Here is a 140,513-nt window from a genome sequence, read left to right on the forward strand (position 1 = left end):
CTGTGTCCTAAAGGTCACATTGTTCAATAAAGGGTGAACTAGGAATTTGTGAACTGTGAAAAAAAATTCTAATAAGAATAAATTAAGAGAGTTAGGTTGTCTTATGTTTTTCTGTTTTTCCAGAACATTTTATGTTAAAATTGTCCACAAGTTTATGGTTAAGGCTCATCCTAAAATGATTTTTCTTCCTATTTCTTCTGTCTAAAAGTCTTGTCCTTCCACTCTTGTAAAGAAATTCCTGGATCATTAAAGGACTTGGTTACTATAGAGATTAGTAATAAAAATGAGCCACGGTTCTTCACCACTGATTGTTAATTGACATACTTATTCAGAATTATTTGCCTCATTCTTTCCATTTTTTCTTCTTTCATTGTACATATAATCAATATAATAATACTGAAATGCATTCATCCATCCAGGGGGTAAATAGGTTTGGGAAGGAAGTGTATAACTCTTAGGTATATTTACATTTTAGTCGCTTTCAACAAATAAGCAATTTCCCCTTGGGGATCAATAAAGTATATTCTATTCTATTCTAAACCTAAACATTTTTCTCCCAAAGCATTGTGGTGTATTCTGTCAGTGTCTTCAAGATGCTGGTGTGGCGATGTTTCAGGAATAAGACTCTGCAAAGTTTTATTTGCTGGATGGATGGAGTATCTAAGTTAGAACCATGACTTAGAGAGACGACTCCTGTCCTAGCCATTTATCACTCCGTTGTGAACCTCTCCAGGGAATGCTGAAGGTCACATTCTATGGATGCCAGCAGGACTACGTCATCTGCCAAAAAGCAAAGGTGCAACCCTGAGGTTCAAATCCACACAGTCTTGTCTTCATAACTACACGTTCTACCCATGAACACCACAAACAGAATCCAGCCTCCTGTGGATTTTTTGCATGCATGGACCCAGTAGCCAATAAGACACTGTGCCGTTTGAAACTGAAGTTCGAAAATAATTAGATTTTTTTTTTTTATCCCCAGAAATGTCTTCTCCGTGTAACTTCAGCGTAATTTTCACAGTTATCTTAAACTCCCTCTGCCAAATAGGCCCAGCAGAGATGATAATTCTGTGTATTAAGAAGAACTACCTTCCACTAAGAGCAATCTCTGTTTTTAGCACTTATCCTACAAAACAACCGGTATTTCTGTGTCAGCTTAATCACTGCCATTTTTGAGGTCAGACAAGTCAGGCTGATGTGCCTTTTAAAACAGCTTCATCAAAATAACGCCTCCAGACACGAGGATACTAGCAAATGGCCATAGCAGGACAAAACTGAAATCTCTGATAGTTCATACAGATAATTATGTTACACATCATTACTCCTTTAAATGTTCCCGTTGCTCCGCATGGTGGTTAGAAGCATAAATAATGACCGTCATTGTTATTGCCATCATTATCAGAGGCAAGGCAGTTCAAGAGTGCTATTATCATCATTATTACAGCTAATATTTCTGATGATGAGGCTTTCATGGCCTTTCGCTGGCCCTTCCTAAAGTATTGTCATGGAAACAGACGACAGCAAAGTGCGCAGCATTGCTCAATTACTCTGTGAAGCTATTTATGACCAAATGGGGCTTGAATGTTGTTCTCGTCTCTGTACACTAAAGAAGCGATGAAGCGGCCAGCCTGAAGGAAAGACGTGTGAGAGTCGGGGGGCATCAACAGAAGAAACTGACCCAAGAATAAAACAACTGTTCCAAGACTTGAAGCGAGAGACTAAAGAGGGAGAAAGCACTGAAGGCACTGAAGGGCATGTGACCAGAGAGACACAAATACTGTTTAATGACTGAAAACAATGACACCAATTCACAGAAACACCAGCAGCCATGTAAGAAAGAAAATAATTGGTGCTAAGAAAATAAGCAGAGCATTCTATTCAACTGTTAAATCCCCAATAAATCTTCATGAGCACAATATAAATAGTCCCTGCTGAACGAACGTCATTTGAATCGTTTCCTATTGTGATCCAAATATTGCGACTTGCAGACTGTGCTGCAAATCAGTTGCTTCACATCCTCTTAAATATGACCAAATGCAAACCAAGGTGCATTTGGTGGCAAACCCTCATAAACATTTAGAAGAATGAATGTGTGATACACCATAAAGTGGGAGAATTCAATTATCACTTGGTGATAGTCCAGAAAATCTGTTTAAGAAAATATACGCCACCACACAGAAATTAATAGTATTGCAACTAATTACATATATGGGTTTTAAAAAAAAAAAAAAAGAGAAAAAAAAAAGGGTAACGAAGGTTCGGGCAACGTCTCACCAGGAGACCGGAATTGAGGAGCCCCGCCCCTCGCTCTTCAGACAGAGTTTGGGGAAGAAGACGGTGGTTGTCCTTTTTTTCTCTCACTGACTGTTCGTCATTACAGGTTAGTAGTGTGAAGCTGGTGAGGGCTGCCCCCCGTTAAAAATGTGGAGTAACAATGTATATTTGGATATGATTTGTAATTTGATTGATAGATGTGCTGAAACATTGAAAATAAATAAAGAAAAAAAAGGATTTGTTAGGATCGCAGTTAGCTACATTTTAGCTACAACGGTCGCATAACGGCCGTTCTGAAGATCGCTACATGTATCTTTTTTAGCTCCGTTCCACTCCCCGATTAAACATTGGTACCCTGAGATACATTGTGTTGTTTTATCTGTTAAAAAGGAGTTATTATTATTATTATTATGATTATTGTTATTATTATTATTATTACTATAGACTTTACTTTTTCTCCCTTGCGATGTAATCAATTAAACTGTAGTTTATTCAGTCGGACAGTAGTTATTGAAAACACATTAGAGTGAGCTTAAGGTTTTGTCCATTATTACGTCTCCCTCTTGCAGTATTCAACATAATTAATCCTCTTATTTGAGAAATGGGTTTTTTAATGTATATCGCTGCACTCTGGATTGATTGGTGAGAGTTGATACCTTTTTTTACACAGGTGAAGGCTGTGTGTGTTTTTTGTAGCAGAAGAAAGGACACAGGAATGTGATTGTTCTAGGAAATGTTAATAATTTCATAATTTCAATAATTTGTAATAGAGACAGAGTTTGGGGAAGAAGACGGTGGTTGTCCTTTTTTTCTCTCACTGACTGTTCGTCATTACAGGCTCTCCAAGATCAAGGGAAAGCAGAAAGTCGTAAGAAGAAGAAAAAAAACCCGGAAAAACAAAACATCATTTGTTATATTTGTCACTATAAGTAGAGACGAGTAACAAATGCGTATTTTATTGTAGCAGCATAAGCTCCCACTGGAAAAAAAATCCACAATTTAATTTGAGAGTATTTAAACTAAATCATTGATGGCACAGTCAATGATACCCCTAATAATCTTTTTGCAAATAAATGTAGCTTTTAATGTGTAGTTAATGTATTTAAATTGATCAGTATTTAAGAACTTCTTAAATGTAATCCACGACTGTCCACTTGTGTCCACTTATTGATGCGAACAAAATTGTACTTAAAATCAGATCAACAGATAGTGATAAATAATATAAGCTTTCAAGTTTACATAAATATCCATCTTTTTGCAACACTGAACAATGAATGATTTAAGTAAAAGCATTTGTTATGCTTTTGACTTTTGTCTCATTAATTGTTATTTGTTAGCTGTCCACTCAAATGTCAGGATGGTCTGCGGAAACTTTAAAAGTAGGCTATCGCTCTAGTTAAAATACAATTTGAGAGACTTGCAAATTTATGCATGGATAAGTATACTGTGTCAACTACAATGTGTTCATAAGCAAAGTGGTTCTTTAATAAGCACAATAAATAAAACAGTAAGGGGCCTTTTGGTGTTTTCAGGAAAGACACTTCACTTGATTTTTTAAATTCCTCCAGTCAGCACCATCGTAAAGGTTCATGTCTGCATTATGTTGTTTTACTCAAACATGTTCAACCATCTTTATTTGAAAAATGTTAATTCTTCAACCTCACAGGACTATGTAGACCTGAAACAAACATATTACGAGAAAAACAAAAATCAACTTTTAATAAATTAGACAAATTAAAGCCAGATCACAAGAGTACTTTCAAACATATTACAAATCACTGCAATGGTAAATAATGAAGAGGTAAAGACAGACAGAGGAAGGCAGTGCCACTTTCAATCAGGCATTATTGGTCCCAACAACTAGCAACAATTAAATCCTTTTAAACATTAAGAGCGTGAGGTTTGTTGAATTGGTTCACCTTATTTGACAGATATACTATACACGCATGGCCCATTTACAAACATCAGTACACTTAGTCACAGTTAACCTCCTGTTTCAGGGCAAAAAATAGTAATGACAGGTTTAAAAATAGCGTTAGATAAGGTAATGTGTTAAAAATAAGTCTAAAAAAATGCAATTTCTCTGTCAGATTAGCCCCAAGTTTTCATTTATTTTGACATAAAAAGATATATCATGCTTCATAGCAGTATTTTAATAAACATGCATCCTTTTTTAGATCTGTAGGTGGGGTTGGAATAATTATATGATTGCCAAATTTGGGCCAAGTTTTAGATATTGTATAGCTTCACTTTTGATTATCAAATTTTCTATGGCAGAAGCTCAATGTTGCAAGCACAAATTATGGCTCTCCTACCTCTTTACTTAAAAAGTAGGCATTAGTTATTGGTGTTGGTAGTTCTCTTTGCAAAACCTTTTAAACAAGCTAATATCAAACTGGTGTACTATAATACACCCTAAACTTTAACAAACGTGGTGGTAGGGTGGTTACTGCAGTCACTTCAAATTAAAAAATACCCTTTGGTTGGGTTTTCAACGCCTTGTCTCTGTTCATTTTGGAATCTTTAGGTGTACAAATATTAATAAAACTTGATGTATTATTTGTCCTTTGTTTTAATATGTAGTTAATATCAAAGACCTCAAGTCCCATAAATGAATATGTTAGAATTGCACATCTGATAAGTAAATTTAAAAAAAGTTGTTGATGGACACATTATTGAAATTTTAAATAGATGTAGTATTATTTCAGTATTCTGACAATTAAATGTTGCAAATCAAAAATTAAACATTGAATCTGTCAGATGTAAAAAAAAAAAAAATCAAACCTGTTTTCCTTTAGTATTTATTTGATTACTTCATATTTCCTGTGCTAATGTCTTTCATGAAATTATTTAAACAGCGACTGTGGTACTAGAGACAACTTGCATCGCAAATCAACTAAAGACCAATCACCTCAAAGTAACTCTAAATGCTATCTTTGATTGACTATTTCTGCATTTGTTTCTTTATTTAATGTAATTCCACAAATAAATACTTATATGACAACTTATTCACGTATCGTACTGTGAAAGTTTTGGCACTTGATAGGCGAGGACCAGAATACTTTAAATTACACTAATTCATAAAGCCTTGGCATTAAAAAGAGGCAGTTCTTTCCTTTTAACATGACTTAACACAGAGTTTCTAAGAATGCAATACAGTCCTAAAATACTTCAAGAAAGTGCAAGAACAGGAAAAAAGAAATCACAGCTAGTTTTTGCTTGACATCTATTAGTGAGGATTTATCCAACTACTGCACCAATAATACTGGATACTGTAACAGAAAATACATGTATAAATACAGCAGAGCATTTTTAACATGCTTCAAATGTCAACAATAAATGTTTACTGTATGTTTTTTTGTTCTTTTTTTGGTCCTCTGTGCGATCAATTCTGAAATTTTCGTTGTTTAAACACCAGCAAGAAAATATTATCCAGATGTGGTTGCAACAACAAAGAATGTCCAGACCCATATATATGTACACGTTCCAGAAGTTATGTCATATGCAGTCCAGGTAATATTCTACTGTGTGTAACAGCACATGCCTATTATCTTGTATCAAAAACACAGTCAACTGCATTGAAAGAAGATGCAAGAGTGGCCAAGTTATTAACTCGTGGACCTAATAACGATTAGGTCTGTTAGGGGCTCACAGAGAAAATATTGCTTGTTCTAACCAGGTTTTGGATGTCTTAGACGTCGTTCTCCTGCTCCTCCTTCATTGGGGGAAATGTTTGAGTGGCAACATCTGATTCCCGTGAAATAGAAACCTCAATTGTTGTGTCTCTACCAATTCTCTCCACCCCGATCTCCTTCTTTTCTGCCTTCACAGTGACGTCCGGTTCCTGTGTAGTTAAGTCTGCCATGAGGAGTTCTGGGTTCGAACAGACTTGCTGGTTGTCGTGACTGTGCGCTGGACTCCGGCTGTTGTCTTGGCTTTGCTCCAAGTCCTGGCTGCTGAAGAAAATGCGGATCGTGTCTTTGGGCAAACCCAGCTGGGCAGAGAGGGTGTGGATCGCCTCTTCGTCCGGGTAGAGGCCGACATCCTGGATGAAGCTCTGCAGGATTCCCAGGGCGTCATTAGACACCGTTAACCTATCACCTTGGACCTCTTCTTTAATAATTATTTTATTATCTGTCCCAGAGCAAACTCCAACCCTGCCATTGTTCTCACTCTTGATAGCAGACCTCGTCATGAACATGTTGTTCTTAACATTTTCACTTTTGCTGTTGTGACTAACGTCATCTTGACCTCCCAGGTGTATGGTCGCATCCCTTTCCTGCACATCACCATCTCTACCAGTGCACCCCACTCTTCCAGTGATGCCCCAGTCTACACCTGAATTATAAGCGTTTTCTCTTTCCCCTTCGGCCCATTCCTTACTGTCTTCCCTTTCGTCAGCCCAGCTGGGTCTGCTGTGCAGTTTTACTCTGAAGTGCCCCCAGGCGCTCCCGGCCTCAGACTCGGCAGGTGACGCAGCGCATGGCTGGGGTGGAGACAGCTCAAGACCTGGCTCAGGCTGCAGTGGGTGATGGGGTTGAAGATGATGTTGCTGAGACATCATGCAGTTGCGTTGGTGCTGTTGAGACAAATACACAGTGATTTAAAAAAAAGGAAAAAGAGTATTCGTTTATGGATGGAGATGCAGTGATCAGAATTGTTTGCATCTGACTAAACAGCCCTAGTTCAAATGCAAAAATTAAGAAACAAGGGACTTTGGTTAAAATTATATATATACATATACAGAAGAAATGTGCACAGTGGACTTGAATCAACTAATATTTTGTTAATGCACTCTTTGATTTACTTACAGTACCTAGTCTGCTTTGGTTGGAACAAATCACCTTCACCTTCAGATTTCTAGCAGCAAACTGAAAGATTTATGCCTAAACTGATTAGTATTTGGAATTGCTCCTAGATTTATCTATGTGGTTGAAAATTTCTGTGCCATTTCCAGAAAAAGCAATCAAATAGGATGATATTGCCGCCACCACATTTCAGTATGTGAATAATGCACAAGTTAGCATTGTGTTTTGAAAACATTCCTGGAAACAGGAAATGATTTATCAATATGACATGAGTATGAATGATTTTGAGAGTCAATTGATTTCTAAATCAATAGAATCTCTGTACTTGGTATTCAAGGAAAATATCTGTGTGTGTGTTACTGATGTCCTCTTTTTGCAGCCTTACCAGGGCGCTGTCATTGGGAAGCAGAGTGAGCCTGTCGGCACAGTGCTGGGAAGTCATGCTGCTGCTCTCCTGCTCATAGATAGCATCTCGTTCAATCTGGGACAGGCTGAGGAATCGACGGATCATGCACAGGTTCTCCCACAACGTGCGGTTCTCTGGGCAGGGATCCTCCTTCCACCGCAGAAGCTCACACAGCCAGCCCTACAAAACCATACAACGACATTGATATGCAAATATATGCAATGGTTCTTTTTGGCTTAATATAATTTTTGTTTAAATCATGTTTATTGGTGTTTCTGTTCATGTTTTTAAGCTACAATTTTCCAATTATCGTTATTTCCTGAGGTGTTTAGCCAGCCCCGACCTCCAATCCAATATGGCCGAATAACATAAACAGTAAAGAATGTTGTAAATAAACTATCCATCCATTTTCTAACACCCTTGTCCCTAGTGGGTGCTGGTGCCTATCTCCAGCTACGTTCCGGGCGAGAGGCGGGGTTCACCCTGGACAGGTCACCAGTCTGTCGCAGGGCAACACAGAAACAGACAGGACACACAGCTATTCACACACACACACTCACACCTATGGAGAATTTAGAGACACCAATTGACCTGACAGTCATGTTTTTGGACTGTGAGAGGAAGCCGTGTGTCCAGAGAGAACCCACGCATGCACAGGGAAAACATGCAAACTTTGAAAGACCCAGGGCCAGGAATCGAACCCAGGACCTTCTTGCTGCAAGGCAACAGTGCTACCAACTGTGCAGCCTGTAAATAAACTACTTTTTGCAATTTCTGGTGTTCTATATCTTGTTAAACTAGTTCTATGTATAACATTTACACTATAATGTATTTTATACTCATTTTGTGTCTGAGTGCATAAAATGTAATGTATGTGTGTGTATATATACATATACACACACATACAGGCTCTGTTCTAATTCTTCCACGGAGTCAAGATCAGGACTGTGTGCTGATTGGTTAAGTTATATCAAACCAAGAACGCTCATCCACACCACTGTGGACTTTGCTTTTTGCACTGCTCTGCAGTCATGTTGGTGCCAGGAGGCATCATCCCTGCATGCAAAAGTCTTCAGACCTGCTGAATGTTCTTGCATCTGTTTCATGTCAATAACTGAAACGTCACCATATTTTTGAGGATTTTATGTAACAAGCACAAAGTAGCGCTATCAAGGTATAATGGAAATGTATTTAGTAATGTATGTCTTAAATTCATTTCTTTGGTATATTGGTACATAATAATATCTTTGAGACTTAATACCTAACCTTTGAGGTGATTTCATATCTGACATTTCATGGGTTTTCAGGTCTGACATTTTATGAATTTCATATCTGACATTTATTTGACATTTTATCCTGTGACCTGTTTGCTTGGATTTGTGAGCATGCTCAGATGATGTCTGTACACAGATTGTGGGTCTGGAGAGAGGGGACGCTGGGACTTGATAAGTTTAGTGGTTTGAGAAAGGGGACGCTTGCTATCCTCTGACAAATCTGTAGCCTCCAACTGTGTAATAAAGACAGAACTTCTCATTGCGTCTTTTCTTGAATTCTTACTGTCCAGATTCCCACAACTGCGTGATCCCCAGAATATACCCAAGAAGATAAAGGAGAACGCTCAATGGCTTTCTAAGCTTTTTTTTTTTACAAATAAAATCTGAAAAATGTCATGTGTATTTGTATTATAGAAATTTATTTTTCATCAACTCAGACTTCCAGTCCCTGCCAAAGAAAAGCCTTCCCACACCATGATGATGAACATTCAAATCAATAACTCATCATTGATTAACTAAAGAGGTGACGACTGAAGGCTGTTAGTGGGACTAGATTTTCATTCATTTAAGAGTACCATAATAAAGGAGTGGATACAAATGCACACCACACATTTCAGATTATTATTTGAGAGCTTTAAAAGCACTTCAACTAAAATATTTTCCTGTTTCTAGGTCTAGGCTCTCAATTTCTTTACACATTAACTGAAAAAAATGCTTGTTGTCTTACTTACAAAACGTGCAAAAAGGTAAATTTCTTGGTTCCATGCCACTAATCCACTGAAATTCTCTTATCTGCCGTAATTGTTTTGACATCACAGAAGAAACTTGTGAGTGGCAGATTGAGGAAAATGAGGAGCATAAAGCCCAGTTTTATTCATGAATGGCAACATGATTGGAAGCAGGCTTAATCGCACACACACATGCACACACACACACACCTGGCTGAAACCCAGCTTCAGCACCGAAAACCATCCAGATGCACAGAGCAGATAGGAAAGAGAGATGGAGCATGGTTCTGTCTGCCAACTAACTGGGCAAATTAGAGAGAGGAAAAGAGGAGGAGATAAAGTGGAAAAGAGAGAGCAAACTGCACAAACAATATGGAGAAAGTGAAGGAAGATAAGAGGCAGAGGGGGGAAAAAAAGAAGGGGAATAGAACATTGGGGGTCTTAAATATCTGTACTTGCATGACCGCAGGATGACCTTAGAAAGAAAGAAGGAAGGAAAGAAAAAAGACAAAGAAAGAAAACAAAAAAGAAAGGAAGAAATAAAAAACAAACAAATTAAGACAGAAGGTAAGAAAAATGGAAGAAAAATAATATAAAAGAAAAAGAAAATGTAGATCTGCTGTACTGTAGAAGGAGGGAAAGCGAGACAGCTCAAATCCCCCCTTTTCTATGAAGGAAAATTATCCTCAAAACAAAAGGCAATAACAAGCTTATGGGGCCGCCATAAAAATGAGAACAATAAACACTCGAATCATGCCCGCGTGTGTGTTTGCATTAGTGGGTTTGTGTGAGTCTGAGCGTCTGTGCAAGTGTGTATTGGTGCGTGCAGTCTTACTGTACGTCTGCGTGTGTAAGCAGGCAGTGTGAGTTTGTGCACATTGACTATTAAAGCGATAATTTAGGACACAATAGCAGTCTGATGCACTGACGATAGTCCTCTGCAGAGCACAGCTGCTTGATGATTATCTGGGCTTTTCTCCACACACATTAGCTATTTCTGATTTAAATGAGAGCATGTAGTTATCTAAAAATGCCAAATTTAAACATTTAATCAAGCAATGAAAATGAGTGGTTAAACTATGCACAAGTTCGGGATTAGACAAGCTTGTGGATTTTCACTGGCAATGAGCGAGAAAGTCCCTACCTGACTTTTGGAGACGGAAACTTTAGCAAATAGAGCCTGGGACACTTTAGCTCTCTTCATCTCATGGTGGATCTCCTCATAGATAGAGGCGCTGACGTTAAGAACACAACTGTCTGTCCTGAGCCCTCTGTCGGCTGTAACCGGTGACAGCCTCGCCTTGCAAGAAACAGACAAGAAGAAGGAAACGGTTTCAATGCATACTGCACAAAGAGGGAGTTGGATTACTCTCGGAATGTGAGCAAATAAAATGTTAATTGCAGAGCTACAATTATGTAGATTTTTTTTTTCACAATATGTGGCATTGTGCTCTCATCAGCAGAGGCAAGAAAACTACTTAAACTAGAAATCTGTGGGTACAAGTGAGGAAATAGTTGTTGTGATTCTTATATTTTTTTTGTATTTGATAACACTAAACTATTAACTTAAGCTTGCTATGGAGCTATTTTAGTGGGTATGCTGCGTTAGGCTTAGACTGTGTGGAGGATTGTGGGAACAAAAAAGTCACTGCAGCAGTTGCTAAATTGCTCCACACTTTTCCTTGGTATAGAGGGTACTCCTATGTCAGTGTGTCTGGGTCTCAATGCATCTTTTTCCTGGAAAAAGCCACAAACCGATACTGTCTGCTTCTACTAGGTGCGCTCTCTTCGATTATTGTTTTCGTCCGCCCTCCCCCAACAGAAAGTAAGGCTGGATCATTGTTTCTAGGAGAGATTTTTGTGCTTCTTTCAATGTCTATCAGCCGCCCACCGATTGTTAGTCAGATAAGCTTTTACCAAATTAGGATTGGAAAATAAAAAGGTATAATGGTTATTAGTACTGTCACCTCACAGCAAGTGAACCACATGATTAGGTGGGCACAGAATATTAATGTGTGAATAAAGATGCACTTTAAAGGAAAGTATAGGTGTATAGACCAAATGCTTAAATGAATATTCTAGTGCTACTCTTAAATGTATGAGAGAGGATCAGAATAAGCATTTTAAGAAATGCAATAAAGTTGGAGAGAATGCTGATATTTTTGCTGCATTTGGAATCTTCATCTGTTGCTCCAGGCAAATTGTGAAACACATTTTATTAAACGTCTATCTGTCTTGTAGGGGGTATTGATATAGCCTGGTAAACTCTTTTCAGTAGAGTGCAATTGCCAAACAAACATTCTCCAGTGATTAGCTGGAGAGAATGTTTGAGGCTACATTGACATAATTTACCTGAGACTTATAGGGACATATATCCTTGCAAAAAAAAATTTAATAACAAGAAGGTGCACTTATTTTTATCATGGCTGCAAAGTAGTAAGACTGTTTGTAAGCCTGGCTTTTGTTTTCATCTCTTGGGGTCTCTGCACTGGCTGACCTGTGTGGATCTTGGGGGCGTGTTGTTGCAGCTGGGTGGGAAACCAGTTATGCTCCTCTCCTTCTCCTCCTGGTACATGCGCTCTCTCTCAGCCTCAGGAAGCTGCAGGAAACTGTTCATGGCCCGCAGGTTGACCAGCAGAGACTGGGAGGCATGTTTTGGATCCTCCTCCTTACGCAAGATCTCTGAGAGTAAACCCTAGTAAAAATAAATGTAGGTTGATTTTTTAAATTTTTTTATTATGATCATTTGTTACAAAAGCATTCATAGATTTCTCACCTAAAAGAATGATTGGTTTTCTTTCATCCAGATCCTACATGGACAGAAGATTTCAACCAAACATTGGGTCAAAAATTTTGATTCAGCTTGCTAGGCTAAAGAAGGAACTTGAAGGACGTTCTTCATAGAGAATCATTTTTAAACTTTTCAGCTTGATCAGACTTCATTGATTCCCTTTGCCAGATGAAATAATAAATAACCAGATGTCAAATTATTCTGTATAGTAATATTAATGACAATGGGTCTCATTAATGGACATTTAAGAACTAGTGTGTTTACTTAAGGTAAAGTTATGCTTTACCTTCACACCTGGACCAAAAAATAGGTCATAAACTCAATACCAGCAGATAATATTTTGTGTAAGACTGTTGAGACAAAAATTAACCATACCACGTACAGAGTTGCATAAAAGGTCAATTTAAGAGCCCTGGAGCTCAAATGTGAATTGTCTAAACATTAATGGAACAATATAGAAAGCTTTTCACTACATATAAAATGTGTTTTATCGCTTAAATGTCTATTAAGGCTTTCCTATTAATTATCACAAATGATATAAATACTTTTTGACATATCAACTTTGTTGAAATGTAAAATGATTTTTCTTAATTTTTTTCAGATTTTTTTTTTTTTTTTATTGCAACCCTAGCTCATTATCTTATCTTTTGAGACATATATTTGGGGTTTATCCAAACGGAGTATCAGTATCATTTGTAATGCAGTGTCACGTTAAAACCAAGTCATACACTTTGAACCAAATATGAATTGTTTTCTATTTCACCTACACTTTTGTTGTCTTAATGTGAGACTCTACCCTATTAACCTATTAACATATTCCTGCATTGACCATATCTGGAACATTTTCAATGCGCATCTTGCAGTTTAATAATAGCGCCATACGTATTAAAGTCTGTGCATAAACAGCAACCCCGTCTCTCCAATAAGACAAAAGAAATAGCATGAGATGAAACGCCCTTTCTTTCTCAAACAATGGATCACCATTGGAGACTCATATAGCTAATTCCAGCTTGCAAACAGAAACGGGTCTTTGTGTGAATTGTCAAATGACAAACATGCCTTGTACTTTGAGATAGAGTTTTGGCATCATGCCTAATGCTTAGGGCTGGCACGAGAGGACCCTTGGCAACAGAAAAACATGGGGGTGGATAGCAAATAATAATTTATTATTAATTATTATTAATAATAATAGCAGGTATAATAATAATAAATTTTCAGGGTAAATTTAGGAATTAAAGATTTTGGGCCAGGTTGCTTTGGACACAAACACATGGTGGCAAAGAAGGACATTAAAAAAAGATTTAAAAAAAAAAAAGACATATTTTCTGTATGAGACATTGAGTAAAGAGAGCAGGGAACTGAGTTGCCAGAGTGAAAGGTGGCATAATAGAAGGACAGCGAGATTGAGCAGGAGGTAGGGAGCGAGACAACATTTCTCTGAGGGGCTGTGATTACTTGGCCTAGCAGCTGCTTTACTGCTGGCACCAGCTTTGTGCTGCAGAGTGTTGGCACAAACACATACACAGAATCACACATTCATAGAGGGAGGGGGTCAGTGCAGCAGAGGCGAGGACAGTGTGCGAACCAAGATGCCATAACTATTACTGGAACACCAACAGCAGGCCAAAAGTAGCAAAGTCTTGCAAAAGTGGTCAAGCCCCTTGAACTTGAATATTACACAGGGATGCATGTTTTTCAACCTTTTTACTGGTAAAAAAAAAAAAAGTTAACTGTGGTATTTATATATATTTATTGCACCTGTTTTCCCATCAACTTTGATCAGCTTTCCTGTTCAAAATGAGGAAAAGCGTACTTACTCCTATATGATACCACTCTATTATGGTGTGTTCTGGCTGATGTTTAGTGTAATCTTTCCATAAAACACATGTTTGCATTATGGCCAAAACTCTACTTTTGGTCTCACCTGACTAGAGCATCTTCTCCAAATGCTTTCTAGTCCAGATATAGGTCATGCCAAAATGAAAATATTAGTTTTTGTGGTTTTCTTATAAAATTGGCTCTGCTGTAGATTCTGTAAGCAGTTGATCTCTGAAGCCTCTCCATAGTTGAGCTGCTTCTGTGACTTATTAATCTCGATGGCAAGGTTAGAAGTCGTGCCATCCTCTTTACATTTTAATGTTTCCAAAGATGTAAATACTGGATATTAGTATAAGTGTTAACATTTTATTTTTCACAAACCCTTAACAGGAAACTATATCAGCATTCCCTCTGCATATCCATCTTACAATACCTGGGTTCTGTTAAAGGCCACTCGGGCAAAGATAGCTTGGGAGATGCCCGCTCTCCTCAGCTCCTCTCGCACATTCTGGTAGATGTCACTCGGTACATCTGTTGGTGCTACTGAAGACATTGCAGCCCCCGTTTGATTTTGCGGCATTGTTGCTGGACACCCTCCAGAACCACACTGTGCCTGCTGTGATGCTTGAGAATCAGAGGGTTTGGAAAAGGCCTTGGCAGGAGGCCTTCCCACTGGGGGGTGGTTGAGATATTGCTGTGGCGAAGAAGAGAGACCCTGGCCAGCTGGCATGCGGGTAACGGCATACTGCTGGTTGAGAAACTGGGTCATTATCAGCTGCTGGTTCACCATTTGGGAGCTGAGAGGTTGCGGGACCAACCCGGGAGGGTGAAGACCAAGCGATGGCCGACCACAGATGTTGGTGACTGGTCCATGAGGGAAAAGAAGGGTGGAGTTCTGATCGACGGGGCTGCTTGGTATTGGCTGCTGAATGTGAGTAATATCTGAGGATTGCTCAGAAAAGCACTCTACGTCTGTTGGGGAAAAAAAAAAAAAGGGCTTATGTGTTGTCATAAAACTAAAAAAGGGACTAAACTAAACATGAATGTCAGAATGACTATTGCAAGCTCTGTTTGGTCAACATGTGAGTTTTGACAAGACATATTCAGATGAAAAGAAGGATTTGATTCCTTAAAATCAATTGGATTCTAAATTGTTCAATTTAAACTGAATCAAATTAAATGAATTATTGAACACTGTGAAATTAAAGAAAGGTCAAGTTTAAAAGCATTTTCTAAATACATTAGCACAACAAATTCTAGATTTTAAATTCACATTTTTAGAAAGGAATATAAAAACTCTTACCTTGGTGGCATTTGGACCTTTTGAAGTGCTTGTACCATCGACCAAACTCATGACACTTGGCAGCCGAGACATTTGCATAGTAAGTGCTATTTACAACAGATGATATCATTCCCTGAAACACAGTGGGGGGAGAAAACAAAAGGTATTTATTACATTTTGGGCGGCCTGAGTGCCTCAGCTGCTCACTCATCTGATATTAATGAACTCAGATCCGTGTTATTAAAAAGACCCCCAGGTAAACAGCATAATAAAGACAGATGTGTGTGTCGGTGCGTGAGCTCGGCGAACGCATGAATGTGTGCAAGCATGTGTGTGCAATCAAACAAAACACTAGAGGTCATCAGAGACAATGTCTGTCTTTTAGTAAATGATGTACTTTTTTTCCCCCCTGAAGACTATCCTGTGCACTCTTTACATCTGATTACATGTTTCATCTTCACATCTTTATTGTAATCTGCCACTCACAAATCAGAAAGTGTGTGTGCATGTGTGTTGGGGACGAGGGGGTTAGGAGGATATGGGGGAGGAGGAAATGGTTCGTATCAGATTTTAAGGCTGCAGAGAAGAAAAGAATTTGAAATAGAGGCCATTTTTTAAAACTGGACTCTGTTCCCTTTGGCAATATAACATTGACTAAAATGATAATTAGAAATATGCATATGAGGCTTTCACTAAATGACAAACTGACCATTTTATTTATTTATTTTTTCTTTTTGGCTCTTTGTGTTAAATTAAATACATTAAACATTTTAATTGTCTATAAAAATTAGATATCAAATGATGAACAGATAGTCTGAGGTGTTTGGTGAGGCTACACAGACAGACAAACTGGTCTCCAGTCAATAGACACAGACAGGCAGCAGCCTGGGCGGTATGGCTTTTTAAGAGATAGCCATCTTCCTTAATCCGTTTCTCTCTCCTGCACCCTGCCCCCACATCTTATCAACCCCGGCATCTCGACTTCCTGTAAATTTATTAGACCACATACAGGCTTATAAACGCAGCCTCACAAACACACACAGAAACATGAAGGCCAAGGGCAACACATGCATATTCTTTTCATGTTTGTCCTTTTCTTTGTGCTTGGTTTGCATGTGACTCGTGTATGTTTTTGCTATGAAGTCGTTTTATGATTTAGCAAATCAAGAGATGCATAAATAACTTTTATTTTAATTGTTTTTAACCATTTGTGATTAGTTAAGGTGCGAGTTTCGTGCATCATACCTGGGAAAGCGGACACTCTTTGGCCAAGGAACTCTGATTCATGTCCTTAAGAAGCTCCTTCAGAGCATTTCTCACATTGGAGATACTCCACTGCTCTGGTGGCAGGTCTTCCAGTTTGGGACAACTTTAAAAAAAAGAAAGCAAAAGAAGGAAAACACTAAAATGTTTTTGGTGTACAGTTTGTACTGTAGGCAGGCAGAAAAAAAAGAATCCAAGGGTTTAAAATTAACTCTTAAAAAGTGTGAATCCAAACACTTAAAAAAAAAAAAAAAAAGAAACACATTATTCAATTTGATTCTAGAAGAATCAAACAGAACACTCACTGATAAAAAATTTCAACAAAGAAAGTTGACCATCTCTAAGACAAGCTGACTTTAATGTCCAATAACACTGCTATGTGAGGAAGATCATTAAAGTATGTATTTGCTCTTTCTGGAAATCTTGTGACGTCCACTTGCTATGCTAACAGTCGTCAACGGCAGAAAATTTCCCGGGTGTTGTGTAACTCCTTCTTGTGTTTTGTTCTTTGTGCGTTTGTTTAGATTCTCATTTTGTCTCTTGCTTAGTTCCCTTTGTATTCACATTCATATTTAATCACTTTCCTTCGGTTCTTTAGTTCAGGACTCTAAACTAAAGATTTTACTGGCAACCACAGCTGCCAGTATTTTACTCTAAGTTAGAGACTTTTTTTTTAATACAGTGTACTGTTCTCTTTAGACAAATTAGTCATTTCCAAATTGGAGTAGGGAAAAGCTAAAAGAAAAAAGAAAGAATCCTGCTCCAGTGTTTTTGAACTATGTCCTCTATCAAGTATGTCTGCCTACATAATCTTCATTTATTTTTCTCTTTTTTGGTAATATACCCCGATATTAAACAACCACCAAACATTAATTTAAGTATTCACAGAAAAATATATGACATATTTTTACATGTGCTTCAGTTTGTGGTTTGGCATTGCTGTTTTATAACTGTACTATTCATAGCAAGCTTTAAGAACAGAAGGAAACACTTCTTAATTCTCACTTAATTTTTTATAAGTTCAACAGCAACTCTAATGCCAAGTTTAATGTAATCTTTAACTAAAAGAGCATCTCAATAAATCTGTATTTCATCAAATGTTAATTTACTTCAGTAATTCAATCCAAAAAGTGAAGCTCATACATATTCATTACACATACAGCAACATATTTCTACTGTTTATTTGTATTAAAATAATGATGGCTTAGAGCTGATGAAATAATGAAATTTGATTTAGCAGAAAATAAAAATATTACTCAAAGCAATAAAGAAAAGGATATTTATGCAGACATGTCATGCTATATAGGCAAACACAACCATGGAGAGGCCTACTGACTTAATAGTTGTCCAGCAGTCACCGACACATTGCACAAGGAGGGTAAACCATAAAAGGTCATTGCTAAGGAAACTGGCCTTTCACAGAAAGGTTGGAGTTGAAGTAAAAAAAAAAAAGGTATAAAAAGGCACACTGGCAGCAGGGGATGAGCAAAAGCCTCTATAGTGTAGTGAAACAAAGCCTATTCAGGAGTTCAAGGAGATACACAGGGGGAAGGAACTACTGCTAAAATCAGTACTTTTAAAAGTCAGCACAGACAAAACTATCGCTTTCCACTTGGAAATCAATGTTGGAGAGCCTGAAGAAAGAGTAAAAAAGGTAAAAAAATCAAGCAGCTCCCATCCTGATTATTGGAAAGGTATGTAGAAATGGAAGCCAAAGGTGTAGTTAGTGTATTACGCCTTACGGGCTGTTTTGGACACACTAGTAAATAATGACATTTTCTGGGATTCAGCATCTGGCTCTTTTGGAGATTGTAATGGCTGACATTTTATGGGTTCTCATAACCGGATATTTTATGAGCATAATATCAGTTGTGTCTTTTTTTCTTTTTTTTTTAATCCAACATCTGTCCTCTGACCTTCTGATTCCAGCTCTGTTTGGCGCTTGTGTACAGATTAGAAATGCAGGGCTGTGTTTGGCTGAGTATGATGGCTTGAGCATGAAAATGGTTCTGCCCTGTAAATATCTAAAGAGAATTTTTCACCTGGGTTTCTGGGAATCTTTAGCCTGCATGGCAAAATACACAAACGCAACTGTTTTGTTCACTCTGCTGTTGATAAATTTTAACATCGTTCTTTTCATCAGGTTTTTGCATTATTGATAGGTTGAAGCATTTTGTTAATAACTTCTTACATATTTGGAGAGAAGGTGTCTGTCTTCGTACTGTAGATGTGTGCAGGGCCTCAGAACATCAGTGCTGAACTTAATTCTTCATCTATTGTTCTATAACACTACACCTCACCAGGCAGATATTTATAGACCAAAAACTGAGACTGAAAGGTATTTGGCTATTATTTCCCGATAATCAGGCAGTGCCCCGACTTGGTAATGATGATTAAAATCGCTGACTTTGTTAATAATTGCTTTTGCCACTTATTAATAGCCAAACCAAACATACTGCTGCACAACAGGTGTTTTCTGCTCTAAACTGGCATTAATCAGCAGATCCTGTCCACATCCATCACTGTGCGGTTCGGCTCAGTCACAAAACAGAAGAGGATCAGACTGCAATGAACAAATCAGGTCTGCGAGAGAGGATCATCAGGGCTGACCTTCCCTCCATCCAGAACTTGTACAAGACTAGAGTCACAAAAAGGCATCTAACGTCTGTGCAGACCTCACGGACAGAAACGGTTTCGATGTTCACCTCCCGACAGGCACTACACTACAAACCGATAATATGCATGTTTTCACTAATTCAACCATGTCTTCCTATTTCGTATAAAAAAGTTACCTTTGATTTTGCATATACAGTTGTGGTCAAAAGTGTACATACACTTGTAAAAAACATAATGTTATGGCTGTCTTGAGTTTCCAATAAGTTCTACAACTCTTATTTTTCTGTGATAGAGTGATCGGAACACATACCTGTTTGTCACAAAAAACAGTCATAAAGTTTGGTTCTTTCATAAATTTATTATGGGTCTGCTGAAAATGTCACCAAATCTGCTGGGTCAAAAATATACATACAGCAACATTAGTATTTGGTTGCATGTCCCTTGGCCATTTTCACGGCAACTAGGCGCTTTTGGTAGCCATACACAAGCTCCTGGCAAGCTTCGGGTCGAATGTTTGACCACTCTTCTTGACAGAATTGGTGCAGTTCAGCTAAATGTGATGGTTTTCTTGCATGAACCTGTTTCTTTAGCACTGTCCACATGTTCTCAATGGGGTTTAAGTCAGGACTTTGGGAAGGCTATTCTAAAACCTTAATTCTAGCCTGGTTTAGCCATTCCTTTACCACTTTTGATGTGTGTTTTGGGTCATTGTCCTGTTGGAACACCCAACTGCGCCCAAGACCCAACCTTCGGGCTGATGGTTTTAAGTTTTCCTGCAGAATTTGGAGGTAATCCTCCTTCTTCATTATCCCATTTACTTTCTGCAAAGAGCCAGTTCCACTGGCAGCAAAACAGCCCCAGAGCATAATACTACCACCACCATGCTTGACAGTAGGCATGATGTTCCTGGGATTAAAGGCCTCACCTTTTCTCCTCCAAACATATTGCTGGGTGTTGTGGCCAAACAGCTCAATTTTTGTTTCGTCTGACCACAGAACTTTCCTCCAGAAGGTTTTATCTTTGTCCATGTGATCAGCAGCAAACTTCAGCCGAGTCTTAAGGTGCCTTTTCTGTAGCAAGGGCTTCTTTCTTGCACGGCAGCCTCTCAGTTCATGGCGATGTAAAACACGCTTGACTGTGGAGACTGACACCTGTGTTCCATCAGCTTCCAAATCCTTGCAGACCTGCTTTTTGGTGATTCTTGGTTGACTCTTGACCATCCTGACCAATCTCCTCTCGGCAGCATGTGATAGCTTGCGTTTTCTTCCTGATCGTGGCAGTGACACAACTGTTCCATGCACTTTATACTTGCGAATAATTGTCTGCACAGTTGCTCTTGGGACCTGTAGCTGCTTTGAAATGGCTCTAAGTGACTTCCCTGACTTGTTCAAGTCAATAATTCGCTTTTTCAGATCCACATTGAGTTCCTTTGACTTTCCCATTGTAGCTTTTGTGGCTGAGTCTAATCACTGGGTCAAATGAGCCCTATTTAAATGGGCTCATGAGAAGTCAACAGCTGTAGTCAATCAGAATCACTTACAAGACGTGAAGAGGCCATGACATGAAGCTAATTTGATTGACACAACTCTCTACATCACCAAAATTGACAATTTATGTTGCTGTATGTATATTTTTGACCCAGCAGATTTGGTGACATTTTCAGCAGACCCATAATAAATGTATGAAAGAACCAAACTTTATGACTGTTTTTTGTGACAAACAGGTATGTGTTCCGATCACTCTATCACAGAAAAATAAGAGTTGTAGAACTTATTGGAAACTCAAGACAGCCATGACATTATGTTTTTTACAAGTGTATGTAAACTTTTGACCACATCTGTATTTATATATTTAGATTTAAACGTCTTTACTGAGAGCAAAGCAGAAGTCGAATTCCTTGATTACGTGCACAAACTAAGTGAATGAAGTTGATTCTGACATGTAACCATGCATATAAAGTCTGTATAAAACATGACTTTCACGTTTTCAATTGATTTAAAGGAATCTGCAACGATGATGATTTCCGCTTGTTAAAACTGGATAATTTTTTTTTATACTGCCAGTGACTTCAAAGGAAGGGCCAAAGAGTAAAAGTGAAAGTACGCTCATTAAGTCTGTCCATAGCTGCAGATAAAAATAGCGCATAGAAGAATAATGTAATTTCATTATCTACCTGTTAAGCTGGATCTTCAGTGTAACAACATGATGAACATCATGCAGCATATCAGCCACTGTCGCATAAGGAGTATTAGTCACAGAGGACAGAGGTACTGGGTTCCACCTGCCGACTTGGATCAGACCTGCACACTCATACACACAACAACAAAATAAAAAAGAAAATTAAAATTGTACGAATGTGCTTGTGCTCTCTGTGCGTGTGTCTGTGTGTACTGCTTACCTTTAGCCTGCGCTGCAGAGCTGTGGGAGTACCCCAGCGCCAGCAGGGCCATTTCTGTCAGCTGATTAAACAGCAGATCCCTTTTGATCAACACGAACTCAGCGTGCTCGTCTCTTCTCTCTGCTTCCACAGAACTTTCCTGACGCTCCACCACACAGAACACAGGCAGCAGGGTTCCTGGGGTACCAGACGCACAGTACTTGCCATAAGAAGTTCGTGTACTTGCAGAGGAATAAGCTCGATTTGATGTTTTTATGATTACTATTATCGTTATTGTGACCAGGTACCTTTGGAGTGCCAACTTGCTGTGGTAGGTTGCTGGGTCGGGCAGGGACTATTAGGCAAAGGACTCCCTTGTCTTGTCCTTTCTGGGGTCGAGGTTCCCGAGTTGTGTTGCTCCAGCCGAGCCATCTTAGCTGGAGGGGGCCGAGAGTTTGCAGCCAGATCACTGGACTCGGTTTTCTTAATTCCATCACACAGTGGATCCATCTGTGGTTTCACACTTCTGAGACAGAGATGTTTGAACATCAGAATGAATGTAATTCAGCATACTTGGTGCTCAAAAGCCTGTGTATTCTTTAGATTTTTTTTTCTATGTTGATTCAGGATTACACACATTGTCATGAGGTGATATGCAATATGCTTTGGAAGCTTCTGATTAATAAGTACAGTATAAGTAAGTACTAAGTAAAATGAATTTGCATCTGTGGATGTTTAAAAACACACACACACCCGTACTCAAGCACACACACATCTCAATCATAGGACAATCAAAATGAATCAGTTTTGCTGCCGTATCTGGAAGAGAAATGTGTAGCTAAATGCGAATAAAAAAACAAAACAACTATTCTTCCGGAAAGAGATGTGTTTTGTGCTCCAGAGATGAAAGTGTTCTGTACATACAGTACAGACCAAAAGTTTGGACACACCTTCTAATTCAATGGGTTTTCTTTATTTTCATGACTATTTATAAGGCAAGAAGTCCCACTTATTAACCTGACAGGGCTCACCTATGAAGTGAAAACCATTTCAGGTGACGACCTCTTGAAGCTCATCAAGAAAATGCAGAGTGTGTGCAAAGCAGTAATCACAGCAAAAGGTTGCTACTTTGAAGAAACTAGAATATAATGGGTATTTTCAGTTGTTTTACACTTTTGTGTTTAGTGCTTATTTCCACATGTGTTATTCATAGTTTTGATGCCTTCAGTGTGAATCTACAATGTCAGTAGTCATGAAAATAAAGGAAACTCATTGAATTAAAAGGTGTGTCCAAACTTTTGGTCTGTACTGTATAATGCGCTTCAAATCTTGTGGAGCAGCTGAGCAAAGCTGGCAAGAGAGTTGAGTCATTCACAGTAAATACAGTTCTTAACCAACATAGGCTAAAAGGCCACTCTGAGAGGAAGAAGCAATTACTCCAAAAGCAGCTTCAAGAAAGGTTGACTACAGCTTGCAAATGCATCCTGAAACAAAGAGACATAACCAAACTTACAGATGAAAAACCTTGGAATGAGGTTCATATTCAGCTGTACAATAAGTTTGTTCTTGCTTCTGAAACTCTCCTTATGTTTGAGGCCAATGCTTTAGTTGCAAGTAGTAAGGAATACGTTGGACTTTTACAATAATGGGACATAGCAGCAGGCACCCACTGGCACAGATAAAAAACCTTGATAAAGTGGACTAATCTGCCCAAAGAACAACATTTCCCTGTTGTCCATGTCTGTCTGCCAGGAATTAACTTTATATATGGTTTTATATATGGCTGCCTTCATGTGTAATACAATTTCAGCCCTGGAATCAGCTGTCCACTGCATTATGTACAGCAGTATTTCGAGTTAGTGCAAAGATGACCAGAGTCTTGTAGCAAGGTCATACTCTGTTTAATTGTTTTAATGTAAAAATCAATGAGCCTCATAAAGCCTCATCTTATGGATGGAACTGTTTCCTTCCCACAGAGCAACTTATAGAAAAAGAAATTAGGAAGTAAGAATAAAAAATTTGCTTAAAATCTATCAAAAAACGTTGATGAGAATGGAATAATCTACAAGAGCTAATCCCCAACAATAGAATATTTCTGTATTATTAATTAACAAATATCTATTAACTGATTGCCTAAACAAAAGAAGCACACACGACCAACATAAAACAGCCAGCATCTGAAAACACAAACTCCACTCTACACAGTAATTCTTAAAGACAGGTTTAAGAATCAAGAGATCAAACTGCACTAATTAAAATTGATTAAAACCTTAATCAACCTAAGTTTGTTCATCTCTCAGAAGCATAAAGGAAGTGATTTTATGGACTTGCAAGTTCTAATACCAATTTAAATCTAAACAGGGAAAGTAAAAACGAACGGTGATGAAACCAGGATTTAGAACCGAACCGATACCAAACATTGTGCTAAGGTGATCAAGGTAGGTAATACAAATCTTTTATCTTTTCTACCAGACTTAAACACCTGGAGAGTGAAATGTGTGCCCAGACTTCTTTGCAGACCGAAAAGGACATCAGCTAAACATCAGCTTTCAGGTTTAGCCACAAATAATTCTCACTTGGATTTACATCTGGACTTTGGCTGGACTACTCTAAGCCATGAACGTGCTCTAGTAAAGCTGAATACTTAGAACTGTTTTCTTGTGTCGTCACCATTTCAAGTCTTTTGCAGCCTCTAACATTTCATCTTCTTCCATGTGTTTGCCTTCATCCATCTTCCCATCAACTCTGACCAGCATCCCTATCCCTGTAGATGAAACGCATTCCGAGCGCAAGAAGCTGCCGCCACCATGTTTTACTGTGAGGTGCAGGGTTCTGTACGGTGTTAGCTTTTTCCCATATTTAGTATTTTGCATATGGTCCAGTAGCTCAACATTGGTCTGCTCTGACCAGAGCAGCTTCTTCCAAATGTTTGCTGTAGCCGAGTGGGAATTCTTCCCATGCAAATACATAGCTTGCGTGTCTCTGATCATATTTAATTTGACTGTGTTTTAATATTTATGCTCTCTTCTTGAATTATTTTTCTTTTTTATTTGAAAGGTGCTATTTCAGAAAATTTGTATTTTAACAAATACAAATACTTTAAACCGTAGGCACTAAATACTTAGTACTTTTTCTATAATAAATGCAAAATAAACTGGGAAGTTACAAATGACTTTGGGGAAAAAACAAACTATTGAATTACTGATTTGATCATAGGGTTTCTCTGCAGCATTGAGAGTTTAAAGATCGTCAAGTAATGCATTGAATGAATAGCAAATTTGGATTCATTTATCTTATTTTATAGACACGTCTGACTGTCTCCTTTCCCCTTACACATCCTTTATACTGAAGGTTATGACCTTCATTCGGATGTAGGGGCTTTTAGAAAAGCCCCTACATCCGACTAAAGTCCGGCTAAGTTTCCAGTAATACACCCAGGCGTCGCCACCAGGCGCGTCGCTGTGCACAACCCGACAGCAAATTTAGTTCAATATTTCGCATCTCGATGAGCTCCGATTTGTTGGCGTCAGACGAAGTTTGATCGAAGTCAAACCAACCTGTTTGTGCACGACCCGAGGTGCGATCGTTCATCAACAACCCGCTCCCGCAGAAATCATCTCTATCCATGTGTTTTTCGGTCGCTTCCACCGATCTTCAGCTGAGGAGCAGACTCGCGTCTCCCCGGCGCACTCTCCTCCTCATGGGTCCCCTTTTCTTTCTTTTGAATCGAATATTCCCCGGTTTAACATCGAATGTTGCCGCCGGCGCCGCTTTGCTCCTCGGTTGAACGGTAAAATTGGGTTCGGTACAAGTTCAGAACGACCTCCCGTCACCCATCCAGATCACCGGGACTTGCACTATCTCCCTGCATCAGGCTGCAGAAAATGGAACAATGCACTGCAAGGTTCTTCCGACCTACCTACCGACCGACCTACCACGCTCAAGGCTCCACACCCGCTGACTCCAGGACAGTAGTTGTTGGTTTACTTCAAAGCGCGAATACGCGGAAAAAGAAAGAGAGGGAGAGACCCACTGCCCCCACCCCGCTCCAACACACACACACACACACACTCAGAATTACACAGAAGCAGCTGCATTAACATATGGTGTAATAATGAATTCACGCGCGCGCGCGGTAACTGTATTAAATGTGACATTTGCGCATAAATCTATTTATTATTTTCTGCAGCATGCTGTTCACGCTCTGCTCATTGTCTTTGGGGTGTTGGAGCCCTCCACGGTAACAAACCGCAGCAGGGCAAGGTGGATAATTTTTTTTACTTAACTTTTAAAAGCTGATTAAATCATAATCTGACAGATTTATATGTGGAAGTTGTTTCTCTCACCAACATTTTTCTTCTGATTGGGAATAGTGTCGAGTAATGTTGCCTTCCAACCCCAAAGGCTTAGAGCTCATTACCAAATATTTATTGTGAAAATACGCATAAACTATAAATAATTCTTCATGTCCCTTTTTTCATTTCCCATCAGAAATAAACCTTTTAGTAAAATACAAATAATTTGAAATCTCAATTTGGGCTTAACTTCATTCTCCTGTCGCACACATTTAAACACACAACCTCACCGATGAAACTATCTGCAAAACTTCAAACTGCAGCTCAATCAAAAGCCCCTTGTCTTGGTAACCTGAAGGTGACCCAACATTTAAAGAACCCATATTACTTTCTGAGATACCAGTTTGGATCCAGTTCGATCCTGGTTTGAAATTGGTTCTTCTGGAGGGGAGATTTCTTGTCCTCTGGTACAACAAGCGGCATCCTTATGTTTTACTTTATTGCAGTTTGCATGTTCCCAGAGAGAATTTACGATGTCGGAAAAGAGAACTGCTTGCACTAAAAATGTTCCCTTCAACATTGGGAACCCGGCGTGATGAAGCTGCACTGTTTTATAGCAATCTGCACTGACCACAAGAATTTTTCATAATTAATGTCAGCTAAGAGGTTTAACCCTTGTCTGTCACATTGGTCACCTACATTTAACTTTACCGTTACTTACTATCCTGGCGTTTTCTCTTGGGACATTAGGGCCCAGCCAAACTCTGTCTTGACCCAAGCCTTTTCAATTGACTTTATGTTAGTGCTCCCATCTGTTCAGAAAGTCCTGCACTTGACTATGCATCCGAGGTCTCTTCTCACTCCACTGTTGACTGTACTTCAAGAAATATGATAAGGAGTTTTGTGGACAAGGTAAATACGACAAAAAATAAATAAAAAAAACATCAACCTTTAGCTTTGCCAGCTATCCTTTAGTCTCACATCCTCCTAGTAGCCGTTTTTGCTTTCTACCATCCAAGGGACAAAACATAATCCCAACCACTAGACACAGATTTTCCAAGGCTTGCGAACTCATTTACCTCGACAAACAACCCCTTGCTGCACTATCTGCCAATTCCCTAATCCATTATGTGTTCAGTGCTCCGTGCCATTCCTCAAAAGATCATCTCTAATCGGGGGGGGGGGGGTCTCATTCATTTCCCAGACCAAACCAATAAGCTTGATTAAAATTAATATGCTTCTAATGGCTAATATTCCTCCAAAATTCATTTGTATAGTGCACTCAACCAATAAAGCCCAATCTGCAACAAGCATTTTATGAGGCAACATATATAGATACCTGAACCCTTTAACACAAAGGTTTTATAAACACTTTGACATGATTATTTTGAGAATAAGAACCTCATCTTCTCTTTCAACAATAGAGTAAACGTTTCACTATTACAAACAACGACGCAATAGGCCTATGTTAACTTAACTATGTAGGTTTGATCTCGATAAGTGGAACCCATATGGGTCCAGGATTTGTTGTGTTATTTAAACACATTTTCTCATTACCTACATATACCAGACTCAACTAGGACTCACACAAGGTGTCTAAATGGGTTATATTTAGAACCCCAAGTAGGTCCTTTAAATATGAAACAAGAACCCTTTTGTTCTCATGCAACCTGAGCAACGTCCACACATACACAAGCTGATTGTATCATGCCAGGAAAGCAATGGAAATTCTTGCTTTTGTGTTTTCACATCAATCCAAATTGTGTTTCATAACAAGCCTTTGTTCAATTTAGAACAATATAGCATGTCTCTAACCTGTCAGAGAGTTTTTGATTTGAAACTACAAATGCTCGAAACACATTAGTCAACTTAAAATCTTAGAAAGAGCTTAGAATTGGAAGCTGTGTATCAGATATCCACTTTAACTTTATTAGCCATCTGCTAGTGTGCCCACATTTTCTTTAGTGCTACACGGTTCCCAACACAAGGGGGCGCCTACTCCCCACCGACTATAGGCGTGGAAACGTCCTACTGATTTTTTTGAGTTTTTATTTACTTTTTACTGCTTGTGTTATGCTCTAAGACTTTTACTCCCCTTTTACATTCAACCTATGTGCGCACCATGCTCGCAGACACAAACAAAAAGGTCGTAGAATACAAATCAGAGAGATTAAACTCATAAAATGTCAAATAGGAAAACATAAAATGTCAGATCTGAAAGGTCAAACAGAATATCTCCCCCAAAATATTATCATGTGCAATTGCTCCAAAGCTATAATTATTAAATCACTAAATATTTTTCTGCTTCTCTTGACATTTTCTCAGTTATTATTATCAAAACACAGCGCAGAATAGATCTGAATATGACATACGTAGCCCTTTAATGCTCAATGTTTCAAATTTGTGGCAAAAACGTAATACAGGATTTAAAATCCAAAAGCTATCCAAATGTTTGATATGTTTTCTCATAAAGTAATGTATTTCTCGTTAAATGTAGTGCATCGAATTGTAGGAATATACTCACTGAGATGTGCTGACAAATTTTAGTACCAAGTAAAAGATAAAAAAAAAAACAAAAAAAAAGACATAAATCATCTGTACCTTTTAAGGATGTACTAAAAATGACAGGGGAAAAAAAATCTTATTCTTCTTCCTCTTTGCAGAACCAATAGACTTCAGCCATGCATCAGCAGAAGTCCCCACATTGTTGAGATGCCCTTTCCCTCTCAAATGTGGTCCAAAGGATTCCTTGGGAAGGTATCCAAAGGCAAAATGTAGTGAGCGTCTCGGGTGGAAGAGAACTCGAGGCACTGAGAGCTCCTTTTGTTTGCCCCCCCCAATCCTCCTGAAACTCCAGCAGGTGTGATTGCAAGTTTGTTTTCGCCAACGATGGGAAGATGCTGAGCAACATAAAGGGGCTTGGGGAGAGGGAGCAGCCAACGCTCTACTACTTTTGACTAATTAAACAAAGTGAATTAGGCTATCTCCCCAGCCAGAACGAGTCACGGCTGGTTACACATCACTCATCGTGACTAATTCAGTGAGAGAGATGTCAGTCAGCAGCCCCTGCCAACATGTGTCTGTGCGCGTGTGCGTGCATGTTGTTTGGGTCTGCGTCTTCCCACGCGCACCCCCCAGGTACAAAGTTCGGCTCGTTCTAAAGTTATCTTCCGCTGCTCTGTGTCTGCCTCTGTCACCGCCACGATCTTCGTGCGATCGAATTGCACTCCCTCCCCGTCACCCCCAGCTTTTGCTATTTTATCGCTGGCTCGATACAGTGTTGATGAGGCTGGCATGCTAAATGATAATTAAGACCATTACACGCTCACAGAGCAGGCTACCAGCGCAGCACACGGCTCCCTAGATCGGAGCCCTGTCTCGGGGGACACCCTACTACTTACACAGCCGTGTATCCCCCCTGCCCCCCAAATTAGGTTAGATTTTCATTCCGCCTCATTCGCCTCGGATGTGATGTGGTTATTATAAACTCATGATGCGGTTAGTGAGCCTGCTGCTGTTAGATGGGTGGAGGGATCGTGTTGGCACGTTGGCGGGGTGGACGGATTTGCACGGCTCTCTGCATTCCGCGTTTTGACTCCTTGCTCTCATTCGATCACAAGTATGTTCCCGCGCGGATGTTTCAAATCTGTTTCGCATACTGCGGTGCAAAGTGCATGCAAGTACGAAGCTGGCATGTGGATGTACTGTACAGACCAAACGTTTGGACACACCTTTCTAATTCAATGGGTTTTCTTTATTTTCATGACTATTTATAAGGCAAGAAATCCCACTTATTAACCTGACAGGGCAGGTTGACCTATGAAGTGAAAACCATTTCAGGTGACGACCTCTTGAAGCTCATCAAGAAAATGCAGAGTGTGTGCAAAGCAGTAATCACAGCAAAAGGTTGCTACTTTGAAGAAACTAGAATATAAGGGGTATTTTCAGTTGTTTTACACTTTTTTGTTTAGTGCATATTTCCACATGTGTTATTCATAGTTTTGATGCCTTCAGTGTGAATCTACAATGTCAATAGTCATGAAAATAAAGAAAACTCATTGAATTAAAAGGTGGGTCCAAACCTTTGGTCTGTACTGTATGTGTGGAGACTCGATGCTCGTTACTCCTTTACTGAAAACTCGAAAACGTCTCCAAAATATTAGTTATGGCGTTTTCTGAAAACAAGTAACCAGACCTTTTTTTCATATAACAGTTTCATCGCCATAGTGCTAATATTACAGCCTGTGGATGTCGAAGCAAAAGAGGGTTGTGATAATCCTAGGACTGTAAAATTTAATATTTGTAACCTTTTTATGAACAGGCCTGCCTTGTTCAGGCCTGTTCATAAAACAGGCCTGAACATTTCTGAAAGAGCAGAAATGTTTGATGCTATCGCTAACCCTAAGCGTCAAACATTTTCCAGTTTGTTGAAGCGCCTTGCATCTTAAGTGACCTCTAGATGTTTAAAGCGACAAGTGACTCACTGAAATCATTCTTCCTGCAAACAATAAAAGATGAAAGAAAAGAGTATGAACAGTGAAGTCACCCCAAATGTTTTGAAACTGGAAAGTTGAGCCTGTGAAGTTTATTCACTTTTGAAAGACCGCTGTACTTAGCCGCTGCCCATGTACAGAAAGTAAGTCAAGGGAAATCCTAATACTGATTTTAGCTCAATGCCTCTACAGCAAAGACAGTCCTGTAAGTCAGTTCAAGTGGGCTTTTACATGGAGCCTCAAATATACTTTGGCTGAAAGCTGAAGGAATACCAGAGACGGACTGGAGCAAGCACACTGTAAAATATGGAGCTTTAATAAAGTTTCTGTTTAGGCCACGGAAACTTAACTTTGACTCAACTTTCCCTTCAGTCTGAACTAATAATGGCACACATGTACAGATGAAGTGTTTTGGAACAGTGATCAGGATTAAATGATGCATTAGCTATTTATTTAGTCAGGTGAAACATCCCTGTCTGCTGGCTGTCAGTTTTAATCTTATTAGCCGCCACGTTCATGGAAGTAACTCAGTGGTGCTTAGCTACTTCTCGGTGCCTCGCCTCAGGGACGTGAGTCACAGATTTCCAGCTGCGCATCCTGAATGGGTTTGTCTGAATGTTTGTGAGGTCGTCTGAAGTCGCTCAGCGGATGTTTGCTTTGCTGCGGTGAGCCTTAGAGCACCTGATGACTAAACTTTGACATCACCGCAGTTACAGCCTTTTTGTTTTGCGGAGGATTTGAGTAGGAGTCACGGAGCCTGACTGATGGCATTTGGTGTCGCTGATCTAGAATGGAGGTGGGTTGTGTCCCGTTTCCAAGGCGTATGTGAATGGTTTGGTGCATGAAGCCAAGACGCTTCTTGATATTTGCTGAATCTTTTATTCAGTTTGTTTCATTAGGCAGAGATATCCTATAAAACTCATAACTATTATTTTTGGTGGTCTGAAAATAATAGACACCGTAAATTAAAATTTTATCAGTAACATTTTGAACAATTATTTTTCCTGATCTTCACGACAGGACATTATTTTGATGAGATCTGTTGTGTGAATTAAAGTAAAATAAAATAGTTGAGGTTGTAAGGGTGGTCAAGTCGAGGCTTATCAATACTTGTTCAAGCATTTTACACGTGTTGCTGCAAGAGATGTTAGATGAAATCTCTGCTGTTGTTGTTTCAGAAGAAACTGAAGATTTGCAATTATTTTAATATCAATTGTAAATGCTCCAAAATATAAACGCCAGCAGTGATGGACCTGGAGATTTTGCAGGAGCAATAAGGCTAATTGAGTTTCCGTCATCGAAAAAAGAAGTGCAAGTGAACCCTGGGCAAGGTCACAACCACACACATAAAACCCATGTGAAATATGTTTTTAAAAAATTTAGCTGTACTTAAATAGTCAAACACTTCAGATTTACATAAATAGCTGAAATGATTAAAACTCACAGTCACATGAATTACATTATTTTCCCCAGCCTTTTTTTTTTAAAATTATAAATAACTAAATAAATAAATGTATGAATAACAATAACACAGTTATAAATGTCTTTCTATGTCTTCAGTGATTCAAACCGTTTAATTTTTATGTCAGGATTTCTACATGGGATTAAAATCTGCTCCGGGAGATGCTGCTCCCTCTGCTAGTAACATTTATTATTATCAAACCAAGATCTAAAGAGCTTTCTAACATCTTTACTCAAAAGGCTTCAGATGGCTAAGAGTCTGTAATTGGATTTCAGTTTATCTCCTTAAAAAAAAAAACCAAAAAAAAAAAAAAACCATTTCAGGATAAATGAAATGACCTGGAACAGATTGTCCATTCATTCAGGGTTGTTCCTGTATGATAGAACAGGAACAAGTTCACCTGAGCGGAGATCAATTCTCACTGCTGCTGGGAAGAGTTTTCTGGGTCTACAGTCAAATTGATCGTGATGACATTCGAGTGAGATTGAGATGTGGTGGTAATCCTTTTGCTAAAGAACATTCCATCAAAACTATCTTCCTTTTCCCCTAATAAGCAAAACAACATTTTCTGACATCTACTGCGTGATTTATAGCTGCTTACATACGTTTACATCCAAAGAGTCTGATGATGTGTCACCTTCCTGGCGGAGTGGAACATTTATGTGAATCCCTTAAATAAGTATTAAGGGACAACCGGAAAGGGATGGGATTCAGCCCGGAACACCTGTTCAGAAACAGGGCTACATTAAGAATAGTCATGCAGCCAATTGCTCACACGAGGGCGCCATTGTGCAACTATCATTTTTGAACTGAGCGTTTCTCGAGACACATCAGCTCCACGCACAACATTTATACATTGGACCAGCAGGTGGTGATAAAAAAAAAAAACAACTCAAGGAATTCCTATGAACACTGGGAGGGAGAAGCGTGAACAAAGCGATGACACAATTCTGCACATTCAAAGTCTACGTAAGTGGGAGGATACATTTTAATGTGTAACAGCGACATTTGGCATAAATGTAATGTTTCAGTTGTTGATGGGGTTTTTTTTGTGTGTTTTTATGATGTAAATCACCTTCTTATTCAAATAAACGTGATGAATTGATGGATGAATCCTATTCACTCTCTTTTTGTCTTGCTATGTAAAAAAAAAAAAAAAAAACAGCCCTCTTGTTTATGCCCATTCACGTACTGTGAAGATGCAACAGAAAATGTAGTCAAATCTGAATGATTTTTTTTCTATAAAACTTTCTCTTTTTTTGTTGTCGTTGTGGCTTCACTCGCACCTGTCCTGGCAGAGCGCGCACTGCAAGAATTGGTCAGACTAATTATCGCAACGATGACAGAAAAGTTTCAGTCTGCCACCATCGCCTCTGGCTGTTATAGGTGATCTGCAGCTGCGGGCTCCTGCTTCCTCCGTCGTCACCACGGGCCGCTGTGAAACGGCCGCGCGCATGACGTGCACTGTTCCCCCCCCCAGCCGGGGTTCGCTGTACTGCTGAGTTGACTGGGTCGCTCGCCTGCCTGCTTTTTCACTCGGAGCTTCGGCAGCACCTTTAATGAGAGCGCCTCACGCATCCGGACGACTTGCGCCCTCTCTCCCTCGCTCTCTCTCTCTCTCTCTCCCTCTCTCTCTCTCTTCAGTAACTTTGATGGGGACCTCGACATTAGGCTGGGAAAATGCCTGTGATGAAGGGATTATTAGCGCCGCAGAACACGTTTCTGGACACAATAGCCACACGGTTTGATGGCACTCGTAAGTTTGACCTAAACTATTTATCTGATCTTTAATTTTGTTTGCTGGCCTGATTGCGAGGAGCTCGACAAAGCAGAGCTCGATCCGTGGCTGCTCAGATGGGCTCAAAATAGCAAACAAATAATAATAATAATAATAATAATGTTTGCTGAGAAGAAAAAAGATCTTTTGTCTTCAGTTCAGTTTAAATATTGGATCCAAATGTTTTCATACTTCAACTAAGCTTCAAAAGAAGGGAGAAGGAGGCATAGTTCAGTCTGTTAGTGGTGAGGTTTCAGCACCTCGGACAGCGGCGATAAGGGTTAACTGGGTTCTCCCTCGGTCTCACTGGATTTTTTAAAAAGTTTCAGCCCGCGTTAAAGATAAATTGCATTTATTTGCCAGCGTGACCGGTTGGTTTTGCTGTCATGGCTGGTCTTGAAACAGAGTCCCGAGGGATCAAAGTTTGCCACTCCACAACAAGAAAATAAAAGCAGTTTCCTTCTTTTATCTTTCCTCTAAACTCTGGAGGGCTTCACATCTAAGAGTCGTTATCTACATAAAAAAAGTTTAAAAAAAAAAAAAATCTTCTTTGTGTTTGTTCTTCTTGTAATGTAATTTATCTTTTAGCGACCTTTAAGAACACGCTGTTAGCCTGGATAAAAGTTTGAAGGTGTGCTTGTTTATATTTTAACTTTGGTGTCAGAAATAAATGGGAAACGCTTGTGAAACATGTCGAACTATTTTACATGTAGCAATGCTGCAACCAAATTTTTCTCTCTTTTTTCTCTTGAATTTATGCAGTTCACTGATAAACAGTTTGTGGCTGTGAATCGTCTTACTGTTTGTCTCAACTTCCATCCTGCTTAGCAAAATCAGTCGCGTTCTGACGTATTGAATGAAGAATATATATGGATAGCTATTTTCATGTCTTTTCAAAGATCTTCAGTTGGACAAAGGAATGGACTTTGACTGGGCTATTCTAACACTTGAAAAGATCAATTTGAACTAAAGGATTCAGATTCTGCTTCCACATTAGCTCAATCTCTCTGGGCTCCTTTGGTCACCTACTGGTGATGGGTGGCCTTTGGTTTCATCCTGTGGGACGCTGTTGCTGATGTGGGGGGCAGGTGGGAACACTGGGAGAGTCCAGCTTGGTGGGGGATTGGGAAGAGTGCTACACCGCTGGACAGGACATGTTAAAAAAAAAAAAGTGAAATTGTAGCTCCGGGATGACTTTTTTATGGCAAATTAAAACTTCTAGGTATCAGCTTTCATGTCCCTGCTGAGTAAAAGTATCCTCACAGCATGATGCTACGACTCCCTTGTTTTACCATGGAGATGGTATGTTCTGTGTGACTACATATACTGGTTTACATATAGGTCAAAAAGTTCCACTTTGGTCTTATTTGACCCACACTAGTGTTTACTGTGTGAGAATTTGGAAAAACGTTTGTGCTTACACTTCTCTTATTCTTCTTGCCACTTTTCCATAAAGCCAGTTTTGTGCGGTGAGGAACTGTTGACAGATTCTCACATCTGAGGTGTGGTGTTAGTGGCTCCTCCTGAGCTGTAGTAGCTCTCTTGGCTGCTTCTCTTATCCTGCTCTCTCAATTTTCAGGTAATGCATTTTACCTTGGTGACTAATTTAAAGCTTGCGATGCCATTTCATGACCCAATCTTGCCACATTTACTCTGAGAATACGTACATAGGGTACTCTACTTTCAACTCAAATGACCATTAAAGGTTAGTGACGGCTCTGGATTTTCTTTAAGGGCATCAGAGGAAATAATACACAGCACTTTTCTGAGTTTTGTTGTCATTTTTAAACCATGTATCATTTCTTTCCACCTCACAATTCCATGCAAATTTGCATCATTGTCACATGAAAGCCTAATCAAATTCTTTGAGGCTCGTGAAAAAAATATGGTAGAATCCATAGGAAGTATGAATGTTTTTGCAAAGCACTCTCATGTGTACAAAGATTTGAGAGTGACTTACCGATTTTGTCAAAATACAATAAATAATTTCCCCCTTTTAATTCTTCATGTTCTAAATTAAATCTACCTCAACCTTTCTTTTCACAAGATCGTCTACTACCTGTTCCCTGTGCGGCAGTATCTCCTACTTTTTTTTTTTTTATTAAAATTGTTACATCCATGGTAATAACACTGTTCTCTCACCTGAGCCATTATGCAGCCTTCTGAAACATGTTCCTACCATCGAGAGAAGCTTGATAATAATCAGAGATATCCAATGAGACTTCAGCCCCTATACCTATTGATCCAGCATCACTGTACATGTAAGAACAGGCTAGTGTACAGTATGTCTAGTGGGAAACTGAAGAGAGAGAAAAAAAAGCTTCTGCTGCCTGCATGGGCACGAGCTCTGCTCCCACATAAGAGAATTAGAGTGGTTCTGTGCAGCACAAGTAGTTTGTCAAGCTCCAAAGAGTGAGCTGCTGTCCTTGAGCTGGCGAGGTGGAGGAAATTAACGCTGGATCAGAAGTGCTAGATGGAGAGGACCTGGAGGCAGTAGAGCCTGACGGTACAAATTGGGTCTGATAGCCTGGTCAAGAGCAAATATTAGTGCAGAACTAAGGTTTTATCACCATGGGATCCCCTTCGAGGTCATTCATCGCCCAGATTAGGGTCGGAGAGAGTGATAAATGGCTGTACCTTCAAGCGGGCAGCTCTTTAACAAGATCTCATTTGTACTCAGAGAAAAGGTTTATATATTTTTACTGGTGGAACTTCAATGGAGAGTATTTGTTTTCGTGCTTCCAGTAGGTTTTACTGCGCTCCTTTTTCATACCTCAGCTAGTTTGTATAACACAAGTTGCCACGTTTGCAACCCATGTCAACAGCTACCGTTTAAAGGTTGAGGCTACTCATGGTGTTCAGAACACAGTGGATATGTACTTACCTTTATAAATGTGTCCTATATTCAGAAGAGGGATAAAGTAACAATCTTTGGTAAAATGCATTTGAGGTTAGCACACGTTATTTCAGAATAAGTTACATAACATTGAGTGCATTTTGCTAATAGTATTACAAATTTAAACACTGTTGCTAAGATCAACGCATCTCTATATATAGATTACTTTCTCTTTACAAATGTGTGGAAACATTGACTCGCTGTGCTCAATGGTGGCTGTGTGCGAATGACACCTTCTGTCAACCTTACAACTGTGCAACCATCCAGGTGACTAATGTCACCACCTGTCCGTCACTGCTACTGTGTGGTGTGGGAGTGATGCTTGTTATAAATCGTATGTTGTCGCCTGGTAATTACTGTAGTAATTTGAAGCGTGTCTCCTAATTTGAACCATCGGCTTCAGATTTTTCTCTGTTTCGCAATACTCCATGTAACTTTCACATATTTATTTTAATAATGTTTACAGGTTGTGGATTGTTAAATTGCTTAGGTAATTTGTGTGGAAATAATAGTACAGAGTTTGTATTTACCGCCTCTTTAAACTGCTGGATTGTCAGCAACTGGCCAATAAGTGGTCGGTATTTGTCCCGAAGTACATGCCCCCTATCTGGAAGAACTCAACTTCCGTCGACATTACTAGGTTGGTCATTGGTAACACGCTGTGGTCATAAAGATTTTGAGGAAAATAATAGGAAGCCATATTCAAAATGGCTTCCTATTTTCAACATGCAATCCCGACAGTTGTTACCCAGAACGTGAAGAGGGTGGAATACAACTTATTCCATTTCCAAAACCCAAACGGAGTCTGGAATAACTCAATAAATTGATCAAGGCCTGCAGCCGACCTCATACAGGTGAATAATACTGTGATCTAAGGCAACTACCACATGTTCGTCTGTAAGAAGGTAACTGGTAGCAAACATCCCATTTTTTGTGATAACGACTCTTATTGAAAGTCGCATCAAAGATCAATAAGTGCAGTTAGCTATGCTTGATTTTATGTGTGGAAATTCCAACGGTAGATCTATGGCAGCATGACAACATGTGCTGCAGTAAATGTGGTATTTACATTTAAGTGTCTTTTTAAAATTATTCAAAAATGTCTAGGATAGCACATTGAGTTCCACTACTGCTACCATTATAACACTGTTTGCTCTGCTTAAATATGGGGGCGGAGCCGACGATGTAAAAATAGCTATCTGATATTTTTATTTTGGTAAAGTACTGAAATATAGTCACTGGTTCATTCCTTTATTTAGTAATGGGACATGATTGTTGACCGCATATTACTCGCACTATTCATCCATAAATTTTTCCACTCATTAAGTTCTAACTATACCTCTATCATGATGAAAAGTTACTGGCTCGCTCTACAACCAGAGGAGAAATCAGTCATTTCAGCTTCAAGTAAACAGGACCCTCCTTTACCAGATGAGGTGCTTTTCAAAATAATTGCTGACTTGAATTGTCAGATAACTAGTGATGTCCATCACTGGGTTAAATGGGTCAAAGTTAGCTGTCTTTTTGCCAGATTTAGCAGACATTTTAGTGTCTCTGTTCTAACAGAGGGAATATTTAAAACCTCCTACTGTGCTGCCTCCTCCCCGTCCTGTACCAGCCCTTCTGACTGCCATTTTCTAACATTAATACACACTAGTCCCAATTCTATAAAGAAACGAGGGAAAGGAGTTGAGCCAGAAAAAGCAGAAAGAGTGCGCAGCACTTCCTGCTTTTCATATTTATGAGCAGATGTGTGTCTTTTGCCTGGTGTGTCTACGTGGTGCGCTCAACTGTCTGACAATATTACAATAGTAAAGCAGTTCTCCTGACTGCCTGATTAACACTTTTATGTGCTGACTTTTTTCCAAAGTGGTCTGACACTGTAATTACCCCTTGCTTTTAAACAGGCGTTTTAAGACCCAATTAAGAATGTTACACAATAGAGGAGATTCAAACTACAGAGAGTACAGTGTCCCCAGGAAATTTTGTTGCCATCAATTCTCTGACCCTCCAGGAAGACAAAGAGAGACAATTACCAAACATGAAAGACCATGGAGGTGCGCTACCTTTGACCGTGCAGTCACATGTACGTTTTAGCGAGGTTTACTTCAGTAAATAGAGCCCAAAGCGAACTGCAACACCTTAAAATTCCTAAATGAGAATTTGAAGGTATTTTGTTAGTCAATAATATGATGTAAAGTTGTGATTAGTCTAGTGTGTTGTTGACCCCAGTCAGAGTATGAGTCTGGAAGAAATAATGAGAGTAGTTATGAGACTTTGACGGAGTAATCAATCATCATTGACTGTACCGCTGCAGGGTGTGGGAGGTCTCTCACTCACTGGCAGTGAATTGCTACAACTGTTCCAATTTTCTCCAAAGCTTAATTAATTCTGGGAAAGTTTTATCTAAGAAATGAGCTTGGTCTTGGGAGGTTAACCAGCTGCAACGTTATTGCAATCTGAGACACTGTTGTACAAATAATTTTTCATTTCTAAAAAAAAAAAAAAATTCTTTCAATACAGCTTTGGTAAACAAAATATAAGCAAAATTTGTACAGAAGCCCTCAGTGATAGTCCTTAAATTTGCTCACAAGTCTTTGTGAAAGATTAGTCGTTAATCGTATTTGGTATTATGCTCGACACTGTCCCATATTACAAAGTTCAAAGTAAATTATTTACTTATATTACAATCACAATATGTACTTTAACATGGTCTTGTACATGATCACATAATCAGCATAAACTAGCATTTCTTATACCTGGAAAGAAAAGAATTGAATTACACTTTAACAAGAAGGATTTAGATTCCTTTTACACATTGAGCAAAAAAAATATAAACAAATACAAGTTTTTTTCCCAGAGGGAAAAGTTCTGACATTCTACCCTCTAATCGCTAATGTTACCTAAAATACTTTCAGTGAGATGATTCATCTAAATCTCTAACATCAGAGCGCAGAACGTTTGTCCCACTCCTCCATTTCAGCTGAGATGTTTGAGGGGTTTTTCCGCGGCATTTCTTGAATTTCAGACGGTCCTCGGTGGATTTACCGGCATGCTTGTCAGGTTGCCTGGTACTGTTCTGCTTCAACTTTATTTTTTTAAGTAGATGGTGACGAATCTTTTCCAAGCACTCCCTGATACACAGTGAAATTTGTGGTGGATTCTAGGGTGGTGAGCTGGTCAGGTAATAGAATTTTCCTAGATGTTTTCTTCCGCTCTACTTTTTAGGGTGAACTTCTTTGTAGTGACCAGAACTGGGCATTATGGCACTTGTTTTTAAGGTCCTTGGTTTGTAGACTCTTTTCTGTACAGTCCGATGAGTTAAGGTGATGGTCTTTAGAGACCTCTTTAGCTCTTTAGCTGTCTTATCAGAAATTTGTGTTTCAAGGAAAGATTGAGCTCTGCCAGGTGTGGCTAAGGTATGATAGGGTCTTTAATCAAACTCCTGAAGTTATTTGTGAAAGGAATGGTCATTTTCCAACATGCAGCACACTTGATGGAAGACTTGCACTTGTAACAGACATGAATCACAAACAGGACTGGTCACTGACATGTACGGTGGCCCTGCTCTGTCATTCGTTCTGCTTGGCAGTTTGAGCCGTGTGCAACGAAATTTCGTTCTGTATACACCCTGTGCATGCAAAATGACAATAAAGTCAGTCTAAGTCTAAGTCTAAGTAAGTCTAAGTTAATGAAAGAAAGACGTTGAGCTTGAGACACAGAGCTGATGAGTTGGATCTGCAACTCTGACACCATTTAATTATTTTTGCAAACCTTGGCTGAACGCAGACATCTATTACACGTCTAAAACCCATCTGAGATGCCTCAACATGAATTTGTGAGCTGGTACTAAACCGCCCCAATGCAGTTTCTTACTTTCCACCTGAAATAATTAAGACTGAACAAAGTCTTAACTAAGTAATCCTCATTTTGCTTGCTGATACACACTTTTTAAAACAAGTTTCTAGACTCCGGAGTGGACGCTACAACAGACTCTACACGGTATTATAATACAACAGAATTAACAGTAAAATGCAACAGTATTAAAATCCATACTTATTCCATGATTTAACACATTATAGACCAACATGGGCTTCTGTAGTAGCTAAAATCTCAAATTCATCCATCATTTATATCAACTATGCCCGCTTGTCCTTGCGGGGTCGCCATTGGGTCATTGGATGAGACACGTCACTAGTTTACTAGTTTAGGTAAACCATGCATGGTTTTACAGGAGTAAAACCATGCATGCACGCACTACTACCTAAGGGCAACTTAGAGTATCTGGAGAGATCTCACGCGTGCATGGTGAGAACACGCAGACTCAATATAGAAAGGCTGAGATCCAGAGCCAGGAACTTCTTACTGCAAGGCTACAATGTCACCAACTGCACCACTATACAGCTGTCTTGGCCAGACTTTGGTTAAGCGTTTTCTGACCTCCACGGGATATCACCTGGCTAAATAAAGTTCAAATAATGGCAACAGGGCAACGATTTCCTGAATTAAACAGGACTTTTATAAAGTATTCCCTCCAGAATTTAATTTCAGCAAGCATTTTTTTCCTCCGTCACTGTAAAAAGAGGGTTGCTGCGAATTCAAATGAGGTCAACATCCCTTTCCGCTCCATCAGACTCGCAGACTTTTTTGAATGAGAGCCTGCGCGTCATCAAGATTGTTCTGCCTTGTTACACCACCTAATTAGTGAGATTCCTCTCCCAATCGGCATGTCTAATGGACTGTCCAAAACAATTGACAAACCGGGTTTCACCAGAGGTAGCCTGGGCCAAGTCCTTCCATTTTTAGACCAGGTTAATTATGGTTTTGTGAGAACGCGAGGGAAGCCCTTTGATAGGAGTTTTTCAGGGGAAAGAAAAAAAAAAATAAGATATCGATGGAGAGATGGGGAATAGCTGAATGCAGCCGGCAAATTACTGGAATTTAATGGCTGGTGTAATGTGTCATTTGGGTGGGAGCCTTGGGGAATGTGTGATGAAGAGCAGAGAGCAGTGATTAAAGCTGTGGATTTGAGTAATGATTTTCTCTTTCAGTTATACAGAGTGAATGGATTACCACTATTAACCGTTCTGAGAAAAGTATTTGCCCCGTTAGAGAGGTCTTCTGGCTTTGCTGTCTTGTCACAGTTAAATGTTTCAGATCACAAACAGTTTTGACGTCTTAGGAAATGCAAAATGGTTTTGTGAGGTTTTGTTTGACAATCTGAAAAAAATGTCTGAGAAAGAAAAACCATGTAGTAACAGAAAATAATCTGAAAGCAGACAACTATTTATTCATGCCAATGTGTTTCTGTCATGGTTTGCATTCATGTGATCAGTTCAGGTGCATCCAACACAGAATCCAGGCAACAGGCTCATAATCTCCAGTCTGTTGGTACTTCACATAGAGTGATGACTATGATACCTAATTTTTGTTTTCTACACATTGCTGTAACTCTATGCAAAAGGAAATTTGTAAAGTTGTAACCTTGGTTTCCATGGTGTGTCAATGGTTACTGTGGCAACTGAAAAGTGACTTTTTTTTTGCGGTTATGTAACTGCTGTGTAGCCGTTTTCTTAGAGGACCTGCAGAAATTCAGACGGAAAAAGGGGGACTATATCATTCCACCCATCTCCCCACTTTCTCCACCATTTTTTTCTATCACACTTCCTCTCCATTTTTCATCATCCTGCCTCTTGCAGCTCCATCCCACTTGCTTGCAGTGATTCCTGGCACCCCCTCACCCTCTACCCTCCTAACACACTCATATGTCTTTCTCTGTACATTTTCTAACCTTCTCTTCTCCTTTCCTTTACCTGTCCACCTTCTCCTCATCTCTCTCTCTCTTTCTCTCTCTCTCTCTCCCTCTCATCTCCTTCTCTTCCTGCTGTGTGGCTCTGCTGGTTTCACTTTCTCATCTCCTGTTCGCTCTTTCTCTATGTTTATTGCTTTCCAGTGCTTGGACACACACTGCAGGAATTATGCCTGTTCTTCATATAGCCCCCAGAATGCTTCAGGAAGTGAGGGAGCTTATCAATGAGCTGGAGAATGTTTTGTGCCCATCAAGTATTTGTTTCATAAGATAGGTGCACGTAACAGAGGAACGAGCAGAAGTAAAGAACCAAAAAGGCTCCTGGGGAAAAAAACCCCAGCTTCACCTAAAAGTGTGTGCAAGTTGATAAAAATATTAATGTATCGTGACTGTATGCTTGGTGTGATTGTCTTGTGAAGTTGAGGACTTAATGCATTGAGTTTGTATATTCTCCTTCTGCATGTGTGTGTGTGGGTGGGGGTGGGGGGGTGTTCCCCTGGTACTCTGGTTTAGGTTAATAAAGTTCTCTAAATTAGCAGGGATAGACTTTAAATACTGAAAACAGACATATTACTGACTGGCCATACTGTGGGTTCATAATAATGACGTAAAAAAAAAAATTACATTCCTATAAAGCAGCGCTTGAGCTCCTCAGGATAAAGATTCACATCATTCTTTAAGATGAAAACACCCTCAGTTGTTTTTCCTGTCAAACATTCGTGCATTTTTGCTAAGCTTTTTAGCGTTCAAACATTAAAATTGTGTAAAATCTCCTTTGCTCTTCAAATATTTTGTCCAGAGTCACAGCATTTTTTCTGCCTGTGGTCCCAATTCATCTCCTCCCATTCTCTGTGTACCTGTCAGATTGCTTCAGCAACTGTCAGGCAGCAGTGTGAGCACATGTTGAGATGATCTATGGGCTGCTACTGTAGCCAGTAAACCAAAAGGAAAATCTGAATGGAAGAAACACAGGGAGAAATGGAAGACAATTGTCACTGATCTGCAGAACAAGAAACTGAAGACAAACTGAATGAAAGTAAAAGTCTCTGCCAAAGATTGTGCGTCTAAATTGGGACGGGTGGGGGAGCGTAAACATAGACAGATGATGTTTTTACGGAGGTGGTTTGTGGGGAAGAAGGTGAACGCAAGCAGGGAGGGAAGCAAATAAATGGAGTCTGGTTGAAATCCAAGGTTTGAAAAAGATGAAGAGAAATTAGGTGCAGAGATCCAAAATGGTGGATGGGAGGAAGTGAAGACTGATGATAGGTGAAAGGTTTGAAAAGTTGCTGAGACTGAGAAAAGGAGGATATAGGGTGGAGAAAACAGATAGAGATGTGTGGTGTAATGGGATGTGTTTCTGTTGGGGTAAGAAGGAAGAGAGAGAAGTAGAAAGAGAAACTAGGACAGCAATAGGTAAGGAGGGGAAGATAGGTGAGAATATATTAGGAGAAAACCAATATGAATAAAGGTTAATAAGGGTTATGTTTTATTATTTGCAGTAGATGCTGAGAGTGTATTTCAAGAAATTCAGAAGTACAAATAAATGATACAGACATTCTTCTTTTTTTTTCTCCAATAAATGAATTAAAATGAGCACAAACCTCATTATCAGGGCATAGACAGTATAAGTATATTATTTTGATAACGGAACCAACGTGGAATGCAATTTGTACAACAACATGTTGCTTACTCTAGTTGTTTGTTAAATTAACTTTGCAGAACCAATAAAAATGACAGAGTGGCATATTAATATCCATCACCATCTTGTCCATAGAGGTTTGTAACTGAAGCAGGTCCTAATATCCACTTTATCTTGAGATGGTGTGGACACCAGTGGAGGAGGAAAGAGTAAAGAAAATGTAGTTAATAATGTAATAATGCTGTTAGTTATATAGTTTCATATATGTTTTTGATGATGGCCTTGTTAGTTTAATCAGTAACTGAATGAGAGTTGTGTAAGCATGCCATTTTTGGCCAAAGTAATATTTCTATTATCACAGCAATGTAAGCAGAAGTTTAGGAAGGAGCCGGTTTGACGGGTTTTCATTCATCTTTTCGATCTTTCGGGTTAAGGATGGGAATCAAGGACCGGATAGTAGAACCTGCTAGAACTTGTCAGTTCCAATAACATCAGACGTATTTGCGTGATGATGTTTTCTACACGCTGGGCATAATGTCCAAGATGGCGTTCCATGGTCCGGAGTCAATAAGGAATCAAATCGATAAGTGATACTGATAATAGAATTGATATAGCTAAATTCCTATCATTTCCCATTCCTAGCTGTGGCATCAGTTTGAGTCTCTCTTCCCTCCAGAAAAACACGTACAATACAACATGTCAGCTGCGTAACCCCTGTAATATAAATGTTATGCTAGTTATATGTCTTTGTAAACATTAGGTTTCTGTTAGCGCCATCCTCCTTTGCTCTACGAGTTGCTACCAGAAACACTTTAGGCCTTTGTCAGGAACACAGTGGCCTCAGTCTTTTATTTAACCAGAGCCTCAGTGGCCCCTGACAGCCAGTCCCTATACAGAGACCTGCAGTTGTCCGGGTTGTCCCATCAAAGTGTCATCTCTTATATGACATATCTGGGTGTGTCTTTTTGTCTGGAATGGATTCAGCTACAGTGTAAGCTGAGTATATCTTAAAATATTATGACAATCTTTCCAAAAATTCAATTAAAACAAGAGTTTTGCAGTTTAGTTTCAACAAATAGCATGAAAAGTTAAATGCTTCCTACAGAATGGAAAACAAGCATCTGATTCCTCTTGAGAACCGGATACACAATCTTTTACTCTCTGAATTTCCATTTGTAGTTCAAACCCAAGGTGGCTTTTGCTCAACAAAGCTTGACTTGCGACATAAAGCAATTTAGACAACCAGGTTGCTCAAAAAGTGAGTTATTGATGTAGAAAATAGATTTTTGTAATGCAGTGTAATTGAAAAAAGCTGGATGTCTCATACCGCTGCTCATGTTTGCGCGTGTGAACGTCTGGAGATGTGTCCGTGACTCAATCGTTTACTGTAATTTCGCAAACGTCTGAAAATGTATTTGTTCTCCAATTACTGTGTCGAACGTTCTAGTGCACTTGTACAATATACTGGCCAGGGTTCGCTGTTCAGCTTCTTATCAAATGGCAGCAGGAAACACTCAAATCCACAAGTACACACTTTTCACAATTTGTCAAACCTTCATTGTCCACTGCCATGTGTAATGAGTATTGTGCCGGATATATTAGCTGTCTATCAGCACAGCTCAGCCTTGTGGCAGCGTGAGTGTATGTTAGCATAGCAGGTCTGTGTGCCATCGCAGATATTCAGGTATAAACAGCTGCTTAGCTTTGACTGGCTGTCCAGAATGAGACTCAATTGGCTAATTAACTGTGATAAACGTCAGCCCGCGAGAGATTTTTTTTTCTTTCCGTCGTCAATTCAGAACTTCCCCAATCTTCAACTTTATTCTGAATAAAAGTTGTTTTTTTTTTTTTTAAAAAAGAAACAAAACCAATATCATTAGATGCAAATCTGCCAAAAAAAAAAAAAAAAAGTCCTGCAAATATAGCTTTAATATGAAATATTTTATAAAAATGCATTTGAGTGTAAAGTGTCGGGCTCTGTTGCTCTCCAGCGTGCAGTTAGATGGGAAGCTCACCGAACCACATGACCTCTATTCATTCAACCCACACCGGGCCTTCATATGCCTGAACTGAAGATCCCATCATGCTGCGGATCGCTGTGTTAAAAGTCACATCATCAGTCCTGTGTCCACTGAGAGCAATTCTTTCACAGAGCTGGAGAGGCGCCACTTGACCAGTTGCATTTGTTTCCATTTTTGAAGTTTTTAAAGCTGGTAATGTGGTGAGGGGAACTATGAAGTTTAAACATGCATGTCTCAACACCACAGCTTCGTTATCTAAAGACATGCTGGTTAATATTCCGTTTATACACTGAGCTCATACTGTGTTGTAGCTGAAAAAATCCCCACAGCTGCATTTTTGACTTTCACATTGATTCTAAACAATAAAACCCCCTCCAAAAAAATCAGCTTGCAAATTCAATTTTTTTTCTATTCTTAAACATTATTTCAAGCCATAGGTATACTTTTTAGGAAAGCGTCTGCTAAAAGCCAAATTCAGTCCCAACGTCCAGGCTCAAGACAAGAGTGAAAAATAACAGCTTTTAGAACGGCAGCTTAATGGTGGCCGTAAAAACTTTATCAGTCCCCGCAGACACTGTGCTCAAATGTTATCCTTTTCAGCACACTCAAATGTCAAAATTTATGGGCGACATAAACATGTTTAAAACCTACTGTAAAAAAATTGTTTGACTCTGTATTTCTTATGCTTTCCTTATTTATGATTCTATTTTTATCCAATTTTGATATGCTCTCAGTCAGAGGCTTTAGCCTAATAGAAACATCACTGTTAGAGACAAACTCCTACAGTTGTGGTAAAACCAAACAAACAAAAGATTCTATTGTTTGATTCATAACTAGTTTTTTGTTTTTAAAAAAATGAAATAGACAGAGAGTGTGCTTTTTCCCCTTTTTACAATGAATGTACTATTCCACTTACAGTGTTACAGTAATTAACTAAAGTCCCCACTGACCAGAACAGCTTTTGCTCACTTTCCATTTCCTCTCTTGTTTCTTTGCAGACAGTAACTTCATCCTGGCCAATGCTCAGATGTCGAAGGGCTTTCCCATCGTCTACTGCTCTGATGGCTTCTGTGAACTCACAGGCTTTTCTCGGACTGAGGTCATGCAGAAGAGCTGTGCCTGTAAGTTCCTGTACGGGCCCGAGACCAGCGAAAGCATCATCCTGAGCATCGACGAGGCCTTGGAGGAGCGCAAGGAGTTTAAAAATGAAATTATGTTCTACACAAAGACAGGTATGTATTTTGTTTCATGTTTTTTTTTTTTTTTTATTCTTTCAATTTTCATTTTGTCTCATGTTTACAGATACGATGCCTTGGAAATGTGTTCAGAGCCTGAGACCATTTTTACAGTTTGCGACGTTATAAGCACAAACTCTAACTTTGCATTTTATTGGGCTCTCTTGTTCTGGATTTCTTTCAATACTGGTCTCCTAATAGCTATTTTTCCTTCTCTGGTTTTCTGAAATACATGGTTACAGGTTGTGTATAAACACTTAAAGGCACTGTGCATAACGGCTGCATTCCTCTGCCATTCATCAAGCAGGAGATTAAACCAAGGCCAGTTGACAAGCTTTGAGATTTATAAGAGATAATCCATATGATGGCTTTAATGTGGGACTTTGTCTTTTTATGTCTCCATAAATGTGTTACTGTGTCATTAGCTGAGGAAGCTTCATTTGAGCCAAGAAATTGATTGATGGATGGATGAAATAATAAAGACAGAAATGGATATTAAATTTCTTTTATTGATCTGCGCCCATTTAGCAGCGATAAATCAATGTCGTAGGTTAGAAATGTCCCACTTATGGTCCAACTCCCAGAACATTAAAATTTTAATAGCTGCCAACGCCTGACTGCTCAGCCTCGTCTCTATCCGTCACATTCAGCTCTTCCAGCTGTGGTGTCGTGTAGCCTTTCTGATTAAAATGAAAATATTGAGCATATCAAGTCTTCAGCCCATGTTTTATTTGTTGGGATCTAATATGGTACCATATGGTCTGACATCTTTATTTAAAGTTTTTCTTTTTATACTCCAAACTGGAGTCTGATCTGTGTGCCAGTGAAAATAATGACGAGATGAAATAGGAACTATTATATAAGGGGTGAGGCTTTCATGAGTTTATGTTCCAGAGTTTTGACATACTGTAAATTTGAAATCACTTCTTAGAAAATGCCCACTTCAGCGTGATGGGAGATATTTTAAAAACATCTAGGATTCTCTATTTCCTCAGACAAACAAAAATATGTATGCACACTGCATCACATACTGTACATATACAGGGGTCTAATAATGTGCTTTAATTGTCCATAATCATACTTTTTAAAAAATGTCCCTTGAGTTCTCCTGACTACAAAGAAGAAACAAATGACTAAATAAATCACAGCACAATGAAATAAGAAAAAGAATCTATCAAAAAATTGAAATAGGAGTGTAAAATAACTAAAATAAGAAAACGTATGCACTAAATAATGTAAGAGTTTTAGACTCGGAAATTGCTAAGCTCCTTTGACATGTAGCAGAAAAATGACTTACTGTACTGATGCTGAACAAAGCACAACATTAATGAAATGCAAAAAAACTAACAAAAAAAAACACAGCAATTTCGGAGCAGACAAAAACACCCTGCAGTTAAAATATGGTAATTTACTGAACAATTTGCTAAACAGAGTAACAATGGAGAAGCAACACAATTAGAGAAAACAAAACAATAATAAACGTGTTAATCAAAAGGAAGTGCTTGTGTTAACCAATAAAGAAATGAAAAACTTGAAGAATTTGATGAAATAATACTACTAAAATAAAAGTACCGTAGTTAACTTTGTGGAAGACAGTTTACTAAGCAGCAGTAACATTTCTCAGAAGGACGCTGTTCATTTCGGCAATTCTGTTCTTTTTCCACTTCTTAAAATTTGTATCCAACTTTTTTAGACTTGGCTTTGGTTTTCTCCATATGTTTCTTACCCTTTATTTTTACAAATACACTTGTGCTTCCTTTAACATCTGAACAGTTTAAGCTGATTTTCTACCTTTTGCCCATATTCTGCTGTAAGGACATGTGGCTGTATGATTCCAGTAAATAATTTCTGCCGCCAGGAGGACTCCTGAACGTATCTTGCATTGGTCAGTATTTATAATCTCTCATATTTTATGAAATTTTACTGGCCCCAAACAAAAGGAGGAACCACAATAAAAGGAAATAAGACTGTTATGTTAATATATGAGCATCTATCAAAATACTCAATTACAGAGGGAAATGCGGTGATTTGATGCACTGATTTTGTGTACATGGTACAAATTGGTGGAGGAATGACTTTACTCATGGGTCTCATTCTGGATAAAATAGTAATAACTAACCCAACAAGAAAATGATGTTGTTCTCTTTGTACCTTTGTTATATACCTCTGTAATTCTGGTTACGCCATACTTGAAACATCATGATGCTTTTCGTACCAGTTTGATATCTGCTTCAATAGCTGACATGTTAAAATAATTACATCTATTACAATTTTAGCTCTAATTTTGGTTCAATTCTACTATGGGGAAATGTGGTGTCAAGACTCCAATACATAATATGTAGGAAGTTGCCTAAAGTTGTTTTTGGTTTGATTTGGCATCTAAAGAATCAGAGGCTCCAAGTCACATTGAGTGGAAACAATGTATCATCTTTTCAGAAAATACTATGCAACTAAATTACATGTGGTGGAATATTTTTTTAGCATGTTATGAGTACTAACCATTATAGAAATACTTGATTACAAAAACAGGCAATGAGCTAAATACACACAAGTGATTTACGTTGGTTTGTTTCAAGGCATGAGAAGTGAATTGACAAAATGCCAACATGAGAACACGAATAGGGAGCACAGACGAATGAAGGGTCGATCTGGAGCCCAACAAAACATTACGTTTCCAAGAAAACACAAATATTCATGAAAAAATGTCACATTAAGTAGAGATTTTTTTTATTGCTGTGTTTAATGTGGTTATTTTTGCACCTCAGGGGAAGTACAGGTCAAAGACAGCTGCTGTAAAGTCTGTTAACGATGCCATGTGGTATCGGAAAATGGCTTATTCCATGCTAATTATACTAAATGCGTCTGATTTACTGTTTTTCTGTGTATTTACTTGATTACCTTTTAAATTCAATTTAGCTGGTAGCTCATTGTTGTTTACAGACACACACAGCTTAGCTATTACCATCACAGAAGGTCTCCTTTCAGTTACTGATCTATCACTCTTGTTTTTTCTTTTTCTCGTATGTTTCGCACATCCACATGGTTCTGCTGATTCATCTGTCTGCCTCCCACTACTCTGGCTCTTATCCCTTGTGCTGCTCTTTTGTTTCAGCATCCCCTTCTTTTTTCATCAGCCACAGCAGAGTCCCGAAAGCAAACTAGGCTGATTGAATCAGTTTGTCCTCCATCTGTCTGTCTGCAGGTCTAAGAAAAGGGAGCGCTGCGTGTTCGCAATCAGGGAAGCTCCTTCTCCTGCTGTGTGCTTGATCGTGCCGCCGCCCCTCACCGACACGCAGACTTTCCCGCTCACATCAACACACGCAAAGACCAAAATACTGTGATTATCGTCTTGCAAGGAAATTTTTATGAGTGGGAGTAATGAGAGGAGACTCCGTAGGAAATCCCTCTTGATCAGGACTTCATTTCAGCTTCCAGAATGAAAGAATTAATGCAGGATCCTGTGGAAATGCAGTGTCATCTAAAAACATAGGGCCCTCAATGAAAGGCTTTGTGTTTTTTAAATCACAAAGATTTAAATCATGTTATAATGCTATTCCTTCATGAAAAGCATACCTCGAGAGATGCTTTGATTCTTTCATGCTTGTTCGAGAAATCCTCTCCCATGGCAACCATTCCAGGTTGCCTAAATGCTAGGTCTCACAAATGTCCACAAAGCTCCTCCTTGGAGCTGCGGTCTCCAAGCTGCGCTTCTGCCTGACACAGCACCCCTTCCCCGTGCCTTCCAAACCCTGCTCCGCTAGACTAGCCAGCAGCAATTAGCAAACATCTAGTGGGACTGCAAGTCTTCTGAGCTTGTGACAGGAACCACTTCTCAGTCCAACACTCCTAAGAAGTTGTAAACGTCATCATGGAAAGAATTGTGGATTTTCTGTTCTGCTTGCTCGGGCTGAATATTAATGAAACAGAATGGATATAAAATACTATTGAGTATGTCATTAAGATCATTTAAAAAATTGACTGGTAAAAATAGACTGTCAAAACAACAGGCAATAAAAAAGCCTAGCGCACCCTGAGCAAGGACAAGCTGAATGACAAGGTGAGAGGGAAACGGCTGAGACTAACCTCAGAAAATACACCAAAATGCAGAGGAAAGCAAAATTAAATAAGAAACTGAACGCAAGGAATAAACTAGTGTGGATAGAGCCTGCTGACTATAATGAGTAAAAGAATATGGCAAGACCTTACGAACAATAATAAACAACACACTTGTAGTTGACTGTGACATGTAGTGAACAAGAAAACTCCACCATTTACTGTGTATGTTTTCTCTCTTTGGAAAACATACATGTTTTAGCCCTAATTATATCATCCAAGTCAGCTTCCTGTGTGTATTTGGCCAAAATGAGTTTTTACCTAATAAAATATTCAGCACTAATCTTTCAAAGCTTCTACCGAAGCACCAAAAAAAAAAAAAAGCAATCGATTCAACAAGAATGGGATCTGGGAGATAGGTTTATCTTCTGTTGTGTCTGGGGAACACTGGCTCGGGCTATTTAAAGGCTCAGCCTCTCTCTGGCGACTTCCAGCTGTAGACAGGCTCATTAGTACGTACAAGAATGTATAGAACTGTTGCTTTGTGAAAACACACACACACACACACACCCCTATACAGTTTAGACACACACAAACACACCCCCACATGCCGTAGATCCATTCAGAAAGTAACTAGAGATGGTGTTTATTAGTGGTAACAAGGATGTTCTTCCATTTCAGCTGCTCTGTTCTGGTGTCTCCTGGACATTGTGCCCATTAAGAATGAGAAGGGTGACGTGGTGCTGTTCCTGGCCTCATTTAAGGACATTACCGACACTAAAGCCAAAGCCATCCAAGAGGACAAGAAAGAAGGTAAACATAAACTTCAGTGCTGAAACTGTTGATTCTAGTTTGCCATTTCACACACAAAGGATATCCTGCAAAGAAATTCAAGCAGAAACTATCCACAAACTCACAAGTTCAATGGATGCAAGAATTGTGCTGTGATATCAAAGAAGGATCCTATGGTAACATATAACTGGGTCTGTTAAGATGTTTTTGATTGAAATAGCTTTTGATTTTAGTACATGTCACCACTTAATGCTGCATATTCATAGAATGACTGTTTGCAGTTCTTTATAAAACATAAAATGTTTAGAAAATCTGCTGTGCTTTTTAATTTAGAACAGTGCATTTTGAGTTTTTTATTTTTGAAAAAAATAATGTTCTCATGGGGAGCTTTATTCAGTAAAATTTGATTTATACTGTAATAGTTCATGACTTGAAAATTATACTGACCATCAGTTGCATTGACCATTTAAGAAAATCAGAGAAAATATCACTTGCATAATAATTTGGAACACGGTGTATATGTTCATTGCTGTTTTTCATTGTGTTATTTTAGCATTTTGATGCTAAAATAACACAATTTATTTTGATGATCAGGATGAATAAGGTTATTAATAAGGGTATGCACAGTGGCGCAGTTGGTAGTACTGTTGCAACAAAAAGGTTCTGAGTTTGATTCCCGGACAGGAGTCTTTCTGCATGGAGTTTGCATGTTCTCCCTGTGCATGCGGTTGTTCTCTCTGGGTACTCCAGCTTCCTCCCCGACAGTGATATTTGTGCAATCCTATTCTGATTGAATAGGCACATGCTTTTAAATCTAGAATAGCAAGAGCCAGTTGTAGGCCCTGTGATGAAACTAGAACTTTAGCACCTTGTCGTCTGCTCTCAGCGTGAACTTTATTGATGTTGGCAGTCATTTCTAATCCCCTCCCCACTTGCAAACTGCTTTCCTTAAACCGAAATGACAGAACTACGGTTTCTTTGATGCCAATTTAAATCCTATACTAGTTGCTGCAAAGTGGATGCTTAATATTCAGCACCACAGGTACATTTTCACAGAGAAATTGAATGGTGCCTTCTGCAGATTTGCATGTTTTTGCTTACATTGCTTGACTTCTTCCATATTGTAAAACTTGACACCAAATATCCATATGCCAGAATATGTAAAAAAAAAAAAAAAATGTCTTGGGGCGTCCTACTTTTTCCACATGACTCACCTCACTATAATTTGCTTGAATTTTTTGAGCTTGTCTAGTGATGTCAAGCAGACACTATAATGATTAATGAACTTAAGCATCACAGTCTGATGCCTGGCGTTCACTATTTTTTCATCATTGAGGTTTGATTGCCGTTTTACATCTTTCAACTTCGGACGGGGATTTCAGCTGATACATATTGCAAAATTGACAAAAGAAGGGCATTTCCACCCAAGCTGGGGATACCTCACACATGACCCACTTAGTTATCTCTCGGGGCATTAACTAGTAGAAAGAAGGAAACCTAATCTTTGCACTCAGCAGACATTTGTTGTACCAGCCTCTTTCTCTTTCTGTCATACATTTTCACTGTTAGCTGCCTCCATCCCCACTGTTTTTTGTTTTCCCCCCCACTTCCTTGTTCCTCCATCACCTCTATTTCTCATCTCTTCCAGCTGTTTTTACCAGAAACTGTCCATTCTCGCCTCAGCTTTCTACTCTTACATGTGGCCCCGTCATACACAACACTCACCCCTCTCCTCAACTCCCTCCCTACTGTAAGGCAATAGGAGTGTAGGGAAATCCATTAGATCTAAAAATAAGCGCGTCTCAGTCTCCATGCTCCTGTAGCCGCGCGTCCCCCAAGACTGCACCGTGTTATGGATGGGCCCCTGTCCGCTCGTCTTGTCTGGGGTCCACACAAAACACACAGGGAGCGCACAGACTTTCCAAAGGGAACGATCGGAAGCGGTTTTCACTTTTGCTCTTTGGCGATATTATTGTCTAAAAGGCCAGTTTCTCAAACCAATCTGGCCTCAGTCCCTTCCTGTTGGCTCACATCAGTGAAGAAGCGGGCCTGGACCGAGCGGCAGTGATGTGATTTCTGTGATTACCCCACTCCTCTGACCGAACTCATCACTCCTGCACAATCTGACGCTCTCCTACTGCAGTACAACTAAAAAAAAAGGCGCACAGGGGCATGATTGCCAACTCACACCCCTATAATTACTTGTAGTAAATACAACATAATATACATAAATACCTTTTTTCCTAAAAGCAGAAAACGGAGTTAGCAGAGCATTATTGGCCAATGCTATGTTACTAAAATTGAATATACTTTTGGCTGTACAAACGTGACATTTCTAACACATTTTTTTGTAGGTATAAACAAACTACTTATTCTCCTTTTGAATATTCATGTTTTCCTATTTAGGACAGAATATTATGTGTTTTTCATCAAGCCTAATGACTGATTCAATCATCAAGAGTTAACCTTGGGGGGTAGATGTTGTTGTAGATCGGTGTGTAGCACCAACATTTTGTGTGTGTGTGTGTGTGTGTGTGTGTGTGTGTGTGTGTGTGTGTGTGTGTGTGTGTTTACAGAGAGACGACGCGGCAGGGTGAAAACCGGCTCTTCATTCAGCTCGACTCGTCTGCGGGGCAGCACCGTGCTCTACCACATCTCTGGTCACCTCCACAGCAGGGAGAAGAGCAAGATTAAAATCAACAAGGTATCGCCACGTTGTGCAAACAACAGAGCGGGGTGGGAAAAGGTCTTTCAAACAAGGGTGAGGGTCACCGTGTGGAGAAAGGGGAGCACTGACGGTGTTGTTGAAGCGCTGATGACAAAATCAAGGGCAGACAGGTGGGATGTCTGAATGCTAGCGCTTCCACAAACAGCAATTAAACAGTTTAGAGGCAAGGACTGTAATGTTAGCATGAGTGCCTCATTAAAAATAACAACAGAATGCTATTGCTTTTAAACTTGCCCGTCTTCCCCTCAAAACAGGGTTGTGTGAATCAGTTAGCACTTTCATTAAACCACGGCACAGATGATTGTAAAACCTGTTTTTAACATGTTGCTGTAATGTTTAAATGCATAAAACATAAACAGGTAACACTTTATTTGACGGGTTGTGAATAAGACTGTCATGACACCGTCATAAACATGACGTAACACCTGTCATGAATATGATTAAGTCTTCATTCAGTAAATCATGACACTTTTAATACCAAGTTGACATTATTCAAAATGTCTTTGTTATGACAACTTGACATTAACCAAGAAATCATGATCTGACATAAATTTGTTATAAAAGTATTACTGATTAAACTTTAGCTTTAATAACATAAAGCTACATCATTTTTAAAGTTTAACCAGTAATACAAAGACATCTTGAATAATGTCAACTTTGTATTAAAAGTGTCATGATTTACCGAATGAAGACTTACTTGTGTTCATGACAGGTGTTATGTCATGTTTACGACTGTGTCATGACAGTCTTATTCACAACCCGTCAAATAAAGAGTTACCCATAAATATAATGACAGACTTTAGCTATAGTTCTGTGTGTGCTATCTCAGTTGTTGAAAAGTTGTGTCCCCATTGCTGTTGTGTTTTCTTATCACCTTTTTGATTTGAATCTTGATTATTTCTTCTGTTGGATTGCGTCTGTTTGTTTACCTTTCTGATTTCTGTTTCCTTGTTTCCCACATTCCCTGTGTTTACCCTGTTTCCTCAGTTCAACTTCAGCTCCTTCCTTCTGTCACAGCTGCACCCTGTTTCTAATCAACCGCCTGCTTCTTGTTCAGTAATCAACTCTCCAGGTTAAACATCTCTCAGTTAGTCAATTCTCACTGTTACCTCTAGTATGGTGCAAGAAACTGGTGGGTTTTTCACCTGGACATTGATTTTTAGACATTTTTTTTCTCATTCTGTAAAGTAAATAGTTTTTTGTTTTTTTTAACCACCTGCATCCTCTGTGCATTTGGGTCCTTATCTACACTGTTCTATGACCTAGACTAATGACCAGCAATCCGACAATTGGCTAGTTGCAATGGTTTTACAACCTAGATCTAGCCTTTTGTAATGTCCCTCTGAGATTCATAAACCACATGCTGTGGAGTTTACTAAAAAAAAAAAAAAGAAAAACTGACAGCAGCAGTTTGAAAACATGTGTTGCGCAGCATCGATGAGAAAACGTAAATAAAATATGGAGTCTTCCCAAAGACAAACTCAGTGTAGGGATCCTGTTGTCTTGGCCTTCGTGTCGAAAACTGATGCTCTGACTTCTGACATCGGTCCGTTCACAAAATCAGCATAGAAGAGAAAAATGCAACTTATCATTTCCTTGAAGTGTTTTGCAAAGGGAACTATAACGGTCTTAAGCTGGAGAATCAAGGAGAAAGTTTGATGGGGCGTCAAGCGAACACAGGGCCTATTGAGAAGCAACTAAACATTGATGACTTAGTGCAGCTTTTGAACAAATACTATGTACTAAGGCTGCATTGGCTCTATTAGAAAGCCGGACAGTGAAGGAAAGAATTTTAAATGACAACAGTCACAGCTTATTGGAAGTCTAGCAAAGCTATGTAAAACTTGCATTAGTGTTATGTATCCAATGAGTATAAAACAGCTGATTTTTCAATGAGAATCTGGAGTTGCTGTTCAGAGAGGTGCTCTGTTTTTATACACTCAAAATTTATCCCAGAAATTCTGTGCCTACAAGTCTGTTTGATTATTTGGAGAGAAAAACAATACCTACAGGGGAAGTGTGAATCACAAAAAATATACATACACAATAGTTATCATGTAAACGATGAACTCATCCAAAGTAAGGAAGAAAAGTTATAAGTTTGAGATGTTTGGATAGTAAAGATTCACTTTTGAATGGGCTACATTTCTTAATTTTCCCAATTAAAATTCTGTTTTGTTGTGTTTTTTGCAGACAAGATATACAGACAAGATACACAGCTGTTTGTCACTTGTGCATACAGCTCAGAAACTTCCTTTAGGAACCTCAAGGGTTATTTTATATAATTTGTTTAATAGCCAATAGCTATTAAATTCAAATACTGACCTCAATATGTGCTGTTGTAGTGCCTCATTAAGGAGTATAGAACATTATTGCATGTAGTATTTTGTAGTTCTTTCACCAACTGAACACTAGGTAATTAAAATCTATATATATATATATATATATATTACTAATTTTCTCTTGTATTGCCCAGAACGTGTTTGGGGATCCACCTGCTCTACCGGAATACAAGGTTGCAGATGCCAAGAAGTCCAAATTCATATTGCTTCACTACAGCACATTTAAAGCTGGCTGGGACTGGTTGATTTTGCTTGCCACCTTCTACGTTGCTGTGACAGTGCCCTACAACGTGTGCTTCATCGGCGACGATGATGATCTGACCCGCAGCACCACTGTCAGCGACATCGGTGTGGAGATTCTCTTCATCATAGGTTAGTTGCAGAATACCAACCGCTTTACCACTTGCATTGATGACCTGGGGTGCAGCTTTTAGGATAACCAAACTCTTTACTTTTTTGTTTTTTAACACCAGACATTATTTTTAATTTTCGCACCACTTTCGTCAGCAAGTCCGGCCAGGTAATCTTTGACGCTCGACAGATATGCATCCATTACCTGACGACGTGGTTCATCATCGACCTAGTGGCCGCACTGCCCTTTGACCTGCTCTATGCGGTCAAAGTCAGCGTGGTAAGTTCCCAGCTAGATGCTATTTCACCCCTTTTTTAGATTCTCGGTTACAGTCTTGGTTACAAACAGCGGCTTTAAATAAATCTTTTGGTGAAGAAAGCAGCTGAAACAGGGAGCAAAGAATGATTTTTTTTTAAAAAAAAAAAGGAAACTAAGTAAAAACAAATAACTTTCAAGGTTACTTTGAAATAAATTTAAAAAAGTCATGATTATTGCGTTGCCCAGTAACAGCAGCCTTTAACTGTACCGTCTCTGAGAAGAGTTACACAATTTCAAGAATCATCAGCTGTGCTGTTTCCAGATCTGCCCCACAGTCTTTTTTTGATTTGGCATATTGATTCCACATCGCACCGGCGAAACAGCCCCACATCATTAAAACGTTTTTCTACCCTTCCTCAGTCACACATACGGCCCCCTTAAGAGTAGCTGAGAGCAGGATGAAACGCAGATCTGGAGCAATTAGGAAGAGTTTTGTGTCTTACCCCGGGGTGACAGATATTAGCCAATCGAAACATGGTACTACAGGGGGCTTTTGATTGGTTGTCTTTAGAAGTTTCTACTGTTTGGTCCCTAATTGAGAAGAAACAAAACAATGCTTTGACTCTGCCATTCACTTATTGTAGAGGGAATCAAAATGTCCAACAACAATTGGCATGTACTGGAAGGATGCACTTAGGCATCCACTCATTTATAAATAGCTAGCTTAATTATCATAATTATTATAATCAGAAGCATTATTAGTATTTATGGTGTTGACTCTATATACAGTTTGTTAGTCTGAGGGTGCCTGGAAAAAAGAAAGTTTGGATGTGAAAGCTTCATTTGGTCTATAATCTTTAATATTCTCCATGTTTGTCATTTTTGATCTGTAATTATGTAGTGCATAAGCCTAATGCTAGTTTTTTATTATTATTATTCACCTCCAAAGTAGGCTTTGATGTGAATTCTGGATCATTATTCCTCTGACACACCTAAATATGTCCACGTCTCCTCCATCTGACTCAAACTATCACGGAATGGAAATTGCTTAGCTCTGGGAAATCACCTAGCCTCAATGAAAGACTTGACATCAGCGTTTGTGTCAAAAGCAGAGCGGGTTTCACATTAAAATTGACACAATTGGTGCTCCAAATCAACACCTTTCAAGCTCAACCAAAATCTGCAGCTACCCACATGAGCAAGTGAAAGGCCTTCTAGAGAAAGGTTTTATGGTCACAATGAGAAGAAATACGATTTAAAAACATCAAAATAAGACTTTTAGATTCAGCTTCATTTCAAATAATTAGACATTATATAACATGAACATAAACAGATTTTCTAACAAGACAAGTGTCTCTAACATTTCAAAAGTTGTTTTGGATCGGAAAGCTAGGTAATGTTAACTTTCTGGAAAGGGATTTACCCGACTGAACATTTTTGATCATGCTCAACAGTATGTGTTAAATCACACTTAATTCAATATTTAAGAGGGTACAGTTGTCTTTTCACATAGGGTCAGTTTGGTTTGATTAGTTATTTTCCCTTTTAGAAATCTAATAATTTGAAATCATCTCCTTTTCTAATCGCATCTATTTGGCGGATATTACAATATTGTTATGGTTTGAAACATTTAAGTTTGACAAAAGAAATAAATCAAAAAGAGAAGAAAACTTTGCTCTGAGTTTATTGCACCAAATCAAAAACAGTTTTTATACTTAAGAATTTAGTTATTTCATAATCTGAAATAACGATTTAAGTTTTGAGAACATTTGGTTCGGCAAATATTAGGTAGCTGCGAACTTAACCGCAATGATTTAAAGCTGTGACATAAAAATCAGAAAATAATTTTATTGTAGAAACAAATTTCAGAAATGCCTCTTGTCTGCCACAAGGCTCATTTAAGATGGACTCAATCTTAAGAAACTTAGGAGCCTCGGCCGGCTGAGCTTTAAAGCCAACATCTGTGCTGATATAGGAGGTATCTGTGCAGATCGGACAGCCAACTTGCACATCTGTGGATAGGGAGCAGTAATTCTGAATGATACATGCAGTCATGGTCTCTAATTAAAGGGCCCAGGAGAGCACTTTGGAAAAGAAGCTAACAGATTTAGAAAACAATGACACTTTATCAAATATGCAAACAAAAAGTCTATACTGCAGGAAACCTAAAGCAGTTCAACTTTTGCTCCATGTGAAATGTGACGAGAAGCAGACCAGACCAGATGCAAAGAGATGAGATGTTTGTGGGAATAAACAAAAAGAAAAAGATTTAAAAGTGAAATATGAAATAAGGCAGTAATCCACAAGCTAAACTGTAAACAAAAATGCAACAAAGCTGAACATCAGCGCATGTCCAGGATTTCTATCAATTTACACTTTGATTCCAAGGGAATTTGCTCATCTGCCTTCACACACATAGGGACTGGCGTAACGTCCCTTTCTTAATTGTTTGGGATTATCTTGATATAGTCCAATCTCTCACAGCTAAACCACCTTTACCTCATCTGGGAAGGCTCTCCACAAGAATTATGTGATTATGTGTATTTTATCACCATTCTTCCATACGCGCATTTGTGAGGTCAGACACTGATGTTGGATGAGAAGGTTGAGCTCATAGTCACCACTCCCAAAGGTACTATGGTGAGGTTGGGACTTTAGGTTCCCTAGTCAAGTTTTTGTCTCAACAAACTCACTCGACATGTCTTTAAGGGCGTTGTTGAACTAAACGTGACATCCTGAAATCTGCAGCAAGTTCTCTGCACTATATGTACCTCAGTATCCAATTGTTTTAATAATTTTAATGTATCATTTTATAATACAACTATTGACTGTGGAATATTTAGTAACATGAAAATACGTGCAATTCACATCGAGCTTTCTTTAAAGAATGGTTCTTTTTGTGCTGTGGGAATTACAGTATTGCTTAATGATTCGATAATGGCTGGATTTTGCAAAAATTGGAAACTTTGCAGTGGTTTGCTGCTTTTAGAGTTGGCATGTAAGAATAATTTCAAATATTAAGATGATTTATAAGTTCAGTTTATTTTTATTTAAAACATCTTGCTGAAAAAAAAAACTGAAAAAAAGTGGTGGTAAACAAGAAAAAAAAACATGTTGTTTTTACTATTTAAGGAAGCTGAGCTGATGGGGGCGGGGAGGCTGCTCCAGGCAAAGGTACCAGTTTTGTTCCAGAGTCTATTTATGGAAATACCACACACTCCCAGTGGAGCAGGTTTAGATTTGAGGCTACTGGGCCATAGATCCCTGTGTGGCCACTGGGGAGAGCAGGGATGTTGGGTGAAATTGCTGAAGGTTCTGCGTGGCGTCCCCTCAAAGGATGGACCGGTCAGATTGTCTCCTGTTCGAAACCTGAAGCCATCTTTCACTCACAATGAGCCACAGGGGCCTCAAGATCCCTCTGTGATCTCATTTCTCTTTTCCTTTTTGGAGTCTGTCATAAAGTTGTTTTCCCCACATTTTTCGTTTTGTTTTACTGTAAAGCAATTAATAATTTATACATTTTACGTTTTCAACTGTCAGACTGAGACTTGTCATGATTATCTTTTTTCCTTAACTGCAATGAAAAATTGTGGAAACAAATTTTACAAACATTCAGGAAATAAATATTTAACTGTAGGAGGCTAATTTGTAATAATGAAAACACTTAAAAAGGCCGCTGAATTTCTTTAAATCATGACTTATTTATAGGCAGTAAAAGTGATTTATTTTTTGTGACCTCTACCCATGGAAGTTTAACAGAGTGATGCAAACATATTACGTGTTGCAGTTAGAGTACCTAGTGCTTTGCCCTTCTGACTCTGGAGAAAAATATTGGCCACATCAAAGTTTATTGGCCAAATACAGCTCAAATTATTGAATAAATACTAAACAAACTTGACCCATAGTCAAAGTTTGTTATGGGTCAAGTTTGTGGTTGTGGCACACCTGCATAGCTAAAGGCATGGCTCCGAGAGAAGAAATAATGAGAGTTTCTATAAAGCTGGAGTCTCAAGGATGCAGGGACTGAAGAAAAAAACAGTCAAGAAGCTAAATCTCACACCTGATGAGCAGAAAAGAAAAAAAACATACTCTGAATGACGAGGGTGGCATTGAAGTGACGGAGGGCAGAAGTTGAAGGAGACGAGTCTTACATGGTCCATGTTCGGTACATTATCCCGCATGCTTATCATGCTACTGGAGGTGAATAGGATGTGGCAGAGCCTGCTCACTCCATAGGTGGGATTCAGAGTGGTGATAGATGGCGGAGGAGAGATGGAGTTTCTCCCTACGGCTCAGTAGGAGGCTTCATTACCCTTGCGTGTACTCATCCCTTATTTCTCTCTGCAAAAATGTGCAAAAGTACCACGGGGCATGCTGGAGACACGTGAACAAGAAGGTCTGGTACAACTGCTCACATCAGCTCATATTTGAATCTGTGGTTAAGAGATTGAAAAGGTCTTTCTTTGCTCATAGCCACTGTTCTGCTGGCACCACCAACACGTTCCACCTTGAGGTTCATTATGTTTAGAGTGATATGCCATGTTAGCCTCCCACCACCACAGACACACTCCAAAAGCCACATCATCTTCCCAAGTATTTTTGGTCTAGTTGCAAGTATTTGTGCACGTTTCTAATACAAAAACTAACTAACAAGTAACTTTTCAGCACAAAATAGGAGCTTGCTTTAAGTCAATACTTTCTTTACATTGATGGAAAAAGTACTAATTACTTAGAAAAGAGGTAAAATGGCGTTGATATTTTCTGTCTAAATGGTAAGAAAGTATCAAAGGACCAAAGTAGGTTGATTAAATAATTCCGACTGGTGAGAATATAAAGCGAAAAAAGAAACAAAACAAACACTCCTTCATACGAGTGCCTGATTGCTCTAATTAGTGTTTTTTATGAGGGTCCTCCATCAGAAAAAGTCTTCTTATAGATCATGCTGTGGGAACGTACAAGCATTTGTCAAGTTCTAATTAAAGATCCATGTAGCTGTTGAGATGTCGTTGATGTTCAGTCTGAGCTGCTGTTGTGTTTAGCTTATTTGTTTAAAAAGTTGGCTTTCTGCTTTCTATGTTTAAAAAGGACATGGCAGCAATCTGCTCCTCTGTTTGTCAGATTTCTGGTTTATTTAGATAGAATCTCTATTTCTGAGAGAAATATCTTTTAACTGGAATTGGATATTTTGCTTTGAAAAAACAACTCATTATATTATAACTTTGTCAAGAAATGGTAACATTTACATGCAAGTGTCTGGTCTCTGGGTTGGTTCAGTTTAACAAAGGAACTATAGAAATTAGTGGAGAACAAAGTTTTTTTTTTGTTTGAATTAATTTATGGAATTTATGTTTGACAATTTTTAGCCAGTGGTGGAGAAAGTACTCAAAAAAGGTACTTAAGTAAAAGTACAAATACACAGACAAAAATGTACTCTAGTAAAAGTAAAGTACCACATTAACATTTCTCCTTGAGTAAAAGTTAAAAAAAATACTGGATTTTAAAAATACTTAAGTATTAAAAGTAAAAGTACTTGCTGAATGCTTTACCTAATCACTAATACAATATCATTAAGTGTACCTATTGTATTTAATTTTAATACATCAGAAATGGGCCGTTTTAACGAACAATGCCATAGATAATGCATGTTTTGATTGTGTTTACTCTCTGTAACATAGCTTAAACTTAGATATGTGATTCTATGCATCATAATTTTAGGGATGGAAACATCTTGTCTCCTGAACATAGTATGAACTTCACTTTTTTTTTTGCCACTAATGGCATTTATTTTGAAAGAACACCTAGATATTAAATACTTAGAGCTTAAATAAATTTAACCAGTATCATTATCAATTCAAACTCTTCTTCAGTCTGCTTTGCTTCCATCTCTGTGCCACAATCCGCGGAGGTCTCCTGCCATCCCTAAAAAAAGATAACGCCCTGGGTGGTTTTGCCCATGTCAGAAACCACAACTGTCTGCACCATTAAACATTATTATTAAGGCAATACATTAATGGTAAACAACACTCAACTATGAACACTGTCCAAGGCGCAACAAGCTAGTAAAAGTCGAAAGTATCCATTATTAAATCTACTTAAGTAAAGTACAGATACACAAAAATTGTACTTACATACAGTAATGAAGTATTTGTACTTCGTTACTTTCCACCACTGTTTTTCGCTTTAGCACTATTATTTTATTTGAGGCATTCAGGTCAATTAATTCAATCTTTGAGTAAAATCTTATAGAAAAGTTTGATCAAAAACAATGTTTTAATCTGGACAAGTCTGTCTTGAATAAACAATCAAGGTTTAGTTTTGAAATTTTAAATATACAACTACGAGGTGTGGAAAAGTTTCATTCTTCAAATCTCAGCCTGGTCGTTGGTGGCGACGCTTAAAGGGAATCCGAGAAGCTTATTAGTGAAGGTTGTAGTTGTGTAAAGTAGCGCCAGGCAGGCTGTGGCTAGCCAAGATTTCCGAGGAACTCCACGGGGTTTTGCAGACAGCACCTTGTTTCTGTGGGAGTGAATATGAATTACTCGAGAGCCTGGCAGATGGGCTGGAGTGAAGTGTGGCTGAGAAAAATTCACTTAGACCAGACTGGCAGCAGAAGCAACAGCCAGATACACAGCAGCTGGAGCCCACACAGACCAAACAAAGATAGCAGGGATCCAAACAGCTCCAGTGACTGCAGCAGAGTTCAGAGCCAGGTAGGCTGCAAAGCCTGGAGAGGGAAAACAATCAGGACGCTCAACCCCCATTTCAGTGGCAGTCAGTTCGGGTCTTTTAATGTCAGAGGAGCGTTTCTTGATGCATAATTTCATTTTACAATAATATTTTTGTACTCTCTTGTTTGGATGTAAAGATTCAAACAGTAACGCCATCACCAAGTTACCCACAGTTGCTGTCATGCAAATTGAAGAACTTCATTTAGACAATCGGATCTTGGGCAAAAGACATAGAAAACAAATAGAAACACCATTCGATCCTTCAGCTAGATGTCACTCTTATTTTATTGAGATTGATAAAGTAAAACATTTATGTCTGTGAATTCTCTCGTAAGTATTTATGTTTTTGCAGAGAATACTTCTCCCATGTGAAAATTTGTTTTTTGTGTATTTTCTCTCTCTGGTTAAAAAAAAGAATAATTTCATGAATATTTTATAATATTTAGGTTATCACAAACGGGATTAAAGGTTGTCACTGAGCAATACTGTAACATTTTTGACTGACTTGTATGAAAACTGTTCTCTTACGTGCGTATTCAGATAAATACCTTTTTCCCCACAGGTGTCCGTGGTGCATCTGTTAAAAACCGTCCGTCTGCTTCGTTTGCTGAGGCTCCTGCAGAAGATGGACCGCTACTCGCAGCACAGCACGGTGGTCCTGACCCTGCTCATGTCTATGTTCGCCCTCTTGGCCCACTGGATGGCCTGCATCTGGTACATCATTGGCAAGATGGAGATGGAGGCCAACGCCTACAACTGGGATATCGGTAAACACCGGAAAATCTTGACGGGATATGATGAAGCCCATGGGCTCCCAAATGAAACTTTTTTTTCGTTGTGAGTTTTAAACTCCAACATTTCAGTGCTGCAGGGATCCTATTAGGAATTGAAGTATAATCAGCAGCAGACCGTTGCTCCTTTGCTGCCACGGCCATGACACTTATTAAAAATATCATTACCGTGCTTTTTTTTTTTTTTTAAATTGGAGTCTGGATATTCATTGCAAAATATGGCAAACTAAGACAATCACAAAGAAGAAAACTTTGCATTTTTAGCACGTTGTCTCGTGGGACATATTATTGCCAAAAGTGCCTTTAATTGCTTTAACAGTTTGTCATAAAACAACTACAAACCTCAGCGTGTTTTATTGGGATTTTATGAGGTAGAAAAACACAAAGTAGTGCATAATTGTTCATTGGATACAAAATGATCAAGAAAGATTCAAACATTTGTACAAAAAATGTGGTGCGCTTTTGCATTTAGTGCTTCTCAGCTTGACACATCTGAATAAAAGGTGACTGATTGTAGTTGGGCTTTTACATAATCAACATAAAAGGATTCAAGTTACCAACTAGCTAAAACTACATTAAACTGCGCAGTAAAATACATATGAGTTCTCAAAAGGTGCTGAAACGACGTACACAGACATAAAAAAGCAAGCAAACAAAACAAAAAACAAATCAACAATTAAATACAATACCTGGCATGTCAAGAATGTTTGTCTTTCACACAAGGTTTGTCGGAGAACATTAGAGAACAAACAGAAGAACGAAGACAAAGAAACACAGCAAACAGGTCGGGAATCAAGTTGTACACAAGGTTAAAATAGGAATAGCTTCTTGAATAATGAAGAACAAAATATCAATTATGCAAACAGGTTTAAGACGCTGTGCTGAGGATTGTAGACAAAGTTTTTAAAAGGAAAATGTTCAATAAGTCAGGAACATATTAGACAACTTATTTGGGATCCATGCTTCAACGTGTTTATGCTGTATAGGGAAAGTGATTCTGGGCAAAGTGTCCCTGTAACGGTTCAACAAACTGTGCTTTTGAATAAAAAATGTGTGAGAGTGTGAAACCTTTGAGAATAACAACTGAGTTAAGTGTGATTTTTCTCAACTCTTTTCATAATTAATGACAGACCTTCATGGCTTAGCCCTCAGCCTCCAGGTCAGTCATGTAATGAGCCCCACCGAGCTGATCTCCGGTCAGTATTGATGCTCCGCAATGCTCGTAATTATCTCATTCTCTACACCAATTACTGCCGTTCAGTGTCATAAAGTAACAAGTCCATGCATGAGGCGGGATTAATGCATTGTGTCCTAATTATTTACTTCCGACCCCGAAGTTGGTGCTGAAGTGAAGCAGGAACGTGGTGTTTCCTCCCAATTACCATTCATCAGTGTCAGCGACAGAGTCTCGTGGGATCGGCTGCGTGGATCCATTTTGCACTGACTGCTCTCCAACCATCTGCTTTGTTTCTGGAATTTGCTCAGTTTGTTCCGAATACTGCATAAATGGGAGAAGGACGTGGCTGACAAACTTCACAAGCGATGCTTTTGGATTTGCCTGCGTCCACCTTTAGCTCTGCTGCAAAAAAGCCTCTTGAGAATTTGTGTAAAACCGAACCTTTTTGTTATAAAACTTAAGCGTTTGTCTTGTTTTAGTGATGAGAGTCGACTGTCTTCATCTTCTCACCAGGGTGGCTCCATGAGCTCGGGAAGCGTTTGGAGTCTCCATATGCCGGCATGACAGACGTTAACACGACTGGCAGTGGTCCCTCTATCCGTAGCGTCTACATCGCTTCCCTCTACTTCACCCTCAGCAGCCTGACCAGCGTGGGCTTCGGCAACGTGTCTGCAAACACTGACGCTGAGAAGATCTTTTCTGTTTGCATCATGCTCATCGGAGGTACACAAAAGCGGCAGCTATCAGCTCACGTGCGTGTTGCTTTCTGAAGTATCTGAAATGGCCGAGACATTTTCTCATTTTACCTCATTGAAGTCTGAAATTTTGAACATATGTTGGGGCAATTTTATGTGACAGACAAATACCAAGTAGTGTCTTATTAGAGCAGTTTACAGTATTTGTGGATTTTGCTTTTTTTTTCACACAAGTCTGAAAAGTATGGCATCCATATGTGTTAAGCTTCCTTTATTTTCACATCTGTAAGTACAACCAACTGTCGTTAAACTACCTCTGCCTAGTTAATACATTTGGTCCATCTGAGTGTAACATAATCTGAGTGTAATATAATATGTTATGTGAAAGCCTCCGAGGTTTTTTTCGAGAACATTAGAGGAAACTCATAATGAAGACCAAGGAACACAGCAGACAGCTCGGGGATAAAGTTGTGGAGAAGTTTAAAACTGTTTTAAGTTATAAAACATTATTGGGTGCCATTTATGTCTGAAAAACTAAATTAAATGCCACAGCTTTTGAAAACTTCCCTTTATGGAAGAGTGCCTAGGAGAAAGCCATTGTTGGAAGAAAGTCATTGAAGTTTCATAAAAAAGAAAAAAATTATGTTAATTAAAAAGACCCAACAAACATGTTCAATCTAGGGAAGCTAGGCAGAGTCAGTGGGAAAATGAACGGAGCTACATTGACTATAGAAAGTTTTCCCTTCCTTGAATGTTAAACCATTTTTATTGCTTTTACAAGTTCATTATGATCAGCAAAATTTGTTGGTTTTGTTTTGGCAAACATATAAACAAACCCTGTTTGATGTTAAAGTGACAACTGATTTCTGTAAGATAATGGCAATTAAACAGTACGTAACATAAAGTACATTATGGCATAAATATTCGCACCCAACCTGTCAGTGTTTAGATGCACCCAGGGCTGCAATCACAAACTGAAAACAAACAGGTTTATCTGTAAAAAAAAAAAAAAAAAAAGATATTCTGTCAAAATAGCCAAATTTTATTGATTGTGATTAATTGATAAAAGCAACAAAAGCTTAAAGCATCCAAAGCGGTGAGTGCTTTTCATAGGGAGAACCTCTGACTGGGGTGGAGGTTTAGCTTCCAGCCGGAAAACAAACATAAACATCCAACCAAAGCTGCCATGAGTGGTTTGGGTCTGTTGACTGTAACAAAACGTGAAAAAGTCCTAAGGGTGTAAGTACTTTTGTATGGGTCTGTGCGCGAAGACGCATGTCTTTTGAAAATGACTCCTTCAAAGTTCCTTTTAAAATGAGACTTCATTGTGAAGAGTAATGGGTAAAACCAAATTAATAAGACTAATTCATCTTGTCTTAGTTAAAATTTCAGAAGCATGTAATTGGATTTCCTTTTCCTTTTTTTCCGGTTTTCTGCTCCAATATACGGCTTTCTTAATGCACAACTTTGCAGAGGGGACAGAACTAGTTTAAACCAGACAGAGTAAGCTTGGGGTTTTTTTTTTTGGCAGTCATTTTTGCAAGGTTCTCCCGGTGGATACTCTCTCCTCTCTGTTTCAGCTAAATGCTAAATGTCCCCGGCTGCCGGAGGGCAGTAGCAGGAGAAGCCACACACACACACACACACCCCTGCACCCCTACACACACACACACGCAACATATCCCCATGTTTGTTCACATACATCCCATTCCCAGCGGGGAGACATGGAGAGAAAACTAATCCGAAGCACCTGCTCATATTTATTGTGGAGCATAACCTCAATGAACTTAGATGAGTTATGCAAATGAATTACTATGGTGTTTGAATTATGTTTTAGGGTGCAGTTTAGAATATTAAAAAGAACTCTCCTGAGGAATAACATTTTATATCTTAAAGTTTAAATGGAAGCTACATAAAGTTAATTGAGTGATAGCTGAAAATGTTTGACAGGGACTTTTATTTTTTCTGATGCAAACCGAGACAATAAAAGCACCTTTTTCCGTAGCTTTTATAGAATTCAAATAGTATCTTATTGAGGTTACCACTTCGATATATCAGTGTAGCTTCACTTTGTAAGAAAACTGACCTAGCTAGACCGATGACTCCCTAATGTCCGGCCTTTGGTGACACAGCTGTGCTGCAGCTCGAAACTCGATGAGATCAGGAGAACGGATCACCTGTGGGTGTAGAAAGGGCAGCGTTAGTCCGTGCAATCAAATAAGCTCCGTGCTGCGCCGACATCGAGCTTCCAGCACGCGAGATATAAATGTAAATTTAATATTTGGTTTTTCCTCTCATTTGATTTCACCGTATAAAAATCAAGTTAAACACGTGAAACATGTAGGGTTACAAGCAGCCGATTTATGTTCTGTTGCTCCTGCTGCGCATCTAAAGTACAGTGAACAGATTTTTTTGTTTGTTCCCGTTCACTTAAATCTTTTAGATCGTCAAGTGATGCTTACAAAAGAGAAGTGTAACCCAGATACATTCATTTATTCGAGGACTTCAGAACTTCTCTGACTACATGAAGTAGGCTGTCATAAAACAACACATAGCATCCCAATTTAAAGAAGTCCTGGAACCAGTAGCAAACTGTGTAATTGACGTATGTCTGGAAATGCAAGAAAAATATTTTTTATGTGTTTAAAATAGAATTTGGATTTTTTTGTTTTGTTTTGTTTTCCTGTTCGAATGTCACTTTCCTGATGTTCCAATCGTTGTTGTTCTCCATCATCTGCTTCCTGTCTAACTTTCCATCATCCTCTTTTTTTCTCCCTCCTTTTACCCGCAGCACTGATGCATGCCTTGGTCTTTGGCAATGTGACAGCCATTATCCAGAGGATGTACTCCCGCTGGTCTCAGTACCACACCAGGACCAAAGACCTGAAGGATTTCATTCGCGTCCATCATCTGCCACAGAGCCTCAAGCAGCGAATGCTCGAGTACTTCCAGACAACCTGGTCGGTCAATAACGGAATCGACTGCAATGAGGTATAGGACTGGAACCGTTTCTTTTATTTGTGTGGTTTAGCATGAGTAAGCATTTTATAGTGCAAAATCAAAGCAACGTTGTGGAAAACTGTTGGGTTTTTTTTACAGCTTCTCGTAGTTTTCTTGCATACTTAGGAAGGATTTGAGCATTCCACCTTGTTAACTTGAAACTTCTTTTTACAGAGACCAAAAATAGTTGAACAATTTTCTCAAGACCCAGAAATTTTCTGAATATTCTGCAGTAGCTGAGTCATTCGCCTGATCTGTACATGGTCTATATGAGTCACCCATGAGTTAAAATACGGTCAGGAGACCTCCACAAAAACTCAAGTCAGCTGCAAAGTGATCTCAAACTTTTAGGGGTTCATTGTGAGGACAAAGTTTGGAGAAAGTATAAAACATTTATGTTCTTTTACCGTCTGTATTCAGTAATCTGATACTTAAGTAGAGAAATCCTGAAGGTCAGTTAAAATTCTATTTTTGCGCAGTTTCAGAGTGACTCAACTTCCATTTCTCATAACCTTAAAAGTTATCACAGAGGAAAAGGGAACGTTTTTCTGAGGCAGAAACTTTTTCTTTAGAAACGTTGATTGTAAGATTATTGTACCTTAAAATTAACCCCAAAGAATTAACAAAAAAAAAAAAAATCTGGTGATGTTCAAAATCTGATCAATTGTGCTTTTCTCTTGTGTTTACATGTTTCTGAGTTATTGAAATACTTTTTTTAACTTCCAAAAGAACCTATTTTTAAAAATAAAAATGTACATTTAATTTTAGATCAACTTTTTGCCATGAATTATGAAGATAAATAGCAGAAAGAGATAAAATCTTAAATTTAATTGAGATAGACATGATATTTTATCAAGATTTTGAATTACAGCCTTTTTCCATGTTAATAATCTGAGTATCGTTGATGGAAGTATGATTAACCTACATGAGAAAAGGTGAAGGAAATGGGTCTGCTTTTGTAATACTGCTTTCTGCCACAAGAGGCACTAACGTGAACTTTTAGACTGAGCTGATTCAGACATTACTGATTTGAGTTGTGAATAAAAACCCAGGAGCTTCTTTCTCAAAGAAAGTCAAAAAGTCAAACACTTAAATACAAGAGAGAAGTCTTTTGTCCCCATCCTGTCTGTTGGTAAGTTTTAATAGCAAAGTTTGACTTTTTCATGATCTATTTTTACATAGATAGCTGAATATCTGTTGAATTCTAATTAGTTCTTTTTTTTTTATCATTGTCAAAGTCTTTCTTACGTTCCACAGTTCTTCTTTTTTTCAATTTCTGAAAGAAGCAAACACAGCAATTAAATTTTGTTCAGCCTTAAAGGCAAATGGGAGGCAATTTTTTCTAATATTTTGTATTTGTAGAAGTCCTTTCTGGCTTCTATGTAGCTTTAGCTGACTGCTGGCGTACCAAAAGTCATCTGCAGAAGGCTGAATTTAGTAACAACTGCATCATGTTCTAAATAAATTTTCTGAAAAAGTGTTTCTCCCTCACTTTCAGAGCTGAATTGATTTTTTTTCTATTTATTTCTTCTAAAAACAAAAATAATAATTTGTATACCCTGAAGGAAGGGTAGAAAAACTGTCTGAAGGTTATTTTTATGGCAATGGGAAAAATAAACATTTGCGCTGACTTGGAGAAGGAATTCTAAGAAGAAAAAATGTTAAACTGACTATTTGGGGCTCTCTGCTTACGTTTTTGGCCATAAAAGTTAGAATCGATCAACTTTAGTGAGGCATTTTTTTGTAAACTTATGAATTTAAAGTGAAAACCTTCACTGTTCAAAAATCTCCAGGCTTATTTCTAGATACAGGCTGCATAGCAAATTAGTATCAATATTTTATTAGTTAATCCACACGGTTCTCACACAGATGCTGCATTAAAGCTAATCCAAAAGCTGATAATGTGATCGATACTTCTACAGAGCAAAGAGCATGTTGCAGCATTCTTGATTTATTTTTTTTTTCCAGCTGCTTTCCTCTTATTGCCACATTTTACACAGTAATAACTAACTAACTTGAGTCATCCTGGTTGACGTGTGACAGGTTCAACTCACAACCCGGCTCTGGTTTGTGTTACATTTTCCTTGAACAAACTTGAGTGTTTTGTTTCAGGTTTTTTATCTTTCTTGTCGAGCAAAAGACAAGCATGAAGATTAGCGAGTTGTGGCATTTCACCACACAAGCAGTAAATAACACATTCTCCCGACAGGCCCAGGGAAACCTGTCAGTCGTCTGATAGTAACTCGCCTCTCCAGGCTGCGCGGGCCTGCGAGACAGCTGTCAGAATCCCGAGCAGAGGGTTAGACGGAGGGACGCTGATGAATCCCAGACAGATGAATTATAGATGGGCCTGTTGATTAAAGTAAGCCCAGCTCTGATGACTCACCGACGGAATCCACGACAGATTTCCGTCCTTGGCCGAGACAATCGTTCGTTTGTCGATGTGACGCAATCTTGTGGCTGCTCTTAGACAACTGCACTTTGAAGTTTAGGAGCTGCTTGAATTGTGTTCAGAGGTTAGGAATCCCAAAAAAATAAATAAATGAATCTCGGAGGCTAAAAATCCAATTACCGAGTTGCAGAATGGTGTTTTCACAACTGTCACACTTTCTTTCCTCCTCTCTCTCGTTTCCCCACCTACTCTGCCTTCCCGCGTCCCCCATCGTCCCCACAGCTGCTAAAGGACTTTCCGGATGAGCTGCGATCCGACATCACTATGCATCTCAACAAAGAGATCCTGGAACTGTCATTGTTTGCCTCGGCCAGCCGCGGCTGCCTGCGCTCGCTGTCGCTGCACATTAAGACCTCCTTTTGCACCCCGGGGGAGTACCTCCTCCGACAGGGCGACGCTCTCCAGGCCGTCTTCTTCGTCTGCTCGGGGTCCATGGAAGTGCTGAAAGATGGAATGGTGTTGGCCATCCTGGGTAGGTTAAAGCGGAACTGCTAATGGGAAGAAAAAGCAAAAAGCTCTTGGTGTAATTGAAGAAGATTATAACACTTGAGTTTATAATAAACTCTGAATCCTGTAGATAAGCTCAGTGTTTAGACACAAAATTCAACTAAGTGAATGGTGGTTAATATGCAAGTTCTGATAGAAAACATAGGAAAAAACACATTAACTCCATATCATTGTTTTTAATGAATATTTTCTGCAGAAGATGCTCAAAGGACTTTTGCGCAAAGCAATATAAAAATCCAAGCAAGGTCTCAAGAAGGCCTACAAATATCCAGTCGAGCAATCTGGTCATAAGATTAATGGCGTTTTAATTTTTGATGTTCTACGCAAAATCGTCTGAAAAATGTATCAAGAAATCCCAAACTGGGGAAAAATACAGAGAAAAAGCAAACTTTTCAAATAAAACATACAACCTTTAGTTATTGTCTCCATAACTCGAGCAGCTTCACTGGGGAACCAAATTAAATTAGCTCAGTTTCTCATTAATAAACTTAATGTCACCTGAAGCAATAGCTCAGAAGAAAAGAAAAAAAAGTTCGCAGAAAAGTTAAAATAGAAAAAAAATATCTAACAGTCTTATAGATTATAGGCAGAAAATCACATCTACTACTAATCAATCCCACTTTATGATCAGTGAAAGTATAAGAAAGGAAAATTTCATTAACTTTCCTTTCTTTTTCAACATGATGAAAAAGTACTTTTAAACTACACTTTAGTGAAGCTGCACTAAAACCCTGGAACTTAAATTTCTGTTTAGTTCTCATGTGTGAAGAGAAAAACTGTTTATTGGAGGGGGGGTTATATTCAGATCTAATTAGGAGTTACGAGACCCGCCGGTAATTTAACGTGCAGGGAAGGAGTCTGGCAGATGGAATGAAAATCCAGTGTTTTTAAAAACCACTTTGATATTCAATAAATAGACCAGAGAAGGCCACGCCTTTTTTGGACTGCATGGAGCAATTATATTTCTTTTGGCTAAATAATAGGGGGGAAGCAGTTGCTCCACTTCCTCCATTGTTCAGGTCTCTGTTTTTGTGAGCATGATAAATCTGTAAAAAAACCCAAAAAAAACAGAAGACCCTCTGCTGAACGACTATCATCTGCTGTTGCACAACCTCTCGTCTTGAGTGACATCTTTCTCCTGCGACCTTTTGAATATAGCTACACAGCAATATGGCAACAGCGTGTGTATACAATCTAAATGTGAAGCTCCCGCCATCACTGTCTATGTTTACTTGTTGATTCTTGTATTTGTCATGTTGCTCTCTGTGTGTTTCTGACAGTAGCTACATGTTGGTACTCCTGCAGGAAGAAACTGTGCTTTTGTTTGGATATTTGTCGCAATCCCACAGGTGGATTTTGTTTGCTGGCCCTCAAACTGTCTCATGGTAGTGTCTCTGTGTGTGTATTTGATTGGGTGGGTGGAGGCATATGTGTGCGCGTGGGGGTGGGTGGGTGTGTGTGTGTGAGTTTGACAGGCAGATATCATTGTCTGCTGACTGTGCAGAAGGTTGGGGTGACACAGAGTGTTTCGCCGAAGGACAAAACTGCTTCTTTGTGTCTCAGCCTGTTCAACTGTGGATGAGTTTGTGTATAGGTTTCTTTTTAACCTCCAGCCCCTCCGGTTTATGTCCAAACAAAAGCCCGAAGTTACAGATGTGTAAATCAGTAGTAGACACAGAGTGAGAACAAGTGAGGTTCTGATGATGTGAAGGAGAAAGGAGAAGGACTCTTGAAAGGGGAGGAGCTCGATATCATGGATCATCAGAAAGCATGGTCTGTCAGAGAAAGAAAAAGTGTTTTAAAAAAATGAAGGACGAAAGGGCTGATTGAGAGGTAAATAACAAATTAACCGCTGAAATAATTTTTATACATGGACAAGGGATACAAGAAAGACAACGCAGATTAATTATAGATGAAAATAACTTTGGGTAGATGCTGACGAATTACAGAGTAAAGTTGAGAAAACAGAAAAAAAAATTTAAATCAAAATGAAGATGAAAGGAAAAGAGCAGCAAAGTTATAAATGAAAAAATAATATCTATGTGTATATATATATATATATACTGTATATATAACAAGCAAAAGCAAAATGGAGGAATAAAAAAGTGTGGAAATCAAACAAAAAAGACTGGAAAGTTTAACAGGGAAAGAAGGAGAAAAAGAAGGAAAACTAATATGTGGAAAGCGAGGAGGACGTCATCAAGAATGGGGGAAAGAAACGAAAGAAGGAAGAGAGAGGAGGACTGAGTGAAGTAATATGACAATAAATGATCTGACAGACAGGAGGATAGAGACAGAGCGGGCTGAAATAAGAACAGTCACGACTTTCGCTCCTTCAGCTGCGCCGCTGTAATTTAGCAGCCCTCATAGTTCACAATGACCCTAATGAATCATTTATCACTTCTTATGGGACATTACTGCTGGCGGGGGGGAGAGGGGTCTTGCCTTCAGTCCATTTGTACAGAAACAGCTGTCACATCCACTCCACCCAAACTGCTACATTTCATAAAAGTGTTGTGGATGAGTCTACTTTACAAATACGAGGATAGTAAGAATTAGTTAGAATTGTTTTTACATCTAAATCTGTATCTGCTGAAACTAGCAAAGTTAAAGTTCTTTAAGTTCTTTATCCTTGATCAGCTGGGCTAGAAATATCTACCAAAACTTAATTAACAGGTTACATTGTTAATCATTATTAATAATAATAATAATTTAATAAAAAAGAAAACGCTTACATCTGTTGCTATGGTGCTGATTTTGATTGGCGAATAGAATGAAAGACCTGCATTCTATTGCAGGTTTTCTAGACGAAAAGGAGATTTAGTTGGCAAATTCTTATAGATGTTTTTACATAATACGTTTTATAACATATTGCACAGTTTTGTTTGGTTTGGTTGTTTACTTTGTTATGTTTTGGATATTTTTTTTGTATTTGACAAAAAAATGTTTGTAATTTTCGTTTTTCACTTTCCTCCTCCTTTCATTGTGCATTGCCCTGTGAATGTTTAAATCCTATTTCTTTTCACATTTTACATTTAAACTTCAATTGTTTTTAGAGAAAGCAATGGACAAAAAAAAACAGCATAATTGTAAAGAGGAAGGAAAATTATGTATTAGATTTTCAAAACGTAAAAAAAAAATCGGACATTTGCTGTCTACTAAAACATTTCAAATTTCTACCAGACTTTCCAGTTGTTCCCTAGCTCTCCATTTTCTGTCTGGTTCCTTCTCTTCTTTGGTAGTTCCTCGTGTCTCACAGAGTTTGCATCTCTTTACATTTCCAGCAACATCTTCCGGTTTGCTTCACTTAAGTGAACTCACTGAAATCTATTTTTACTACTCGTACGCCTTTGAGCTCCGCATTTGGGTGCACTCCTCTCATCACTGCACATCATAACAAGAACATATTTCGTGCTGGCATGAGGCGCTCGGTTGAATCTTGAACATAAAAGTGTGCTCAGCATTATTACCAACCTCTTTCAGGCAAAAATATTTCTCTAAAAATACATATAAAAACAAAAGGTATAAAGCATATGTGTTTGCATGAGTGCCAGAGAGTCTGCATCTTCAACCCCTTTTATCAGAGTGAAAACATTCTGAAGTGGCCCCCATTCCTCGCCCTCTTTCCATGTCTCTCTCTCTGAACAGGTAAAGGTGACCTGATCGGAGCGAACCTGTCATTAGACAACCGTGTGATAAAAACCAACGCAGATGTGAAAGCCCTGACCTACTGTGACCTGCAGTGTATCAACCTGAAAGGGCTCTATGAGGTGCTGGACCTCTACCCTGAGTACTCTCACCACTTTGTCCAGGACATCCAGCAGGACCTCACATACAATCTGCGGGAGGGACATGAGACACACGTGAGTCCATCCAACCTGCAGTTTGTTATTTGAATAGCTGAACATACAGCTCTGACTGTATGCTCTCAACAAACCGCTTAAATTGAACCGAAATATCGTCGCCTTCCTAAAATAATGCCCTAAAAAAATGACATGGGCCGTTATTTTAGGAAGGCGATCGCATAAGGGATCAACGCATCATGACGTTTCCCTAATTCACATATTTTGTTTTCTCTATCAAGCTCTTAACTTCATTTTGTCAAATATATATGAAGTACAGTAACTGGAAGAATGAAGGATGAATCCCAGTTGTTTAAGCAGGCTCGCATTAAGGCTTATGGAATGAATCCAACCTCAACCTTGTTGAAAACTTGTTGACAATGCTTAAAATCTGGGTCAGCCAACCAATTTCTGCCAAGAAATACATTCAGATATCCAGCTGAAATTATACTAACACCGTGTTGATAGCTATAATAAAAACATTCCTCTGAAATCTGCTAACGGACGTTTCCCCAAATATTAGCGTTTGTTTCGAGGTACATTTGATCCTGCGTGTGTTTAATGTCAAGTTGTGCTCATTCTTCCTCTTCTGTGTGACATAATTGAAAACAAAACCAATGCATGGCGTTCTGATATGAACTGTAGGTTCTTCTCCCACATGTTGGTTCCCTAAGTGAGTAGGGCGATCTGTGAGTGTGAATGTGGCTCTAGTGTTAAACGCTTTTGAGTGGTTAATGTGACTGGAATAGTGAAATATAAGTTCAACTCATTTGCCATTTAGATGGCTTGAAACAACAAGATTATTGAGATTTACAGAAGGGTCAAAAGAACAAAAGAGTAAATTTGGGCAATGAAATCCATTAGAGATAGTTGCACAACAAAATCAATAACATTTCAGCCACATAGTCATCATATGCAATGTAATTTTTATAGCAACTTTTACAACTTGTCTGTAAAACCACCACAGACCCTAAGAGTTTCCGATTGTGTTTGTCCTCAGTGTTGAAAATAAAATCAATTAAGGCATAACCAATACTTGTGGGCTTCTCAATTTCCTGTACTTAGTTTACATTTAGAGTTGGCTTTGGCACAAAATGTGTAGGTGATTTCAGTTTGAGTTTGTAGCTGAGCCTAATGGACAGAAATTAGGACACTGTCCTAGTTAAGGTAGCTGTAAGAGAGAGCTGGCAAAAGTAGCTGAGATACCCGGCTCTGCTGCTCTGCTTCTGTAATTACAGTCAGGTGTTTTACTCTGTTGCACAAACACAACTGGGACTCGCTATCGTGAACACACACACACCCACACACACACAGAAGGAGCACGCCGCAGGGTTTTTAGGTGAAACTCATCTGCAGAGGGACAGCCTAAATCTGGGTACTGACTAAATGAAGATAGGTGGAGGCACCCGGGGATAGAGCGCTGTTTGAGCTGCGCTGTCATAACGGCACCAGTATATTGTGGTGAATAAATTTCCGGCATTGTCTCACCGTGAGCTGTGCAGTTATTTGTTACGCTTCTCTGCTCGGTTTGGAAAAGAACTGACCAGAGAATGCTGCCAAATTGCTCCCCGGGAAAAGAAAAGCTGGAACACAAACCAACATGTTGTTTCCTCCCTGCATTGAGTGTTTCTTCTCTGGCTGTCTTCCAGGTGAAGACCAGACTATCAACAGCAGCACAGGAGTCTCAGGTATCCGCTCATTATTTGCAGTTCCCTGCTAAACTATTCACACTGCTTGAACTTTCCCACATATTGTGAGTTTAAGAACACAAAATGTGTTTTATTGGGACAGCAAGCTGCAGCTCCAGAGGCACATGTTGATCTTTGTCTCCCCCGCTGTGGATATCATAAAACCAAATTTTAAAAAATGCTTTTAATTATAATGGCAATATGAAGGTGTTGTTTTCTTTTTTATGTGTTTATGAAATATGTGCATAGAATATCTAAGGCACAAGACGACCAGTGCTATAAGACTTTTTAACATAGTTTCAAATGTCGTACATTTTTAGTTGGGCTATCTCTGTCTTTCTGCAATATATATATATATATATATATATATATATATATATATATATATATATATATATATATATATATATATAGCTATACTGTATATATGTAGCTGCTGTCAAGACAACTGCATCTGGTTTATTGTTTTGATGTTTGGTTTAAGGTGGCAGTAGTTAAAGTTTATTTAATATTAAACATTAAGTTTAATATGTGTGGTAGTTTTAGTAAATTTGTGTTGATGCTCATTAAGTTTGGTTAAGTGTACATTCAAATGTGGGGGGACCTTTTATTTTGTCCACGGACCATGTGTTGCCCGGGGAAGCATTAGCTGGCGCACTTAGAGCCACATGGGGCATTCAAGCTCAAGAAGCTGAAACTTTATTCCTCTGGAGTCAATGTGACTAATGAGGTACGGGTTTGTTTATTTGTATCTTTTATTTATGTAAATACTCCATTTATTGTGAACTGATTTGGGTTTGTGTTACCTTTTGCTTTTAGTTCTGACGGCATTTTTGGGGACTTCATAAGACGTGTCCACAATAAATGGCTGTAGAAACCAAGAACTGCGTTAAGCCTTGATTAAACTCGAGGAGTAACAGTCAGAACTCAGCCTGCTTCGTGCTGGAGAAGAGCGGACTCTTCTCCAGCCTGTCACACCTGTCGTTAAGGGGTGACGTCGCTCTCTAGCATGGAAGGAAAGACTGCATGCACGGATTACCCGAGCCAGAGTCCAGGAGTGCAGCGTGGTTTTTCTGCCCTCAAGTAACACGTTTAAAATAAGTTAAATGTGAAGAGGTGAATTAACCTTGCTAACTTTGAAAGGGACTCTATAAGTGCTTCAAGGGGGTAAGCAGGTGTGGTCTAAAGCCAAGCTGAAGTTTAAGAATTTTTTTTGTTTGATGCACTGTAATTGTTACCAAGCTGTTTAAGTCAATTACAAGTGTTTTGACAATCTAAGAGTAAACTAAGGTATCTTAAAGGCAAGTTATAATTTAGCTTCACATGAAAGATAGTTTTCCTGTGTTCTGTAACAATTGAAAGAAGATTTATTGTTCTGTTTAAGGTGTTGTACCACATTTAGGTTCGTCTTGAAGATAGAAATAATTAAAGTTTAAAACGCATAAAAGGTGGTATTTAAAGAGAGTTGAAGATACACTACATTTAAGGAAAAATAATTGAAGTTTCTAAACAATTGAAAGGTTAACGCTTGAAATTACATTTTAATATAGGAATATATTAAAGTAAAATTTAAGAAAACCCTTAGTGCATACACAAATTGAACAGGGACATGGCCACGCAGAAAGACTGTGACACTGAAGCTATGGAGCTGCAGCAAGAGGTGGGGTCACGAAGAGAAGGTCTCAGATACACTTCCCTTGAAGGCAAGAATAAGTCAAGCTGTTCCAGAAGAAGCCTTGAGGAAAAGTGTAAGGCAGAGAAAACTCACCGAGAAAGGCCAAGCGCTACATGAAGAAAAGGTGAGTCGCCTTCAAGCTCGTTTCAAGGTCAGTTATGACAAATGGAAAACTGCTGCTAAACAAGCTAAAAGAGCGTTCAAAGCACCTGATGAACCAAGTTTGCACGATCACATCGTTCAAATCCAACATGCTTTAGGAGAAGTGAAGCAAGCCTACGAAGAGCTGCGAAGTTATGAAACACCTGATAGAGATACTCGTCGCAGAGTGGACACATGTGACGCAGTTTTACAAAAAATTATAAAACAAGTTCAAAGAAACACTGGTGCAAAGGAAGATGAGAAAGATATAGAAAAAAGATCAGCTCATTGGAGTGAAGTTGGCTCTGTGTTCACTTCAACAACCTCTCAAAGTTCCACACGGTCAAGTAGTGTACGTTCAAGCCACTCAAGTAAGCTGTCGGTCAAAAGGCAAGAAGCAGCAACAGAACTTGCAGCCATGGAAGCCACTCTAAAGATGATGGAAGAAATGGAGTGTGAACGAGAGAAACTTGAAGAGCTTGAATTTGAAAACAAAGAAAGGCTTGCAAAACAAGAAGCAGAGAATGCTGAAGCCCAAAGAAGAGTCTATGAGCAAGAACTCAACTCAGATGAAGAAATATCGGATCTTCTGCATGATGTGGAAAAAATCAAGGATCACATCAAATCCAGTAAATCAGCCTCAGCCTAAGATGACGCCTTCAAGACTCAATCCAAGCGCACAACCATTTACTATGGCACAAGATAATACTTCAAGTGCACAACCTACCAGCAATGCCACACAGGATGATGGAGTAGCAGTACTGGCAAAGGTTTTGGCAGAGTCCATTAACATTAACCGATTACCAGTTCCAGAACCTGTTGTTTTCAATGGTGATCCAATCAAGTACAAGGATTGGAAAATTTAATTTCAAATGCTGATTGAAAGAAAGAAAATCCCAGTGGGTGAAAAGATCTACTACCTACGAAAGTGTGCTGGTGGTCCTGCAAGAAAGGCCATCGAAGCTTACTTTCTACTGGGAACAGACATGGCATATCAGTCAGCTTGGAACATTCTGGAGGAAAGATATGGAAGTTCATTCATAATCGCTAAAGCCTTCAGGGATGAGCTCTCATCATGGCCGAAAATTGGAACAAAATACTGCGCTGAACTAAGAAAGTTCTCAGATTTTCTCAGAGGTTGTGAAGCAGCAATGTCTCAGATAAAGAGTCTCAAGGTTATAAATGATTGCAGTGAGAACCAGAGAATGCTCAACAAGCTACCTGATTGGCTTACAGCAAGATGGAATAGGCAAGTCATTCAGATTGAAGAGGAGACAGGTTCATTTCCAACCTTCAGCAACTTTGTTGACTTTGTCACGAGAAGCTAAAATAGCATGTAACCCAGTGACATCGCTACATGCTCTCAAAGCAAATGACTCGGAGAAAGTGAAAACTTTAAAAGCTCGAAGTGTCAGTGCTAAGGCATTTGTAAGCAGCACAGAAGAGAGAACAGAAACAAACAAATGTGTTTCCTGTGAAAGATTAAATCACAACATTCAGACATGTCGGAAGTTCTTGGAGAAAGCCATAGCTGAAAGAGTGAAGTTTGTGAAATTAAAAGGATTATGCTTTGGATGTCTCAGTTTTGGTCACAAATCTAAGAAATGTGAAAAGAGAAGTATTTGTAACACCTGTAAGGGAAAACACCCAACATGTTTACATGAAGAACGAGTCAAAGAATTCAGAAGAAATAAAGACAGTGATAAAGAACAAAGGGAAGTCAAAGAAACCAAAGAACAAGGTAAAGAAACATTAAGTGAAGCAATCTCAAACCGTGTGATCCAAGGTGATAAGAGCAATCTCACATCTACAATGATTCCAGTTTGGTTATCCACAGCAAGCAATCCAGAACAGGAAATGCTAGTATACGCCCTTCTGGATAGTCAAAGCGACACTACATTTGTTCTCAAAGAAAAGGCAGATGCTCTGGACACGGAAAAAAGAGATGTACAGTTAAAGCTCTCTACATTGTCATCTAAAGATACTGTTGTTCCATGTCAAAGCCTCTCAGGACTACAAATCAGAGGTTTCTACACTTCAAAGAGAATCACTCTTCCTATGACATATACTAGAGAGTTTATTCCTGCCAATTTAAGCCATATTTCCACACCAAAGACAGCAAGAGCATGGCCTCACCTGGAGCACCTTGCTGAAGAGATTGCCCCTCTGATTGAATGCGATGTTGCTCTGTTGATAGGTTATAACTGTTCACAAGCATTGGTACCAAGAGAAGTTGTGTCAGGAAAAGACAATGAGCCCTTTGCTCAAAGGACAGATCTCGGCTGGACAATAGTCGGAGGTGTTGATCATTGTGTTGACTATGGAGAAATTATTGGATGTAGTCACAGGATAGTTGTCAAGGAAGTGACACCTAATCCACCATCTGATCAGCTATCTAAAGAGGTGCACTTTATTTGTCGCACTCAGGTCAAAGAGGTTTTCACGCCATCAGATGTGATTAAAGTTCTCGAATCTGATTTTAATGAAAGGAAAGTGGAAGATTCTCATCTCTCTCGAGAGGATTTACGCTTCATTTCCATAATGGAGGATGGAGTGAAAATTCAAGATGATGGACATTGTGAGCTACCTTTACCATTTAAGGAGGATAGACCAGTTCTACCAAACAACAAGAGCTGTGCAAAACACAGACTCAACTGCCTCAAGAAGAGGTTCAGAAAGGACAAACAATATCACAGTGACTATGTGAAGTTTATGAATGAAACAATAGAGTGTGGAGATGCAGTAAAGGTGCCTTCTGAAGAACTGCATAAACGTCCAGCATGGTACATACCTCACCATGGGGTTTACCATCCCCAAAAACCGGGAAAAATAAGAGTGGTGTTCGATTGTTCAGCAAAGTATGAAGGAGTCTCTTTGAACGATCACCTGTTGACAGGACCAGAGTTAACCAACACACTTGTAGGAGTCCTGTACAGATTCCGAAAAGGACAAGTAGCAGTGATGTGCGGCATCAAACGCATGTTTCATCAATTCAGAGTCAGAATAGAAGATCAAGACTATTTTCGCTTCCTGTGGTGGGACGATGGAGATTTCCAGTCCACTCCATCGGTCTACCGCATGCGTGTCCACCTGTTTGGAGCTACACCTGTCTCATCACCAGCCTGCGCAAACTTTGGTCTCAAGTACATTGCAGCACAAAGTCAAGGACAGTTTAGTGAAGCGACAATAAAATTTATTGAAAGAAATTTTTATGCGGATGATGGTTTGTTCAGTTTTCACTCGGAAAAGGAAGCAATTCATCTGGTGAATGAAGCAAAGCAACTCTGTCACACTGGGAAACTACAACTTAACAAGTTTGTTTCCAACAGTCAACAAGTACTCAACTCACTTCCCAAAGAAGACTGTACAGCGAAGGCAAAATCTCAAGATCTTGCACTTGGTGAGCAATAGATAGACAGAGCTCTAGGCATTAAATGGTGTGTTGCCTCTGATCATTTCCAGTTTCAAGTGGTTGTGAAAGAGCACCCATTTTCCAGAAGAGGAGTGTTGTCGACTGTGGCCTCCATCTTCGATCCACTTGGACTTGTGGCGCCTTTCGTTTTACTTGGTAAGCAAGTATTACAGCAGATGTGTCGTGACAAGGCAAATTAGGATGCACCACTCTCAAGTGAACTCAAGCCATGGTGGGAGTCCTGGCTGTCAGATGTCAAGAATCTTGCAGATGTTAAAATCGATCGTTGTCACCTTCCTAAGGATTTCAAAGAAGTTCAGAAGTATGAACTCCACTATTTTTCAAATGCAAGTGTTGTAGAATATGGAGTCTGTACCTACCTAAGAGCCATCAGTGAATCAGGACAAATCCATTGCTCTCTCGTATTCGCCAAATCCAGAGTAGCACCTACAAAAGTGACTGCAGTACCAAGATTGAAGCTGTCTGCAGCAGTCGTCGCGGTACGCATAAGTGACATGCTTAAAGCAGAATTGGAGCTGGAAAATGCTGAAGAATTCCTTTGGATGGATTCGCAAGTTGTGTTAGGATACATCAGCAATGAGGCAAGACATTTTCACGTTTTTGTAGCTAATCGAATCCAACGCATTAAAGAGAGTACTGTAACAACACAGTGGAAGTACATTTCTTCAGATGAAAATCCCGCTGACCATGCGTCTCGTGGATTAAAAGCCAAAGACCTTGTTTCTTCCAACTGGTTCAGAGGACCAAGTTTTCTCTGGCAAGAAGAGCTACCCAATGGATAGATTAAGGTGGGAGAACTTAGAAGCAGAATAGACCCACTCATAAGTTTATAATAGAAATCACAAGTGATTTGGTGGGAGTGTAGCTGCTGTCAAGACAACTGCATCTGGTTTATTGTTTTGATGTTTGGTTTAAGGTGGCAGTAGTTAAAGTTTATTTAATATTAAACATTAAGTTTAATATGTGTGGTAGTTTTATTAAAGTTGTGTTGATGCTCATTAAGTTCGGTTAAGTGTACATTCAAATGTGGGGGGACCTTTTATTTTGTCCACGGACCATGTGTTGCCCGGGGAAGCATTAGCTGGCGCACTTAGAGCCACATGGGGCATTCAAGCTCAAGAAGCTGAAACTTTATTCCTCTGGAGTCAATGTGACTAATGAGGTACGGTTTTGTTTATTTGTATCTTTTATTTATGTAAATACTCCATTTATTGTGAACTGATTTGGGTTTGTGTTACCTTTTGCTTTCAGTTCTGACGGCATTTTTGGGGACTTTGTAAGACGTGTCCACAATAAATGGCTGTAGAAACCAAGAACTGCGTTAAGCCTTGATTAAACTCGAGAGGAATAACAATATATATATATATATATATATATGTTTTTTCCTTTCAAAAGTTAGATGATACATTTCGTTATAACTTTTGAAAATTTAAATACATTCTAGTTGAATTCCATTAGCTTTTAAAATAACAATAAACATTTGGTATATATTTAAACAAATCTTTTTTTGACTCGAGACATTTTTCGTTTAGTAGCAGCAGGAGTAAAAGGGAGGACCAACCACAAATACTTGAAACTGAGATTTCAGTAGAATGTGTTTCTACAAAGAATTCATCTAGAGAGGCTTGGAACAATTTTATGTTATATGCTTTTCATGTTCACAAATGTGAAAATGTTTCGTTATTGTTCAATTTCACAAATATGTGCAGCCGTTGGTCTCTCACATAATAAATGAATCCCAATGCATTGATGGTGGAGGTTGTAACACAGCAAAATCTTAAAATATTAAAAAGGTTTTAATACTTTTAAAAGACCCTGCCCAAACTAAAGCTAAAAGTTTGAATAAATCAATAGATATGTCTGATATTTTTTAACATACTCCATGTTAATCTTGATCAGTTTTCCTTTCCAACAAATCTCTGCAGGGCGACTCTAAGCAGAAATCCGTCCTCACTCCTACTATTAGCAAAGTTGTCCTGGTGTAATGGTTTCATGAGGAAATTGATAAGGGAAAATTAGAAATTCTTCACATATTTGTTCCAGTCATTTGCTGCAACAGGGCAGAGAGCTGTGTAATGCTTCATATGCAGGGAAGCAGCTGAGATGTTTTACAGACAAATCAATCCACCTCTCTTGCCGGTTAACTTTAGGATAACCGTATTATCACCTGTGAAAAATAGCTCATGGCTCTCACTGGAAACATACTAATTGGTGTAGTTAGAGCTTCTGTTTTGTTCTTACTCGGGTATGTAATTCATTTGAAATGTTCACACATCACGGATTGGTAATTAGCTGTTTCATTTCTGTCCCAGTCTGGGGTTAGAAGGAACGGGCGCGTGGTTCAGGGCCAACCTACGGTAGCCGAGGCCCGGGAGGAACACGAGGGCGACTCGGACTCGGACGAGCACGACAACGCCGAGTCTGTATCTCTTCTGACGGAGCACCATCGACCTGAGGACCTCAGGGACACCGTTGGGAAGTCTCCTCTGTGCCAGCCCCGCCAGAAGACCGTCACACGCAGCTTGGGTCGCTCTCAGAAAAACCTTCAGGATTTCACGCCGACTGCTCTAGACCCTTCAAACCTCAGCCCCAGGTGGGTTCAGCCGCCACTGGTTTCATCATCGGACACTGATGTTATGCCAGCCAGAGAGTAAATCTTGAAAGAAATGTGGTGCAATCCAAGTATGATAATCTTCAAAATGAAGATTATTAATGGGACTACTGTGTCTCAAACACATTGAGGGGGCGGAGTCTGGACGTTGCTATGCTAAGGTCGATTTTTCTTTTACTGTCTTTGAAAACTTCAGACAGAAGCTTGAAAACATGGCATACTGATGAATATTTTGATGGTTTTTGGCAATACATTTTTAGAGTGCTGCTCACACTTAATCATATTGTAATTTATATGTCGCATTCTAATGAGTATTCATTGAGATTTTGACCCCCAACTGGGACAGTTTTCACTTATGACATATGAAAAAGTTTACCTGTAATCAAACAAAGTTAACCTTGAGATCAAATACATTATCTATTAGCATTACATAACCATTGGGTTCGAATTTCTTTAATTTAATATACCATCATGTGTATGGAAGAACTTAGATATCCAGAAATAAAATCAATGGTTTGATTTGAGTACAAAACATCGCCATGGTTTGTAATTGACACATGTCCAGTATGAACTATCCCTTGGCACATTGCGTTTTTTTTAGGATCCACAGAGGCTTAAGAGGAAAAGATCAAAACAGGAATTTCAATTTGAGGGACTAAATATGATAATAATTGTGTTTAATGATTATAGAATTGCTACTTCTTATTTTTCATGTATTGTCAGGGTAGAGAGGTTTGGGGCAACTCCCGAGTCTAGATGTTACTCCGTAGTTTCCTTTGTATCTCTGTAGGATAGTGGATGGTACCGAAGACAGTGAGGGAGCAGAAACTTCGCAGATGTTCTCCTTTTCCACCGGCCTTGGCTGTCCTGTCAGCGAACCAACCAGTGCCTCAACGTCAACCACAGGTTATTCTAGAACACGTTTTTAAAAAAAATATTTTTTATACTTCATCTGAAAACTGTCCACGCCCAGAAACCATAAGTAATTTTACCTTCATTTCTTTCCATCTGTTCTCATGGAACCTGGGGGCTGAATGTGAAACTCTAAAAGTTTTTCTCTTACTCGCTGATTTAACGCAGGCATGCTGCATATCAGCACAACAGAATTAGCAGCAAAAGCAGAGGAGACCAGGGGACAACTGAGACACCTCGATCAGCAGGTATGATTTAGTAGCATGCACCTTTTTGGGTGACAAGAATAATAAAAATGAAAATTAAATTAACATTTAAACACTAAAGTCGACGTGTCGTTCTAAGGGGAGGATTTAGACGGATGCAGTTGGAAAGGTTTGCAGGTAGGCTTCTGGAAATAAAAGCCAGCCAATTTGATGACCTAAATAAGGATATAGCTCTGTGAGAAGAGAGAAGGATTTCGACAGGTGAGCTAAAGTAGAAGCAAGGTGTATCGGCATGTAAAGCCAGAGCAGGATGAAAGGATTAGACGACGTAATGAACCAAAACGTACCCATCTTTCATCCAAGTTTTATTCTCAATCTGAACAGTTACACAGGGGGTTGCCGTATTAGATGTCATTGATTAGAATGGTTCATGTTGCTGCTTAAGATATTCTGTCCACACACCAACATTCACACTCTCAAGGTGCATCGGATGGCTTGATTGGCAGGTAGCTAAATTGACATTAGAGTTTTGATAGCTGAGGAGGGCTGGCTTTTTCCTCCTCCTGCTAAGCCTCAGTGTCTGTCGCAGAATGAAACGGCTGGCTGTCTCGGCAGGGAAAAGTAAAAGCACGAGGAAAAGAAGGAGCACAGAGGATGTCATCTAACTTTTTCTTTTACTGATGAGTGGAGACCTAAAGTTAGATATAAACATTTAAAACACAGGAGTGTGGAAGGCAGTGGCAGCGTTTTGCTCAGTGTCTCACTGGGTGACCAAAATCCTCCAGCTTGGTCCTCTGGTTGTTAATCCACACTTGGATCCAACGACGCTGATCAGGATTTGGGAGACACTCGTTTGATCTGGAACGTACACAAGCATGCACCACAACAGTGCATGAGCACATCGCTTATTTTGGGGTTTATTGTCTCACCAAATAGTTACACGCAAAAGCAAATATTGTAAAACGTTAATTTGTTATAGTTTTATCTAATTTAGTGCAATGCCATGACTGCTAAAAATACATTTTTCTATTTACTTGCTTTAATTGATGCAACAACTAATTATAGTCGGATAATCAAAGGACAGATTTTATTGTTTGCTTCATTCATGAGGAACAGTGTCTAAAACGCAGCACAAATTTGAAATTTAATGAACAATCTAAGCCAAAAACAGGACCATGCTCATGTTGCAATTTAGACCACAAACAAAAAACAAATATTTAATAGAGAACAAATCTACTTTTTTATGTTGTCTCATTTGTGTGTGTGGGTGTGTGTGTGTGTTTTTTATAAAAGCATGATTATGAAGAGGATGAAATATAAAATGGTAATTCATTAGTGTGAATAGTTATCACACTTCAAACTGTGATTTAAACTTCTAAGTGTAAGTATCAGCGGTAGCATCTTGGCTAATGCTAGCACCCTTTAATACAGGAAACAGTGAACACTGTTGACAGTTTACATGCTACTGTAGGCATTTTAAATATATTTTCTCACCACCATGGGGTAATAGAGGTAGGCCTCTAGCTGTACTTGAACCTTAGGACACATGTGGTTGAACTGTGGTTCTAATAACCACTAGTTATCAAAATAGGTATAGCATTACTATTACAGATCTTAATATGTAGTTGCAAATCTTTAACCTCCTGAATCCGATATTGGCTGTTGGAAATAGTTTTTTTTCCACAACAAGACGATCAGACTTGTCATCAAGAAGTTATAATTTCAGGGTAATAGGATTTTTATATTGCGTTTACTATGCAAATGTGGCTGCGGTCTCGTTGTGGTCTGCCGTAGTTTTCTCTCTGACCAAAAACCATCGACGGTTGTCTCAAATGTGGGAGACCAGGAATCATGTTGACAGCGTGTCAGATTGGACCGTCCTGCCACTCTCTGCTTTTCTATTTTTGTCAGAGCCGTGGTTTCGACCCAGAGTGTTCCCCAAACCACACAAGGGGAAGTTGGAGTGAGCCTGTCAAATAAAAAAAAAAGAGGACTGAATGTTTTTGTCTGTTAAAATTTTTGTTGGAAAATACCACGGTTTGTTTAACTAATTACACTATGTATCCTTTATTTGCAAGCCTATCAAGCATAGCATGTCTGACGTCTCTCCTTAAAACCCAAACAGAGAATCGGAGTGCCCAGCCGGATGCGGTCGGCTGCAATCATAATATAGTTGCGCGCTTTGCCTGATCGCCTCTTGACATATTCACACGGCGATTGAAGCACTTCCCATGTGGAGCTGCGTGTGGTGCTGAGAGCTGATGTGCCTCCGGTTGTCACGATGAGTGTCATTGCCCAGATGAATGGTCATGAGCGCCGAGACTGGCAGAAACAGATGGCGCATTGGGAGGGCTTCACGGCCATGCCCTCTGTGGACACGCCACGTGCAGCGAGCAGCTAATTACCAGCCGCCATCGATGTAATGGACGATTACAGCAGCTCGGTTTTACTCGCAAAAAAACACAAGAGTGGTGACAGATCGACAGATTCCTGGGTCCTTTCTGTTTTTTTTCATAGTGGCAAGGGAGCGACCGGAATCTACAAATTCATCAGGAAGAAGTAGACTAAGTTAGGCGATGTGGAATTAATAAATAATAGTTTAAAAGCTTAACTTAAATATGACTATGTGCATAACAGGTGAGTCTTAATGCAGATGCTTTGAAAATACTAACTCACTCATTCAGATTTATTGATTTCAGTCACTGGAAAGTACAGCTTTAACTTTTCTTAACAGACATGTTTATGTTCTGCTTTTTCTTATCCGTTTTAAGTTTTGAACGGCGAACTTGACAGCGCAGTGAATGTGATCTACCGCCACAGAGATTTAAAAAACTAAAATTATCTCTTCATAAATTATATGATTTAATGCTTTAAGGGTAATTCTTCACATATTTTTAACTGGAAAAAAAATGAACGAATATCTAAAATGTTACATTTGGGAGCATGCACATTGAACATCAGTTAGATTCTGAAGGTCTCTTTATGTTTTTCTTTTTCGCACTTTTGTTGTTGTCGATGCAGCAGACAACAACAACAAGAATTAGGCTGCTCCACTGTTAGCACCTCTAGTTGGATTGCTGGGTAGTCAGAGAAGTTGAGATCAGAATTAGCACTTTACCTTGTGGTGGAAAAGATGACCACAAGCAGTAAACAGTCTGAGGTGATATTGCTGCTTTATGCTCCAATCCAACCTCACTGTGTTACCTTTCTTCCCTCCTCAGTCAGTTTGCTACTGCTTTTAGTAGTTAGCTATGTGGCTTTTCCTTGTAGCTCACTATTAATGATCCTCCTTACACCTGCAAAGGTTCATTCTGGTGTCCCTTACACACAAAAACTGGCATTCACATGTCTCCTAGCACACCCTAATGTCCACTTGGCTGCCTGTACATAAATCTTTTCACCTACCTGTGAACTCCTTTTTAATGACAATCTTCATAATCTCCATTGTAAACCATCAGCTGAAGTGAAAAAAACAAAACAAGAGTTATCCAGGAGCAGGATCTGTGTGAACTTCTACATTTTTCAAGCTAACCCTCTCCAACTTGCTGAACGTAGTAAAATATGAAATCGATGCAACACAAGCAAATGAAACACAAAGGGGTTTGTTGGTATTCTACCAGCTCAGGGAGGAATCGTTTTGCTCTGTCTGTCACTCACGCATGTATGGCTACACTCCCTTCTGTGTTCCAACAACTGCGTCTACTTTCCTTTCATCCCTGCCTGTCAAATCTCCTTATAAATCCTCCTGATTTTGTTTAAATAACTGCTAGAAAAGTTGCTCATTGTCTTGATTGCAGGATGCAATCAGGCAGTTGTGTTTGTCTCTGGGTTTGTACGCCCCCCGCCACCCCCAATTGAATATCCTCAGACACCTGCGATCATCAGTTTATGTTTAGCTGTTTAACACATGACAGGATCACGTGTTAAACGTTTAACATATTAATATTACTATTAGGTAATGTTGGCTCATATTACCTATGAGCAAATATATATAGTTCAGAAATACATGCTAGTGGGATCTGGGCTGTATATGACAAATCGTGGTAAGCAAACTGTATTTCTTGCAGTGTTTCACAGTGTTGCCCTGCGTTTTGACTGCTTTTATTGGGAATCGGCTGCAAGAGATTTCAGTTTGCATAAGCTTCAACTGAAGCTATGATGTAAAGGAAAGAAATGGCATAGATCGAGGTGAGATTGCTTCCAATTACATGATTCCGTGCTGAAAATCTTTTGTGCGGCACCAACAGAGACTTCCATGCAAAGGTAAAACATACGAATATAACAGAAATAATAAACGTAAAACAAAAAAACAAAAATGCAAGTTTTCCATATGCCGTGTTTGTTTACGACCCAGTTGTTCTTATAGTCGAAGGTGGAAAGGCTTCTTATTTGGACTGAAACAGCAAAGACATGATTGTAATGTCACAAAACCATGAAACGTCTATAGCTCTGGCAGGTCTTACTTTAGTACCTTATTATGGAGATTATTATGTAAAATACTATGTGCCTTCTAGGAAAAGCAGGTTTGCTGGGAGAAAATGCCAGTAGCGTGTGTGCTAAAGCACCAAGATATAAACAATATGAAAAGAAAAAAAATACCCCAAATTTTATCTCAAATATCCAACATGATATTTAATTTAAGATACCGTCTCTGTTTTCGTCTGCAGGTGAGCACCCTGAGGAGGGAAGTAGCGGACCTTGGGCAGGTCATGAAGAGAATGGCCACGCTGATGGAGGCTCTCACGCCGTCGGTGCCCCAACCTGCAATAATCTGTCCCACTCGCTACTCCCCAGCCCACCAAACATACCTGCACTGCCCGTCCCCTCCACAGCCCTGCCACTCACCGTCCAAAGCTGCCTCCATCTGGACAGACCCGCCCATGCCTTTGCCCTGCTCGTCCCTCACCATCTCTCAGCAGCACTCCGCGATGTGCTACGCGGACTCTCTGACGCACAGACCCCAGAGCCTGCAGTTGGTTTGTCCAGCTATTATACCCAAGTCAACTCCCCCTTTAACTCCAGATTTATCGTCTCGGCAACCACCGCCGCCGCTCTCCGTCATCCCGGAGCCTCCTCTGCCTTCTAGTTCTATCAGGTTAAGGGTACACAGTTCGCTTCCGCTGGACGGGGGGGTGAGGACCCTCACAAGAGCCCCGGATGCTCTTCTCAAACTGGACCCATAAGACTCTACCTAAGCCAGAGCTAGGGGTTTTGTAGCAGATCTCCTTTAGAACTCTCCTGGACTCTGCAGGACAATTTCCAGGACGCTTTTTATTTTTTATTTTTGGGATATTCCTGAACTAATAGACGACTGTTTAGCTGCGGCCTCCAAGGCAGTAGAGGGGTGCAACAAGCAATTCTTTTTTTGTTTTGGAAGCTTTTAAAAATCCAATTGCATGAGGACAGAAAATGTTTAGGTGTATAGCTTTATAAAAACAAAACGTAGTGCTCTTAAGTGGCATGTAGAGGTTGGAGTCGGCTTTGGAGTTTTACGGTGGTAGATTAATGGATGAGGTTGATCTTTAGTCCCACACCTTGAGGCTCCTCGGACTGGACTCTGCCGTAATGGAGGTCGAGACATTAACATCGAAGAAGAGAGCAGTGGTGTGTGCTCTCTGCTTTCCCCTCTTCTTCTGCCTGTTAACCCTTCTTTCCTTACTCACTCAACCCTCGTCGGATGCTCTGGCTGCAATAGAACAATGCATGACTGGTTGAATTTGGAAAAGAGGACACTGTGAAACGAGAGATGGGGCGTCTCGTGCTCTTTACCCACCTGCCCAAGGGGAAAAAGGGGGTAAAAGGATGAAGGAAAATGTCTGTTGGAACGGTACTGATGGTGGCGAGGGACTCGTGCTACACCTTTGGCAGAACAACCCCTGCTGTGGTCTGTCACACTGAACACAGGGACTCTTTGCCTCCCCCTACTTTTGCCTCGCTTTTTCAAATGCCCCCACCCTCCTACCCCTATTTCTCTCTGCATGCCTTTCCAAACCTTTTGAGTAGTGCCTGTAGACACACATTAACATGCTGCATGTCGCCCCTTGGAGATCCAGCTTGCCATTTACCCCTTCTATTTAAAGGAAACACGGTTTGGTATTTTAATCGCTAAACCTGGCATTTACTGATGCATATTTAGCAGAAGTCAGCTCTGTTTAAACAAGGGTTATTTTGGGGCACAAGGTAGTCACCCCTATTGTAAAGTGTCTTGGAGCAAATGTTCTCCAATTGGGTCACGAGCCACGCCATAATGCATCCCCCCCCTGATTGGCGCCCTGGGTTAGCAGCTCTGAGATTTCAGTTCGCTCACCTGTTGGGGTGAAGGCAATATTCCCTCATAAAGCACAATAGGGAAATAAAGGAAATAAAGACACTTATATATATATACCATCTATGACCATCTATGAATGTATCCACACTAAAAATGTATTTTTTTCTACTTTAGAGAATTCAGACGTGTGCAACGGCCATAAACAATGCAACCCGCAAAGGAAGTTATGGCAGTGCGATTTGCTGGCCTCAGCTGATGCAACGTTAAACCAGGAATAAGGTCATAACTTTTGTCCCAACAGATCTGCTCTCGTCATCTCAACTCCTGTAGCTTTGACTCTGCTTCTCTGCAAATGGAATGTACTGTAACAACCTTTTCCCTTTTTTTATATTTATCAGATAAACACATGTGCTATTAAAAAAAACAAAACAAACATGACTGTTATGAGATGGATTTCTTGTTTTGCGTTCACTAAAGAAATGCATCGGAAGTTTGGGGGAGTCATTGAACAAATGGAAAGTCGGGTTAGTAGCTCTTTTATAGCTAACACATTCTACTGGAGAGGTAATTTTAATAAAGTGCGAAGTTAACCTAGGAACAACACAGGAAATATTTCTAAAATATTAACAGATTTTGTGCATCACATAATTTACAGCAACGTGAGAAAGCCTTTCTCCTCTGATATCTTTTTTTCCATTTCAATGTTTCAGGTCATCAAAAAATCTACATCTGTTTTCAAATGATAATTTATGAAATTATCAAAAAAGTAAATTAAACCTGCCTGGGAACATGAAGTAGACTGAAAGATCTCAAGAAACAACATATAGTCCCCTAATCTAAAGAAATGTAAGAACTGATAAAGAAGCAAAACAAAACAAATTTAAAGGGTTACAAAGCCATTTCAAAGGCTTTATGGCTGACTAGGGAGCCGGTATCAACAAAAACAGAACAGTACCAGTAGTGAACCTTCCTAGATGAGGTCACTCTAAAGTTAAGATTCAGGAAGGCATTGTTACCTCATCCAAACTATCCCAACAACAAGAGCCAAAAGCACTTAGCGTCTCACTTTCCTCAGTCAATAAAAGCAAAAAAAATCCAGGGTAAAGGTCATCCATGAGAGAGTGACAAGGTCAAAACCTTTGCTGACCAAAATAACACAAAGTGCTTACCACAAAAAAAAAAAAAACATCTTTATGATCTTTGAAAGTGACTCCAAAGACTTTCTTGGAAGGTTTGTGACCCATCATAACTTAGCATTAAAGATACCAACAATCAAACATGGTGGAGGCAGTGTGGTGGTCAGTGGTTGCTTTGCTTCTTCAGGACCTGCTTGACTGTAATTTATGGAACCATGATTCCAGCTCTCTACCCTGAAAATCCTAGAAGAATTGCCAAAAAACAAACAAAATAAAAGTTTGGGAGTTATCTGTTAATGTCAATGCTCAAAAGAAAATTAGCATAAAACCATGGTGGTGATTTTTGTTCAACATTCTGAAGTGTGTGAGTGTAGTAATTTGTTGCACAGTCTAATACATACTTCGTCTGAAATTTATGCCGGTGTGTGACGTGGAATTGGATGCTGTTTTTCACAGTCATGTAGAAAAGCCTTAATGGGAAACAGAGGTCTGCCCCAAGATGATCTGGATGTTTTTGCGCTGAGAATGATTACATGTTCATTTAGCTGCACATCTGTGGGAATGTTGTCATTTCGCCTGGGGTCACGAGACCCATTCATATTTAATGGCGTACAGACAATCCCATCCTCGCTGCTTACACGTCGTTTTATCCACCTGCCAGCAAACTCATCTTTAATTCACCACTTTCCCCACTTTGTCTGTCATTAGCCCGACTGAAGCCCACCTGGTTTTGCTGCTTTATAGCCTTCCTCGTTCTTGTATCATTTTTGTTTTTCTCCCTTGAATGTGGGAAAATCTCTACCGAAGGGATTCCTTTTAACACCTGAGCATTCACTTCAATCCTCTCGGTTCGCATTATTTTTGCGGCGGCCCTGACCCAAATACACCAACAGTGCCTTCCTGTCCAGCCCTTCCACCCGAGCACTTTTTTTTTTTTCAGGGCACAGCCGCACATTTTTTTTCTTCCATTCAAATGAGCACTTGATTCCAGTGAAAGGAGCCACTTCACTTGTCCTTCGCCCCAGATTTTGGTTCTAAAAAAGAAAGGGGAAAAAAAAAAAGAAAGTTGCTTTGTCGGAGGAGAGAACTTTCCTCTCGGTAATAAATAGCAGCACTTTCATCTCTGTGGACGTAATGGACATGTGTTCAGGAACAGGCTGTGGTCCTCGCATTTAAATTAGGCTCTTCCAGCTTTAATGTTTGACTTATGTTTCCCCCATAAGCACTGGGCCTTGAGAGGCCCTCGGTGTGAGGGCTTCACATTTATCTGCCCCGCTCAGTGAGACAGCAGCTGCTATTTGCATCGGTGTAAAGCAAGAAGAAGTGTGGGTGGGTGGGGGGGGGATGTCCTTGCAGGACAACTTTTGTTTTGATAAATGAGTGTCTGTACCTATAGGTGCTACTGCAAAGGTGATGGGAGGGGGTAGCAGAACAATAAGCATGTCAGAAGTGGAGATTAATGGCAGCTTCATTCCTTAGATGGGGGGAAAAAAAGAAAAGCACCAGGACAGCAGCTAAATAACCTCTTTTGTTGTCTGCCTGTCAGAGGAGAGTTTCTAGTAGTTTTGCAACAAATGTTGGAGAATTATTCTCCCAAAGAGCTTTCAGGACAGAGTTGTCTTCTTTTGTGCTGAGGTAATGCTGATGTAAGTGTCCTTGCTGAGACGTCAGTGCTAAAACGTATGCAGAAAGAAGGAACACTTGGCAGTGTTTTGTTCCCTTAGCAGACCTTGTCAGAAAGTTTTAGATGGCGTTTTATTTTGTGCCATGTGTTTATGTGTCTGCAGGCATAGATATGTGAAAATCAGATTTCACAGCATCTGTTCTCTGTCTTAATGATCTCTGGCTTTCAAGAATTCAGATGGTCCTCGTGGGGTTAGTCTTTCGGATGTCTCAGCCCTGGCTTGACCTATAAATCTAAATTTAAAGTCTAATTTTAGTAGCTTGCTAAAAGAATATTTAAGGTAACATATTTGACAGGTTTTGTGGGAATTATCTTTTATTAGAAATATGTTTGTTTTTTTTCCTCAAAACAACAACAACAACAAAAAAAAAACACCAGTGTAAAACAATTGTGTATCTCAAAGCAACTTTTATAAAATTCATCAATCATAAATTCCTTTTAGTCTGGAGCTCACAAAGAGCTTTGCAAACCGTTTCTTAAAAGCCACAAAGTGTGTCTTTTTAACATACTGATAACTGTGTTTGACCCTAATTGCTGCTGGTTGTCAAGTTTTTATCCCATTTCACTGCAGTTAATCTGTGCTTTGTGTCATCTCTGCTCCAGACGCACATCCACAAAGACATAACTGCACCTCAGGAATCATTAAAATATATATACATATATATATATATATATATATATATATATATAGGACTGACTGTGTGAAAAAAGAAAACCAAGGTTCTCCAAAGAAGGCACAGGAAGTCTACGATCACCTCCCTCTCTGTGGAGATGGATCTCCGTCTGAGTCACCTGGTTCTGTGGGAGCAATAACATGACATGCCAGGCAGCCATCAGCATTTGTGGGTGTTTGCTGTTTGGTGTTTATCACCACGGTCACCCCAGCATGGAGAAAAGATGGAAGATGCTGTCGGGAGGAGACGACAGTGAAGGGGAGGCAAAAGGTCACACCCGACGTCAGAGGAGGATGGCGATGTCAGGAGTGAAGGGAGCACATCAGAGGAACAGTCTGAAGACTAATTTTGTTATAAACTCAGTAGTTTTTCCAGTTTTCTAAAGATGGAGAAATTTTACACTTTGAATACCTCAAATTATTTTAATTTTCTTACAACTTCAATTAGATATTTTACGATTGTTTTTTTTGTTTTTTGAGTAATGAATTTTTCCTTTCTGAGTGGCTCTTCAGCTCCTATTGTTACAGGCTTTAAAAAAACAAAAATGGAAAGTTAATGCAAGACACTGCATCTTTTACCTTCTCTACTGAAACCTCAATTGGTTTTTCACAACAGTCTTGTTGCCAACCTTTTTTTTTTTTTTTAACCATTACCTCCTAAGCCAAAGCAGAAATATGCATTATTTTTTTATGGCAACTCAAAATCAAACACATAATAAAGGGTAATATTGTAATTGACAACAATGTTTACCTTCCACAGAAAGCTTTAGACAGTTTATGGCTAATTAATTTCCAAGATTTTCTGTAAATAGAGCTAAATGGTTTTGGAAAAGCAATGATAAAGCTCAGTGACTGGTCTTAAAAGCAACAGAAGCTTCAACCAGGTCAACATATTCATGCCAGCAGTTAAGTTTTTCTTCTTTTTTTTTCTTTCAAATCTTACAAAACCATTTTTTTTTTTTCTTCCTTCTTCATTCTTGCCTTCTTCTTGCTCTCTCTCTCTCACTCTTCACAACTCAATAACTACTTCAAGCTAACTCTCCGAGCCACACTACAACAGAGAAACCTGTTTCATCATGCAGGAACATTATATATCACTTCTTTCATGAGTGAATGTGATTTGTTTGTACAGCAAATAACAGACACCAGTAAGCATTTTCCAACACTGGTGACGTTGAAGACCGCTGGCTCCCTCTGCTGTTGACAACTGAGAAGGCATAAAAAAAAAAAAAGCTTTGGTTTATTTTACACAGTCACGGAATTTTATTTAAATGATAATAGTACACCAACGATACTAAATAAATATAGAATATAATATTTAGTAATTATGCGATAAAATATCAAGACTTTGTTTAGGCAGGTAAACATAACTGATTTTACTTTATATCGCCAAATGATTCAGAGCATATGTCTGGATGAAAGAGTACTCATAGTATGATGCCCAAGCATCTGTTGGCTTTTGCTTCGTAAACCAGCCGGGTACATATATTTAGTATTGAACAATAGATGAATAAATCATAAAAATACATTACTTTTATTTTTAAAAAAGTATACATATGGGAACACATACGTCAATTATTCTTTGAATACACGAATAAATGATCATGTGAAATTCAAAACTAATATTTAAAGTAATGATATCTTCAACTCAGATACAACTATTTCAATGTGTATTCTATAACTTTATGCTAAATGACTTTAGCAGTTTCATTAGCATGGCGGCTAGACCCCAACGTCTGATTGGTTGACCTCGACAGAAAGTGAGTTTCAGACCAATCACTTCCGCCAGAGGGGTGACGGCCCTGCCGACAGAGTTCAAGTAGAGTGAGAAAAGGATGCACCATTTTGTGATTAAAAGTAAATATTTTTAGGTATTACTTTTAAAAAATATATTTCTAATTATTATCTATATCTTTGTTTAGAAGTGTATAAAACAAATGACAAAACTGAGTAATTATTTAATTATTCATATGCATTCCATATATGGATGCAGCTTAGATCCTCATTCATGACTGAGCTTAGAGTTATGCTTGTGGGGTTTTTTTGCCGTTACTGTATGTAAGCAGATATTCTTACAGAAGTATAAAGTCCTTTAAACAAGACGAAAATAATAGTTTTGTAAAACCAGTACACAATACACTGAGTTCCTCCAGTGTTTCATGCATCAGGCACATAATGGAGTGACAAGTTGCTCAAAGTGCCACTGTTGTCGGGGATGATGCATGCAATGGTGCGGAAACACACCTCCTAAACTGGGATTGGTACCAGTTCCTGCAGTCGCTCAGTAATGCTTGGCCTCTCAGACTGCACGGCAGGATTTTCAGTTTTCCAATCGTACACCAGTAGCCTCGTCAAAATCTCCTAGATATCACACACACCTGCTGGATAAAATGAGCGACTTTGTCCTTCCTGTAGAAAATCTTCCTGAAAGCGTCCATCCTGGTATCAGCAACTCGGAAATAGTTCCTCTGAAGAGCATCTGGTTCAGACAAGTAGCTTGGCTACTTGCAGTAGTTATGTAGTTGTGTTATCACACTTTAAAGTTGTTATGTTTTTCAGCATATACATGGTGTGATTATCAACTTCACTGTAGAATAAGATTATGAGACACTAGCATCAACGGACGCCTGATCTTAAATGAATCAGATCTGTATCGAGTAGCAGATCCAGATCAGGAACTTCCAAACTAGAACTAAAAATCACTTTAATCCAAGAATCGGAATAGCATCTGTTTGTCAAACTCTCAACAACTTGAAGTCATAGCATGTTGTAACAGATCTGTAGCTCTTTCAGATTTTCGTATGCAAAGTATACTCTTTCAAGGACACCTGAAAACTTGCTTACTGAATATATCTGAAGCAAATAAAGTTGTGAAATAAAGTCAGTGTTCATCTTCTTCTGTTGGATCTTTTTTCTTTTCCTGATAACTGAGAACTCAGTTTGCTCGGACCCCCCACCGTAGCATCCCTGGATCGTAGGATGCCACGGTTTGACAAAACTGTCTGTTGATGATCACCACTTCTCCCCCTAAAGCTGGACTCCTGTCACGGACAGAACCATAGAAGAAGCAGGGATGTGTCATGTTAAACTTTCAGTAGGGACAGAGAAACTGGTAAGAGTTGATGGGAAAACGTTTGTAGGAGGACTAAGCTTGAAAGAGCACTTAAACTGGAGCAGCTGTGAACTCACCACGCAGGTTGAACAGCCAGCTGTGGGTCTGCATCTTGAAGCTGAGGGTTTGATTCCCAGTGAAAGTCGAGTCTCCAGTGGAACACTCCTCTAACCGGCCACTAGGTGGCATTATACTGAAAGGCCTGCCAATATATTACATCCATTACAGGGGAGACGACTCTGGTCCTGTTAGACATTAATTATGAACTTTTTACATCCAAATGTACGTAAACCTGTAACCTATGTTGATGTTAAGCTGCTCTACAAAATCAAGGAAAGCTTTGGGATTTTGGGTGTTTATGTAACTGAATGTAGTGCAACAAATATAAAGATTTTGTTCATACTTTTTTTTTAAATATATATCTGGGAATGATCCTCACATAAAATTTAATATAGGATTTTTAAAAAATAGGATAAAGGGGGTGGAAAGGGTTAAACGTGTGTCTAAAATATGCAAGTTACTGCAGATACAAGGCCTGAGAGTTCAGCCTAATTACCCAGTCTAATTAGAGGCACACTGCAGGCAGTCTGAAGGATGATCACGGCCAAATCATGAGAGCTAAGTCTTAGATACACAACCCGCTGCTTCACTAATGACTAAGGACAACTGAAAACTTTTTATCCTTTTATTTTTCTGTCAAATAGCAGAGGAAGCCAAGTTAAAGCTCACAGCTGGATTTCTTCTTGATCACTGGTTATATTGACCTAAATTTAAGAAGAAAAAAAAAAACTCTGACTAGCTTGATTAAATTTTGTGAGCTGGCATTGGAACATTGGATGCTTCACATCATTCTTTTAAAATGAAAGTGAATAGTACCTGTTCGGTTCAACTCTTTCCAGGAGGGGTTCTAGCCAACCTCTCTGGCAGTCACAGTGCGAGTCCATGCACCCATGAACACCAGGACCTCCCCTGTTGCCTGGGCAGCACCCACTGAGCGGCGCTCTCCAACGCTCAGGCGCCTGGTGCTGTGAATCAAACTCAGACCGTTCTGAGACAAGACACATACTCGGAACGGTCTTCAGGCAACCTGGCAGGTGTAAATACAAGGAAGGTATGGCAGGCAGGTGTGGTACTGAGCACACTGTGCACGGTCCACAAGAGGGTGGACTAAGTCCCGTCATGGAAACAGATGACCAGACTCGAAACCTTTGGCCATAACTTTAAATGGCCAGTGGAGGCTTTGATCTTCCCTGCTCACATAGATCAAAAATAGAAATCCTGACCGTTTTATAATCATTGTGGAACAAATCTCGTTTGTTTGTTTTTGTTGTTGTTGTTTTTAGGGGCGGGTGTAGACCCCAAGATTGTGTGGGGTCTGAAACAGAATTTGATTTGGGATCCCAATTCCAGTTCACACTGTATGTGAAATAGAAATCTGTCAATAAATTGTGAAGATAAGGTTATTTCTCTGATTTACCCATTTGATCTGGGAAGTTGTGTGTGCTGAGTCAACACTTTAATGCTGAGTCAGGGAGAAGATATGGATTGGTCAACTTCAATGAATGTACTGATTAATTGGCAGTCACCTGGTCCATGAAATGTGGCTTCAATACAAACAATCATAAGAGGACTGAACAGATCATATTTGAATGTCAATGTAAACATCAAATGGTGAATGGTCTAGCTCTGTTTTTGTGAGAGCTCGTTTTGGCACTGTCAGAACATGTTGCAGCTCTAGACATCAGGGACTTTCTGTAAGGCCAGCACTCCTCCCATTAACCCTGACCCCAAGGATCATGATTACCGAATGAGAGGACACCTGGAGACACGGCAAGAAAGAAGTGAGAGAGACGGTTTTAGAGAGGAAGACGCCGGCGTTACATGAAAGGAAATGAAAGGAGGATCCTGGTTCTTGTGAGAGTGCTAAAAGTCTCAGGATTGGGCAGCAAAGATTTCCCCTCGAGTTTCCTCACCTGTAGCTGCATTTAACTCTCCCATGTTTCTCTGTGCAGCCAAAACCACACAGAAAGGAGCAAAGTTGCCACTGGCATCATATTCTCGGATTTCTCAGTCAACTTATGACTTCTTTTGCCCATGGATTGTGGACAAAACATAAAAGAGATTGTTTTCATTGAAACCATTTTCTCAGACAGATGTGACATGAAAAGATGATGTCTGTCCAGATATTTAGAATGCCAGATGACTAATGGAAACCTTGTGTTTACATTTCAGAAATACAGATTAATGCATGTTTTATAATATGATGATCCTTAAAACACGTATTTTAATTCCCTTTCATAATTTTCTTTTAAGTCGTCAGATATCATGTCAGTTCACTTCATTGTTTAATTGTGAATGCTATGTGAAGCTCCGTTCATTTTCTACGTTTGTTTGTTTTTTTTAATGATGAAATGATGTGATCAGAGCTGGCCCGACGTTGTTCTATGTTATCCATACTTGATCACTTTAGCATTGTGACAATAACTCGTTACGGTTAACTAATGAGGAGACTGAACCGAACAATTCGGTCAAAAGGTCTTAAATGTAAAAACTTTGGCAAAATGACCTAAAAACTTTGTCAAGTTCAACAAACAACCCTACAGGCCAAAGATGAAAAAGTCATTTTGTTGTTTTTGATTATTTTATTGCTTTATCTTTGTCACTGCTTGCTTGTTTATTTAACAAAATGCAATGTTACGGATTAAATTTGGCTCTAACTTTATTGTAGAAAGACAGTCGTGTGAAGAAGCTGCGCAGGGGTTCCGCCCTCTACTGGTCAACGACCGCATTGCCGCTCACGTTTTAAGTCCATGTAATTAAAGGGGGTGAAAATGTTGGATTTCAGAACCACTTAATGGCAAAGTTGTTGTTTCATCTGATGCTTTCACGCCAACCCTGAACTCTTTACACAATCAATGTGATCTGAAGTGATTTCAGAGGGAATAAAAGAACACGACGCGTCCTTTTGTGCTATTCCCATGATAATACAATGCACCACATTTGATGAAAAAGTACAAATGTTTCTCTTTTTTTTTTTTTTTTTTACCGTTAAATGTACTATGACGTTCGTAAATTAGAGATAACCCTTCTTACCCCATGCAAACAACGTCAATTTCACAACGGTCCGACAATTCCGTTTAAAGGTTTAGATTTTCCTCCAGCAACTTATCTGAAGTCAGTAAAATATCAGAATAATTCTTTTCGGTATCATACTAGTAATAGATTTGCGCGTTTTTTTAATTGATACCATCTTGATTTGGATTAGAAGGGTATGTTACAAAAAAAAAAACAAAAAAAAAAAAACGTCATAATTTCAACGGAACCATCCTGTTGTGTGTTCACTCGTTCCGCTGTATATATCTGCAATGATCTATGTATCTGTTTTATTTTCTATATCAGATTAAAGGTTTTGGTTGCATGACTAAGCAGAATGCTCTCCTCCTGACTTCTGCGCCGACATCCAGGGACATCCTTTTGTTTTTTTTTTTGTCACCGTTTCCTAACCTCCTTGTGACAGCGGAAGACTGCGCCGAAATTATAATCACATGTTGCAGATGGTGTCGGAAAAGACGAACACGCACGGACAGCGCCGGGCATCATAGCCTCTTCCTTCTTCTTTTTGCGGGCGCAGCAGCTGGGGGTGCGTGAGAGATCACCGACCTGCTCCACGAGACAAACTGGGTGGGGGGGCAAAAAAAAAAAAAAAATGTTTCTAATAATTCAGTCATATGAGAGGGCTGTCATGTGTGGATCTTTTCCTGTTATCAGATCACCACTCTAACGAAAAAGATTGCCTTTGTTTGGAGGGGAAATGTCACTGTGAAAGTTCACCAACGGATTTTTTTAGTTTTATTTTATTTATTTTTTTTTTTAAAGAAGGGGCGCCAAATTATATCTAATTTTATTTATTGCTTAACCAGATCTCACACTGATCGAATTGGTTCCACACATTATTTATGTACATCCTTTATTGTTTGTGTCGAATCCTTAAAAAGAAGTCTATAAAAAATAAAAATAAAAAAAACATTTACACAAAAGGTATGTATTTGTTATTTTTGCAAATGGGGCATTCAAATACTCTAGGATGGAAAATTGCAAATCCCCCAAATAAATAATAACAACAGCGTCCGCATTTCACGAATGAAATCTCTTCTAATAAATTGATTTGTCCGACCGTTTATTGCAGCGAAGGTGTTTGTGAAATAGGGAAATGAGCATGCGCATCTCCTGTCTTATGAGTTCCCTTCCGACGTGAGTCTTAATGAGTGATGACACGCACCTTATTACGACGCATCACATGTCTGTGAGCTCAGCGGAGCCCATTAAATGAGAGGACATCCCTGTGGACAGAAGCGAAGAAGGCACTGGACGTGGAGAGGAGACCACAAGCTGGGTCGGTCCTGTCAGAAAAGCGTCTTCGCTGTTCGTGAAACTTCACTTTTTAATTAAATTTTTTTTTTTGTTCTGTTGTGTGTGTTTTGTTGTTGTTTTGTTTTTGATTTATTTAGGATTATAAATTCTGTTTCCACTGCTCTGAAGCGGCCGACATGGGAATCCCGCAGTACTTGTGTCTCCTGGCTTTTTGCGCCTCCTGCGTTTGTCAAGTTGATGGGAGAAGCAGTAAGTCTGAACTTTTATCTTGTTTCAGTGAAGACGAAAAATTGTTTCAGGCAGACAGAAATGTGCTTGTTGTCATTCAGCTGTTGTGAGCCGGACGCGTCCCGCAGTCTTCCACAATAGCTGCCCTGTGTTCGGTTATCTGCAGCCGGTCCCGTGAAACTAATTACGGCTCAAGCTCAAGCTCCAAGTCACTGATCAAAGTGACATCCACCCTTAAACTATTATTTATTTACGCACTAAAAAAAAAAAAAGAAAAATTATTATTTTTTTAGTGTGTGTGACATTATTCACAGTCACATTATTCAAACTGTCACGCGTCTCACATCGCTGATCAAATTCTAAAAACACGTTGAATTGAAAATATAAAAGCAAAAACAAAAACTACAACCTTGTTCCGATTGCAGAATAGTGATGGTTTGTCCGCACCCATATCTGCGCCATCGCAGATGCTCCAGTAGATACTCGAGTGATTTTCTCCTGTAATCAAATTAGATCGATGGAATGTGTTGTTTTCGTCTGCTGTCCGTCTGACATTTAAACTGTCTCGCCGAGACTGAAGTCGGTCTGAAAAGGTAACAGTTCTGCATCGGGCATCGGGACCACCGCGTTTGTTTTCAGAGAAAACTTATAAAATCCGAACCAAAGCGGCGTGCGCAGGACCGATGGGAAAAGAATCATTTATTATGGCACCTTTTGACTTATATTCTTACCGTCGTTTGCATTTTGAACAACCAAATTTGACTCGTGAATTCCGAAATCCGTCGGAATTCAAATTCACAATCAGAATAAATCTGTATAAATTACTTTTGGCTTTTACTTTGCTTCTTTTTTAGAAAGGGTGAAATCGTTCTAAAAAGGTTTTACTCTCTCAAAAAGAGATTCAACATTTCACTTCGAACTTTTCTGAACAACATGTGAAATTTCAACCACAAGCTTCAATGCATTTCTTTTTTTTTTTAGGATTTTATTTGATTGAACAATTTTTAAAAGAGTTGAGCGTTTTGTGTACCGTGCATTTGCTGCCAGCCTCCTTTACTTGTGTGCCCCTAAATAAAATCCACTGCAAAACAATGCCTTGAGAAGACACACGATTAGTAACTAGAGTCCTCATCAAATTCAGTATAAATCCAGCTGTTTGTTGGAGAACATTAGAAAAAAAAAAAAAAACACATCTGGTGTAAAGTTATGGTACCTTTGCAATAACAATGAAAGGTGGTTCTACAAAGTACTGACCAATTGACCAATAAAACCGAATACAAATGCACACCATATTTTTCATACTTTTTTTTTTTAAAGATGTACCTTTCAGAATTACCTAATATTTTCTGTTGACATAAAATTCAGATACAACACAGAGGTTTGAGGTAGTAATGCAGATGAATCTTGCTTAAGTTTTTCATGCAGTTCTTTTTGTGTTTTTTTTTCTCCTTCTCTAGCGTACAGTGATGTTTTCCCCCACAAGCATTCACTAGCTGGCAAATTCCCATTTCCAATTCCAGCAATCCCTGGATGGGAGCCTGACACCAATCCATGGGACGATTACCTCTACCCTCCACTAAGCGCAAACCCAAGAGAGCTCATGCATCACAGAGGTGAACAAGTCTTTCTACTGTAACTTCAAATCGTCTCTAGATCGTTTCTGGCTCTGGAGCCAGTAACATGCACCTCTCTGCAGCCAAACCAACGGTTCATCTGACCAGCGACAGCCCAGCTCTTAATGGCTCATGCATCACCTTTACTGCCAAGCTGGAGTATCCTCCATGCCAGAAGGAAGACACAAACGGGGACCTTGTCTGGGACGAGCACTGCGAGGACGGTACGGAGCTGGAGGCCTCAGGTGCTGCCAGGAAGTCAAGCTAGGGCACAAATGGCACATCACACCTCCTAGACATAGAACGATGATCAGTCTGGAAAATTGCTACGCTGCGAAGTCTGTTTTTTTTTTTTTTTTTTCAAAAACCAATAACAACAAAACAAACGTGATAAGAGTAAACAAATACATTAATAAGGGTATGAAAAATCAATTTCATTAAATGCGTACCGACTGACTTCGCTGAACAAACTGAACACGTTAGTTTTAACCTTTTGTATTAACCTTATTTCAGTTACCTCATTGTGCACTGACAATCACTCAGTTTAGATTCAGTAGAAGTCCCTGAATCTAACTATTATTTTTTTTAACAAGACATCCCCTTCTTTGTCTTTGGACAGCCAACGGACAGCTTCGCTCAGGCTATGTCTATAACTGGACTTCTTGGTTGGATGACTATGGCTTTGGGAAGTGCACAGACCCAACAAAATGCAACGTGTTCCCTGATGGGAAGCCCTTCCCCCAGAGCAACGACTGGAGACGCAAGAGTTACGTCTACGTGTGGCACACAATGGGTGAGTTTGATACGACAAACAGCAACAAGCAGAACAACAAACGTCCCTACGTATGAACCTCCTCCTTGTTTTGTCTCTGCTTTCTAGGCCAGTACTATGAAACATGTGATGGCTCTTCTTCCAGTGTGACCATCAATACCACTAATATCCCACTGGGGGGAGAAGTCATGGAGGTTATGGTCTACAGGAAGCGTGAGCGCAGGAAGTACAGCCCCTTGACCAGTGATAACATCGTCTTCTTAGTCACAGGTGGAGGCATATTTACATGTCCAAGTATCAAACAGAACACAATCTGAAAGTTTAAAAAAATAATAATAGCTACTTCCCGCATGCCCTCAGATAAGATCCCACTGGCAGTCGACATTTCCCAGAAGTCCGTGGTCAACAAGTCTGCCAGTGTTTTCATCCGTGGAGAGGAGATTGTCTTCAAGGTCCATCTTCATGACCCCTGCGGCTACCTAAAGACAGCCGCTTCAGTGGATTACATCTGGGACTTTCGAGACGGCAATCAGGTCGTGACACACCGCGAGGTGACCACACACACCTACAGCACGCTGGGGAAGATGAATGTGAAGCTGGTGGTGGAGGCCGCGTTTCCTGTTGAGTGTCCACCCACCTCTGCCACTCCAACTCCGAGGCGCCCCACATCGCCACCTCTCACAGGTACCCGCCCAACTGAGACAGCCAGGCTTGTAAAAGCATCCTGGTCAAACGGCACGATGTCTTTCAGCATGGAGAAGTCGCAAAGCTTCCAGAAAGTTCTGGTCGCTAATGTTAAGAAAAGGGTTTATTCACAGCGTATTAATGGCTCTTGGTAGTAACCAAACTACCAGATCTGAACAGGAATCCTGCCAACATTGCACAAGTTTGCGGCCACACAAACTAAACCTCGATGAAGCAACAGAACACAACATTTTGATGATAATCCAGAACATGACTTTTCTTGTTTGATGTGAGCTCTTGCTAAATGTGTTGAAGTTGGTTGATTCCACTGGCAGAACCGAACTTTATGCAGCACCCAAAACTTCCAACACTGCGCAGGTGCCTGGTGTTGGATTGTGTTTGAATATTTGAATCATATCACTGTGACAAAACAGGCAGAAACAGAAACAATCTGTATGGTGGTTGGTGCATTTCTATGTACCAACCACCTGTTATCAATTGCCTAAGCAGAGTAAAGACTGAGAAACGGCAATAATCAATAGACATACAGCATCTACATGTGATTTCTGATGAGGTCCAGCTTGCATGTCTTTCATTTTTCTAAAAACTAGCCTGTAATTTTCAATTAGGCAACAGTCATTTCTATAAACTTCTTATCACTTTACAGAGCCGAAATCCGACTGTTTTCTCTTTAGCTCAGTGTGGATTACAAAAATAATTTTTATTTGCAAAATGATAGAGATGTTTTATTTTCATAGCTTTTCTAACATGCTGAGGGTTTACACACATTTCCTTAATATTCATAAGAATACCTTTGAATTAAATGATTCAGGTACTTTTCCATAAAATAATAAAAAATAAAATTGCTGTGTATTTCTCCTATACAGAACTAAGTCATGTCTGTAGGTAACTCTTCTCCTTTATTAAATAATAAAGGTTTTAATTGCGCTAAGACTTTCAACAACACAACACACCCTCTGAAGGAAATACAGAATATTGTAGCAATTACAGCTACGAGTCTAAAAATTGTACTTATGGCTCTTCTCCGTCAGTGGCCCCCACAACTCCTCCAGCTACACATGCTGTCACAACGAAGATCAAGACGACGCTGGGTGAGTTTGCTTGAGGACTTGAGCTACAGTTTGTTCATGAAAAGAGCCATCTAAATGCCTTCGACTGTCCCTCGTCTCTTCTCTGTTTTAGCACCACCCAAAACCAGTCAGCCCGTTAACTCCTCCACTTTATCTGCTGCGACCACGACGGGGTTGCCCACAACAGAGCCCCTCCTGTCCACGGTTGCCACAGAATCCAGCCCCACCACCCCGCCTTGGCTCCGAAGCAGGGGTCTCAACGGTAACGAGTGCTTCCGATACGCCTACGGAACCTTCTCGGGCAACATCACTATAGTCGGTAGGTGGAGAGCGGTGTTTTTCCTTCTTGACTGAAACATGTCGTATCGAATGGAGCAGCCGAGCAGAACATCTAAAGATTTCATTTCTTTTTTCCACCAAATCTAGCAGTTGTCCTTTGATAACTGCTTTAGCTTCAGCTTCTCTCAAGTGTGTCGTCTTGCTACTTGTGTTCTACGCAGAGCCAAAGCACCCACTGAGGAATCGGCTAAGCAGTCGCATCGTGGACCTGTCGGCCGCCAGGCTGACCAACACCGACGTCAACTTCAGGGTGAAATGTCTGGGAAGGTGAACATTTTGTTTTCTTTTTTTTTTTTTTTTTTTACTTAAAATACAAATACAATTTATTGAAATCTTAATGTTAGGAAATGTTTCGACACTGCATTTGATTTGGAGATCACATTTAGATGGAAACGGAAGAGTCCTTAAATATAAGAATGCTAAGAAAATGTAATATTTTAAAAAGACTGAGTTGTAAGAGAATCCAAGTTGTAAGAGTACTAAGTGGGAGAGGAACATCAAACATGGTTGCTTTGATGTAAAAATAAATAAATAAATAAATCAATAAAAAACTTATATTAAGCACCAAATTACAAAGAAACAATCTTTGAAGTAGGGATTCTAGTAAAGGTTTGGATTTGAGTGAGTGAAACCCCAGCATCTTGACTTGAACAATGTGGTAAAGACACATCCGATCTTAATTTCCAATGGATAAAACCTCCAGTTTTTTAAATAACATAGAATCTGGACTTTACCCAGTTAACTCCTTTGCTCCTTCGCAGCATCCCCACTTCAGCCTGCACCATTGTGTCAGACCCCAGCTGCTCTCAGGTACGCAACATCATGTGCGACGACGTGCCGCCTTCATCCGAGTGTGAGGTGCAGCTGCGGCGAAGGTTCCTGGAACCGGGCACCTACTGTGTGAACGTCACCCTGGAGAACTCTAGCAGCATGGCACTCGCCAGCACCACCATCACCATCAGCAAGTCTCAAGACGCACCCGGTTGGTTGGAAAAGTGCTCTGGAAAAACAATGCCCTCTTCAGAAATTTTTGTTATTAAATACATTTTTTTTTAAATTGTCCCTCTTGTGCATCCCAGTGCCTAAAACTTCAAACACCGCCCAGGTGGTTCTAACTTCAAGTGCCGTGCTGGTGGCAGTCTTTGCGATCGTTGCCTACGTGCTCTACCGGTGAGTGTGTCGCACTTGCATCATATTGAATCCTGTGAATTGATGACCCAACAAGAACAGATAACAAAGATGTTTTCTTGTGCAAATAAAACAAAGAATTATAACCCTCTAAAATCTTTTCTTTCTTTTTTTTCTTTTTTTAAGACGTCGCAAGGTCTACAGACCCATTCGAAGGTCGCTGGTTGAGGATGCCTTTGCCAATTCTGGTGCTGCAGGTCACATGGTTCGCCTGAGGGAGGCGCTTTTCCCCTCCAGGGAAGAGAGTCGCCACCTTTTGACTGAGAGGCAGCCTTTGTAGGGTTTGGAGGAGTTGCGTCAAATAAGCTTTTTCTCTTGTACTTTCAAATAAAAGACACTTCTGAAATGAAGCAAAGATAATTGATACTAATAATGTTATGTCCTAATTCAGCCAAATCCTCTATGCGCTACAATTCAGATCACAAGATGTACTAGAGAGGTCGCTTGATTTGTGGCTGCCGCACTAATTTTAACGTCAGCTTGGAATCAATTTGCCGTGAAGGAGTTTCAATAAGCCATATTGGTGCCTTCGCTTAAAAAGCAATATGAAGAAATGTCATCAAGCATGTGTTGTACCTTTGTCCTTAAACTCTTGCAAAACCTTTGGTTTTTGATACATTATTAAACAATTTCAACTTTAAAGTGAGAGTTCTAAATTACTCACGGATCTCTTAAACAACTCATTTCATTAATGTAATTCTTTATGATCTAATATTTGTGTAATGCTAAAGATTTTGCCCTGTAAACTGACTAATGAAGTCACCCTGGCATTTGCTGAGTGCCTGGATTCCTGTATTGCATGTTTTAATGTGACAACTGAAGGTTTTCTTTGATTATTCCTGTAACAAAATGCAAAAAGATGCAGGTGAAAGTGCTTTTTTTTTCAAAATGTCCAGGTATTAAAAATTAAGTTGCTGTTTCAACAGTAGAGACACTAACAAAAATAAAGATGTCTATTTGAATCATCACACTCATTGTTTTTACATAGTGGCCACTGAAATATTTAGTCTCAATTTGCTGGTTAATAAAGGAAAAAAAAAACTTTAATGGGATTGAAAATGTTTATAGAAGTGTCTGATACCTGAAGGCCCCTAAGGATACACCAACTAGTACATTTTCCACATACTTGCCTTGCCTCAGTTATATTTTGAACAGTTTTGCTATAATCCAGGACATTCAAGTATGAAACATCAACTTTGAGGTTTTTTTTTATGGAGACTGCCAGGATACACCTACAGTTTTAGATTATTCCTTTTAAAGAGACAGTATTATGTACTTCCCAGACACACACAGTGCCATTTTGTATGCCGAGTGGGGCAGGGCTGCTTTGTGACGCGGAGGCGTAAGAACTGCAGCTCAGAGGAGAAGCTGCGATCTGAAGGCGGCGCTTTCTCCACCCAACAGGTGTTTTGCACAGCTGAACGGTTGCCACTGGAGACCAAAGGACTTCTCAAATGTGCATGAAAGAATCAAAGCAACATTCCAGGTATGTTTGATGAGCTTTACATGATGTTAAACTAAAAATGAGTCAATCTAATTGTTGGAGCATTCGGCAGTAATGTCTGGAAACTCAAACATTTTCTCCATGCACTGGTGCCCCACTCCATCCAGATGTGAAAAAGGCATCCAAGTCAATTACTTTCAAGATGATACTGTGTGACGCCGTTCCCACCCATCCAAAAAAAACACAGTTGGGTAATAAAATATGCAAGTATTTCAAACTAAAGGTGATTGTCTTCAGAACCACCGACCAGTTTTTATTCCTGATTGGTTTCTGCACATAATCTCCTTTAGTTTTCCATCACAGCAATCTACAGTTTGGAAATCCACAGGATTTAAAAAAAAAAAAAAATTAAAACTAAAATGATGCCAGTGAAGGGCTGCACAGTGGCGCAGTTGGTAGCACTGTTGCCTTGCAGCAAGAAGGTCCTGGGTTCGATTCCCGGCCGGGGTCTTTCTGCATGGAGTTTGCATGTTCTCCCTGTGCATGCGTGGGTTCTCTCCGGGTACTCCGGCTTCCTCCCACAGTCCAAAAACATGACTGTTAGGTTAATTGGTCTATCTAAATTCTCCCTAGGTGTGTGTGAATGGTTGTTTGTCCTGTATGTCTTTGTGTTGCCCTGCGACAGACTGGCGACCTGTCCAGGGTGAACCCCGCCTCCCGCCTGGAACGTAGCTGGAGATAGGCACCAGCAACCCTCCCGACCCCATTAGGGACAAGGGTGCACAGAAAATGGATGGATGGATGGATGATGCCAGTGACAAAGACAGGGCTGCAGATGAATGCATGGTACTCTTATGAGTCCAATTCTACATGTTAGTCTAGCAACATCGTTGTAGGGAAGTTAGCGGATGGTGCAGCGGCTCTATCCGCTGCACCATCCAGATAGAGCTGGTGCTCTATCCTGGGAGCCCGATGCAGAAAGGCTAAGCATATTTGAAGATGGAATTTAATTGAAATAGTAAAACACTAATGGACACACACAAAGAAATCTGGATTTACTTTATTTCCTTGTGAAAAAGCTCTTTGGCAATATGTCTTACTCCACTGAAAAGCCTATTTATTCTCTTAAATGGTGCCACAATAAGGAAATGCAAGTGTGGGTTGTGTTGGAAAACTTGCCAAATTTTCCTCGCTCAATGCCAAACGGTATACTCTGCCCTTGGTACTTTATCAAATTGTATTACTGAAGTTTGAACACACAAGAAAGCAACTTAATTTAACATTCCACCAAGTTGGATTTCTATGCATTGGAGAACCATATGGAACCAGAACAGCCAGAATCTTCATGCCTCATCTGGCATGAGCAACACAACCAAGTTGAGGTTGTGGTAAGGACTGAAGAGGAGGCTTTTCTTTTCCCCTCCAACCTCAACTTCTAAAGAAACCCTGAAACAAATTTGTGGATTTTTGGGAGGGAAAGTAAATGCGTTGAAGGTAAAAGTTCAAAGAGTATGCGATAGATGCAGGTTGGAGAATCTCAACATCTCTGCACTGTGATTGCCTCAAATGGCAAAAAATAAAACCTGCACTGTTTGTGAACTTGATTGCATTTTCTTTACGAATATGGCTCATTTTAATATGTAATCTGTACTTGTACAAGATTTGCCATGAAGCAATGAAACTAATGAGAAAAAAAAAAAAAAAACATCCCTTATGTTATGCGCTACATTTAAAAAAAAAAATAAGTACATCTGAATTTCATTTGGCAGATTTTTAGTCGAGAATGACTAAAGAAATGCTGGTTTCCTGAATTGTATTCTACCAAATAAAATGGAACTTGGCCAGTTTTATGGCCACAAAAGAAATGAACAACCAATCATTTAAAAGAAAAGTTTTGCAGACCTCATGGAAACAACTTGCATAAAACGGTCTCATCCATATTAAAACAAAAAAAAAAACTTTATTTTTTTATTCTTTTTATTCAGAGGCATTTGACAAGTGGAACTGTGTGTTTGTGGGGAGGTGACAGGGCACAAGTACGATTGCAGAGAGGGGGAGGAGAGAACATCATGCCGAAGATCGATCACTTTTCCATAAACAGATTCAGTCCCTCTAATTTGTCCCATACCAAAAAAAAAAGTTCCACATTACACAACCAAGAAATGCTAACCGAAAAATGCCATCAAATCAGCGAGTGTAGCATCTTGTGAAAGACAAAACAGACTTGCATTTTCTTGTCTAAGTCTTATAAATCTGAAAGAGGGGGAAAAAAACAGGTCCTTTTTTGCATTAGACTGAAAGCAAAAATCAAAGATTTGATTTATTTTCCAGAAAGAAAAAAAAAAAAGTTTGAATAGATGTAAGCCACACCACCAAAAATAGAAAGCAGAAAGGAATAATCATTGAGGATCTCAAAGCCAAAAGGAGTATATGTAAATATAAACACTGATCAAAAGAAAACATTTCTATCACTTTCCATTATTCTCAATTCTACAGAATTCGTTAGTTTTAAATTTTCATTTCTTTTCTGGGGAGGTGCACCACAAAAGTGTGTGTGTGGGTGTGCGGGGAGCGGGGGGAGGGATGGGTGATGGGTTATGGGTTGGGGTCTAACAAATGGTAGAATGCCTCCAATTCAAATATGTGTCTAAAGAGGTAGATCAAAAACAAACTGGATGAGGGGAGGGTGGGTATCAGGAGGATCATTTTAAGCATCACTTGTGCCCCTCGGTTAAGCATGATGTCAGAAGGGCGCGCCCAGGTAGAAACAAGTGTTCGGGGTAATGAGGTATTGGTGCGCGCTGGCGCTCAGTGGGGGCGGGGTGAGGCGTCCAGTGCCATAGCAACTCCCTCCCCCACCTCTCACCCCCCTCAGCTGAGGTAGACTGCGTTCTACTGTGGAAGCACAGATACACTCTAGCACTTGTCCACAATCAATATATATTTACATTCGGCACGGAAACAAAAATAAAATAAAATGACTGTTTAGGATTTTTGTTTCCTGTCCGAGTGGGGGGGGTTCATTCACAATTATGCGTCATTTTAACTTGTCTTCCCCTTGATGAGCAACCAAAAAATAATAATCTAATCAAGTTGCGAAAGAAAGGACAGCTCACTTTCTCCAAGCCCAAAACATAAAAATGCATCCATCTGTGCCACTCCCCCGACTCACTACGAAGAGAAGAAAATGAATGACTTGGCCACGTCACTATGGCAGAGTTTGAACCTTACCAGGATAGCGTTAGCAATAGAGCGGCAGATGACCCAGAAATGAAACAGACCAAGAGAGGGAAGAAAAAAAATAATAAAGATGCTCCGACAACAGTCAGGAGCTGCAGCATCCTGACCACAGCCCTAAATAAGAAGGCAAAAAGAATTCGACATTAAAACTACCAGCAAAACCCCCAAATAAATGGCATTGCTGCAAATATGTACGGTTGGCTTTTCTTTTTTTTTTTTTTGCACGCGTTTAGTTGTTCTGTACTTGCTTTTGTCTTCAAGAAGATGGTGGACCGTTAGTGGGGAAAAAAACAGAGGCAATTTTTTTCTCTATATACTTCTCCGTCAGCCGCCAGCTGAGGGGGAGGAGCGGGTGGGGTGCCAACTCTTGCTCCAAGGCTGCTATGTACAAATAAATTTTATGTACAGGGTCATCTTTGTTCACACATCCACATGTACAATGCCGCCTAAAGCACCAGAGTTGAAGGCAAGGTCAGTTGGCAGCTGACCCGGAAATTTTAATTTTTTTTAAAAAAATAAAAATGTTCAAAGACTATCAGCTTTATAAAGTATACAAAATACCACAAAAGCAAAATAAAAAGAAAGGAACTTTTTTTTTTCTCCATATAATCATTTTTTTTCTCTCTTCTGAGGTAATAGATCCTGAGGTAGTTAAACAAAATGCATAAATTGGTTTTTCAGGGCAGCAGCTCGGCACCTTTTTCGCCAAAAGTGTCAGCCGCAGCGCTGCCCGCTCTACTAAATATATATATGTATTTATATTTATATATTGATCTATTCATATAGGTCTATCTATAAAATGCATCCGAATTTTTTCTTTAAAAAAATGCCACTTTCATTCCGAGGGCAGGACGCCTGATATATAACCAACCCTCACAGGGATCTTGTCCTAAAACAAGAATGTTTCCCCTAAATGTGGCCCACCTGGCCAGAGCCAACCCTCCCCCCCCAACTAAACCTCTGTTGGTCCGACCAGGACCGAGCAATGCCTTTTCTCTTTCCACGGAAAAACTCGTGAGAAAGCTTTAACCAATTAAGAAAATCTAAACAACCTAAACATCTTTAAGGTACCACACCACAGGGGGTGATAGAAATGGGGTGTAGGGAAGGGCGGGGGGTCTGTATTTCTTCCTCATAGTTTTAGTGTAAAAAGAACCAAATAAAAAAAAACTACACCCATGAGGGGGGGTAGAGGAGGAGGTTGAACGGAGGGCAGGTGATGTTGGCGAAAGCCCTCTAAAGTACATTCTCACAGCAGCAGACGCAGAGACGTGAAGTGGGTGGAGCTTAAGAGGTGTAAGGTGTCGTCACCCCCACTTTAAAGTCATCAAGTTGTTCAGGGAGGGGTGGATGTTTGGTTCCGATGACCTTGACCCCTGAGATGTGCATTAGGATCCACTGTCATTTTTCTTTTCCCCCTATGAGCTTTTCTGCATCTGTCCATCTTTCAAGTTCACGACGGATCCAGTCGCCGTTCTTCCAGGGCTTGCTGGAGCTTCACTTCCTGCGTGGCGTCAGAGGCTGGGAGCCCGATGGCGTCTTGGGCTGCTGCTGTTGATGCTGCTGCCTCCTCACCTGAGCCAGGATCTCCTGAATCTTCCTCTGGGCCAACTAAACCAGATAGAAGAATATTACTGTCCTCAAAACACGTCACTGGAATTTTAAGATTCATTTGTAAATGACTTAGACTAGACTTAGACTTGTACTTTATTGATCCTTTGGGAAGACTCCCTCAGGAAATTGAAGTTACCAGCAGTAAATATGGCTGAGACTACAATTTCTCCTCATTGAATGTTTAATTTTGTGGCCAAAAACAAAAAATGTTGAAATTAATGCATTTTATTTATTTATTTTTCAGATAATTGACCGGGAGGAAATCTGACTGGCAGGAACATGCCCCCAACCAGAGATCTTTCAGTTACAACAAAGAATAATAAAAAAAACTCCTTTAGAAAGGCAAATGAATGCAAATTTATTGCTTTTCCTTTTGAAAAACATACTGCTTTTGAAGTTATATCTTTCACTTTTAACATTTTTTGTTCTTTTAATCCGAGTGAAATAATTGCACATCTTGAAAACTGTTGCCTTGTACATTTATGATTTCCTTGACCCACCTGGCATGCAAAGAAGTGTCCACTGATCTTCACTATGACCTGGTCATTCTCATCAGGCGTCTGGTCCCTGGGCACCACCACTTCTGCACAGGTCAAGTTCTGCAGCTCATTTACCTGCAGTCACATCAAGACGAACTTATTACTGGTGCACAATTCTGATTTATTTTCATTTTTTTCCAACCCCAACATTTGAGAGCGTCCATTTATGAAGCTTTATTTACCGTTTTTCCACCTTTCCCAATGACGCGTCCAGCAGCAAAAGAGGGAACTTTGATGTGCGCTTCCAGCTTCACCTCTTCTTTCGGCCCAAAAAAGTTCTCTTCTTTAAGCTTGCCAAAGATGCGACACTGGGCCTGAAGCCAGAAAGATTCAAGTAGAAATTAAATAAAACTAAATTTTAACATTTGTTCTTTCCAGCCGAGTAACGTTAAATAGGACAAGCTTCTAACATGCGAGAAATACAACTTCCAAACTTTTAAATCAGCAATTCTCAAGGTTTAGCACCTTAAACTGAGCTTCTGGTGGCCCGACAATGATGACCATCCTCTGCTTGGCATCCATTCCTTCTGCTGGAGCAATCTGAAAGCAGGTGAAACGCAGTATTAGCAGCAGCCTACACCTAGTCGTCTAGCTTCCATCACCACAACTTTTCCCTCACCTTGATTGAGGCTCCTGCAAAGTGCGACAGCTGTTTGATGTGTTGGCCCTGTTTTCCAATGATAGCTCCCACAGCTAGTGCAGGAATGAACAGGTGAACTGTCTCAGACTCCGGCTGGCCCTGCTGAGCGAAAACAAAAAGGTTACAAATGTGACCGGAAGACTCAAGCGGGACCAACACTGCAGCTCCAGCCACCCATGTGCCAAGGCAGATAAGGGATCAAGCAGAAGCTGCACTATTCTGTAAGAGTTGAATGTAGACACTTGAAATTAGTAGCTGAAAATGAGTAGCTTCTATCTAGAAGAGAGACAAAACAATACAATAGCTATTATTAATCTCTAAACTGTTGGATCAGATCAGTGTAAAACATGTAGGGATGTGATTAGTCCAAGATGAACAGCATGATGTAGAAACATGTTAATGAAAACTTGAAAAGGGAACAAAAGTCTTCTTTGATCGCACTCCATAAAAAGCTTTGATTTAGTAACGTAAAGAGGCTCTATAGTTTAGAAATCAACACTCACCAAAACAAAATTAAGTTCTCTAGACAAGGTCAGCATATACATTCGTTGTTTTTTTAGGTGTTGCTTGTCATTCACTCATTTAATCCTAATATATAATTATTCTTGAATGTTCACATCTTTGTTACAACCACAAGCTTCAAAGCATTTATGTGGATTTTGTTTGGTGGGCCAACACAGAGTTAAAAAAAAAACAAAAAAACGTGGTTTTCAAACTTTGACAAATCTTAAAATTGCAGTGTGCATTTGTTAAAATTAGTGCAGATGGTGGGAGAATCCTTTAAAGACAGCTATGACCTGCACACTCCACAAATCTGGCCTTTGTGGAAGAGTGGCACAAATAAAACCAGCATTCAAAGAAAGACATAAGCACTGCATGTCCCTCTAAACAGCATCAGGACTGTTAAAAAAATGGCATAACATTGCCAGCCTACTTTTTTCCACAGAATAAAAAAAAAAAAAAAAAAAACTTTTTCCCCTTCAACTTCACAATTATGAACTACTTTGTATTGGTCTTACTGATAAAACCTCAACATCGTGCACTGAAGTTTGTGGTTGTAATGTCACTACAAAACTGTGACAAAATTTAAGTGTGAATACTTTCTAAAAGCAATGTAGACACTGTCGATTGTTCGACAGTGTCTACTGGTAGAACTCTGCTATTTATGCAATGATAAGACAACATTTTTCAGAGATGCAGATGTTTAGTAGAGGTCATAAAAACCATTCACCTCCTTAGCTTTTTTGGGATACAGTGAATCAGAGAAACTACTAAGGTCATGTTAATATTTGAGTCTGTCATCCTCCTCGCACTCGCTCCGTATTTAGAGTTTGCCTAAATCCCAATATGTGGGGAAATGAAGGAGAACTTTACAACAAACCCAAACCCCTAATCTCGCAGCGAGCAGCCACAAGCCGTGCAAAGCACTTTGGGATGGGTGACTTACAGCAAGTGGCTGGCTGCTTGCCGACAGCATAGAAGCCCAAAATGGCCCCTCAGCCCCATAAGAACTGCACTAGAGGGAAAAAGGAAACGTGAAACTCTGTTGCTCAAGACCGATTTCTGCTTCCGTTTCAGTTGCAGACTTCACAGGCCTCACCCAACAATTTAGAAAACCAAGTCAAAACTTCTTGGCTTTGTAGTGTTGGAAGCAGACTGCTTTATTAGCCAACAGACTTGTCACTTACTCCATACGAGCCACCATGAGCTCCAGGAGGCGGGACGTTGGCCATGGAGGGACCCATGCCTGGTGCTCCACTGGGGAACAAACCCAAAGCGTTCAGATTCAAGCCAGGAATGAGGTTGGATTGGAGCTGTAAATAAAAAGGTAGTATATTAATTGGTGACATTCAAATACATTTGTCAAGCATCCTCCTTTTTCATTTTTGACAGCCCTGTACTCCCCAAAAATAAAATTAAAATCTTAGTAACTTCCGCAAAGGTTTTACTAAAAAGCAGGCGCATAAAATGAACCTGGACTCTTAAGATTTTCTACAATTTAACTAATGCATATTCATCCTACCGGCAACAAAAAAAATACTTAAGGTAAAACAATACCTTAAGTATTATTGAGAAATAAAGAAAAAAAAGTCCACTGAATTTGTACATTAATTCAAACATTACAGTTTGTCCTGAATCACTACAAGTATCAAGAAGAAATATTAGGTCATCTTCACATGATGTTTCAGGATCTGAAAGTGTTGCCATAGCAGTCGAGTACAACAAATATACCGATAAGGAATTAAGCATTTTACTTCCCAAAACAGAACTTCTGGCCCTTTTATTCCTTTTTAAGCCAGTAGTTTCAAAACCAGGCACAAACATGCTCACATCATACAGACAACATAAACTTTATAGGAAGTAAAATAAAGGATAAAACAGAACAGTATATAATTGAAATATTTTCTCTTTTTTTAATACAAAGAAAAATACATTACATATTTAAGCATTATTAAAGCAGTTGTGTGCACAAATGCAATGAAATCTGTTTGTTCAGGAGTTACCTGAACTTTCTTTTTACCTGATGTCACAAATTTTGGTATTTTCTATATTACTTTAGTCTTACCTCTAGCTGGCAATTTTGCGTTTAGAAAATTCTTGCATAAAAAAGGTAGGAACTTTTAATTAGGTGGCAGACCATGTAATTTGAGAGAGTTGCAGTTCTTTAGGATTACTGTCGGATATAAAGTGGACTAATGTATTTGACGTACATTAAGGCAAGACAAGAGCAACAGAATATACATTGGGAGGTTTTATTGAACAATTTCAAATATCAGAAATGGCACAGATTTTGTAACAGATGCGCTTATTTAAACGCCACCAGGATTTAACTAAAGATTAATACAAATCTTGAAATGTTTTAAGTGTGGCCATAATTAAAAGGAAGTCAATGGAAAGATTTTCACATTTATGTTTTGCTTTTTGACATCTGTAGTTACATTACAATTTTTGGGCCAATGACAGGATTAGAATCAAATATGTAAATAATTTCATAGATCAGGGTACAATTTGTACATACAATATTGCTGCATGGCATTAATTTTAAAAGCCCATTTTATGAAACAAAACAATAAGGATAAAGTGGCACAACCCTGTTGATTCTTACATTCATAGCAGCCATGTCGCTCTCATAGGATTCCCTGATCTTCTTCATCACCTCCTCCTCAGCCCTGGAGCACGCTTCAATCGAGCCCTTTATTGTGATTGTCCGCTCCGGGTTGTACAAGGTGAGATCCTGGAGCCTGGAAAATAAAAACGGTGAAATATAAACATACTATGAACAATAGCAACAAAAAGCACTGAGTTGATGCAATGCTGACTGCCATCTTTGTGAATTTACTGGAGACGACAGCAGTGAACAAGGTCAAACGTTCTTACGGTGAGATTGTGATCTTGGTCCCCGTGTCTTGCTCGATTTTCTTAAGGTTGCGGCCTTCTTTCCCTATTAGTCTTCCTACAAAGTTGTTGTGTGCAAGGATCTTCAGAGGGATCTCCTCAGTGCTGTAAACGATGACGGCATGATACATTTACAAATACAGAACATCCAAATACACAACACAGAAATGATTCAACATATTAATAGGACAATATATTTCTGATCAGTCAACGTAATCCATCTCCGCGTTCTGCGGGTGCACTGTCTGTGCTCAGTATATTCTTTACTCTCAGGTTTGTATACCTGTTAAGGAAGATCTTTCATGGTCAGGAATGTTGAATCCTCTTCCTCTAAATATTACACGGGCACCTTCATTGTCTTTTAACTACCTAGTTAAAACTTAATTGCATAACAAGGCTTTTAGATAGATAAGATAAGATAAATCTTTATTGTCATTGTCACAAGAACAACGAAATTTAAATTTAATAGCTACATTTCATTTGTAAAAAATGCAGCGAAGGCTTTGAATGTTACAATGTTAGGTTTAACAACCAAGAGAATTTTTAGTTTGAGGAATAATCATGTGAATATTTGTCACATTTCATTTGTATTTTTATTTCATTTTGTTTTACATTATGTATATTAATTGATTTGGTACTCTGTTCTGCTTTAATTATGTTTTAATGCAAAGCACTTTGTAATATTTGTTTTAAAACGTTCTCTACAAATAAAGCATTTTACTGATTTTGCACCGTCAAAAATTCCCAAAGAAAATTGTAGAAACTAAATCTGAAAATATCTCTTATGTTGAGCTTCAATTAGTAAGAGGTTTGTGGAGAATTTAATATTGGGAAACCATTTAATAAATCCACATTTAAACCGATGTTCTTAATTCTACAAATGTTCACATTTAAGTTATGAATAATTGTGTCTGCAGCAAAGCGTAGCAGCAAATAAGTGTTGAACTTCTGAATGAATGGAACAGGGAGTGCTTTTATTTTGACATTTAGCCAGAAAGGGTTTTGTAATGGTGCAGCTGGTGGGACAGGAAGACAGTGGCAAAGACAGATTGTTTATTTTGTTCTGAAGTGATCCAAATCATATAAGAAAGCTTTCATTGGGAGAGACAGTCACTTGGTCATTATGAATCTAGAGTTGACATGAGCCATAAACACCTCGTAATCCACCAACATTAATGGCCAACCAACCACATCCTTTCACAATAAAACATGCACAGCAACGCCAATCTGTTGCCGACATACCAGATTGTTTTCATATACAATAGTCTCTGACCAGAAATTCAAGTGTAGAGTCTTCCATTTTTGTAATTTAACCTTGAAACCTGTGCAACTGCTCGCCATCACTATTTTTATTCTCTGTGCAATGGAAGGAACTATTAACTGCTGCAGGTCCAGTCTCCCTGAACGATGAACAAGCAGCAGCTTTTCTCCAAGCTCTTCAACCCATTTCTAAGCCCACACACTCAACAGAAGAAGCTCGTTTAAGGTGGTTACATCTTGTTCTTTAAAGATTCATATCTCATGACTGCAGGCTGGAGTTGGAAAACAAACCGGTAAATCTAGAGGTTGGAACTTTTTTTTTTTTTTTTTGCTCTTTCACCAACATAGCAGCACCTGTATTTCTGCAGATGAGGCCCCAGTCAAGCAGTCAGTCTGTTTCCTACTCAGTCCCACCACCACTCATGATAACAGGTTAACAAAACCCCTTTGCTTGAAATAAATACTGACCTGAAAGGGAGAATTCATTGACAATGTGTTTATGTGTTGAATGCTCAAACACTGCAGTGCTGTCACCATGGAAGGAAAGGCCTATACAGCAGACTCCAGTTGCCTTACCGACAAAGACACTGTCCCCACAACTTCCTGTAATGCACTGAAGCTTTAACGGTTATATGCTTCTATAAGTTGTGTCAACAATGAAATGTTGCATTAGTCATTTGCCGTCAAAAACTACACTAAGTTTTGTAGCCTTAAAACATCAATTTGTTTCAGACATCTGATATTTCTTTGGAGAAAGGAGGTTTTAGGTTAAATTACTGACAGTCAGTATTTGCATCTAAAATCGCAGAAAACATGAACTTATCTTGCTTCGAGTCAAATTTTTCAGGACTTCTTGGCTGAAATCCCATCAAACTCTGAACATTTAGAAAGAACAGTGGGAAAGATTTGGTTCAGCTACTAAACACAGTTCAGAAAGTTCAGAATTAAGACGTAGCAGAAAAGGCCTTGCAGTAACTTTATTAATAGCTTTATACTCAGTTTATCAAAAAAAAGTGTTGTTTTTGGTAATTTAGTCAAACTTTTACTGCGTTCAATATGAAGTGCATCTTTCATGTGAAATGTCTTTAGATATTAAGAGCCATAGATTACATCTAAAATGTAAAATGTATGTATACTCAACTTGAAGATGGCACATACAACAGAAAATCTTGATAGACTTATTTTACATTGAATGATTAAAGAAGCCAGCCGATGTATCCACCAGACCAGTCCAACAATTACTAGGAAAGAGGTCATGGGTGTAAACTCTTAAGAGTGACTTCAAGAAGTGCAGAGGTGGGATAAGGAATGGGAGAGTGCTGTGGCAGTTCTTGCAAGAAAGGATATAAACTAGCAACACAACCTAGTGAAAATGCATCAGTGATTTGGTTGTTTAGTGTGACCAAACATCTGAATTATTAGCAGGCTTCTGTATAATTTGATGACCCTCTGAGGAGGCAATTCAACTATTTGATTTGGGTAATTTGATAACAAAAACCATCTAAAAGTTGATAGACAATAACTTTTAACATGCGTTGGAGACCCCCTGCTTTAGATTAATTTTTTTAAAATGCACCCACCTGCCATCTGGTTTTTAAATAGGTAGAGAATCAAACACGTGAAACTCAATCACAAAACCCTAGTCAGTTTCTCAGGAGTTTTTCAAGAGAACTCACAACTTTGTGTCAACTGCTTCCTTCTGCATGATATCCATGATGGTTCTGCAGGCGTTTGAACAACCGTCAGGGGTGGAGTGAATCGTAATGGGTTTTTCTGCTGCGCCTGCATTTTCTTTCCGATGGATGTCGATCCTGTCGTGTAGATGCGACCAAAATTAGTCAAATTTACAAGATGCTCAACAATAAAATCTTCTAGGTTCAGTTTAAATCCTGACCTCCGTGTACGTACTTTGAGTGGGTCTGTTTGGTGATATTTCGTATGGTGGCGCCCTCCTTGCCAATGATTGCTCCTACGAACTGCGTGGGTACCAGCACGCGCAGCGGGATGTCGGACTGCACTTTGGGACGCGCACCCAAACCCGGAGAGCCAGCACGGGGAGGTCCGCGACCGTTGAAGCCTCTCCGGCCCCCTGAAGGAGGACCCTCTGGTGCAGCCGTCTCATCTGGGATATATGACACTTTCAAGGCATAGTTCTCCATCATTGATCCATTGAGCTTCTCCATTGCTCTGGGGAAAGTTACAAGACAGATAATCCCGTGTCAGCATCAAGGACTTAAGGTTTCATGAGGTGCAAAAAATGTAATATAATTGATGTACACCAGGGGGCACCAGATGGCTAATTTAATCCCCGCCTTTCCAACACACATACTCCCTCTCCTTCAGCCATTGATTGGATGTCAGATTTAGCTAGACTGACTTTGAGACAGCAGAAACATGGCACATTGGAGGAATTAAAAGACAAAAAAATGCTGGTGCAAAAGGATAATGAAACAAAGTCAAGGCAAATGTTTACTTACAGTCTTGCATGGTCCCGAACTGCGTATCGAACATTCACTACTGCAGTCTCTGTATCAGTGTTTACTGTGGGGGGAAGAGGCATGCAGTCATATTCAATAGGAATAGTCCCAAAAACTAGAGGACAGAAGATGCTGAGTCAAACCTTCATTTATTTCACAGCAGACTGAAGCCACCAATGTTATGTTTGCCTGTTTAATGACGATCCTTATACAAAAATCCACCTTTTTACAGTGGTCACTCTAATCATACGGTACTTCACATTTTCTTAGCAAAAAATAAAAAGAAAGAAACTGTCAAAATGACCATCTTTTCATAGTGCCCAACAGAATTGTTTTTTCTATAAACTCAGGATTTATTAAAAAAAAAAAAAAAACAACTTAGTATCTATTGATCAGGTTATATTAAAAACATATGGCTCAAAATTAATGTAACAGTTTTGTCAAGGAATTGGTAGATTTTCTCATCTTGTTGCAAGAGTCAGTTTCTAATCATTTTGTTTATGCAATATAATTTATTTGCCGATTCTTTGGCACAGCGTATTAAACTGACATATGACTACCATAACATGGTAGAGTCACAAGTAATACATTTCATTAAATTGAGAAAAAGGGCAGGATTAAATAAGCTTTCACTTCTTCCTACTCCTTTTCAAACACTATAGTGATAAGCCAGTTTTGTTTTGTTATGTATACACGTTTTCTCTTGCCCTACCGATTACCTGTTTTCCAGTTTTTAAAAACCTGTTTGAAATAAATTTAAATTACTGAGGTTTAAAGCTCCATAAACTCCACCTTTTAGTTTAATATTTTGTGAGAAATTAAAAGCACACACATTTAATATGGATGTGAATATAAAGGTTTTTACTATGCTGAATAGTCTTCATATATAAACTTAGACTTTACACTAGTCCATCACCATTAAATGGTTAGCTGACAAACTGCTCTGACATTTAGTCCTCACAGGAGAGCTAATATTGCTTCACAGATTCAACTAATCAAGTTCCAGTTTATCACCAATATGCAGCTCTTTTCTGATGACCTTTGCACCTAAACCATCTTTCTGATTGTTTTCTCCTGGTTTGTAGAGCAGGAGAACAACTTTCACCCAGATAAAACTAAGAGCTTTACTCTTAAAATGTGAAAAGCTCACAGACTAATGGTACAGCAACAGTGTGCACAAGTCTACTGCGGAGCTGTCTATGAAGTGATTGTTAAATGTGTCGCACTAAGAAGGTGGGAAGCAGCAGTGGTCAGTAGGGTCCGACTTTCGCTATGAAAGTCAGTGGAAAGGGAGAAAACATTGGTTGAACTAAATTCACAAATTCTATAATATTCTCAGATTTTACTTTAATGCTTAATTTCCTTGTTTCCATTTGAGTTTTCCACATCGTTATCACACCACCCTACTATCCTAGCAGTGCAATGTTGCATGTTTAACATCACTTTTCCTTTTCGCAAGATTTTTAGAACTGAAGCATAATGCAAGCACATATTTTGATCAGGTGTTTGCTGTTTTGAAAAGCCCTCTCGAAAGGGAGCAAAAGTCAGGGGAAAATTTCAGTTTTGTTTTCAAGTCCTTACACACTTCATGAGTGACGGGTCAGGACGTATGGAGGGCAATCCAACACAATACCTACAGCCATCTACAATGTGTCCACTTCTTTTTTATTGCAGTAATGAAAACGCAGCGAAGGCCATGAATGTTACAAATACTTTTAAAAATGCTCTTTAGTACAAAGGTAGCCTCATCAGTAAATTATGTTTAACAGCCAAAAGAGAATTTTTAATTTGAGGAACAATCATTTGAATATTTGTCACCGCTTCAATGGTACATTTTCTTCCAAACACTTATCCGTTTTACAACACTCAGTGTCAGATGTATCACGACCGTTTTAAATTACACCCCAAACTCTCAGATTCTTAGCAATTTCTTAAATATTCATTGATACATTGGATATTCTCTGCCCATATTTTATTCTCACCATTTAAAATGCTGCTACTATCAGTGTTACAGCTAACTTTTTCTTTTCTTTTTTTAAATTCAGTCACATGGATCCTGTACAAATATTTGGTGTTTTTTTTTTAGGCCCCTCAAGACATCTTTTTGGAAAAAAAACATAAGAGCCATAATCTAAATCTAAATTGCAAAAGGAAGAGCTGCAGAAAATAAATCATTGTCCTGGCTAACACCCTAGCTCATTCTCTCAAAGGAGTGTGTGTCAAAACCAGTATTAAGCAGTTTGATAACACTGCACTGATGTAGAACAGAAGACCTATTTGCAGTAATAACTGGACAAAAACACTTTATTCATTGTGCTTGTTAATGTTTGTATTAAGAGCTGCTTAAAGGCTACGAGAAGGAATGAAAATAAAAACTGAACATCAAAGAATTCATATAATTAACTGTGTAACTTGCACACAGATTTTGGATTATAATGAATTTTGAGTCGAAAACAAAAGCCCAAAAACATTTACCATCTGGCTTACTATTGAATTTTCATACAGTTCAAAAATTATCCACATAAATCCACTTAACCCTTTATTTAGCAGTTTCTGAACATGCATGCAATTTAAGCAGCTCAACACTGCAAGAATATAGATTAAATAAATTGACCACAATAAAATGCAATATGGAAAAAAATAAAATTAAAAAAATAAATAAATCAAAGCTATTTACCTTGTTCACAGCTCTCTACTGCACCATACTGCGCGAGCATACCATCCAAAACCTGAGAATAAAGAAAATCTATTTATCTGACAACTTTATGCTCAACTAGTTAAGATGTAGATTTTTAAGAGCAACTGGTTCAAATAAAAGCTGATGAATTCTTAGTCTAGCAATATTGCATATTTTCAGTAATTTGCTGCTTTTTTGAAGAACATCTGTGCAAAATGAGCCAATTATGGTCAAGGACTTGAATAATTACAAAAAAATAAAAATAAAAGCTTGGGGAAAAAAAAAAAAAACATGCATCCATTCACTTTGGAGGGAGCAATGGCTAAAGAAAATCAAATGCCACACTGACTCAGATTTGTTGTCAGGAGCCAAGTTATTACAAAAAATATAAATAACCCAAAGTTACAAAAACAATACATACAGGTATAAAGTGAAAAAAACTGACAGGAAATATATTGAAAAAGTACATTATGGTTGAAATTTGTGATACACGCCACAGTTATGGTGTAGGGAAAAAAAATAAAGTTACAAAAAGAAATCTAAATGTAACTAATTGAAAAGTTTAATGAACAAATTATGGAGAATTTTTTTTTATTTATATATTTGAGAAGCTATAAGTTTTCCATCTACCAAATACTGAAGAACTGAGGCTTTTAACTTTAATTCATGGATGTGGTTGCGAGTTGGCGAGAAGCAGAGCAGGCTTGTAAGCTAAGCTAGGACCTCTGACCATGCTCAGTCAAACTCATGGCCACACCCCCTCGAGAGCTCAACCCCACTTTCCAGCCAACAAGACTGCATCCCCCTGCCCCCACCTCCATAACTCTAATAAACCACCAACCAGGCAACCTCCCGCCTCCCTGCCATCTGTGCTCCCCGTCATTGGCTGCTCCCGCCACTGACACGGTTCCCCTGAAGACGAGCCTCGCTGGCTGGCTTCTGCGGCCGCCCGTCCGCCTGATGGGACCAATGGGAATCCAGGCCATTCAGGAAAGGGTGGGGTGCATTCCAGCAGGAAGCAGCAGCAGCTGGGGGGAGGGGTGTGGGTTCATGCTACACATTCTGTGAATCAGCGCACATGGAGGGAAGGGGAAGCAGTCCAGGCCCACCCACTCACAACAGCTTGTGAACACGCCACTACTCGGTCCACATTCTCCCTTTTCAGAGAGCTTCACACGCTCATTGACTTATATACATTACTACACATACGCAAGACTGTTTTATTAAAAGACCTTGCTATTCTGCTGATTAAAACCCTGCAACTTCTCCCCTCTCCACCCTCTTCCATTCACAACAGGAAAACAAGCTGTCTCGCTACATGCTAGGAACATACTGGAGCTGCATTAAAAGGACATGCCTAGGCAAAGCAAGCCCACCATTACAAAACGTGGGCTTGTCTGCAGCCATTTGATCCGTTTCTGAATCACACTGAAGTGTTAAAGCTGTGCATTAACCTCCAAGATTTGGAGCAGCGCGAGCAAGCATTGTGCAATAAGAAAATTCTCATTTGGCTTTGTTTGTGCTTATGAAGCAGAAGATAAAGACGACAGCGCAAGCACATGTTATCACAGTTAACATGGAGGTGGGGGGGTTGTCACATAAAGCAGCACGAAATTCCACACTCAGTGGGATTGGACAAAAAGATTGTTTTTAAGAAGCTGATTGCATTAATTTGCATGGGCTAAGAAAAGGAAGAAATATTCACTTAGGCAGAATACTTGTGTGAATGAACAATACTTTCCTACGCACAAAACAACAAAGGTAGACCATGGTCACACGACTGAGGTCCAAGCCTCAGTAAATTTATCCAGACGATGGCTGTGAACTCTGACTTCAAGTGATATACATTTTGACACAAAGTTAACCCTTCATGGAGCAGCAAACAGCGTGAACACAGACAGGTTCACGCTGCGCCAGTGCTTCCAAAATCTGCTGTAGAAATCCGCCTGAACATCATGTAATTTACACAGACAGCTTCACATTGTCAAATCAGACCTGCTTTCTTGAAAACTTGAAATAAATTAGAGTAAAGGTCGACTTCCAGAATAAAAGTATACTACACTGAATTCACAAATCTGCACAATAATTCCAGACCTGAGGTAATGGTTAACTTCAGCACTGCGGCTTACGTCAACACTACGTTTCAGTTTTATAAGAGATTAATGTGGTTCAGGATAATTTTGGATACATCAAACAATTTTACAGACAACTGCAGGAAAAATATGTATACAAAAAAATAAATGCATTTAAATATCCATCCCCTTAAATGTTCATCTACCTCTACAAGCAAAGATTGAAAGACATAAGCATAGGAATAAATTGTGAAAAGTGTAGATTTCAATTTGTTCTCCAAATATATTTACACACTATTTTGACATTGTAGGCAGCAACTGGCTGGTAGTATTATTAAAAGGTACGTCGGGATTTTTAAAAGTTTCATCAAATTTCCACATTCCAGTTTGAGAAACTGCCAGTTTCTCAAACTGGCAGTTTGGTGTGCCTGATCACCAAGCAGGCACAGTCATCTTCTGCTTGGTGATCAGTGCATCTTGAGCTGCCCTTCCCCTGCCTGTTGCTGTGAATAGTAAATAAGCTAAAAAAAACACTTTCCTCCACAGAGACTAATTTGGCTAAAAAATACAAATAAAAAACAAGCATCAAGACAAAACTGACTTGGAAACTTTAGCAGCTCCAATATACACTTGATATTGATATATACTTTTATATACTTACACTTTTCCCTTTTTTACAAATGCATTAAAAAAAAATAAATAAAAAAAACAGCTGACAAGCTACAAGCAGAATGTCTGTTAAGCAACCTACTACAGACTGGCTACCTGAGCAGATAACTAATAATTAACCAGCAAATTGCAGCTCGTTACAGTTGTCTTAATCTAAAGTGAGCATAACGGCAATAATGGTATAATATTCCATGCAATAAGCAACTCCACCCCAAAACAGAGAAGCAGCATTCAGCTTCTAAGCACAACAAATCTGGAACAAACTTCCAGAAACATTGCATAACAGCTGAAACACAGTTTCTTTCAATCAAGGCTAAAAACACTGAGCAACATACTTGATGTGTGTCAATTTTGATTATGGCATTTGACAAAATGTAATGCTTGTTACAATTGGTGACTTGTGTTTTTTATGTTTCTGTGACATAAAGAACTTTGAACTGCCTTGTTGCTGAAATGTGCTATACAAATACACTTGACTGAAAACTATCACATTTGTCTGTGGATATGGAAATTCTTAGTTTTGACTCAAATATAAAGTGTCATAATCACCTCCACACAACATGTAGCATTTTTTCTCCCCATCTTTTAGGTTTACTACAAAAAATTAATCCAAATTGGTCAAAAGTCAGAATTGGCAGGTCAGAACTAAAGGAATCCTGCTCAGTAAATGAATCTGTAACCAAAACTGGCAAACATTACAAATTAATCAATCAGAGATGTATTAATTTAACAGCAGCATTGTTGCTTTTCTGTTTTAAATAAAATTTGATAAAGCTCATGTGTAGATAACACTAAATCGCGATATTTTTAATTCACAATCACCACATAATGAAAGTCTTAAATCAGCTTAACGCTTAAGTGTAGGCTTTAAAAGCCAACTTCAAAAACATTTCAAGCGTGCTGACTTTTACAGTTCCTGAAAGAGTGATGATGGGAAATTTCCGTGACTTATCCTCAGCTACTAAAGAACCCATGTTCAGAAAAAAAAAAAAAATTCTTGATCTTTTTAGCCACAGACATTTGATGCACAAATCTAAGTCGCACTACTGGCTGCGGCCCCAGTTAGACAAATAATCAAGTGCATGCTCAATTGAAATCCAAAGGCAAGGTGACTCCAGAGGCCACTAAATGAGAGCCCAGTTGAGCTGCCCGATTGTGCCACACCCTGGAAGGAGTTAGCCGCCTGTTAGCACTCACCTCCCACTGCATGTGAGGCGGGATGTTCCTGATCTGCAGCTTACAGCTCCTGGAGAGACAAGAGAGAAAGAGGGTGGGGGATGGATGAAGAAGACGACGACATTACATGATGGGGATCGGGGGGGAGACAAAACTGTTAATGCTACTAAGGGCAAGAAGCTACAAGTGGAAAATACAAAAATCAGCTTTTGTTTCTTTTGGAGTTCAACTTAAACCACATGACTGAAGATCAAGAAATTTAGAATACAATGTTAGACTTTGGAAAAAGAAAAACTGTGCAGGGTTTATGGCACTTTAATACGCAATCAAGGGCATCGATATCAAACGCATTTAAAATAAAAAACGTTCCCCTCCTGCACACTTCCTGTCATCAGTTTTAACACTATCCTAATTTTTCTCACATGTTCAATCCTTTGTGCAAAATATAATTTAGAAGAACAGCCAGACATGCTAACAACATTACTTTCAATCAATATATTTAAAACTATGTGCTCTGTTCCCCTGAATGAGGAGGTTGGAACCCCAGCGAGTCTTTAGGACAACTCTTCCACCCAAACAGATCCTTATCCAGGAGCACCCAGCTGTGGTGTCAAAAAAAAAACTGCTTGGGGCAGGGGGATGCAAATGTCCTCAGAAACCAACAGGAATCTGGACCAAGACAAGTCAAAATCGTGTACTTGTTCACACAGAGTGTGCATACAGCAAGAGCAAAAGGAGACCAGCAATTACAATGGTGCTGCTGTGCTCCGTCACCAGAAACACAACATGGACAAAAATCCCCAATTCATTCCTTTTAGCATTAAGGGTCCACACCACCACAGTTTCATAACCCAATATACTCATGCACAACAGCAGGAGTACACTGACTATCCGTTCATTTCCACAAAATCAATGGAATTTGTGAATCTGTATTTTGGACTTGCACAATTGTTACATTTGCATAATTTAGCTTAAACATTAAAAGCAGCAAGTACTGTTCATTTTAAAAGTGCACACACACCTACCTAAATTAACAAAGCATACGTACAGACGAGGGTGGGAGCAAGAACACATACCATGTGTGCTTGAACTTTGAACCCAAACTGGCTGTAAGATCAGCTTCACACTCGCGTCACATGATTTATGTGCAGTTCATCTAAAACGGTGTGCTGACCTTTTTCAGTAAGAGTAAAGTCTTTAAGAGTAACGTTTCAAGCTCCCACAATCATCTGCTAATAAAACCACTTAAACTCTAAACGCACGTATTTTAATTGAATGTAAAAATTGTAATTATGATGTTACCTTTTATGAAATTAAGGTTTAAATATGGCATACAAATCCATTTTTGCTGAGTGATTGCCATAATTCATCAAATTTCCCTGGCACGTGCTACCCCATTTGTCAAATCTGTCAATTTGACAAATGGAACAAAAGGAAACTACCCAATTGTCAATGAGCAAATTGTAAAGAAAATTCAAAAATAACTCAACAGGAATTTCAACCCTTTCCGTTCCGCCGTGCCATTCCTGGCTCATCTAGAGTCTTTCCTTTGCATGCTCCCAATGCTCCGCATTGCGGTGGGAGCGCCATGCGAGATGTGCAAACGCACAAAGTACTTCCAGTTGGATTAACCTATAGCTGCACACACAAGAAGTCAGCCAGGGTATGTGTTGGGATTGGGGTGGTGGGGTATACATTCCAAGCCAAAGCCTTTCATTTGGGGAGGTGTGCGTGTGTGTAGATGTGTAGGGGTGTGGTATGGAGGGTGGGGGATAGCCCTGTTTTAGGCAAGGGTAACAAGGGCCCTCTCTGCCCCGTGGGGGTGGGGCCCTGTTGCCATGGACACGGACAAGTCCACTGACAGGAACATGCAGAGCAGGGTTAAAAGTGGGAGGGGAAGCGAGGAAGGGGAGGCCTGCGAGTGACTGGGGTTGGCTCGTCATGTGATGGCCAGGAGGAGGCCGGGCTCCTTCTTTACTTTCAAAATGGACCAACACGCCACACATTAGCCGCCTGCTTAAGACCTATGGGCCCATATGGCGGAGAAGCCGGCGTACGGAAACAAGTACTTGGGCACATGCAGCCATAAAAGCCACAAGAGGCATCACAAGTGACGGAAGCATGCAGAGCACCTGTATTTTCTCCATTTGTTAATAATCCAGCCATACAGACGTATTCAACACGGGACACTAGGTCCGTGCTTGACGTCCATTCACAGCAACTGAACGCCGTATGCAGACCTGAGTGACTGAATACGATCAGGTTCCCAGTGACCCTCACAGACCTCAAGCCAACTACTCACCCCCCCAAAAAATAATAATTTAATGCAAATCAGGCATTTAACATTTAGCAACCTACTTTTGTACGTTTCAGTCTTGATCCAACCGAAAAAAATCCTGCCCTTCTCTCCCCCCCCTTAAAGAGCCACAGCATAAAACATGAGGTTATGCTGAAAAATATGGCCACCCAAAACCAAAGATCAGTTATTTTTCTGCATAGGTGGGCTCCCTAGTGACCTCATGACCCAGAATTTTTTCTACCAGGACAAAGCAGATATTTCTATGAAACAACCCTAATAAGATATGCACATTTATCTACATAAGACACTAGATCTACAAGAAACATTCAAAAAAGTTTATTAGAACACCACAAATATTGTAATTTCCCACATTATGTACTGAAAAAAAGGCTTATACATCTCTGAGCAAGAGAGCCGTTTACTTGCCATTTTACACACAGCCACCCCCATTTTAGCCATACTGTTTTTTTCCCCTTCTCTTCAAGTATGACACATGAACATGTGTTTCTCTTGTACGCAACACATACGTCTGACAAAATAATTTCAGCTTAAACCATTTTAATTTTACTGAAATTGCTTAATTGCAAAACACTTTTGCAATACAAGTGCATTTTTAGAGAATGTTAAAATTTTGTAAAGTAAATCCACCTTAAACAGTGAAGTGCTTGACTTCCTTAAAGGGTTTTTAAAAGAACAAGAGCACATGACTGAGAAGTGAGTGTCATTTTTAAGTGAAGAAAAAAAAAAAGCAAAGATTGAAATGGCCGTCTGTAAGCTGGTTGTAAACCAAGATATTTAACTGAATGCTGTAGGAAGAATTTTTCTGACATCAAGTTATTTATTTTTTTATCACCCAAAACAAAATCATGCTCCATAGCGCGTCTCTTTACACCAACTTAATATGAACCTCCTAGATGTAGCAACCCCACCTTGATCTGTGGTGTAGCACCTCCTCTTCCTGAGGAGTTCAAAGGTTACGGTATAATGATTGGCCAAGCCTTCTAGTCAAAGTGTGTACGCTGGAATGTATAAAGAGCCCTCCTGCCCCTCTCCATAGTACATGTGTGTGCATGCAAGTATGTGTGCAGCGTATAATGAGAACTATTCCCATCAACGGCCATCACAAAGTCCTACATGGTGTAGGATTAGCATGTTTTAACTCTCCTGGCTCCAACAAAGCAGCACAAAAACTGGATTTTGTGCAGCCACAGTCAACACTGCAGGGCATGCTATAAGACAAATATAGATTTAGCACCAAAATTCCAGTCAAGTTCACCTGGCTTCTGAAAGCAGCATAAATATTACAAATAAAATCCCACCAGTTGCCAGAGAAACACACATTCCACGTCAAGATCCCAAAACTCCAGTATACGCTCCTCCCCCCCTAAACATCCAGTGACAAATATTAGGACAGGGTAGAGTTGGAAGTCAAAACGCTTGTTACTGCCACACGTGAAATTTTGAGTCTATACATTTGACCTTATAGTCTGCTCTTTTGCAGGACATAAAACTAGGGTAATTTCCACTGACCAGTAAATTCCATACTTTTGGGGGGGTTTTTATATTAAAAGGGCACATATAAGTCACATACATAAATAAATGGAACCAGCATTTATAATAAAAACTGAAGTCAATATCCTTGATTTGAGATAAGTTTTTCACTCGCAAGCTAACGCCATGTGGTAGCTAGCTCAAACATTTGTCAAGAGCTTGCCTAGGGTTTGTTGCCTTACGAGTACAGGAGTGAAGGGGGGAAAAAAGCCATGGACTGTGGGCTCTGTTTTCAGTTTTGTTGATTTGATACATAATGCAATAAAGATCAGAATTATTTTTAAGTTTAGCACTTCACATGTAATTTACCAAAAAAAAAAAGATGCATTTTTATATTTAAAGTACACCAAGTGTAATACATTTCTAGATTTGTTTTTATTGAAAAAATTAGTTGTTTACTGAAACTTTGGCTCTGGCTTTCACACACATCTTGTGAAAGTCAGTCATTGGTAATTTTCCTGTTAAAATTGCAAGAGTAAATTTTAAATAAATAAATAAAGATGTGCATTATGAGGCAACACTTTGTAGAATAATTTAATTGGGGACGTTATTTTAGACAGTGTCTAGCAGAAAGTGTGCCAACCAGTCCAAGTCTACCCAAACACGTAAAAACATTATAAATAAAATTAAAACGTTCTCTCCGTCCGCCATTACTAAAAATCCACATTTTAATAAGGCAAGGCATAAATTGGCGTAATGCATCCAAATAATGCTTCCACTAGCAAATTCAACGCATGTATTTTATGTTAAACGAGATTAATTACGGGTAAATTACGTCACCACTAAAACACACATTTTAAAACTTCAGCCAACTGGCTGTCGGAGCTCAAGTTACGCTGCTTATATAAGAAATATGCAGACCTTTCTCCAAAAAAGTACAATACGCCACCGCCAAGCGTGACTACAAGGCTCCCACTCTGACACTGAAGGTCTTCCCTCGTGAGTTGGGGCCCAAAATCTACAATTCCACCCATGTTTGGGAGTCCATCTCATGCAACAGCAGCACAACGTGCCGAGGAAAGGGCGGAAGCGTGGGGCAGACAGGGAAGAATGACGGGCAGCTCCTTCTCAAATGGACGACTCCACAAAAGGCCCCGTATGCCACAAATTCAGTCTGTACTCGCACCCAAAACACACATTTCGAGGGTTAACCGGCCACCCCGAGCTTTTAGCTCACACAGTCACTGTATGCGTGTTTAAGAAAACAAATATGGTGGAAGTGCGAAATGAAGCCAAATTCACAGCGGTTTCAGGAGCACTGTGCAGCCATGGCGAAAGGAGTACAGTACACAACCGTGCACCCTTTTTATTTGACCCCACAAGACTAAGGATGAAAATACATTTCAGAATTTTAAAAAAGGACACCATTTCGAAAATAAGCGTGATAAATAACAATACAGCGTATTGTACACGCTACTTTAAAAAATAGAAAAGACGCTGCTTGTAAAATAAAATGTTAGGTGTTCAAAGTCTAAGCTATCCTACAAAACTTAATATTTGACCTACCGTTGACGTTTAGGGACAGAGTGCTCCACTTCCAGAACTTTCCCATGAAGTTCAACTTTACCTAAAGAAATAAAAAAAAAAGAAAATGCCACTTTAATTTGTCCACCACATGACCTCCATTCAACTCAAGCCTCATAAAAAAAACTTAGCTAATTAAGGACGTTTGTTCCTTCCCTTTTTTACCAAAACAGTACGTGAACATGGCGATGTAGTGCATTTAACAAAAACGTGAGATTTGAAGTACAAGTCTGACGAAGTCGTATCGTGTGAAATTACACGAGTTTCGCTAAATTCATGTTAACCCCAATGAGACGAAAAGTCTGAAAATATGCAAAAGCAAAGTGTGGCTCAGTAAGTTGGCCTACATTTTTCGCTAACACAATTAAGCCACCTGGTGTGTCAGCATGCATGGGCGAAGTGGCTTCACTTCGACGGCCTACACTTTGAAAACCTGATGCAGAGTTTATGTTCAAACTGGTGGCTGGGAATTGAAGAGTGGCGCAAAAATAAAAAGCAGAACACTGGCTTCCACGCTCACTACATGGCGTCCACAGCCTCGCTGCCTATGAGCAGCGATAAGCCTCGATATCCTCATGATTGTGTTTACTCTACCATTTTATCAATGGAAATAACAGAAATTCACTCAAACCTGTGGGGCGTTGAAGCCATTTGTCTGAACCCGGAGTGTCAAAAGGCCATGCAAAGGTTGTGCGTTTGTGTGTGTGTGTGTGTGTGTGTGAGGGAGAGAAACAATTGGATACACCCCCACCCTGCAGGAGTATACATGCATTTGTCATAGATATCCGTAAAGAAATCTGGACACATGTAGCAAGGCCGTGCGTATTTCTTCATTTCACTTTATTTATTTATTTTTTTATTATTATTTTTTTTTTTTTGCAATTGTTTAAAATTAAATCTCACCTGAAAGAACATCGATGGCCCTCATCGCCGCCTTCTCGTCCGGGCAATCCACAAACGCATAGCCAGTTTTGACGAGAAACGGACCACTGTGCGGAATCTTCCACTGTTTGAAGATACTTTCCAAGTCCTCCTCGCTCGCCTCTGCGCTCACGTTGCCGATGTATAGCTTATTCATGTTCCACGCCGAAACGGGACAATCTTTACGCTGGAGAGAGGTGGAGGGGGGAGGTGGAGAAAAGAAGAGACAGTTGCTGGCTCTCTCTCACGGATGTGCGCCCGAATCGCCCTGCTTGCTTCTTCTCCCCTGGCCCTTTTACTACTACTACTATACGGAGCGGCTGTGGCGTGCTTCCCGGTCGGTTCGAGCCACAGATAGATTTAAACTGGCAGCCCCTCCACAGTGCGTTTGCGTTCCCTCGCCCCCCCCTCTGTCACTGTCGCGCAGAAAATAAATGCTCAATTATTAATCTCGCCTCGCTCCAAAACGATGGCGGGCCGGGCAAGGGAAGAAAAAAAAAAAAAAAAGGAGGAGAAACTACTTTTGTCTCTTCCTCCGAAAACCCCTTTTGGCAAAGAGACAGAGAATGTCACACACAGTAAGGCTGGCTGGCTGCCTGACGCCCGCCTCTGAGTCTACAGCCTGGAATAAGAAGAAGAAAGGGCAGGAGGAGTCGGAGAAAAGAAAAAAAAAAGATCCTCCGCTATTCCGGCCTTTTTTCTGAATGAGCCACGTGTTCAAACTACAAATCAGCCCACACGTGAGGAATCCCAATTGCTCAATTAAGTGTTTGGGGGATTGGGGGAAAATTGCACGGGAATCTGGGGTGGAGACAGCAGAGAATGAGGAGTGAAGAGAGAAAGGAGGGGAAGAGTGGATTGGTGTTGGAAGAGAGAGACAGAGAGAGTTGGGGGGAATGCCATGAGAGTTATGTGCGTAAAGGTTTTCCGTGCAAACTAGTGTCTTCACCAGAATCACATTCGTGGTGCCTTGCTTTGCAAAGCCTGGCTTCTGATTGGTCGGCTGAAGCATACGCACGCCCACGCTGATATTGCGGGGGCTTGAGCGCATAAGTGCGCTGTAGTGATGACACTGTTGAATGAAAGAGCATGGCAAAAGGGGGTGGGGCCAATCATATACGAGTTTTGCACTATATGTTATGGAAACTTTGCATTAGCAATATTTAATATTAAGAGTCCTGTTTGCGTGGGAGGACCCTGGGCCGCTCCTTGGGCCCTCATGCAACGCGAGAATGACACGTCTACTACTACTTCCCACATGGCGGCATCCATCTTCTCCACCATAGAGTGGAGCCCTCTATGGTCCACGACTCAAAGTCCAGCAGCAGGCCCCATTTACTCGAGGTCACACGCAGGAAAAGTATGGCTTGAGCTGGGATCCTTGCTGTTTGCTTAAAATATCTATTAGACTTCTTGGCGCAACGGGTACGCCACGCGGAGCGAAGACACACGCGAATCCCTAATGCCCGTATTAAAAAAAATAAATAAATAAAAATAAAAAACACTGAATGAGGGGAGTGGTTTCCCTCTCCAGTGTTCCCCTAGTGTACCTTGTAACGTATAGACACATGTTGAATGCATACCTATAACCTACGTGGGTGAAAACATAAGAAGATAATAATGTCAATTTTATGATTGACAGCATGCTGTATGATTCACAGCATGACACAAATTACTCCAAGAAGTCGGTGATTGAACTAAAACTCAGGATGACAACTTTAACTCTTCCGGGCATAGTATTTAAAAAAAAACTATTTTCTTTAGATTCTTTTTAAGTATCTAAAGAATAGATTCTTTAGATTCTACAGATTCTACAGATCTGTAGAATCTGTAGAATTCTACAGATTCTACAAGGTTTTCAACATGTGGTGTACGCAAAGGGTCTTGCATGTAATCAGTGAATGGACTCTGATATATTCGAGTGAAATTGGGAGGATTAAAAACCCTAATAAAATGTGTCAAAGTAAGTATAGAAATTGATAAATTACTGCAGTAAGTCCCATCCTGTAAAAGTGTTTTTATTTTTTTAAATCGAGTTATTTTCATTTTAATGGAAAAAATAAAAATAAAAAAAATAAAAATGAGCAAAGTACAAAGTAATGTCTAATTTTCTGGAATCCAATAATATAAACGTCCAATAATATAAAATGCAGTTAAGCAGCAAGCCTTAATGATCCATTCAGCTCCCTTCACTATCTTCTGCAGGAC

At 39.4% G+C, this 140,513-nt stretch overlaps 4 protein-coding genes across 12 annotated transcripts; 2 read left to right on the plus strand and 2 right to left on the minus strand.

Moving 5' to 3' along the window:
* Positions 1-3,966: 3,966 nt before the first annotated feature.
* On the minus strand, positions 3,967-28,865 carry satb1a (SATB homeobox 1a). 2 transcript variants are annotated; one of them, XM_028037133.1, is made up of 11 exons: positions 28,534-28,865; positions 21,946-22,163; positions 21,659-21,835; positions 21,434-21,560; positions 16,627-16,750; positions 15,403-15,514; positions 14,533-15,071; positions 11,988-12,185; positions 10,635-10,790; positions 7,468-7,668; positions 3,967-6,853 (listed from the first exon to the last, which is right to left on the minus strand). In XM_028037133.1, exons 2-11 carry the CDS (start codon positions 22,145-22,147, stop codon positions 5,966-5,968), a joined length of 2,724 nt encoding a protein of 907 aa, XP_027892934.1. In that variant the 5' UTR covers positions 22,148-22,163; positions 28,534-28,865; the 3' UTR covers positions 3,967-5,965. The 2 variants fall into 2 exon arrangements, with proteins under 2 accessions (XP_027892934.1, XP_027892933.1); XM_028037132.1 differs by lacking the exon at positions 28,534-28,865 and adding an exon at positions 25,195-25,637.
* Positions 28,866-33,248: 4,383 nt separating this feature from the next.
* kcnh8 (potassium voltage-gated channel, subfamily H (eag-related), member 8) lies at positions 33,249-94,410 on the plus strand. Its single transcript, XM_028037253.1, has 16 exons — positions 33,249-33,643; positions 47,028-47,261; positions 51,999-52,130; positions 54,686-54,813; positions 57,314-57,551; positions 57,653-57,810; positions 65,080-65,284; positions 66,999-67,208; positions 69,972-70,171; positions 72,855-73,104; positions 76,788-77,002; positions 78,631-78,669; positions 86,231-86,511; positions 87,320-87,435; positions 87,610-87,689; positions 92,315-94,410. Exons 1-16 carry the CDS (start codon positions 33,568-33,570, stop codon positions 92,828-92,830), a joined length of 3,078 nt encoding a protein of 1,025 aa, XP_027893054.1. The 5' UTR covers positions 33,249-33,567; the 3' UTR covers positions 92,831-94,410.
* A 10,421-nt stretch (positions 94,411-104,831) lies between these two features.
* gpnmb (glycoprotein (transmembrane) nmb) lies at positions 104,832-111,774 on the plus strand. Of its 5 annotated transcripts, XM_028037183.1 has the most exons (14): positions 104,832-104,913; positions 105,060-105,140; positions 106,577-106,732; positions 106,816-106,977; positions 107,352-107,525; positions 107,613-107,774; positions 107,865-108,188; positions 109,241-109,300; positions 109,392-109,598; positions 109,780-109,885; positions 110,380-110,600; positions 110,698-110,788; positions 110,933-111,051; positions 111,141-111,774. In XM_028037183.1, exons 1-14 carry the CDS (start codon positions 104,847-104,849, stop codon positions 111,164-111,166), a joined length of 1,956 nt encoding a protein of 651 aa, XP_027892984.1. In that variant the 5' UTR covers positions 104,832-104,846; the 3' UTR covers positions 111,167-111,774. The 5 variants fall into 5 exon arrangements, with proteins under 5 accessions (XP_027892984.1, XP_027892983.1, XP_027892985.1 ...); XM_028037182.1 differs by having other exon boundaries at positions 110,933-111,774; XM_028037184.1 differs by having other exon boundaries at positions 106,816-106,956; positions 110,933-111,774.
* A 2,211-nt stretch (positions 111,775-113,985) lies between these two features.
* igf2bp3 (insulin-like growth factor 2 mRNA binding protein 3) lies at positions 113,986-139,938 on the minus strand. Of its 4 annotated transcripts, none has more exons than XM_028036720.1 (16): positions 138,288-139,938; positions 137,367-137,427; positions 132,032-132,080; positions 128,094-128,145; positions 125,417-125,480; positions 124,848-125,126; positions 124,616-124,750; positions 121,662-121,784; positions 121,390-121,525; positions 119,972-120,097; positions 119,731-119,799; positions 118,263-118,382; positions 118,109-118,183; positions 117,826-117,957; positions 117,605-117,718; positions 113,986-117,101 (listed from the first exon to the last, which is right to left on the minus strand). In XM_028036720.1, exons 1-16 carry the CDS (start codon positions 138,460-138,462, stop codon positions 116,988-116,990), a joined length of 1,824 nt encoding a protein of 607 aa, XP_027892521.1. In that variant the 5' UTR covers positions 138,463-139,938; the 3' UTR covers positions 113,986-116,987. The 4 variants fall into 4 exon arrangements, with proteins under 4 accessions (XP_027892521.1, XP_027892522.1, XP_027892523.1 ...); XM_028036721.1 differs by lacking the exon at positions 138,288-139,938 and adding an exon at positions 138,016-138,219; XM_028036722.1 differs by lacking the exon at positions 119,731-119,799 and having other exon boundaries at positions 118,263-118,385.
* Positions 139,939-140,513: the final 575 nt, after the last annotated feature.

This window comes from Xiphophorus couchianus, chromosome 13 (assembly GCF_001444195.1).
Source record: "Xiphophorus couchianus chromosome 13, X_couchianus-1.0, whole genome shotgun sequence".
Classification (NCBI taxonomy): Eukaryota; Metazoa; Chordata; class Actinopteri; order Cyprinodontiformes; family Poeciliidae; genus Xiphophorus; species Xiphophorus couchianus.

Bases quoted from the DNA above. Each gene is read 5' to 3' on its own strand.
- satb1a (XM_028037133.1), bottom strand. From the start codon at position 22,147: ATGGATCCACTGTGTGATGGAATTAAGAAAACCGAGTCCAGTGATCTG. The intron at 15,072-15,402 runs GTAAGAGTTTTT...TTTCCCCAACAG, and splicing joins AAGGTCCAAATGCCACCAAG to ACGTAGAGTGCTTTTCTGAG. The intron at 6,854-7,467 runs GTAAGGCTGCAA...TTGTCTCAACAG, and splicing joins TTCCCAATGACAGCGCCCTG to CACCAACGCAACTGCATGAT.
- kcnh8 (XM_028037253.1), top strand. From the start codon at position 33,568: ATGCCTGTGATGAAGGGATTATTAGCGCCGCAGAACACGTTTCTGGAC. The intron at 54,814-57,313 runs GTATCGCCACGT...TGTATTGCCCAG, and splicing joins GCAAGATTAAAATCAACAAG to AACGTGTTTGGGGATCCACC. The intron at 73,105-76,787 runs GTAGGTTAAAGC...CTCTCTGAACAG, and splicing joins AATGGTGTTGGCCATCCTGG to GTAAAGGTGACCTGATCGGA.
- gpnmb (XM_028037182.1), top strand. From the start codon at position 104,847: ATGAGAGGACATCCCTGTGGACAGAAGCGAAGAAGGCACTGGACGTGG. The intron at 107,775-107,864 runs GTGGAGGCATAT...GCATGCCCTCAG, and splicing joins CATCGTCTTCTTAGTCACAG to ATAAGATCCCACTGGCAGTC. The intron at 110,789-110,932 runs GTGAGTGTGTCG...TCTTTTTTTAAG, and splicing joins GTTGCCTACGTGCTCTACCG to ACGTCGCAAGGTCTACAGAC.
- igf2bp3 (XM_028036720.1), bottom strand. From the start codon at position 138,462: ATGAATAAGCTATACATCGGCAACGTGAGCGCAGAGGCGAGCGAGGAG. The intron at 128,146-132,031 runs GTGAGTGCTAAC...CTTTATTCTCAG, and splicing joins CGCCTCACATGCAGTGGGAG to GTTTTGGATGGTATGCTCGC. The intron at 117,958-118,108 runs GTGCTAAACCTT...TTCTGGCTTCAG, and splicing joins CACCAGAAGCTCAGTTTAAG to GCCCAGTGTCGCATCTTTGG.